The sequence below is a fragment of the Mixophyes fleayi genome, chromosome 7, assembly GCF_038048845.1.
Source record: "Mixophyes fleayi isolate aMixFle1 chromosome 7, aMixFle1.hap1, whole genome shotgun sequence".
NCBI classification, from domain to species: Eukaryota; Metazoa; Chordata; class Amphibia; order Anura; family Limnodynastidae; genus Mixophyes; species Mixophyes fleayi.
In genome coordinates, this window is record NC_134408.1 from 21,727,891 (window position 1) to 21,872,069 (window position 144,179).

The 144,179-nt window shown below is 42.3% G+C and overlaps 7 protein-coding genes and 2 non-coding genes across 12 annotated transcripts; 5 read left to right on the forward strand and 4 right to left on the reverse strand.

Moving 5' to 3' along the window:
- Window positions 1-1,175: 1,175 nt before the first annotated feature.
- LOC142097451 (testis-expressed protein 2-like) lies at window positions 1,176-48,077 on the forward strand. Of its 2 annotated transcripts, none has more exons than XM_075179296.1 (12): window positions 1,176-1,206; window positions 18,536-19,883; window positions 26,769-26,969; window positions 27,432-27,738; window positions 27,835-28,073; window positions 28,910-29,056; window positions 29,461-29,560; window positions 33,339-33,471; window positions 42,098-42,229; window positions 42,731-42,943; window positions 45,691-45,811; window positions 46,089-48,077. In XM_075179296.1, the coding sequence occupies exons 2-12, from the start codon at window positions 18,561-18,563 to the stop codon at window positions 46,179-46,181; spliced, it is 3,009 nt and encodes a 1,002-aa protein (XP_075035397.1). In that variant the 5' UTR covers window positions 1,176-1,206; window positions 18,536-18,560; the 3' UTR covers window positions 46,182-48,077. The 2 variants fall into 2 exon arrangements, with proteins under 2 accessions (XP_075035397.1, XP_075035396.1); XM_075179295.1 differs by lacking the exon at window positions 1,176-1,206 and adding an exon at window positions 7,453-8,070.
- A 5,927-nt stretch (window positions 48,078-54,004) lies between these two features.
- On the reverse strand, window positions 54,005-68,398 carry RPL3L (ribosomal protein L3 like). Its single transcript, XM_075179297.1, has 10 exons — window positions 68,278-68,398; window positions 64,312-64,504; window positions 60,916-61,084; window positions 60,716-60,851; window positions 60,426-60,612; window positions 59,744-59,904; window positions 57,326-57,427; window positions 56,847-56,942; window positions 54,869-54,988; window positions 54,005-54,123 (listed from the first exon to the last, which is right to left on the reverse strand). The coding sequence occupies exons 1-10, from the start codon at window positions 68,278-68,280 to the stop codon at window positions 54,067-54,069; spliced, it is 1,224 nt and encodes a 407-aa protein (XP_075035398.1). The 5' UTR covers window positions 68,281-68,398; the 3' UTR covers window positions 54,005-54,066.
- Window positions 68,399-85,570: 17,172 nt separating this feature from the next.
- NDUFB10 (NADH:ubiquinone oxidoreductase subunit B10) lies at window positions 85,571-91,022 on the forward strand. The gene is made up of 4 exons (XM_075179298.1): window positions 85,571-85,767; window positions 88,198-88,336; window positions 90,051-90,190; window positions 90,814-91,022. The coding sequence occupies exons 1-4, from the start codon at window positions 85,629-85,631 to the stop codon at window positions 90,912-90,914; spliced, it is 519 nt and encodes a 172-aa protein (XP_075035399.1). The 5' UTR covers window positions 85,571-85,628; the 3' UTR covers window positions 90,915-91,022.
- Window positions 91,023-94,547: 3,525 nt separating this feature from the next.
- On the reverse strand, window positions 94,548-98,176 carry RPS2 (ribosomal protein S2). The gene is made up of 7 exons (XM_075179299.1): window positions 98,005-98,176; window positions 97,744-97,833; window positions 96,971-97,078; window positions 96,684-96,857; window positions 95,437-95,596; window positions 94,765-94,856; window positions 94,548-94,675 (listed from the first exon to the last, which is right to left on the reverse strand). Exons 1-7 carry the CDS (start codon window positions 98,173-98,175, stop codon window positions 94,592-94,594), a joined length of 879 nt encoding a protein of 292 aa, XP_075035400.1. The 5' UTR covers window position 98,176; the 3' UTR covers window positions 94,548-94,591.
- Window positions 95,850-95,988, reverse strand: LOC142098728 (small nucleolar RNA SNORA64/SNORA10 family). Its single transcript, XR_012678403.1, has one exon. It is a non-coding gene; the product is annotated as a small nucleolar RNA SNORA64/SNORA10 family (small nucleolar RNA).
- Window positions 98,177-99,380: 1,204 nt separating the features above from the next.
- On the forward strand, window positions 99,381-110,938 carry RNF151 (ring finger protein 151). 3 transcript variants are annotated; one of them, XM_075179300.1, is made up of 7 exons: window positions 99,381-99,587; window positions 100,853-101,029; window positions 102,043-102,177; window positions 103,378-103,540; window positions 106,345-106,490; window positions 108,211-108,307; window positions 110,257-110,938. In XM_075179300.1, exons 4-7 carry the CDS (start codon window positions 103,517-103,519, stop codon window positions 110,647-110,649), a joined length of 660 nt encoding a protein of 219 aa, XP_075035401.1. In that variant the 5' UTR covers window positions 99,381-99,587; window positions 100,853-101,029; window positions 102,043-102,177; window positions 103,378-103,516; the 3' UTR covers window positions 110,650-110,938. The 3 variants fall into 3 exon arrangements, 2 of the variants coding, with proteins under 2 accessions (XP_075035401.1, XP_075035402.1); XM_075179301.1 differs by lacking the exon at window positions 103,378-103,540 and having other exon boundaries at window positions 99,403-99,587; window positions 100,853-102,177; XR_012678183.1 differs by lacking the exons at window positions 106,345-106,490; window positions 108,211-108,307; window positions 110,257-110,938 and having other exon boundaries at window positions 99,437-99,587; window positions 100,853-102,177; window positions 103,378-103,513.
- Window positions 99,973-100,104, forward strand: LOC142098755 (small nucleolar RNA ACA64). Its single transcript, XR_012678427.1, has one exon. It is a non-coding gene; the product is annotated as a small nucleolar RNA ACA64 (small nucleolar RNA).
- A 1,492-nt stretch (window positions 110,939-112,430) lies between the features above and the next one.
- TBL3 (transducin beta like 3) lies at window positions 112,431-131,082 on the forward strand. The gene is made up of 22 exons (XM_075179302.1): window positions 112,431-112,552; window positions 113,724-113,775; window positions 113,875-113,970; window positions 114,049-114,096; window positions 115,045-115,186; window positions 115,341-115,425; window positions 115,536-115,706; window positions 116,594-116,669; window positions 116,750-116,846; window positions 117,462-117,670; window positions 118,292-118,433; window positions 119,393-119,451; window positions 120,511-120,617; window positions 122,591-122,738; window positions 123,114-123,344; window positions 125,049-125,119; window positions 125,198-125,354; window positions 126,923-126,981; window positions 127,067-127,170; window positions 129,697-129,768; window positions 130,293-130,451; window positions 130,542-131,082. Exons 1-22 carry the CDS (start codon window positions 112,521-112,523, stop codon window positions 130,700-130,702), a joined length of 2,478 nt encoding a protein of 825 aa, XP_075035403.1. The 5' UTR covers window positions 112,431-112,520; the 3' UTR covers window positions 130,703-131,082.
- A 3,004-nt stretch (window positions 131,083-134,086) lies between these two features.
- Window positions 134,087-142,063, reverse strand: NOXO1 (NADPH oxidase organizer 1). Its single transcript, XM_075179304.1, has 8 exons — window positions 141,943-142,063; window positions 141,078-141,158; window positions 140,335-140,410; window positions 138,956-139,133; window positions 136,699-136,898; window positions 136,209-136,322; window positions 135,330-135,447; window positions 134,087-135,136 (listed from the first exon to the last, which is right to left on the reverse strand). The coding sequence occupies exons 1-8, from the start codon at window positions 142,018-142,020 to the stop codon at window positions 134,509-134,511; spliced, it is 1,473 nt and encodes a 490-aa protein (XP_075035405.1). The 5' UTR covers window positions 142,021-142,063; the 3' UTR covers window positions 134,087-134,508.
- Window positions 142,064-144,179: the final 2,116 nt, after the last annotated feature.

Sequence of the window (144,179 nt, forward strand, 5' to 3'; positions counted from 1 at the left end):
TGCAAGGGCGTTGGAGCGACCTCCGCCGCCGTCAACCGCAGCTGTTACGGGAGGAGATAATAAGAAGTGAGTTCTCTATTAGTCATCGAAAAAGGTGTCTAAACCTATTTTTTGGGGATACTTTAAAAAAATACGTTAACCCAAATCACATGACATGGCCTACCAGTACATATTGATCTTCCTCCACACTAGACAGGTAACTCCTTCTCCAATGCCACCTGCTTTGGCTCCTGTCTCCTAATTTTTGGGGCTGATCATTTACTTGCCTAAATGATTGAGGGACAAATTCCAGAACATTAAAGCGAGGTTTGGATTCCAACTCCCCAACTCTTGACCCCCGTGCTGTGATGCAGAAGTGCTACCCACTAAGGCAACTTGATGACCTTACCTTAAAAACATTTTGAAGATTACAGTGGCAGATATGTTTTAATTAGTGCCAACAGATGTGAACGACACCTTTGAGAACCATGTCCACACTCACAGTTGTCCTTTGCAGAGTTTCACATATTTATAAGTCCAACTATTTTGAAGGTCACATATAAGGTCCAACCAAAATACCGACTGTATTATATATACCTGATCATTCACTCATTATCTTGCTGTTTAAATTATGATGTGCCCCCCAAAAAGGACTATTTGCCAGTTACTGAGTAAAACTGAGTCCGCATGTCCTAAGGCAAAAGCAAATATTGTTACAGGCCATGTGAAAATGGTGTGTGTCTGTCATGTTTCTCTCCTTTTGGTAAAGATTAGCTTTATCTGTGTTGCCCTAAAAAGGATGCACAATATTATTTGACTACATCTGTATAATTGTTCACCAGGTAGAATTTGGCACGATACACTTATATGTTATATTTATTCAAACAGATCGTAGACGTCGTGCAAGACGCCAGGCCGAAAGGCAGGAGGAGGGGCCGGAGGTCGAGGAGGAGGTGCCAGAAACCAAGGAGGAGGTGCCCGAGGCACATGAGGAGGAGGAAGAGGTGCCTGAGGCACATGAGGAGGTGCATGAGGCACATGAGGAGGAGGAGGAGGTGCCTGAGGCACATGAGGAGGAGGTGGAGGTGCCTGAGGCACATGAGGAGGAGGTGCGTGAGGCACAGAAGCAGGAGGAGGTATCTGAGGCCGAGGAGAAGGCTGACCAGGAGGAGGGGAGGCCAAAGGAGTTTGCGGTGGCCAGCCAAGAAGCGGAGGCCTTTGGAGATAGTAAGTAGTTACATTAAAGCCTTTACATAATTTTATAACATTGAAATGTCCATCGTATTGGTAACAAATCACCTATGTCACACATGTTCAATTAAAGTGGACATAAATGTCACAGGTTTCCATAATGATGGTACTACAAAGTATTTTTGGAAAATACACTCTCCACGTCCCCCTCCCCTGGCCACAGCAGAATTGTGTATATATATATATATAAAAATGCCACACAAAAGCCTTAGGCCTCTTGCTCCAACTGCATTTAGCAAGCCATTCGACATTGCTGCCAGTTTAAAGTAATGTAACAGTACACATCTCTGTTAACTCCTGTCTGTTTTCAAAATTAGGTTGCCATTGATTTATTTGTTTTTAAGTTTCTTTTTTACAGCACACGTTGATGAATCTGGGATGCGCCCCCCCCTTCTCCCATCATTGTCTCAACTCAGTGTCAAAATCCTAAAGTATGCACCAAAAATGTAAAAATATTTTCAAAAAATTCAAAAATATTCGACAAAAATCCCCCAAAAAATAAAAATATGGACTAGTCTCTATGACTAATTTATTTTCTATTTTTGTTTTTTTTTCTGTAAATAGTTCTTGTTTTTCTCACTGTACATAGTTTAAAATGTTGTACTTTTTTAAAAATAATATAAGGTTATCAAACTGAATCTGGGGTGTGTGTGTCTTATTAATATATTACAAATGCACAACATGTGGGTCTAAGGACAATAAAGAATGGATATTAGAATCAAACACTAATAACATTTAAGCTAGTTAGTTTTGTTACTACTCCATCATTAATGCAACATGTATATAGCCCTACTAATTGTGCCTATCAGCAAATGAAGATACAAAGTATTGTTTTTGATTTTGTAAGGAAATCCACACTAACATGGGAAGAACACTAACTCCATACACATAAAGCAATGGTCAGGAATCAAACTCATGACACCAGCACAGGGAGGCAGAGATGCTAAATACTAAGCCACCATACTGACCCGGTGTTAGCTATAATGTTTTGCAAGACAAGAAGATGGTTAAATAACATACAAGCACAAGCAGTAGCTGATGAAAAATAGGTTTGCATTTGCATTTCACAGGCCCAGTGTGTTTGGTATTATTCATTCATGTTTCATGTCTTGTTTTAGAGCCACCTACTCTCACTTTTATTCAAATATTGCAACTCACAATTTCTACATAATAATTATCAGCAGATCATTAAGAAACACTGTCACTTCCATCTCACGCTTCTAAACTGAAGAAAGGCTATACTATTGTCATTGCTGTATAAACAAAAACATTTACCTCACCGTCATGTCCAGGTCTCAAACAACAGATCCCGAGCCCCAATATTTAGCATAATCAAAATACTGTGATGTTATGAAATGCCTCATTAATCGCTGATTCCTAATAAACGGATAGGCATTGTTCTCATGAATATTTGTCATACTTACCCACTCTCGATTTCCAGGTAGGTCTCCTGGACTCCCAGCAGAACAAACCATTCTCCCGTATCCTGCGGGAAGGGGGCCTCGATGACGGGATTCAAAGCAAATTGCGTCATTTTGGCCCCGCCCCCGTGACAAAATGACCCAATCGGAGAGTGGCGGGCAGGGTTTCTTTCCAACATTTTTCGAATCCATTGCCGCCATCTCTGCCGTGTGAACCCGTGTGGCTGTTGGGGATAATAAATTATTACATTTGAAAATTATTATTACCGGTATTGTTTGCTGATATAGAGCCAATAAATTCCACAGCTCCGTAACTCAGAAAATTACATCAAGCGTATTAATCCCTGTTGCAATCTAATTTTCCTACCTCACACAATGGCTTGTTTGTTAAACTGTTTATTAAACGTTTTCGCACAGTGGTGGTAAGTGTCTTTTTTTTATCGCAGCAGTAAAAAAAATACTCTTTTCTCAACGTCGGCAGCGTTAAGATTCCGCCTGACCACTCTCTGTAATTAATTAATTTTTTTTTCATTTCTTCATAATAAAGAAAAAATTATTTAAACAATAGTGTGTAAGTTGGCATTACCAGAATAGGCATCAAGGCGGCACAAGTACCACGGCGATGCTTGGCAAATAGGCTTCACCATAAAACAGCATAGGACAAAATGTGAAGATCATGCTTTTGTTTGTTTTTTATTACTATTGTTTAGAATGTTGGTAAACACAAATTTTGTATCCTTGTATAATCTTCAATAAACAAAGATTAAACAAAGAAATAAAGCATAGTACAGACTTTTGCCGTCTGCGGGCGATTTTTAGCCACCGATGGGGTAACCTCATTAGTATTTAAGGAGCAGAAACAAACAGACTCTTTTTCTAACAGTTAATAGGCTTCACAAGGAGAACACAGAAGGTCCATGTAGGTAGCACAATGGTTGTATGTGAACCCAAATCCCAGCGCTGTGCGGCATCAAAGCCATTGCACAATTATTTGGGACATTATGCACGTTGAATATAACACATTTACATCAGTGTCAGCCTTATAAAACCAACCAACGTAACTAAAATTCTTGACTCATGAAACCAGCCCCAAGTTGCTACTTCATCTTTGCATTTCCGCATTCGCCGGACTTAGATCTTTTACTGGTCTAATAAAAGCACAGAGCCGTAAATCTTGCCAATCTCACCGTTTTACGCTGGAGCGAGGCATGTTCTTACAGTGCATTAAGAATTCATGAATAAACACAGCTTGTGTTCAGTCTCAGCCTCTGCTGAGTGTAGCAGAAGCTTTATCAACGTCCGGAAAGTTGAACCATCTGAAACCAAATCGCCAAATCTTAGCAGCAATGAGTCAATAGAGCAGAGTTGGGGAAGAGGCCATTTGTCTACCTGAGGTTCTTTTTAGCAAACCTGAAAGGGAAGCACATAAGTAGATTCTTTTGCTGCAAACATAGGGCCTGATTCATTCAGGAACTTAAATTAAGAAATTTCTTATTTCAGTCTCCTGGACAAAACCATGTTACAATGCAAGGGGTGCAAATTAGTATTCTGTTTTGCACCCAAGTTAAATACTGACTGTTTTTTCATGTAGCACACAAATACTTGATAGCTCATTTGTACACTGAAATTTAAAGTTGATATTTGTGTGCTACATGAAAAAACAGTCAGTATTTAACTTATGTGCAAAACAGAAAACTAATTAGTTCCTTAATGAATCGGGCCCATAGTGTTTATTAAAGCTTTTCCATTTTAAAATTACTTTTATTCTTTTGGCCTGTTCTGTAACTTTTATTAAACACATTGTTTTATCTTTATGTCTTCTTTACGTCCTGTCCAACTGTGTATTTCTAAAACCAGGTAAGGTTAATTATTGTGTTGTCCTAGCATGCATGATATAAATACTTGGCTAAAAATACCAGAAAAAAATCTAGAGCCAAAATGTAATACATTCAATAATATTGCGGGAGGACGTGTACAAGCCGATACATTAAAGTAGTCTGAAGGTGCAAAACTCTTTTAGGGACGGTTTACGCATTTGTGCTTGTTAGGTGATTAAAAATGCATGAAAAATCAAATGCTACCAATGCAGTCTGATGTTCTGGTAGTACGCATAAATGGATGAGAAATAAGACGTGCCGCATTCTAAAGTATTTAATGCAGCGCTAAAATGTTAGAAGTACACACTAGTGGAAGCGGCGCTATTGACTGTCGTATTTTGATGTGCTTCCATGCCTTTAATGTGCGAAAAGTGTACTAAATGCGGAAAGCTTAGAGCAAGCCTTTAAGGTTGTTTCTAACCTATCTACTTGTGAGCTGGAGATTTCAGTGAACGTGTGGTATTCAGTTTGACAAGATAGCAGCCTGGGCACTCACATCCCCACCCCTCCCCTTTCGCTGCTATAGAACTTGGCAGGCAGCGACTACGTTTAGTTTTTTGTTTTAATTTGAAGCGATAATTTGCAAGATCCTTAACCAAACATTAAACTTCCTGTGCTGCGGAGGAGCCGATGAGTTTAAATGTTATTTCTGCATCCAGAGGCAGCAGAAAAAAGAATAAGGGTTGCAGAATATTGTTTTGTAAAATGGGAACTTTAAATGAAGCAGAAAGTGATTGAACAGCTTAGAATTTGGGACAATTGAATTTTAAAATAATGTGGATTAATTGATGCAGTAGTCTGGTTATCTGGATGTGGATTCTAGTAAATTCAGAGTTAAGACTTCTGAAAACAAAATACCAACAATGTGTGGGTTTAATATTATTATTAACATTTATTTATATAGTACCAGCATATCCATATATTAAACTTGAAATTGTAGCCATTATGTGAGTTTTGCCAATATTAACTAGAATCTGCTGATTAGCCGTTGATATACTTTAGGCATGAAGTGTCTAAATATAGATGTATGCCATTGCTTTCTAGTGCACTGACTGATTGGGCACAAATGAATTTTAGTCTACCACAATATGGCTGCCTCCACTGCGTAGGGGACAAGTACACTTAAATGTTTTCTCTCTATTCTAATGATCTGAAGTCACCTGGGGACATTTATGAAAACTGTTCTATAGGTAACTTGGTTTGGCCCAATCAGACTTTGGGCCTAACACACTTTCTAAGCTGTGCTGGACCCTCATTGGTTGTGACGGACAGCCCCTCCTGTTCTCTGCTGCTATCTCTGGAACGGTTTTCATAAATGAGTTTGGTAGACAACTGGAGCCTTGTACCAGATCTGCGCCTCACCTGGTCACATGTTAGTAATACATTCTCGGTATTCAACATAGATTCTATAAATACAGATTAAAAGTGTTGGAAAGACATAGAAATGGATCTGCCCAGGACTTAGCAGGTACATGAGCATGATTATTTTTATTATTTCAGAAATTGCAATAACTAAGTACATAAATTGCAATAATTAAGTACAGTAAAAAAAAATAAGGAAATGAGTAAACGTACGGAAAAAATTCAAGTTTGCTAAAAAAAATTATCCTTTAATCCTATTGACATAAGTGTTTAGAACTATGATAATCAAGAGCCATATTGGGGGAGGGAGGCTGTAAAAGTAGAAAACATGGCTTAAAGCAAAGTTTAAACCAATTAAACTGTCAATTTATTCTATTTCAGCCCCATCCTTTGCATGGACCATCATTAGTATTAGAGAATGGGACTAAACAAAGAAAGGATTTTGCTGTCATACAGTAAATGTCGATACTCTGAGTGGCTACAGTAACCCTAAAAAAGTTTCTCATTGTTCACTACCATAATTTCTGTGAATATCTATCCCACGTCCCAAGGCATTCACTTGCTGACTAAAATGATGGTAGCAATAATCTGTGCAGCAAAACATTTGTTTGTTTTTTTAATTTGTACAATTACAGTAAAAGCAGAAAAGTGCTACCATCTTTGAGATTAATAATACCGCTTTCATACTGCCGCCCTGGCAAAAACCCGGGATTTTGGTGCAGTATGAATGGGGTATAACTCAGCACCACTTCCAGAGTGCTGATTAGCTCAGCACCACTCACTTCCAGAGAGCTCCACAAACCAGAGAGCAGTCAGCAAAGACTTACATTTTTTTAAGTCAAAAAAGTCTCCATTTCTATCTCTTGAATAGTCTTTTGCATTCAGATTTAGATTCAGGAGGTAGCTCCCTTTCATTATAACTACATGCCCTAGTTTGCTGCTCTCTGCTCTCCCTACATCAGGGATGAGCAATGCCCCAGCATCCGTTGACAGACATTAATAGTATCATAGACAGGGGCTACCTCCCTATGTCCAGACCCAACAAAGACAAATTGTGGCTCTCCAGCCTTCTGCTGGTATAATCAATGTATGGAAACAACGCTGATATCATTAATATTGGGGCACTGCTTGTGCATTCAATCTGGCTACAATGCTGATGTCATTAACACAGGGAAATGCTACTATAATTAATATGGTGAAACTGCTGCTATAATTAGTATGAGGTCCTGTAAAGAAATTTGTACAGCCACAGGATGCCCAATCCTAGTCTGGACATTTGGGGTTGGTAGGTGCTACTCATGGTGCAGTTGGAGGCTGTAGGTCCACATGCTGGGACTTGTAGTTCCACAGCTGCTGAAGAACTGCAGGCTGCCTATCCCTTGCATAGACCATGAGCTGTCCATGGTGCTGACTAGCCAATAATGTATCTGGAGGTCAGGTCAGTGCTCTTCTCACTGATAAGACAAAGGCTACAGCTCCAGGCTCAGCACAGAACTCCTCCCGGTCTGTCCAAGTGACAGCTCACAACAGGCCAGTCTAACGAGGCACTGCTGGACAAGAGGAGATTTATGTCCTGTACATAGCAATGCAGCATTAATCAGGGGACACAAGATTAACAATCTGCTGGGCTACCCAGAGGAGGCTGCAGGCGTCTCACACACACTCTGCTGATACCAGAGGAAGGGATGCAAAGAAACTTTAAAGGATCATCCATAAAGTGAGGCACGCCTGGGATATAAATATAAATATACATTGTGGTTACAAAGTAACACCACATCCACTAAAGCAAGCAGAGAGAAGAGGCTGTGAGCAGAGGATGCACGGAATATCTGCAGAGTAATTACAGTGGTTTTTTTTTTTATTTTCTCTGCATCCAATGTGGTCCAGTGTTCTCTAGCAACATTTCATAAGGAGTTGGATGCAATTTTTTTTTTATATAAGTCAGTCCCCACGTAGCAGCCTGTGTGTGTGTGTCATATGAGGGCTGGCTGCTCCAGTCAGTGCAGACCCACACACAGATCCCTGCAGTGGCTGAGCATTTGGCTCAGTCTGCCTGCTGGAGAAAAGACGCAGAGATGTTGAGCATTCCTGACCAGCGTTCAGTGCACTCACCTGAGCCTGGGAGAAGACTCTGAAGCCCTGAGCGCCTGCAGCCCAGGATCTGGAGACCTTCACAGCAGGTAAGTCTTCCAAACCCCCACTCCCCCCCCCCCCCCCTTGTCCTAAATATTTGGGATAATAATAACCATTTTGGACAGGAAAACATCTTCAGCCCTGCAGTGGAAATATGAGTCACTTAAGCTGAAACAATTGCTGTTTCCCCTTAACGTCCTGTTTGGGGGTTCATGTAACATGCAACCCATTCTGCGCCCTAACATCTAAACTAATTGGTGCCTGCTGAGACCGTTCTGTTTATCCAGTGACATGTCATTTAAGGCAATGTGTTGCAGCCTTGCCAGGGCGAGATTAGCAGGTGCTCACGTCTACCAGGATACCACTGCAGTTCTGTCTGTTCATTGTACTGAACCAGTCACTGGCACCGTAAACACAACAATTGATGCCCTCTGAGCCTGGGTGTTCTTAGTTAGAGGAGAAGCTCTTAAAAGAAAACTGATGGACTCTTATGTGATCCAGGTCTTATGTGGTTATTTTGTTGCAGGTAGAAAGAAGTGACTTTGTCTGTACTGAGCACATCCATGTGTTTACATGACTATCTAATAGAGGTGCCCCCAAAGTAAGTTAGATTAATATGTATATGCATGTGTACACACACATATATATATATATATATACATACATATTTATCCATCTATCTATCTATCTATTTATCTATCTATATGTACATATCTACCCATCTATCTATCTACATATATATATATATATATATATATATATATATATATATATATATATATATATATATATATATTACACATATCGGTTGTGCCATATATCCTACAGGGAACTTTATAGTCCCAGAATAATGGCACACTGATTCCTGGGGTCCTGGAATAATGGCACACTGATTCCTGGGGACCTAGAATAATGGCACACTGATTCCTGGGACCTAGAATAATGGCACACTGATTCCTGGGGACCTAGAATAATGGCACACTGATTCCTGGGGACCTAGAATAATGGCACATTGATTCCTGGGGTCCTGGAATAATGGCACACTGATTCCTGGGGACCTAGAATAATGGCACACTGATTCCTGGGGACCTAGAATAATGGCACATTGATTCCTGGGGTCCTGGAATAATGGCACACTGATTCCTGGGGACCTAGAATAATGGCACACTGATTCCTGGGACCTAGAATAATGGCACACTGATTCCTGGGGACCTAGAATAATGGCACACTGATTCCTGGGGACCTAGAATAATGGCACATTGATTCCTGGGGTCCTGGAATAATGGCACACTGATTCCTGGGGACCTAGAATAATGGCACACTGATTCCTGGGGACCTAGAATAATGGCACACTGATTCCTGGGGACCTAGAATAATGGCACATTGATTCTTGGGGTCCTGGAATAATTGCACACTGATTCCTGGGGTCCTGGAATAATGGCACACTGATTCCTGGGGTCCTAGAATAATGGCACACTGATTCCTGGGGACCTAGAATAATGGCACACTGATTCCTGGGGACCTAGAATAATGGCACACTGATTCCTGGGGACCTAAATTAATGGCACACTGATTCCTGGGGACCTAGAATAATGGCACACTGATTCCTGGGGACCTAGAATAATGGCACACTGATTCCTGGGGACCTAGAATAATGGCACACTGATTCCTGGGGTCCTGGAATAATGGCACACTGATTCCTGGGGACCTAGAATAATGGCACACTGATTCCTGGGGACCTAGAATAATGGCACACTGATTCCTGGGGACCTAGAATAATGGCACATTGATTCCTGGGGTCCTGGAATAATTGCATACTGATTCCTGGGGACCTAGAATAATGGCACACTGATTCCTGGGGTCCTGGAATAATGGCACACTGATTCCTGGGGACCTAGAATAATGGCACACTGATTCCTGGGGACCTAGAATAATGGCACACTGATTCCTGGGGACCTAGAATAATGGCACATTGATTCCTGGGGTCCTGGAATAATTGCACACTGATTCCTGGGGTCCTGGAATAATGGCACACTGATTCCTGGGGTCCTAGAATAATGGCACACTGATTCCTGGGGACCTAGAATAATGGCACACTGATTCCTGGGGACCTAGAATAATGGCACACTGATTCCTGGGGACCTAGAATAATGGCACACTGATTCCTGGGGTCCTGGAATAATGGCACACTGATTCCTGGGGACCTAGAATAATGGCACACTGATTCCTGGGGACCTAGAATAATGGCACACTGATTCCTGGGGACCTAGAATAATGGCACATTGATTCCTGGGGTCCTGGAATAATTGCATACTGATTCCTGGGGACCTAGAATAATGGCACACTGATTCCTGGGGACCTAGAATAATGGCACACTGATTCCTGGGGACCTAGAATAATGGCACACTGATTCCTGGGGACCTAGAATAATGGCACATTGATTCCTGGGGTCTTAGAACTCAGGCACACTGATTACTGGAGACCTAGATTAATGACACACTGATTCCTGGGGGCCTAGAATAATGGCACACTGATTCCTGGGGTCCTGGAATAATTGCACACTGATTCCTGGGGACCTAGAATAATGGCACATTGATTCCTGGGGTCCTGGAATAATTGCACACTGATTCCTGGGGTCCTGGAATAATGGCACACTGATTCCTGGGGTCCTGGAATAATTGCACACTGATTCCTGGGGTCCTGGAATAATGGCACACTGATTCCTGGGTCCTAGAATAATGGCACACTGATTCCTGGGGACCTAGAATAATGGCACACTGATTCCTGGGGACCTAGAATAATGGCACACTGATTCCTGGGGACCTAGAATAATGGCACATTGATTCCTGGGGTCCTGGAATAATTTCACACTGATTCCTGGGAACCTAGAATAATGGCACACTGATTCCTGGGGACCTAGAATAATGGCACACTGATTCCTGGGGACCTAGAATAATGGCACACTGATTCCTGGGGACCTAGAATAATGGCACACTGATTCCTGGGGACCTAGAATAATGGCACACTGATTCCTGGGGTCCTGGAATAATGGCACACTGATTCCTGGGGACCTAGAATAATGGCACACTGATTCCTGGGGACCTAGAATAATGGCACACTGATTCCTGGGGACCTAGAATAATGGCACATTGATTCCTGGGGTCCTGAAATAATTGCATACTGATTCCTGGGGACCTAGAATAATGGCACACTGATTCCTGGGGACCTAGAATAATGGCACACTGATTCCTGGGGACCTAGAATAATGGCACACTGATTCCTGGGGACCTAGAATAATGGCACATTGATTCCTGGGGTCTTAGAACTCAGGCACACTGATTACTGGAGACCTAGATTAATGACACACTGATTCTTGGGGGCCTAGAATAATGGCACACTGATTCCTGGGGTCCTGGAATAATTGCACACTGATTCCTGGGGACCTAGAATAATGGCACACTGATTCCTGGGGACCTAGAATGATGGCACACTGATTCCTGGGGACCTAGAATAATGGCACACTGATTCCTGGGGACCTAGAATAATGGCACATTGATTGCTGGGGTCCTGGAATAATTGCACACTGATTTCTGGGGACCTAGAATAATGGCACACTGATTCCTGGGGTCCTGGAATAATTGCACACTGATTCCTGGGGACCTAGAATAATGGCACACTGATTCCTGGGGACCTAGAATAATGGCACACTGATTCCTGGGGACCTAGAATAATGGCACACTGATTCCTGGGGGCCTAGAATAATGGCACACTGATTCCTGGGGACCTAGAATAATGGCACACTGATTCCTGGGGACCTAGAATAATCATATGCACTCACCTCCCAGGTATAGGGGTTTACATCTAGCAAGGGCTGGCTTGTGAACCACACCAAAATGTGCCTTAGATAGGCTTGATGGACAGCTACTATGACAATAAGGCAATATTTTGAAACAAAACCAGAGAAAAAACAAGCCCGCGCTCGGTATATCCCACATTATATATGGTACCAGCTGCTTGGCAATAAGCCGGCACTCGGTATATCCCATATTGTATGTGGTACCAGCTGTGTGGCAATATAAATGCCCATATATGTATACAAACCAAAAAGACAGTTGTCAGCGCTTATCCTTTACACTGCATATCTGTGTGTGTCTAGCAAAATGAGCCTTTGCTAGATGTAAACCCCTATACCTGGGAGGTGAGTGCATCTGATTTTAACTGCATTTTAATAGTGTTTAAAGCATATAGGTCAGTGTAGGACCGGCATATAATGAGGTGACCTTGACGCTGGGATGCAGGCTTAAGTCTTTTGATCAAAATATGAACTAATACCTCATGTTTTCATTTTGCTAGACACACACAGATATGCAGTGTAAAGGATAAGCACTGACAACTGTCTTTTTTGTTTTGTATACATATATGGGCATTTATATTGCCACGCAGCTGGTACCACATACAATATGGAATATACCGAGCACGTGCTTATTGCCAAGCAGCTGGTACCATATACAATATGGAATATACCGAGCGCAGGCTTATTGCCAAGCAGCTGGTACCATATATAATGTGGGATATACCGAGCGCGAGCTTATTTTTCTCTGACCTAGAATAATGGCACACTGATTCCTGGGGACCTAGAATAATGGCACACTGATTCCTGGGGACCTAGAATAATGGCACACTGATTCCTGGGGACCTAGAATAATGGCACACTGATTCCTAGGGACCTAGAATAACTGCACACTGATCCCTGGAGACCTAGGAAAGTGGCACACTGATTCCTGGGGTTTTAGAACTCAAGTACACTGATCCATAAGGTCCTAGAATAATGGCAAACTGATTCCTGGGGACCTAGAATACTGGCACACTGATTCCTGGGGACCTAGAATAACGGCACACTAATTCCTGGGGACCTAGAATAATGGCACACTGATTCCTGGGGACCTAGAATAACGCCACACTAATTCCTGGGGACCTAGAATAATGGTACACTGCTTCCTGGGGACCTAGAATAATGGCACACTGATTCCTGGGGTCCTAGAACTCAGGCACACTGATCCATAAGGTCCTAAAATAATGGCACACTGATCCCTGGGGTCCTAAAACAATGGAAAACTAACACTTGGGGACCCAGGTATAAACATATTGACCACCACTGATCTGAATAACATACAACTGCTAAGCATTAGCTTAAAGCTCCATTACTACCTAAAGTTGTGTACACTTTTTTCGGTTCGCTGCCTAAAATGGCTGCAGATGTGGACCAATCAGAAGCCTCAATGTCTGTGACTGCAACTTCCCATTGGTCCTCCTGCTCACATCCACCTCCCCCCCCCCCCCTCAGCAGTGTCATAACGCTGGTGCAGAGAAACTACCATATGGCCCATGGGTAAATACCTGCACCCCCCCCAGGGACTTCTGGTAAGTGGCGAAGCTAATGAGTAGGAATATAGACACTGCCAACAATTCACATCATCATGACACTGTCACAAATGTTACCATTTCTTTTTTTCTAGTTTGATTTGCAAATTAAAATGACAATAAATGTATCCACCAGCAGCAGAAATTGGTGTCTATATCAGCAAATTGGCACAATATCTGCACATTTGTGACCCCAAAACACACCATTCCCTGCCAGAAACTCTGAATAGATCCTTTTTTTTCTGGCTGGCTTTAAATCTAGCCCACAGATGAGCGCTCCATAATCCAGGCTTATTGCAGTATTTGAACCCCCTATGGCTGGGTCATAAGAAGCTCTTCCCTGCTCCCCCAGATCCTGTCACTATAAATTAGGTCATCCATATATCTGCAGATCTACATAACACTAAAGGTCCCCGGCAGACTGACAGCAATGATACTTTATACTGGAACATATGTGGAATATGAAGCATTAATACATTGTAACGATGCAGATCTGTCATTGCAGGAAGAGTAGAAACGTCTGGATGTCAGTGCATAAGTGCAACATTCTAAAGCATTGTGTATATATATTGTGTGTATACAGATTGTGTGACTCTTAGCCTGTGTTACTCAACCTAGTTTCCAGTGACATTATGATGATAGGCTGGTGCAACCCCTAAAATGCCATTTTACTGCAGTTTAGGTGCTAATATATATATAGGACAGTAATGAAAACACATACATTGAAATGCATAGACAGCACTGTGCGGCTCTACAGAGTTGGGGGAGAATATACAGAATATAAACATACTGAGAATTCCATCCACAACAGAATAAGAGACGTGGTTCTGTGCCACTGGCCAGTATTTGAAAAAAACAATGCCAAGAATTTTAAATCTTTTTTTTTTTTTAAATAAATTCGATGAACTCTACCATTTTTTTATGTGTGTATTCATCATAACGTCTTTTTATCCTTCTTTGTACTGTCATCCCATTTTAAGCATATAAACCAGAGGAATATATAAAGACTGGCAGCACTGATCAATACTAGTACTAATATAAGCTGAGATAGTGAGAATGGTCAGATCTTTAAAAATAATTGAGTTCTTTATTACGGATCTGTTTTAATCTCTGTTTGGCGTAATAAGTCTCCTGACCTCACTATGACATTGTAGAGAGAGAGGGAAACAGGGATATTTGGGATGCACAGAGAGTAGGGGTTGATATAGAACATTGCATCCTAGTGACATTATCAAAGCGTGACAGCATTGAACGCTCTCCTGGTCTGACAACACTCTTGCTGATTTTCCTTCATCAAAACTTATAAGCGGCTCTGAGCTGTACTTTGGATTAAGTTGTGTTGTAGGGTTAAAGTTGTCCTATATTAAAGCGCTACTAAATTGTGGGCAGCACGGTGGCTTAGTGGTTAGCAGCTCTGCCTCAGAGTCATGAGTTCAATTCCCATCCATAGCCAACAACCAATGACAGACAACAACTGATACAGTGTGGAGTTTGTATGTTCTCCCCATGTTTGCATGGGTTTTCTCTGGGTGCTCCTGTTTCCTCCCACACCCCAAAAACATACTGGTAGGTTAATTGGCTGCTATCAAAATTCACCCTATTCTCTCTCAGTCTGTGTATGTTAGGGAGTTTAGACTGTAAGCTCCAATGGGGCAGGGACTGATGTGAGTGAGTTCTCTGTACTGCACTGCAGAATTAGTGGCGCTTTTAAAATAAATGGTGATGATGATGATATATAACTACAAACACAGATTTTCTTAAAGTAACAATATAATGTGTGCACTTGCCTTTAAATTATCTATTTAAGCCAGGCCTGTCCAACCTGCGGCCCTCCAGATGTTGTGAAACTACAAGTCCCAGCATGCCCTTCCAGCTATCAACTGGTTGTCTACCGGCAAAGCATGCTGGGGCTTGTAGTTTCACAACATCTGGAGGGCCGCAGGTTGGACAGGCCTGATTTAAGCTATGTTAGTTACTCCACAAAAAAATTCTTTCCTAAACCATCAGCTACCAACTGATATACTCATTAATGATAATATTTTACTTTGTAAAAATGACCAGTTGTGTTTTCATAAATGTATCGTCAATATTTATGTCATTAAAGGGAAATACATTCTTTCAAAACTGATCTTGGGTTTCAAAGCTAATATTAAAATTTAGGTGCTGATTTATCAAAGGGTGATAAATAAGCCTCACTATTGTTGGTTAAATGTAGAGTTTTCACTAGCTATAGGGCTTCTTTGTTTTGCCCTAGACAGGGTTACAGCGGGCATTAACACTGCTATTGCCGACTATAACCTTACCAGGTGGTAAAATTTGACGGTTTTCGCTGGCGAAGGCGCCAATTCTGAGAATAATACATTTTTTATTTTTTTTAATTCAATCATTTTAAAAAAAATATTTTTACATTTTTAAAATAAATGTAATCATTTGTAATCATGTTTTTATACAAGATTTTTTTTTTTACCTAAATTGCGGTGATAACCGCGATGTGGTAATAAGAAAATTAGACTTATCGTTGCCATCAGGGCTCTAATGGTAGCCCATTATTTTGGGTTCAGGTTAGAAAAGATTAATACTCATCTCTAATTCAACTGTTTCAGATGTTTTATGCTTGCTGAATCTGTCGCTGGAAATGGGCAAACTGAGGATACACACATTGGCTGTGTAGGAAAAGTTGTGCATCCACAGTTTTACCTTTTATCTCTGTGTTCTGATCAGGATTGTTGTATGTTGATGAGAGACGCTCGTGGGTTCCAGCAGCTTTCTATTATTGGGATCTATACAGCAACTAGTTCATCTTTCATGACTCCGGTTTCCTCTGTGTCTCCTCTGTCCAGAAATACCAGTCGCCAATGGCTGCTTTAGTATTGGTGGCTGACTTGCTGTAGCCAGACACATTTTCTCTACCACCAATTGTTACCCCCCCCCCCCCCCCTCTTGTGCTTAAATAGTTCACACCTCTCGTAAGTTCATTTGGGAGGGGCCCTTTTTACCTATGTTTCCTGCCAAGCTTGCGAGCAGGGCCCTCTTACCTCTCTCTCTGTATGTATTACCCATTATTGTCTTATTAATGTTTGTTGCCAATTGTAAAGCGCTATGGAATTTGCTGGCGCTATATAAATAAATGTTGATGATGATGAAGATAATATCAGTCAGACCCTATCAATCCAACCCAAAGTGGATACTTTGCCAACCTCCCTCCCCACAGCTATTCTTTTTGTGCTCTTCCCCTGCAATACCATGGCTCTCCAGGGCCCCAGCTCATCTGAATCCCTTCTGTATAAAATAATAAAATTGGATTAATGGCGCTACGGCTAGGCATGCTCACAGGGGTCATAGGACGCACCAAAGTGGCACAGTCAAGCCTCCAGTGTGATGTGATCACGTCCCCCTTTCAGAGGCTCACTGTGTAGAGATATAGGAACTAGTAGCACTAATGCAAGAAGCATGTTGTACAGGGCCGGTGCTATGGTCCATGGCGCCCTAGGCAAAATCGGCGCCCTCTCCCCCCCCCCCCCCACAAAAATCGTCGCCCTCCTCCCTCCTCCCTCCTCCCCCCTCACACCGTCTTTTCTTACCTTGTCTCACCACCGCCGCCTCTCTGCTCCGTCTCCTCCCCTCCACTCACTGACACTAGTGAGTGGAGGGGAGGAGACGGAGCAGAGAGGTGGCGGTAGTGAGCAATAGCCTCTTCCCCCCTCCCCGTGCATCTGAATGCTGTGCGGCGGCCGTGACAGGTATGGTCAGCGGTCGCCGCACAGTTTTAAAATTAAGTTCCAGTTCTGTGGCGCCCTCCAGGCGCCCTCCAGAGCCCGGCGCCCTAGGCAAATGCCTAACCTTGCCTAATGGGTGCGCCGGGCCTGATGTTGTAGCAACATTTTGCAAATCAAGGAAACTGGGGAAGAATCTGGTAGGCACAAGCTTATAAGTCTGACTCTTATCATTAAAGAAATCACGGCAAATTACCATAGGCTTTTTTTTTTTTATAATTTTTTATTTTCAGTGGTCAATCAAGAAAATACAGACAGCAAAACGATAACACTGTGTAGCATGCACAGTAAAATCACAACAGTTATTGTGGTGTATCGCATATTAGGAAACCTTTAGACAAAAATGACCGGTTTTTACATTTTTAAAGAGTAATATAAAATGGGTGTAGGAACAAAATGGATTGTGGGGGAGGGGTGAGGGGGGTAGGACCACAAAGATAAGCACTGTAAGTATTTAGAGGATAACTAGGGTGTGTTGAGCCTATAGCAGAGGGGGAGATATGTGTCGGGAAGAGTTAGGGTCATCGCACATGGGTCAGGTCGGAGGACGTGGAGCGTTGAGGGGGGAGGTGTGTTCCACGGCTAGCCATGGAGCCCAGACTTGACTGAAGACGTGGCCTCTATCGTGGAGGTAGTACGTAATCTCCTCCATAGCGGCCACGTGCCAAATCTGCTTCTTGAGAGCCAAAAGGGATGGAGGTGAGGTCTTTTTCCAATTAAGGGCTATGAGTGATTTGGCTGCTGTCAGGATGTGGGCAGTTAATTTCTTGGAGAATTTGTCCAGGTCTTGGGGAGTGTAACATAAAAGAAATATCCAGGGATCTTTCGGGATAGGAGCTTCAAAAAGGGTATTTAGGAAACTATGGACTGAGTCCCAGAAGGTGGTGATAATCGGGCAAGACCACCAAATATGAAACATCGTACCCCTTTGGCCACTGTCCCGCCAACAGCAGGGCGAGGAAGAGGGAAACATTCTATGGAGTCTTGTGGGAGTGTAATACCAACGGTAATAAATTTTGTAAGAGGTTTCCTTGAGTTTAGTTGATATGGAGCATTTAGCTATCCCCAGTCTCATGTCCTCCCAAGCCTCTTCATCCGGGGGAGGACCAAGGTCCTTTTCCCACTCGTCTTCAACTATAGGCTTTTTTTATGCACACAGTGGCATTTTGTAGGCTGAAACCACTGACCTTTTGATATCACGCAAACATAGGGCATTATTGCTTAATTAATAGGTTGCATTGTCATGAATATTGGCAAGTTGTGACTTATTTACCATTGGTATTGAAAAAGCTAACATATATTTCATATTTCATTCTAGAAAAAAATCAGCCATGCTGTGAAGAATGTCTTACTCAGCCAAACTTAGTCCTGTGCCGACTGGTTCTCCTGCACTCAACCATTCTCTACAAGGTTCAAAACATGGGCCGATTATGCCACAGACCCCACAAGGGATAACCATCCAGCTAACTAAAGTGCATAGTGAAGAAAACTGGGAGGACTTAGATGAGAGTGAGCTCATCTTTACGCTGGATCAAGATGAGGATGAAGTGGTAGCAAACTCTGTAACGGACAAAGCCACAACTCCAGTGTATGGACATTCAAGTGGGCAAGATAGCACTGTGGTCAATGAGCTGGCACTGGCTGCTTACGAGTGTGCTGGTGATGTTTTGCTGTCCAATGAGACTCAAAGATGCAGTTCCCCCCTGCTGCCAAGCTCACCCACATCCAAACCGCTCATCAACTTAGTGAAGTCGGTCTCAACGGAAATTGACGTCAAGGACCCTTCACCTCACAAACCTCATCTGTTCGTGAACTTGGTCAAGTCTATCTCCACAGAAATTTCCAGGTTGGAACCAGAAGTAACACAGTCCAAGTCGGACTCTAAACTCAACGTTCATCTCTGGAGACAGATAACCCAGCCCAAGAGCAAGAATGGGGACTCTAGGACAGCTCCCTCGTCCCCTAGCATGTCACCTTCTGAAAGCAAAGGAATGTTTTTCAATGTTCTGGAGGTAGAAGCCAAATTAGAAGACACCAAAAGGAGGTTGTCGGAAGCTATGCAAGAACCCTTGAGTATGCTCAGTAAAATTATAGGTGAGGAGACAAGCCCAAGCCCTAAATACAGAACTACGTGCCCAACGTTCTCTAACCAGGAATCCCCAACAAGTCAATTAAGGGATCATAGCCTTTTTGAATCAAAGAACACCATTTCAAATTATGGAAGATTAGAAGAGGGGGAAATTGTAGACAGTGGTGAGAGCTCTGAAACTGACCATAGGGAGACACCTAAAAACTATTGCAAATATAAGATTTGCTCTTACGGTGACATGATCCAGGTTGTAGAACTAACCACCAACGAGGAAGTAGAAGACCAAGGTTTGCCTCAAACCGTGGCCACCTGCCAAACTCCTTCACCTAACAATGATGTGCCATGCAGTGCTCTGGTCTGTGTAGCCATCCTGGCCTATAACTTTTTCATCTGGCCTCTCCCTGCCTATATTTCTGGCCTCTTTATGGGTATTGCTAGTGGATTTGTTTTGGGATTTTTCATGGTATTATTGATGGTCCCCAAGCCTTCCTATTCCACCAGACACAAGCGTCTCCTGCAGGAAAGTTCTAAATCACTACTAGCGACACAAACACTCCAGAAGCTAGGTGTGCTACAGGTAAGACATTCTACGGGTGTATCACTGACTGTAAAGATTATATTTTGTAAGTTTATAAAATTAATTAAAGGGCTTTAATTTCCCAGCGTAAATACGATCACTATATATATATATATATATATATATATATATATATATATATGAGAGCTAGGGAAATATTTGAATGGGACAGGTGAAAGTGGTTTGTGATTGGCTAACCTCAGCTTTGGTCCAATCACGTGCAGCCTTCTCCACTATTTCAAATGGCCTTTGGAAAAATCACTGTTGAATACGGAGATTGGACTTTATCCTGGGAGAGCGGAGAAGCCCTTTCAAACATAACATTTCCCATGGTGGGGAGATGATATTTTTCTACTAACCTGTATGTGAGTACTTACTAACACACTGGAGGTTAATGACTAACATAGAGGCAAAACTGCCTGTAGTAATCCGTCGCAAAGCAGAAAATAATGCTGCTATCCACGGAGACTGCAATAAACGGCCTCCTATAGTCCGCTCTTCAGTCGTATGTGATATAAATACAAGCATCCACCAACAGATTTGGGACTTGAGAAAGGTGGGGGTTTAAAATATCACCCATCATACTTATTAAGTCTCAAACCTTATACATTTCCTAAGTACGTGGGCAGCATGGTGGCTAAGTGGTTAGCACTTCTGCCTCACAGCACTGGGGTCATGAGTTCAATTCCCGACCATGGCCTTATCTGTGAGGAGTTTGTATGTTCTCCCTGTGTTTGCGTGGGTTTCCTCCAGGTGCTCTGGTTTCCTCCCCAAAAACATACTGGTAGGTTAATTGGCTGCTAACAAATTGACCCTAGTCTCTCTCTCTCCGTCTCTCTGTGTATGTTAGGGAGGATAAACTGTAAGCTCCAATGGGGCAGGGACTGATGTGAATGAGTTCTCTGTACAGCGCTGCGGAATCAGTGGCGCTATATAAATAAATGGTGATGATGATGATGATGAAGTACTTTGTGTACCTCTATATAAACCTTCATGAGTGATAAAAGCTAATAGCAGATTGGTGGCAATTAGTTACTGCATTTGCATCTACTAGTAATTAACCACTTGTACGCTGGCCTTTGTTGTCTATGAGATGCATTGTTGGTCACAAAAGGACTTTTCTCTACCCAGTAATAGTAGCAGTAACAACTGCAGTCGGTTTATCACACTGACGAGAAGACGCACAAAAACCATGGGGGCGCTGGCAGCGTAACATGAAACCCAGGGCACCAAGTCATTACCAAACGTTACTCATCAGGTTTCACGTCCACTCACCCTAGGTGCCCACATTTTACTATTCTGTCCTCATTGTTGTGCTCACCGGGTCCCTGCCGTTGCCGGTTGAATGCCGGGGTGTCTGGTAGCTGCTGCAGCTCTTCACTTACCCAGCAGGACAATTAATTTGGGGGGGGGAGTTAGATTTGGGCCTGGCATGTAGGACACGTGCCAAGTGACACCACTGTTCAATCAAACAATAAATAAGGTCTATACATTTTATAATGAAAGAAGTTGCCCCAACCTGAATCTGCAGCTACGGTGGTGATTAAAGAGAGACGATTAACAAAATATTATTATTACACCATAGGTGAGGAAATGGAGCTTTGCAATTTATTTATTTACATAAGAAGGCATGGAGATGATGTTTATTGTTTAATACGGATGCATCTGCTTTTCAAAAAGGCTTTAAAAACTCACCTTTTTCTTAAAGCCTTTCAGTCTCTCACTTAACTTCCTACCTTATATTCTGCCTCCGTCCCCCTACTCTCCCTCTCTCCCCTGTGTCTCTCTGTCTGTCCACCCCTCCCTTTAGATTGTACGCTCCTCTGAGCAGGGCCATCTCTCCTCCTGTTTCCACCACTCCTAACTCTGCTCTCCAGCTACTTAGCCCTCCTCCTCGAGGACCCTCCACCCCCTGTCCCCTCTGGGGGTCTCCCTGTCTTCCACGCCCTCCTTCTTGGGCTCCGTTGTTTGCGGATCCTCCCTCCCCCTTCCCCCGCCCTCTCTAGCTGTGCATTGAGCTTACTGAGTTACTGTGCTTACTGTTTACTGTTACTGTGCTGTCTCACCTTGTACTGTAACTCGTTTGTCCCTGTACGGCGCTACGGACACCTTGTGGCGCCCTATAAATAAAAAATAATAATAATAATAATAAAATATGCACTGTCTGTGGACAGTATGTTTTTACATTAGGTAGATCCCCATTGCTGTAGTTTTTGGCTAATTAAGTGGTTTATCGGTGTCCAGATGCTCTCTGCAGGCACTAGTTTCATTACTATTTTGAAAAAATAACAAATGAGACAATCAGTTTTCTTGCTGAACACTAGAAACGAAAGAGAGAGAGCCGGGTAGCAGCTCAGAACCAGGAGATAAACATTGTATAACATGGACCACAGGGGGCATATTGACAATCACAGAATGTGCAATAGACTCTGCACAGAAACAAGATCAGCTCTCACACAGTGTGAGAGCTTAAGACATTTGATGATCAGGAATGTATAGTTTGCATACACCATACTTGCCAACATGGTCAAGATAATTCTGGTGAGGTCCGGGGTGAAGGTGGGTGCGTGGGGGCGGGGCTTGAAGAATCGCTTCATTAGCACTGCCCACAAAACGGGCATCACTACTCTGAACCAATAAAAAACAGGGGGCGGGGCCACGATGCTGGGTCCATGACATCACTAGGCCCCGCCCCTCAGTTTAGTTTACACAGCCGGACAGGATCAGGGAGAATTGCCTACTCTCCCGGGAGTCCGGGAGAACTCCCAGAAATTCGGGAGTCTCCCGGACATTCCGGGAGAGTAGGCAACTATGGCATATGCCATAACACTCTACCCACACACATTTCTTACACCCTCATGCAACTATGAACGCTGATGAGAGATACATTTCCCCATAAAAATATAAATACATAGGAGATTGTACAGGTGTCCAAACTATTTTCCCTGAGTGCAAACTGCCCTCACACCCTCTCCTGTACACACTCTTTGTTGCTATTTCTTCACATTTGCTTCTCTCACAATAGTGTGCACCTCTCTCTATGCTGCAAACAATGGGAGTATCACTAATTAATGGAAATCATTGCATAGGTTTCCTGGGACTGATTACATGACGGAATAGAGCAAACAGTATCAGAAAATGAGACCTGACTGCTCTTGTAGAAGCACAGTGAGCTTGTATACACAGGGCCTGAATCTTGTACAGATGTACGTCCATTTGCGTGAATAGCTCTGGGGCCGACCTAGACTATTTTTTAGCGGGGGAGGGAATTTTGCAGAGCCACACCCCTCCTTCACTCTGATTGGTTGGTCCAAGTTGGCCCCCGCCATTATGCCAGTGATGCTACTGCATGTAACTCTTGTCCAAATGCAAATGACAGGGCTGCCTACAACTTGAACAGCGGACCAGGGGAGGGAAGGGGCGGAGTAACGTAGGCAGCGTACAGTACAGGCAGGTGTGGCCTGGGTTTCTCGTTAGTATACTTGCTTGCCATATGCTTTGCAGCAACTACAGGTAAGGGACCTCAAACAAGCATTACATCACTGGGGGCGGGGCCAAAATGAGGCGCATCGCAAAGCCCCGCCCCCTCCGTCCGTACATTCCAGGTCTAATTTTATTGAAGTGGGCAGATGGGCCAGATGCGGGAGAATCGCCGGCTCTCCCGGAAGTCCTTGAGACTGACCCGAATTTCAGGAGTCTCTCGGACATTCCGGGAGAGTTGGCAAGTATGGGTAAGGGTGACAGTGATGACTGACACAGTATAGTCTTTGTTTTCAACAGTACACGTATGTGTGCCACTAGATAACACAGAACATGTGTATTTAAGTAAGGGAGACTAAAAACCAATTGTGTGCACAGTACGCATTAAAAGCATCTTTATTTATGCATTTAATGTTAAAAAAAATATATATATATTTAAATCTATATTGTTGTTCATTTATTTTATGATATTACATTTTTTTGAATGCATTCTAATGTGACCTTATGTTGTACATAAGCATGTGTGTATACTGCAGTCTGTTCTGTGTGACTGCACACGGCAAGTCATGTTTTGGCAGCGCGTACTTACACCGAGGTTGAAATGGAAACGCATCATGATATACGTTTGGATTTGTATATGATGGAAACTACGCTCAGGTTCCGTGCTCTTTTTTTTAAACACAAGTTGCGTCCAAACATGAATCATGCCGAAGTGCCTTAGTTAGAGCAGCGAACATTCCTGGGAGTAAATTTATCAAGCTGGGGTTTTGAAAAGTGGAGAAGTCGCCTATAGCAACAAATCAGATTCTAGCTGTCATTTTGTAGAATGTACTAAATAAATAATAACTAGAATCTGATTGGTTGCTACAGGCAACATCTCCACTTTTTCAAACCTGAAGCTTGATACATTTACCTCCCTGCAGTCAGGACGAAGGTCCTGGCTGGTGGTGCAGTCCATTAAATCTGGAACTGTCCCGCCTAAATCGGGACAGTTGGGAAGTACCCATAGATTACTCTTTAGGCTGGGCACACGCTACAGAAAATTTCTCCCATTGCGATATCACTAACGATTTTACCAACGACTGAAAATAAATAAAGTCCCGATCAGCAGCCGATTCATATGTACACACTATACACGTTCTACAAAATTTACCTTCAGATCTGTGCTCTTCATCTGTCATAGTCATCAGCTGAAAAGATGGTGACTCTGCACACCCCATAGAGATCTATGGACACTGCCGGTCCTGAGTGCGTACACACTGCAGAATTGGAACGACATCGTTCCATCGTTGAACGAGATTTTTAGTCCAGTTTAAAAATTGAATCAAACGATACAATGTGCTGTGGAACGATAATCGTTCATCATTACAGTGTACACACTAATGTGATATCGCGCCGAACGGTCGTTTATGATGTGATTGGCCCAATAATCAGCTGAATACCATGTAGTGCATACCCAACCTTACATAGCTTGTTATATATCTCTCAATGATATCACAGATAGGCAAACTTCAACTTTGCGGCAAATGTCTCCCATTGTAATTAGGTTTCTGTATGGTTTATCTTTTGTTCTCTGCGGACCTGCCTCTGGAACGGCTCACCTCAGTCTCCTGGAACATGATAAATACTCCAGCATGAAGTAATTCTAAGGATGACTGCACACTTTCAATCACTTCACACTTTTTCTTAAGAATGTAATTTAGCCGTGGACACAGGCCGCGTATGGGCAGAGGCTGGAGCAGATGCACGGGGATGGGGAGGGGGGGCTTCTGCTTTTGTTGGTACTGCAGAATTGATGGGCGATATCGACAGAGTACACATGTCACTAGAACATATAAGGTTATCACATCACAAGAACGCATAGTCTCATCCAGTTATTATGCAACATTTTCTGGGAACACAAGCTGCTGTGAGAGACAGATTGAAGCTTCAGTAAGAGGCAGAACTTTTACATTTATATATTTCAATGATAATATTCTATGCAGTAATGGTATTATGCGCTAGTTCTATTCTACATTGTCCTCCTTTTGTATACACTGCAGCTAAAAGTTCAAATAATACGTAATAGCACAGTTGGCAACTACTTTGGCACAATCTCACTTAATGTAATTCTCACTTTTTTACAGCAAAGTGACTGCTACTGTTACTATAAGAACCAGCTTGGTGCTAATTAGAGATAGGGGGGGATTCCACCATCAGACAACTTTCATCTATTAGTTTGCACGTGCCCAGTTGAAACCTTTACTAATGACATTGCTTTACATAGTTATACTTTATGTCAGCCAGGCAGAGCCGTTTATTTTCGTTGCTCTTGCATACAACACAGAAAAGCGCGTTTCTCCACTGCTCTGTAAAACGCGCACCTTCCTGTTGCCCAGCTCCTCTACTCTGCCTGTGCTTACTTCTGAGCCTCCGCGAATGTGACCATCTGCCATTGAGTAGATCTAGGCTCCACTGAGCATATCGAGGCGCTGGTCAAACCTGCGTCAGCATTGCGCGGCAGAGAACCCCTTTTCTGTTTCGTTAATTACATCCAATGCATTTAGTGACAGTTTTAGCAGGGTGTATACAAACCAATACAGCTGATGCCAGACTTATGCCCAGTTGTGTTTTCTTTGTAGTCCGGCAATAATAGATATGTCTGCAGTTATAATGACGTCCAGTTCTTAGGTGGGGAATTCAATTAGCCGAACATGGCCGTTGTGCCTATTTTCAGGTACTACAGCACCTTAATATCGCGGATTTCTCCACTATGGGAGAAATCCGCGATGTTACATCACCGCGGAGTGCCTTCATGACCAGAAGCCAGGGCCGTAATTAGGGTTGTGCGATAGGATCAACCACCCTGGTGACAACGCGGGGGGTGCAGTTTATGAATATTTGGTGAAAATTGAGGGCTAGGGGTGCAGCAGGCGCTAAAGTTTTAACTTACGGCTCTGCCGGAAGCACTCCGCGGCTAACTGACTTCCCATCTTAAAAGTAAATGTGTTAGGAATCAGTGTGCTCTGTTATCTTTATGTATGTGTAGGTCTGATTCCTATGACGTTTATTTGTTTCTGACTGCTCGTTACTTCTGAGCATGTGCGAGTTTCTCTTCTACCTCTGTGTAATTACTCAAACTCATAGATAAGTCACCGTGTCACTGAGCTCCTGAATATTCACACTGCTCCACTCACCAAAGGTCACAGTGCTTTCATCAGCATCCCTTCCATAAATCCTCTTATAACAAAAAGTAGTGGGGTAATTCTAACAAAAGAGCCCAGTTTACACCGATCATAAATAATAGTGGTGACGCAGCGCAGTGGGTGTGGCTAGGCTAGTCATTTTGTTTGTACTGTAGAAATCGGAACAGCACTTGAATGTAATGTAATCACTGAGATAATCATTTTTTTGATTGGTTCCCAGGGATGGATGAACGAGCTGTTTTCTTATGACCCTGAGACCTACCACCCAGCTCTTACCCACTCTGTGTTCGTGGTACTGGAAGGCACAAGCTTAAAACGCTCTTATTCAAAGAGCAACCTGCCTCGGAGGTCCACCTTTGGGGAAGAGATTCCGGACTCTGTGTTTGTCAGTCATGAGACCAATGACTTGAGCCATGCCCAGGTAAGGACAGTCAATGGCAAGTTATATTGGTGTAATGTCAGTATCACTAAGTCAAGCTGCTGTATTTGAAATAACTACACGTTACATAATCTATATGCAAAAGGGATAACTAACATATGGGAGGTAAGTCACGGGCGTATTGCTTTGTGAATACTACTAGAATGCAGCTTTTCTCTACGCTGACAAGTGTAACAAAAACAAAAAACAAAACAAATTTGCGTAAAAAAAAAATAATGAAGTATATTTCCTGTGTAGACGTAATAGTACAGCAAAGTGTAAATCAATAATTGTAAGATGCGATTATTTTACCTTTAATATTTGAATTTAATTGTTATATTATTGTCTAAGGAGAGCTCCATTGTGCAGTTTTAGCATTGAAAGATCTCAATTCCTGTAATAGAGTTCACTTAACGCCCCCAGTGCTATTACATTATATTGTTACTGTTATTTTGATTGCTTTAGGTATTTCTGTATCCCCATGAACTGGCAAACAAGAGACTTTGGAATAAAAAGTATCCGATCTGCATCCAGCTCTGTGACACAGAAGATCTGGGTGTACAGACCCTGGAGCCAGACAATGTGAGCGGAGAATGTCAGAGACAGGATCCAGCGGACTCCCAGAAGATACCTGGGGAATGTAAGGCAGGGACATTATATCTGTTTGGAAGAACAGGGAGAGACAAGGAGGAATGGTATCAACATCTAGTCAGAGCCTCTCGTGGGTCCATGGTTGGAAAGCAAGATGCCAGCAGAAGTGACAGCAAGACAGGTAAGTGGCCTCTGATTAATAACTACCCCTGTCCCGTACCTGTAATAAATGGCTGCACACTTGCTCAGACTCTTCTTCTATATCCAACTCACTCAGGGTCTCTTCTGAACCCTGTATCGAGCCCGCCCAGCTGGGGGGGAACAAGCAACAGCAGCGGGGAGAGCACGGAGGAGTTTCCCTACACGATTAAGCCAAGAGAATTGGCTGGGAAAGTCAGACAGACAATCCTCCTGGACTACACAGCCTACATATCCCGGTTCATCCCAACAGAGAAAACAAGCCCCATCCCCAGCCCTCAGCAGAGCGAGGCCAGCAGCCCCACCCCACGGAAAAAGGTGGTCTTGTATTTTCCTTCATTCACACGTTTCAAATCGAATGATTTGGTTTATTGTATTGAGCTGATCCATGTATCTCTATCAGGGGCAAATGCAGGATTTGTAGAGGGGAAATTCCACACCACGCCGCCAGTGGGCGTGACCAGCGTGCATGGGGGCGTAGCTATAATTTGAGACAGTGCTTGTCTGCTCTCCAACTCTTCCTATCCCCCTAATATACATGAGCAATGCTGCGTGCACTACTGGTGGTGCACGCAGCTCTCCCTTTTCAAGCAGAGCTTTGTGAAGCGGGGGCAGGGTCCAGCCACCTCAATTATACTGTTGGTAACCAACTTCATCCCGCTAGCCACGAGCCTTAACTGGGACTTGTAGTTTCACAACAATTGAGAGTCACACGTTTTCAAAGACTGCTTTAACTTGCAATTGAAATCTGCTTAGTTAGGCCCAAGAGGGTTCCATTAATTCCGGAATTCCGGAAATTAATGACAAAAAGTACAAATCTCAGCATTATTACAAATATTTTACAAATTTTGGAACATCAGTGACTTGCGTTCCTAACACACTATCAATCCCGGTATAGCAGCTATATACAGTCCTGGAATTAACAAACCCGGTATAACTGCTATATACAGTACCTCTACTTCTCTATTCCCCACCCCCTACCCCCTGCACACAACATTGCCTGGGGCCCCAATGCTCCCACCATGTAACATCTGTATAATAGAAATGAATGTATTCTATCAGCAATTACAAATGATGTGTGTCATCTCATCCTCTAGTGATTCCTAACCAAAAGTCTCAAACCTAACACAGTATTTTTCGGGCTTTTCACCCAGCACCCTGCGGAGAACTCTCTTCCCAGTAACCCCCACGTCTGCTGGATAAACGCCTTCATCGGACGGACATTTTGGGACTTTCTGAGGGAGAAATATTGGGAGGATATAGTGGCCAATAAAATCCAGAAGAAACTAACTAAAATCAAGGTGGGATTTTTACCTAGGCATCGAAATTCACTGTATGGATCTGTTTGCTATGAAGCGTCTACGTGGTATCAATGATTATATTGGTAATGACACACACTCACAACTGACACCAAGCAGGGTCAAATCTATTATTTAAAAGGAGGATGAGAGTAAATGTTACAGATGCTGCCATGTTGACCACCTCAGCCGCACACAAAACTTAAGTACAGACGCTGCAGTAACACCACTGACCAGCAGATGGAGACGCAGAGCTCTTCCATTGATTACCACGTCTACGTCCCCTAAGTTTCTGGGTTACCATTACCAAAATGAGACTGACTCAGATTGTATTATTAATACTGTATCTAATAGATTAATATAGAAAACGAGTGTGTCATTTATATACCCTGCATTTTCTTACGCAGCTGCCAAACTTTATGAATGAACTGACACTGACAGAACTGGATATGGGGACCTCACTGCCCCAGATTCTCTCTATCTCTACCCCCAGTGTAAATGAGAGAGGTAAGTGTCTCTGGAGTTACGCACCTCCCTATATCACTATTGCTAAATGCTGCAAGACCTTCATCTGGATTATTATTATTATTACCATTTATTTATATAGCGCCACTAATTCCGCAGAGCTGTACAGAGAACTCACTCACATCAGTCCCTGCTCCATTGGGGCTTACAGTCTAAATTCCCTACCATATACACACACAGACAGACAGACATGGGTCAATTTGATAGAAGCCAATTAACCTACTAGTATGTTTTTGAAATGTGGGAGGAAACCAGAGCACCCGGAGGAAACCCACGCAAACACAGGGAGCACATACAAACTCCACACAGATAAGGCCATGGTCGGGAATTGAACTCATGACCCCAGTGCTGTAAGGCAGAAGTGCCAACCACTGAGCCACTGTGCTGCTAAATCCTGCAAGACCTTCTTCCGGATCTCTCATGAATAATGAAATAGATGATTCTTAATTGAATATGCAGAGTACAGTGTGGCTGTGATACCGCCTGCATCCCGGGGACCTCACATTACCCCTTGAGACTATCGTGCATGCTCAGGAAAGGCCCCCTCTCTGCTCTTTTCAGTAGGGGCCCCGGGAGGACACATTGGCATTGTCGGGCCCCGAGCCAAACTTTGATATGGGTCCAACGATTCCCTATTCCACCCCTGCCTCCAACAAAGGGATGACGCTTTAATGTTAATAGAATGATAGAGTTTCCTCCCTAACGCGTTTTGCAGAAAACATCACTCTCTTTCCCAAAAGAAACAGCATATTATTAGTAGTAAGAAGTAAAACTGGTCTGCTATAAAATAAATTTTTATTAACAGTACCGTTTATTTAGTCATCTGGATTGTGTGACAGATATTTACAAAAATATGGCATTATACTTTAAGCAAGTTATTAAATATTTTAAATAAAATCAGAGACCTCAATGTAGTTTAGTTCATGCTTTATTGCATATATTTTATGATTGATGAGGCAAATAAATTGATCCATAATTTGAGTTTTTACACAGAGACCAATGATTCTTACAACACAAGAGCGTTTAGTAAATAAGGGCCTCAGTCAAACAGATCAGTCATGCGGATGCCCATTAACGGGCATCAAAAGTTCTTGGTGTATAAAGCAGCTCTGTGCATCTATTTATAATCTAGCTACAGATCGAACACATTACACTCTCTTTAGGCTGTAATAGCTTTCATGGAGGAGTAATGCACAATAGTGGAATGAGACCATGCACCCCGAATGTACAGAGCCGTGGTTTAAGTTGCACTCCGTTAAGGCAGAGGCAGGAGTTACCATTGGTTACAGGGAGCCTTTGTTGTTTAAATGGCACACAGGGAACGCAGCAAACCCAACATTCCTAGAAATGCAGCCAATCAATTCACTGGGAACTGATGACATCACTGAGGGATGAGCCACTCTATTCTCCCACTGTATGTAGGCAGCAGGTACACTTTAAGGACAGATCGTAACATTCCATATTACTTAGTTTAGGTTGAATAAAGACATATCCATAAGGCTAAAATCTTCATCTTCAACAAATCCAACTTGATCCACAAGAAGGCAAAAACTCCCTATAAAATATAGTCACATATTGAGCCGCATATATCTTAGGATCCGTGCATCAACCTTATATGCCATTTGCTTCCGTGTTTTTATCCATGTTGTTTATGTGCAACAAACGCCTTCGCTATTAAGCATCAATAAAACTTAACAAACCTCTCTAATACAGCAGAAACTACTCTCTGGGGGGTATTCAATTGTTAGCGAGATCCCCGGAAAAACGAGCGCTCGAAAAATATTACCGTTAATACGGTAACATGCGCGTAAATACCGTTAATACGGTAGTTTACTCGCTGAATTTCATCTCGCAGCTCAGGTAACTGCGAGATGAAATTCAGCGAGTAATTACCGTATTAACGCTAATATTTTTCGAGCGCTCGTTTTCCGGGGATCTCGCTAACAATTGAATACGCCCCTCTGTCTCGTGTGCAAAAATAATGTTTTCTTACACACACACACACGAAAGCATAATATATGTCCGAGCGATGAAGAAAGCACCAATCAGCTTCAGCGGTCCCATCACAAGCAGCTCATTGTATGCGGTCACTAGTGCCGGAGATCATCGTCATCTGCTATTTATACTTGCCCCTGACTAGCTGCATATAACATGGCTTTCTCAGGCGTGTATACATCTTATACCCGTGCGCAATTGCTCATACACTACCTTACTGTACTCTGCCTACGTTACAATGCCCCTACCCGCCTCTCCAGACGCAGGTTGGCATAATAGGCAGAATGAGGCACATCTGCACGTGCACCCACCTTCCGATCATGCGGAGCGATTTCAAACATGGCACGCTCTGTAAACTAAGGTACGTCCCACTACACATCAGCCCCTGTGTCTCTGCTGCACCAAACGAAGGAGGGGAACAGTATTCTGGGGGACATAAACAGACCCACATACTGAACACTGTTAATGATCAACAGTAACACCAATTTCTGAACTGTTATCCCTTGTGTCATTTTGGGGATTAGTCAGGAGCAGCTGCTGCCTCTGGCAAAGGACCATGCCATGTGCGCGATATTAACCGCAGCAATTAAAAATCATTATGAGAAAATAAGTCATTTTACATGCCAGAATTGCAAATTACAGGCCAAGCCTTTATCTCAGGATTATACACTTTGAAATACCATTAACTCCTAATGTGCCTGGATTGCTGTCACATCACAGGGGTGGCAGGAGATAGACAGACAGTTAAACAGATTTTTTGAACACTATGCTTAGTAGACCAATCTATGACTGTGTGTGATAGGATGGACCGCCTATGCCACCCTGTCTGTTGTTGCTGGGAACCGGCTGGGCTTACTTTGCCACAGTCCCCTTTCGTTATTCCGAATACGCCCCTCCTGCCGCAGTAGGAGGAGCCTGCTGCCACCACTGGGCTCCTTTATGTGGCCCAGAACCACGTTCCTTCTGGGTAACTGTTACTGCTGGGGAACCCCTTTGCTGGTGTACCTGGGCTGGTAACTCCGGACCTCTTACTATGGATCAGGGTGCTGTGGATGGATCCCCCCTGGCCTATCACACTGGCCAGAGCTGCTGGGTAGCAGGCAGAGCGGTGGTACCGGAAAAGCTGGGTCCAACCTCAGAAACACCCGGAGAATGGATTAGATTTAGGGTCTAATCTGCAGGTCACAGGATTACAGCAATATTGAAGAAGTTGTCAAGCAGGGTCTTGAAGCAAGTGATGTTTATTTGCTCTCACACTGGTTGAAGGTACCAGGTGATCAGGTCAGATGGAACATCAGAATGATACATTTCAGTTTACAAGACAGTGCTCTTTATACTGATTTGGACACAGAATCAGGATGCAATGTGTTTACATGCATTGCAAAGCTAACAATATTTACGCTTATCTGTGATATCTTAAAAATTCTGTGATGTTTTGCATCTTGTTTTAGACACAGGAAATCTAGCAAGTGAAAAGGTCTAATTCACATGAATACTTTCTTCAGACAGTAGCAGAATACACATTCCCAAAGAAAGGTACAAACCCCCAAACAAGTAATTTCCCCACTTCACGATACACAAAGATTTTCTAAACAAAGGTTCAAGGTATCAGATATATACATCAGAAATAAGGCATTTTCTTTAGCAATAAATAAGCTCCCTGCGCTATTGCCTTTAAATAAATTTATACCAGAAGTTATTTATAAGTGATCAAGTCACACCTTGTATCTATAAACTGCAATTATTCTATGTTTGTCTTCATCAGGGCTGTGGATGAATATGGATGTCACTTACAGTGGGTCTTTGCAAGTGACATTAGAGACAAAGATGAACTTATCCAGGTTACGAAAGGATGCAACATTGGAGGAACGTGGACCATCTGAAGGCAGGAGACATAGGTAAGTTGGGAAATCACCAACACAGCTATGTATCTGTCATGCAAACAAACATTTACTTCCTCTTGTCATTCTGTCCCTGTGCAATAGATGGAATGATTTACAATTAAACAATGTTTCATTTTTAGGTTAATTTCTACAGGCCTGTAAGGTAACAAATATGTCACCACAGGGGGTAAATATATTAACCTCTGATTTTTGCAAGTCAACACTATTCGGCGAGTTTGCAGTGAAAATTTAAAGCGGCAATGGCTTCAAAGGCATTGTTTTGCCTTTAAAGCCATTTCCATTTTCACTGCAAACTCGCCGAATAGTGGTGACTTGCAAAAATCAGAGGTTAATCCATTTACCCCCAAGGTCTTATAATGAATATGTTTTACTTTGGTTGGATGTGCCTTGTGCTGAAACAGGCTTTCTAGAAGCAATTAGACAAGTGGTGGAGAAAAAAACAAAACTGAAAAGCATTAAAATAAGTGGGAATGTTTTTTGCCGAGTACAGAAACTGCATAGTCAGGAACAGTCATTAGCCTCAATAAAGTCATTTTATTAATTTATTCTTTCTTTTCACTGTTTCTTTTTCTCTACTCTATATGAGATTTTACACCTGCATGACACACACCACAAGGTTAACGTCATGCTTACACACACACACACGCACGCACGGCCAGGTCTTCAGCACAAGAATTTCCTATTAGGCGTGATATAATACAGCAGATATAATTAAAAGTAATGTATGAATGAAAGTAACAAGTAATTATTTAAAAAAATACGCTACAAAATCCTATAATATATGTATGATTAATGCAGAGAGCACCTATCAGCTTCAGAGGTGAATATGTAATCGGCCAATCAGAAGCAGTTAGCTAGCGCTGGCGACTACCGTCATCACCGTTGTCAGTGTGTATTTGCATCTTGCTCACTAACTGGTGCAATAGATACGGCTCCTGACTGGCGTAGATGTATCTCCGTGCTGGCTTGCCTCAGCCGCATTTTCGTGATTGCACCCTTACTGTTCTCCGCCCATCTTAGACCTCCCCTCCCTCCTCAGGCTGGAGGTCCAAAAAAACTAAATGGGGCCTAATGGATGGAACCCGCCTTTACTCTCCATTCATAACCCCAGGAACCCTTTACCAGTTTTTACTGGAGATGCTCAGGCTCGGTTCCCCGAGAACCGAACACACCCGAACTTAGCAGAGCCGAGTCGGCTCGGTACTTTCGCGCGACCTCGGAATTGAAAACGAGGCAAATCGTCATTGTTACGTCATCAGATCTCGAATCTGGCGAGCTTTCGATTCTACCGCCCTCCATGGCGATCCAGCACCATTTCATTGAGGGACACAGAAGGGGGTAGCACAGTTCTTAGCAGTCTCTAATGCAGTTGGGCAGCGTCATAGGTAGAATAGAAAGAGGAGGGGTAGCAGTGTTATTTGAAGTCTCCAGTGACATTCAGGAGAGCTCCATTGCGAATTGTCATTGCTGAAATAGAAATAATAGGTCCGGCATGCTTGGGCTTCTAAATCTGCAGTCACATTATACTGTGTTATATAGGTAAAACACAAAGAGGAGAGCTCCATTGCTCCATTGCTAATTGTCATTACTGAAATAGAAATAATTAGGTCTGGCAGGCTTGTTGTGACCTGTGAGGTGGTCAAAATTGACTGCAAATGACTTGAAATTAGTGTTATGTTAGTGTTATGTTAGGTTAATAATAATGTAGGGGGGGAAGCAAAAATATGTGGTTTTAGCAGAAAAAAAATTATGGAGTTTACAAAAAAAACAAACGGGATCCAAAATCAAAACACGCAAGGGCGGTTTTACTAAAACACGAACTCATATAATAACTTATGCTTATCTCTTCAAGAATAAACGCAGACAAGACATAGCTTCATTTAAAATGTGTTGTATGATTAACATTCTAATTGTAAAACTTATGCATAGATTATAAAACAGTAAACAGTGTATTTATAGAAACTCAACAGATTTCGTTTCATACAATACATTGCGGTCAATTTCCTGTTGTATAAATCTACAAGTCATTGGGACATATTAAATTAGAATTTGTGGCCCTGATTACACACCGCTGCGCCTATAAAGTGCCATTACGGTACCGCAACATTGCAGATTATAGTGGTGGGCACAGAAATCCGCAATGCTGCGGTACCAGGACCCATGCGGCCAGTGTAATCGTAGCCGCAAATTCTAATTGAATATGCTAAAGCTGTGTGTGTGTGTGTGTGTGTGTGTGTGCAGGGTGAAGAGGGGGGAAACCTGTGGGGGAGAGAGAGACACACAATCAAGCACACATTTTAACCTTACAAATATTCTCACCTATATCCCAAAACTTGTACCATTCTACCAATTATCCATCCATATCATTTTATTTCACTTATCTCAGCCAAAGTCCAACAGCCATTTTGCAAGCATGATGCTTCTAGATCCATTTTTTCTCTATTGTCTAAATGTAAGGTGGGGTTATGGATGGGGAACCTGGGACAGGAAAGGAACTCACACTTACCCTACACATCGCGCCGGTCTCTGTCGTCCTTGCAAGAGTCTCCCTTTTCCTCAACGCCGTCTGCGCAGAAGGGGGGGATGTCCGAGTACCCGAACGCAACAGGGGAGAGAGCCCCTTGTCTCGTATGTCGGGCACTCATTTTGCTGTAAAGGGGTGGGGTGAAAGGCAGGGAGGACAGTTCCGCAAGGTGATTGCACCATGGGGAACAGCCCTTGCCAAGCTATACTCACGGCAGCTGGTCCACTACCGCGACTCCCTCTGTCCCTGCTGGTCCAGGGGGTTTCTCACTGGCTAGGTGTTACGCTGATGGTTTGTTCACAAACTTACAGAACTAGTTGGCAGAGGTCTTCATCTTTAGCAGCCGCCTTTCCCATAGAGCTTTATACGCTCACCGGTACTCAGATGCCCCCTGGACTTACCTCCAGATGTAGTGTAAGTTTGTAATACAAAACCGTAGCGGCAGGCCAGGAGGCAGCGTAGATGGCAGCGGATGGTCAGACAAAAGCAGCGGTCAGAGGTCACTAGCAAGCAGAATAATCAGGTAACACGCCAAAGGTCAGGGTCACAGGCAATACAGCGGGGTCCAAGGTACAGGCAAACGAATCAGGGTCACAGGCAAGCAGGCAAGGTCCAAGGTACAAGCAGGGGTCATACACAGAAATTCAATCCAGAAGGTATACACCAAACAGCACAGGAGCAGGTTAGCAGACAGGGAACTGGAAGCTATAACCGCCAGTGAGGCTCAGACCTCACTGCCTTAAATAGTACTAAGAGCCAATCAGGACAGAGGAGAACAGGGCTGACAATCAGCCTCAGGAGGCTGTTGATTAATTACTAGCTAGAACTGGCATAGATAATAACATAAACCAGGAAGCATGTACAAAAATATAAATGAACCAGTTTAAATCATATGAGAGCTCCCCCTGGCTCGTGACACTACGGTCTTACAGTGTCCTTGTCTGCTGACTGATGCCTGTAAACAGAGCACAGACTCCCTACCTAGGCTGTCCCTATTCTAACTGCTGCTACGTTTCTAAACTTGCTCGCGCACCAAACCCTGACAACTATGGGGCATGCACAATCTGCAACAAGAGATACAAAACACAGCAATGATACAACCAAGAGGACAATAGGGATAGAAGGAGAGGGTAAAGTATGCAGTTACAATACAGCATATAAACACTAGGCGATACAATAAACACACTCACTACGGGCGTTAGGCTAGGGGTGGCTTACTAACGTGTTCCTGGGGTAAGGGGTATAGACCGATGGACGTAGGGAGGCCAATGGGCTGAGATTGAGGCCTGTGGGCAGTGGCTGTGAATCAGGCCTGTGACGGTGAATCAGGCCTGTGGGCAGTGGCTGTGAATCAGGCCTGTGGGCAGTGGCTGTGAATCAGGCCTGTGGGCAGTGACTGTGAATCAGGCCTGTGGGCAGTGACTGTGAATTAGACCTGTTGGCAGTGGCTTTACTGAAGATTTTCACATCTCAAATTCTTATTCTTCTGTCATTCATCCCATTCAAGAAACAACAATTGTGGGGTCACTGGGTTGATATTGTACAACAAAATCTCAACATGTATCTAAACCACTGGGCAAGTTTTAATATGTCACATAATTATTATTATTATTATTATTATTTTATATAGTAGACGTCAGAAGGGGCCTGCAGAGCTGTGCGTAATAATCTCTTCATGTTCTAAACATATGCAATTTATTTAATGACAATGACTCTACCAGGAAGGCCCAGTACTTTTTTTGTTGCAGTCTGTGTTCCCTTCTGGCATTTCTTTGCCACAAATATGCACCAATAAAGGTTTGTTGAGGGGCAGGATCTACTTTCTTAGAGGTGCTAGAGGGTGCTGTGGGTTTTGGTTGATGGACTATCCTGTGTCTATCTCGTGATGGTTCATTACACTTTGGGGTATATTTACTAAACTGCAGGTTTGAAAAAGTGAGGATGTTGCCTATAGCAACCAATCGGATTCTAGCCGTCATTTATTTAGTACTTTCTACAAAATGACAGCTAGAATCTGATTGGTTGCTATAGGTAGCATCCCCACTTTTACAAACCTGCAGCTTAGTAAATCTAGCCCTTTGTCTTTATGCAGTCCTCTTTATATAGTCCTCTTTATGCAGTCCTCTTTATATAGTCCTCTTTATGCAGTCCTCTTGAACACAAGTTAATCCGACCCGTCACTGCATTCTTTAGCTCAAGAGGACACATTAAACGCTGCATTGTACAAGTTTTAATTTTCTCGAAATAATTACATGGTGCTTGTAGGCTTAATTAGACCTTCTGCTCCATCTCACTTTAATTGGGGCATGCGATGATCACAGATGTGCAGATAAGATCACAGTTAACCGCTTTAACACAGAGCGGATATTTGTGATTTACAAAGCAGCTGCAGCCGTATGCACAGTGGAACAGTGGTCAGCATTGCTTTCTCAAAGCACTAGGGTCTTGGCTTTGAATCCAACCAGGGCCCTATTTGTTCTTCCCATGTGTGTGTGGGTTTAGTCCTACAGGCCAAAAACATACGGATAGGTTAACTGACTTGTAATGAAAGTAACCCTAATGTCTGTGTGGTAGGAAATATAGATTGTAAGCTCCACTGGGGCAGGGACTGATGTGAATGTTCAAATATTCTCTGTAAATTTCTCCTTAATATCATACTTACCTACTTTCTTCAGCTCCCTTCCGGGAGCCAGCCAGTGGAGGGGGGCGTGAAGGGGCGGGGTGGCCGAAATCGCGTCATTTCGGCCCCGCCCCCTGTGACGTCATGACGCAAATTGCGTCATTTGACAGCGGGGGCGGGGCCAAACGCCGCGATTCACCGGGAATCGCGGCGTTTGGGATCTAATTCTGCCCACTTCACTAGGAAGTGGGGCACTTCCTAGTGAAGTGGGCAGAATTCGGGAGATTGCCACACTCGCCCGGGAGTCCGGGAGACTCTCACAAAATGCGGGAGTCTCCCGGACATTCCGGGAGAGTTGGCAAGTATGCTTAATATCTATATATATATATATATAGGTTATTTCAGATCCATGAATTGGAACAGGGGGTGTGTTAATGATATAACAGGGGTGTGGTCATGCCCAGGGGGTGTGGCTACCGCTCCAGAAATACTCCATATACAGTCCATTAATTCTGGTCTCCAAAACTGATTTCTTAATCTCAGCATTTCTTATAATCTTCTCATTACCTGTAGCTGTCTTTTAAAGGCTAATTCCAGATCTGTTAAAATGTTAAATGTCAGCGCAGTGGCCTAGTGGTTAGCACTTCTGCCTCACAGCACTGGGGTCATGAGTTCGATTCCCGACCATGGCCTTATCTGTGTGGAGTTTGTATGTTCTCCCCGTGTTTCCGTGGGTTTCGTCTGGGTGCTCCAGTTTCCTCCCACATTCCAAAACCATACTAGTAGGTTAATTGGCTGCTAACAAATTGACCCTAGTCTCTCTCTGTCTGTGTGTGTTTGTTAGGGAATTTAGATTGTAAGCTCCTATGGGGCAGGGACTGATGTGAGTGAGTTCTCTGTACAGCGCTGCGGAATTAGTAGCGCTATATAAATAGATGATGATGATGATGAAATGTCAAAATTAATCTTCCACCACTCCTTACCCGAATTGTCAGTGTTCCTCATCCGAGACCTCTTTACACTCTTAAAACGGGCTGCCTCATTCAACCTACTAATGTAGTTACCATTCAAAGTCCCAATGCAGGAAATTATATTGGTGCTTTGAAGCTGCGTAATGACACAGCAGACCGCACCCCTTACAGTGCACCCTGCAAGTAGGGTCCTCTCATAATAAGGACTATTCTCTGCCTGAAACCTTTTCAACCTTCATTTTTTGGCTGTTAAAAATGGGACTTTGCGCCAGTATTATTAGTAGGTTAGAAACATAACGGAGAAGGGGAGAGAAAAAATGTTACATTTGGGCATGTCCATGTTATTTCAGCTGGAAAATAATTGGGAAAAGCAGGATGGGGTTAATATGGATTGGGTTATAGACAGTTCTTAGTCCGCAAAAGATTAACCTGTTGTGGGCCTTAAGCTGCGTTAATGTTTTTAAATGGTACCAGAAGCTGGTGGCGGAATACTGGTCCAGAACCTTGCTGGCAATGGCTGCCAGCGGATCCGTTGGCGGGAGCAGGAACTATGGTTCTTGGCACCATGATCATTACACATGACCTCAAATGTGTAACCCCTATTGTCACAGGTTGTGCGGGGCCCCAGTGTTTGCACAAATCTGTTTTGGTGCATCTACTTTGTCTTATTCAACTCCCAACATGTAAAAGTGTAAATGGGGACAGTCAGATGAAAAGGGAACATGGTCACACCACTCTGAGAGCACGACTGCATTATATTGGGCATGCCCCGCCCCCCTTCACCCCCTAAAAGCACTCCCACATTCCGCACTCTCTGGTAGCAGATGCACTCAGTTTTGGGCTTGATACACTAACAATCCTCCTAGTATGTCTCTCAACTACATCCCGTTTACGGGCCTTCTCTAAGCACACACCCCTGGTCAGCCACTAAACAAAGCTATCCCACAGCTGGAATTTACTCACCCAGTCACCACTCCCATAATTTGCATTGGGTCTATTAGAGCTAAAAATAGGGGAGCCCTATTGGAGTCTGAAGTCCCCTCCTGGTGATTTGTCCAAATTTGCTAAATGCCCATAAAATAAAAATATATTTAGTCCAATAAGCTACCAAGTCAGAGCCCTATGTTTTTTGAAAACAGAACAATATACTATTTGCATACTTATAAATAAATGTTTTATTTGTTGTCTTCAATGACAAGAATAATAAAGTTAGTGTATGACTTTTGAACAACAATGCCTGATTAGTGCGCTTTGGACGTAAAAGAGTTAATGCATACACCCCCCAGGTTATTATAAATACTATTTGGGGAGCGGAAGGGGGCGGTAAATGTCAGCTGGTGAGAGGATGTAAATTGGGAACAGTGGAGAGATTGTGAATAGCTTGGAAGCAGAGCTCTGTCAGGGGAAGAAACAATGCACAAGGCTGAGGAACTGTCTGATTCAGCTGGAAAGGGATAATTAAGAGAACTGCAACAAGCTTTACATCGTAACCACTGAGCCAGAGAGAGAGAGTGCACCTGTCACATGAGACTGCCCAATATAGCAGCAGCATAACCAGTTCTTATAAAGCATCTTCAGCAGACCTCACATAGTCCAAACTAACTGGGAATTCACAGGAAAATGTAGTGTATTTCTGAGCAGTGCATAGCTGCTACTGACAGCAGGACTGAGGTACAGAAGGCTCTACAGTTCTATAATCATGTTTTTATTCAAAATAAAGAGGTACATTTCCATTTCCACACCAAGAGCAGGGTCTAAATCTTTTCAGTCACGAGGGGCACATTTGGGCATCAAAATGATCATTTTGAGTTTCCATTATATGATCAGGGGGTATATTTACTAAACTGCGGGTTTGGAAAAGTGGAGATGTTGCCTATAGCAACCAATCAGATTCTAGCTGTCATTTTGTAGAATGTGGTAAATAAATGATAACTAGAATCTGATTGGTTGCTATAGGCAACATCTCCACTTTTGCAAACCTGCAGTTTAGTAAATATACCCCCTGATCTGATTTCATGTCAGCAATCTACCAGGAAGCAAGTAATGGCCCCTGTACTTTATACTTTGGGTGTCGATGCCCCTCCCCTGTGGATGTAAACTTCACAGCTTATTTCAAACTGGCGGAGCTGGAAGGGGAGAGTAGAGAGCAGCGTGGGACAATTAGAGCAAGCAGGGATCGCAGTGGATGTGGCAGAATGAGTGTGAAAGGGAAATTAAACAATATATATATATATATTATTTCATCGAGCTCCACCCCAAGCACATTTCTTAGATTTGGGTGGAGTTATCCATTAAAGCGGTATTTAAATACACACATCTCACTCTTCAATCAAGCACATAACATCCATATGGGACTGAGGGTGGGATGAGCACTCTATGGTATGTAACGGCGGGATAGAACTGATAGAGCTTTTTCGTTCAACCTGTAGGTGGCAGCATTGATATTAGGTCCTATGAAAATATCATAATTTTGGTTTATTTTTCTATAATTGTCATGTGTTGCAGTGCAATGATGCCAAGAGCCAGGATCTTCACAGATAGTGATGAGGAGTCCTCCAGCGCTGGCTCATCGGAAGATGAAGAGATTCCAGTGGCAGAGACCTTGACAGACAGAGCCAACCTCAATAATGCAGAGAGGTGTTGTAAACCATTATAAGGGAAACGCACCTAATAATGCCTCAATAATTATAACAATGTAATACACATGGGATGTTGACAGACAAATATGTAATATATAACAAAATATATACTTCTATAACAAATTTTGGCATAAAGAGTTGATATGTATTTATTTATTATATATTAAGAACGCGTTTTTATTACAGTGGCCTCTGGTTGCCAGAGGGAGTCTAAATTGGAATGTTGGGTGCAACCTTCTCAATCATTATGATTGACAGTCCCAGCTCTCACTACTCTCCAACATAGGACTAAAGACTTCTGGGTAGTGTAGTTTTTTTTTGTCTACTAATGCTAGAGACAAGATTTAAAACTAAAGTGAGTATTACTGGGTACAGAAGCAGAACCTAAACTTTTATTTAAAATCCATTGTAAAAAATAATCCGGGAACAACTGTTTAGAATTTGTTCTGAATTCTGAGAGCAAAGTAACGATGTTCTACAGCTGAATATATTTCTGCAGCTTTACAGGAGGAAACAGCACCAGCCGTAAGATCTTACGCTTTGTAGATAAAATCGCCAAGTCTCGATACTTCCAAAAGGCAACAGAGAATGAGTACATAAAGAGGAAAATGGAGGAGGTATCCAACACCCCCCTGCTTCTGACCGTGGAGCTGCAGGAGATAGAGGGGACTCTGGCTGTGAATATCCCCCCTCCGCCTACAGACCGAATCTGGTAAATGTTCACACTGCTCTGCAATCACCAGTTGTAGCACCCATCAGCAGTTCAACCACTGACCTGAGCCACAAAGCATACAGACATATAATACTGCAAGTTAACCCTTGCATGATACTCATGCATTCTAGTCAAATCAAGCTACTTAAGGTGTTAAAAAGGTTCTTGTCATGCATTTGGGCCATAGCCCAGGCCTCAACCACCAACCACTCCCCACTGTCACCCCCGGCAACCACTCCCCACTGTCACCCCCGGCAACCACCAACCACTCCCAACTGTCACTTCTCCTTCAAGAAATATATATATATTTTTTACATTTTTATAAACACTTTTAACAATTAACAAATTAAATTAACAAATTAAAAACATCTTAGTATACCAAATTTCAGCCCTTTCTGAATTTTTTTTTCCACACACACTAAGAATTTAGTAGGTCAGTGTATAACTCCGCCCAGCAGGTGGCGCTGCAGCTTGGTTTTATTTTTTCCACACACACAGACAGACAGACTAACACACGCCACTAGACATATATATATTAGATGTCTTATCCAACATGACCTGACCACCGGATATGATCATAATTCAATTCTATTACACTCTATACAGGCATATTACACTATGTCTTATCCAACATGACCTGACCACCGACATGATCATAATACAATTCTATTACACTCTATACAGACATAGGACACTACACCTCCAACATGACCTGACCACTGGACATGATCATAATACAATTCTATTACACTGTATACAGACATAGGACTTTACACCTCCAACATGACCTGATCACTGGACATGATCATAATACAATTCTATTACACTCTATACAGACATAGGACACTACACCTCCAACATGACCTGACCACTGGACATGGTCATAATACAATTCTATTACACTCTATACAGACATAGGACACTACATCTCCCAACATGACCTGACCACTGGACATGATCATAATACAATTCTATTACACTCTATACAGACATAGGACACTACATCTCCCAACATGACCTGACCACTGGACATGATCATAATACAATTCTATTACACTGTATACAGACATAGGACACTACACCTCCAACATGACCTGACCACTGGACATGGTCATAATACAATTCTATTACACTCTATACAGACATAGGACACTACACCCCCAACATGACCTGACCACTGGACATGGTCATAATACAATTCTATTACACTCTATACAGACATAGGACACTACACCTCCAACATGACCTGACCATTGAACGTAATCATAATACAATTCTATTACACTCTTTACAGACATAGGACACTACACCTCCAGCATGACCTGACCACTGGACATGATCATAATATAATTCTATTACACTGTATACAGACATAGGACACTACACCCCCAACATGACCTGACCACTGGACATGGTCATAATACAATTCTATTACACTCTATACAGACATAGGACACTACACCTCCAACATGACCTGACCATTGAACGTAATCATAATACAATTCTATTACACTCTTTACAGACATAGGACACTACACCTCCAGCATGACCTGACCACTGGACATGATCATAATATAATTCTATTACACTGTATACAGACATAGGACACTATACCCCAACATGACCTGACCACTGGACATGATCATAATACAATTCTATTACACTGTATACAGACATAGGACACTACATCCCCAACATGACCTGACCACTGGACATGATCATAATACAATTCTATTACACTCTATACAGACATAGGACACTACACCCCCAACATGACCTGACCACTGGACATGATCATAATACAATTCTATTACACTGTATACAGACATAGGACACTACATCCCCAACATGACCTGACCACTGGACATGATCATAATACAATTCTATTACACTCTATACAGACATAGGACACTACACCCCCAACATGACCTGACCACTGGACATGATCATAATATAATTCTATTACACTGTATACAGACATAGGACACTATACCCCAACATGACCTGACCACTGGACATGATCATAATACAATTCTATTACACTGTATACAGACATAGGACACTACATCCCCAACATGACCTGACCACTGGACATGATCATAATACAATTCTATTACACTCTATACAGACATAGGACACTACACCTCCAACATGACCTGACCACTGGACATGATCATAATACAATTCTATTACACTGTATACAGACATAGGACACTACACCTCCAACATGACCTGACCATTGAACGTAATCATAATACAATTCTATTACACTCTATAGAGACATAGGACACTACACCCCCAACATGACCTGACCACTGGACATGATCATAATACAATTCTATTACACTCTATACAGACATAGGACACTACACCCCCAACATGACCTGACCACTGGACATGATCATAATACAATTCTATTACACTCTATACAGACATAGGACACTACACCTCCAACATGACCTGACCACTGGACATGATCATAATACAATTCTATTACACTGTATACAGATATAGGACACTACACCTCCAGCATGACCTGACCACTGGACATGATCATAATACAATTCTATTACACTGTTTACAGACATAGGACACTACACCCCCAACATGACCTGACCACCGGACATGATCATAATACAATTCTATTACACTATACAGCACTATACAGACATAGGACACTACACCCACAACATGACCTGACCTCCGGACATGATCATAATACAATTCTATTACTCTCTACATTTCAGGTACAGCTTCCAAACACCACCACAAGTGGAGATGAAGGTTCGTCCGAAGCTTGGAGAAAGAGAGGTGACATTTATACACGTGACCGAGTGGATAGAGAAGAAACTCCTAGATGAATTCCAGGTAATTTACCTCAATTTCTCTAGAGTAAAAATGTCAAAACTACTGTGTGGAGGTGGGGGTAGCAATGTAACTGCAGTAAGCTAGCTGCATACTTTGAAACTGCTGAGTAGACAGTAGCAGGGTTGCTGAATAAACCACCCAGAGTCCTGCTGAAAATACAATAGAAGCATCATGTTAGCAATGGGTTAGACTATTAAATAATAACACAATATTGTATCATAATTATATATTGAAAGATGCACTTGGACGTTGATTTGTATTTTGTTTTCATTGGCAGAAAATTTTGGTGATGCCAAACATGGATGACTTGTTATTTCCCATCATGCAATCTGGACTGGATAGCTTCAGGCAGACACCGACTGACCAGTGAAAGCCAGTATCACTATGAACACATGGGGGAAAGTATATGTGCATGGTCCGGTGGTCAAACGATAATGATTGGATGGAACTGAAATGCATGAACTATTCTTGGACCAAACTGAGGAATTCAACTGGAGAAAATAAAACATGTGCTGGATCTAGGAGATGATGTTTTACTAGCCAGCACCGAGGAGACAGAACCCCTTCAGGGCTGGACTTCAGTAAGATGGCGCCAGGAACCGGGACACATCTGTAATTCTCTTCATAAAGCCATCGAATCATATATCACCACTGATATCTCAGTGAATGCTCTTTAACTCCAGTGTTTTAACTTCGGCTACAGATACAAAGGAGAAGAGGTTCTACTTTTATAAATGGATTGAACTCTAAAGTGACATACAGCTTAAATTGTACACTGCTTATTGAGGTATAAGAATACAGCCTATTCATTTACTAGGAACTAGTGACCACTGAGGCATGAGGTTTTGCCTCACAGGGGTCTCAGAAGATATTAGTGGGTGCAGGGCATAGGTCATCTCCATGGGCACCCATACTTCTTATCAGAACACAGATTGAATTTGGGCCTCAGCAACTGTTAGGGTATGAGTTTAAAGGACCACTAAAGACCAACATTTTAATTTTATGGTTATATGGTTATTGGGCAGAACGGTGGCCTAGTGGTTAGCACTTCTGCCTCACAGCGCTGGGGTCATGAGTTCAATTCCCGACCATGGCCTTATCTGTGTGGAGTTTGTATGTTCTCCCCGTGTTTGCGCGGGTTTCCTCCGGGTGCTCCGGTTTCCTCCCACACTCCAAAAACATACTGGTAGGTTAATTGGCTGCTAACAAATTGACCCTAGTCTGTGTGTCTGTGTGTTAGGGAATTTAGACTGTAAGCTCCAATGGGGCAGGGACTGATGTGAATGAGTTCTCTGTACAGCGCTGCGGAATCAGTGGCGCTATATAAATAAATGGTGATGATGATATGGTTCAGCATTAACATGACATGATCTCTTAAAAAGTAAATTATTGCCACCCCCCACTCAATTACAGCTGACTGAAGCTTCTTCCACATCTTTAGGAAGGGATCTGATACAGATCAAAAAGCTGAGACTGAGTAGCTGTGACAACACTGGCCCCGCCCCCGTGTATGAATCAACCAATCCAAAATGTGCACTGCTGCAAAGCAAGTTTGCCAAGCTGCCAGTCACTCTCTGCATGTTTAGTTAGAAAACAGCTCCATCCGAACATGTTAACCTGCTGCAGAGGAGTGAAAGGGGGCGGGGTGGATATATTTAGTACAGTATTAACACACCAGGTATTTTATAATATATTATTCAGCTCATAATGCACAACATTAGAAATGTGTTTTTTGTCAAATAATGGTTTTACTTGTTCTTTAAGTTTGGGACAGGTTCGGATTTAGGGCTCGAACTAATGTAAGGTTTATGTAAGATTTAGGGTAAACCAGAGGCCAGAAGGCTGTGAAAGAAGCGCCCACATTATATCCTACAAATGTCCCCTTTAACCCTTTAGTAAAATGTTCCTGCTGCCCCGTGCTTCAGTGATATCATTGGTGCATAGTAAATTCATTGGTTGTAGTCTCTTGAATATCGGTTCTGGCCAAAAAATGTCTGCCTCCACTGTGTGTAGTCCACAGGTACGTTTTAAGGGTTTGTGTCGGTAGTAAAATCTTGAATAGCAGGAACTTCAAGCAATAAAATATCATTTTGTATACTATAAAATGCTGATAAATTTCACCAAATCCATCATTATTTCACCGACCAAGCCATCATAATGAGATTCCTTTAGAACATACATTTTTAGGTATGTTTAGTCAAACACCTCTTTGCACTCTACCAATCTGTCTGTCTGTTTGTACTGAATAAACAGGCCCCACCCCTTGGCCTCGTGTGATATGACTTATTTTCAAAGGGTTCCATGGAATGCCCAGCACTTATTCGGGATTCTTTACTAACAATGGTGCTACGTGCAGTTAGTTGGGGAAGGGATTGGATTATTCAATTCTCTAAATGCCCAAACGTTTTTTTTTTATTCATGAAAAATTCAGGTTCTTCATAAAGCTACAAATTGGGCTGTTATCTAGCCCCGCCCCCCAAGAATATCATTAGCATCATTCAAATGATCACATGACAAAGAACATCCTTAATTATGTCACTGACGACCTAACATAGAACATTATAACTATTATTTATATCACTGATCATGGACTGCACCAGACATCACCTGGAACAGCAGCAGTACCATTTATCAAGCAGATCAGACCAATAAAGTTTCCTGTCAAAAAAGTGAATTTATATAAACAAGGGATGTCTTTTTCAATTATATCTTGTCTACTACTGGTAGGTAAATATAAATTTCTTGACACTGCTATTTTAACGGAGACACATAGGGTCTTATGTAAAGGTGAACCAAATTTACCCCAAAAGCGGGCAAATAAAATGCGTCCCCCGTCCTCCTAGCAAAAACAGCCCGGTGTTGAGAGCACTAGACCAGGCCTGGCCAATCTGTGGCTCTCCAGGTGTTGTGAAACTACAAGCCCCAGCATGCTTTGCCAGTAGACAGCCAGACGATAACTAGCAGGGCATGCTGGGACATGTAGTTTCACTAGGATGAGCTAGATAGAGGAGAGGAGAAAAAGTATTTTGATCGCACCAGTGCCGAGCATCAACCCAATGTAGTTTCACAACAGCTGGAGAGCCACAGGTTGTCCAGGTCTGCACTAGAGCAATTCCCACACCCCTGGGTGAGTGGGGGTTAATAAATTAATGTAAAGTGAAATTACATCATTTTTGCCTAGTGCACTACAGATCCCAACATGCCCTAGCCTTAAAGTGTATGGGTATTCTGGCTAAGTAGTACTACATGTGCCAGCATACCCATGGCTGCAAGGGCATGCTGGCATTTATAGAACTACAAGTGCTAGCATGCCCTGGCATGCTGACCCGTTAGGACCAATAGTGAATCTTGAAAACATTATTTAAAAAAAGACACACACTATGAAACAAAATTATTTATTCTAAATTCAGGCACCCCCACCCCATGCTCTGAGTCCAAAGTGTGGGAAAGTCCCAGTCCCAAGTCCCATAAATAACTGTAATGGTCATTGCGCTGGCGGCTTTGGTCAGAGCAAGTTACCCGTTGTCTGTCAAAGGGTCTGTTTTCATTAACCATGACATCTGCACAACCAGGAGCTGACCGTCTGGACCCAGGTGAGGAAATAAACGTGTGTACATCTTTTTTTTATTTCAATGTGCAACACAGGTCCCAGTGGGCCGTGTATGTTCTACCAGCTCTAGTCCCAATGCCCGCTCTGAGTCTCGCCGGCTGCTATTGTCCGCATTGTCCTCTCTCTCTAGACTGTAAGCTCTCACCAGTACGGTGTTCTCTACCCTTTGTCTCGTGCCAGCACTTCCTTCAACCTCAATTGTACAGAGTTTTATGGTGTCGTACAAATAAATGAGGAGGAGGTAGATATGAGAACAAGACGTGAATCAAGTACGGGTGGCAGATATTGGAACACATATGGGGTGAACGTCTTTTGGGAAGCATAAAAGACTTGGGGGCAGAATGTGGTCCAGCGTTCACCATGTCGGGGGCCCCACCGTGTCTAAGGCCCCCGTTTGTGTAAAGTCTTGCTGTGGGCCCACTGCCAGTGATCATCAGGACTTCACAAGAAAAAGAGTCTGAAACACACTTGCCAACTTTATAAGGACAAGTGGACGGAGGCTTGGTGCCCTGGATTCAGGGAACAGGCTTGCTCCCCGGGAGGACTACTCGAAATTTTTGACTCTCCCATACACTCCAGGAGAGGTGAGTAGACAAGTATGACCTGAGACCATGAGAAGAAGGACTCCCAGTCGCTCTCCAAGACAAACCCACACCCCTGGAACGTCCGGGGCAGTGAAATAGGAACGTCAAAGGAAGCTGCCCTATTTTTGTAACTTTTTTGTATTTTAACTTTTTTGTACACATAAATACTTTTATATACACATGCCAGTTGTAAACAAATATTCACTTAAAAAAATTACTCCTTATAAGTATTCTGATCAAGACTGTTGATCTTTGGTTTAGTACTCTCACATTTGCAAGAAGATAATTAGCTGTACAATTTATTTTATGTATTTTCTTATCATTTGTTTATACAGTGTATTTACAGCTTTTTTTTTATACGATGTTGCTTGCAGCTAATAATCCGCTTATCGGTTGACATTTCACCTTTACAGTGTTACCGGAAGAGTTAACATACCACTATGAAATAAAGACACAGAGACTTGTATTGGCTAAAATGAAAGGTCAGCAATTTATTGAGATTATCAATATATTATCAGTATATATCAATATACTGTCTGGAGAAAAAACTCTCCAGACAGTGAAAGGGGAAGCTGACTGCCTGTATGTGGACCTTATCCTGCTTCCCCCACTATAATCCTGCCCCCTACGTCCCTACTGATTGGCTGCCCCCTGCCCCCCAGTGGAGTTAACTCTTGCTATACTTTTACTTTCTTTTACCTGCCCCCTCAGCGTTTATGTTACCTCAGGCTAATCCCCGCTCTCTGTTATCCTTCTTTTATTTTATTTCATACTTGGTAAAGGTTTGGAAGACCCTGAGTTCCCTATAAAGCTTTCTGTATGGGAAACGGATCACTAGAATGCTCTCTAAAGTGTACATAGATTATTAGAAAGCTCTCTGTATGGTAATCTGATCACTAGAAAGCTCTCTGCATTGTATAGAGGTCACTCTATGGTCAGTCCAGATGGGGCTTGTAGGTGTCATATTTGATTAAAGCTCTTTTACATAACATTTTTCATGCATTTCATAGGACCGTACTTGCCAGGAGAGTCCGAGAGACTCAAGAATTTTGGGTAGCTCGCTGCCTCCTTTCTCCCAGATCCCACCCACTTCCTAGTGAAGTGGGCTTCAACATGGAGTCTCGATCTGATTTTATGTAAATCGCATGGTTAGAGCCAAGATGAGATTTGTGGTGCCCCCTGCACTTCCTCTTGACCTGCCCTCCAGGTGGTTGTTAAAGTTGGCAGGTTTGCATAAATTCACAATAACATTAGACATACCACGTCTACATGGTTTTTGTCACACCTAGATTGGCTTTGACTTACTATCAAGTATTTTGAAAGGATGAGCAGATAAAAGAAGTCATGACCACAGCTACTACAGTAACTATCATTATTATTTCCTCCCTAAATGTGCCATCAAAGAACATATAAAACAATAGCTCCCCCTAATGGTAGGAATGAAACACTTCACAGAATATCTTGTTGCAGGGAAATCTGACTGGGAACTGCTTGTTTGTTCTGTCTCATTTTTCCTTTATATTCATCTATCAGTACAATAAAATAAAATTAATCTTGCAGGTAATGTTCCTTGCCTACATTGTTAGTCTCTGTGTCCCACAATCTACTTATACTACACAAATGATATGTATTTATGTATGAATTTCTGTAAATAATATAAGTAGCAAGAGTGAGTTCTGATGTAATCACTGATAATAAGTTATTTCTGTTGTAATCACTTCAGTGTTCATTAGGAATTCCTGTGCATTATTAATGCACCTCTATTGTAAGTATTTACGGAAAATAGAGGTAACCTTGGATTTCAGTTAACTGTATGAAAGAAGTTGATATAACTTACAGTTCCATCTATCTCTTTCTAAACCCCTCCTGTTAACTTTATATGTGTCTGGTGCTCCATTTATTATAGAAAAGATTGGAGACGGGAGGCAGTGACGGGTGGGTGTGACATAATTTGGGGACATCATAAGAGGATAAAGAGGCAAGTGACATTGTTGGGAGATTTGAAAATATTAGTGTAGGCAAAGTTAGGCAGTCACAATACCCTTTCCCTAGACCATACTGAGAAATAGCAATAAGGCTATGCCTAGAACATGCATTCACTTGTAGTTGGAAAAGATAAATGTTGATTTTTTTTTGAGGTTGACTTTAAAGTGTCCCCTTTTGACCAAGCACACTTGCAAAATGCTTTTGGGTAATGTGGGAATCGTCAAGACATCCTTCATTCCAGATGTCATGATTATGATATAATTAGAAGTTAATATTTTATTAAGATATAAATGTTCTCTTCTTAGCAGAGAAGTTGTTAATATCCTGTGACAGACATGTGTCACATTAATCCAAGGGTTAACTACTCTACTTCAAAGGCCTTTGGAATGTTTATATTTGGAGAAGCTTTGTATCCTCTAAAGTATCTGTGCCTTGTCACATACCTGAGTTGTGTATATTTCTGAGAACCCTGAAATCCAGTACATGAACTACAAATTAGATCAACAGGTAAAATAAACTTTATGAATCCTTCCAGATGCTATAGAAGACAATGTGACAATCCCAGGTCTTTATATATATTCCTATATGCCACCTAATACATCAAAGCACTACCTTTTATAAATCTATATTTGAGTATTCACTATATGTATTTTTAATCAGGAGAATGAGGTACATCATATATGAAAATAATAACAGCCAGCCTCATATGGAACAAAGTGAAATAGCATATCTTCCTAAGGCATTCATATTACATAATGATGTATGTATCTGCGTGTAAATTCACATTCAGTTGATTGGATGTATTATAATACTATGATTTTCCACAGAAAAGATATTTAATTTAATGACTTCTTGACTAAAGTGTGTTGGAAAACAACTAGACATAAACCCAATTATCATATATACATATCTTCTTTCACTGCCCTTCCAGTATAGGGGTTTAATGTGCAGCAATGATTGCTTAAAAATACTAATCTGATGTCAAGGAGAACAATATGCTATTAAGGTTCTGTCAATTTTCCAGTCTTCCCAGTCTTCTCGGTCCAGTCACACAAAAGCACGTGAGTTTTCAGCTTCTGTTTTTCTTCTGTTTATTTTATAAAAATGTTTTGCAATAATATACTGTATGCCCTTCTGTTTTCCTTTTTTTTTTCTTTTTGCATACATAGAGCATTTGGGACTTTCTTCATCATATTAAACTCCATTTAATAATGTTCTATCTTCGTGCTCTTAAACAATTCATGTGCCAAATTACCTTGGTTAGTTTTAAACACTACAGTAACTTTAATTAATTTAAGTTGTGAGTGTATAATGAGAAAAGTTAGGGAGTAACTGAAGACTTCCTAAAAGTCTAAGCTTTGGAACCACATCTTTTAGTGATAGCAGAACTGGGTAGAGAATAGTGAGCGTGAGATTTAATTTTGAGGCAGTTTAATACATTTTAGACAGACCTGGTTGTTTTGTTTGGCTTAACCCTTTCACCCTCACACGTCACACCTGCTCAGGTGAGTCTAGCCGTGACACCAGAGGATTTTTGTACCCTCTGGAGCCCCGGGCAAACACAAAACTGTTAGCTGACAGGCTTGCATTATACCTACATTTTATTCTCTGCAAAGATTATCTTTAAGTTCAAAAACACTTTTCATTGTTAAATAAATTGATTTTACTGATTCAGGAAAGGTTCAGCCAGAGGAACCAACAAATTATTATTGTGAACAGTTCAGATCTAATGAAGTAGATTGTGTTTCAATTGGAGATAAATTTTATTGAGCACTTTGGGTAGTTGCCGAAAATGCTGTTGTCAGCATTTTTAAACCCACTGAAGCAATTAACATGTGTGTATGAAATTGTCCCCTTATTACTCACTTGAAAGAATTATTTCAATTTAGAATTTAGATGTTTCATGTGACACATCCTGCAGTGTTCAAAACTCTTCAGTCAGAAAAAGGTAATTCCAGGTGTTTGCGGAAAATAAGGTAAATGAACAGTATGAAAGAGAACGCGCCAAGCTCATCACTATGAGGTAACTTTTATTACCATTTCTAGACCAATAAAAAGATGTATATTTGCAATATCTATAGTCCCTCAGATGGCTCTGGTTTGTCTTTTATCAGATGTTTCTTCTGGGGTCCCTGTATGGGGAAAAAATGTGAAAGGTGACTTTTAATACAATGTAAAATAGTTTTAAAGCAATATACCAATGTTAATACATTAACTATTTAAACAGTTAATAGATGTTGGAATAATCCTTTTTGATCTGCACAAGATGCCAGGAATACCTCCCAACACCCGATTTAGGCGGAACAGTCCCGATTTGAGAACTGGGAGTTATGACCCATTCAGCACTAGTCTGAAATGAGTGGGTGTTTGGTTGGAAATAAAATTACGGGATATATCCTAAAAGAGTTCTGAGTCTTACGTCAAAAAAAAAGAGCGCACATCGGACACATTGAATGAGTAAAAGTGACAGATGAATTATGCGCATTTTGTCTGTGTTAATTGTTCCCTTAACATGTCTCTGTCATATGTTTCCATGGTGGGTCTTAAATTTCAGTGCACATACCCTTAAGAAGCTGTTGAGCTTCAACTCCTAGGGGTATATTTACTAAACTGCGGGTTTGAAAAAGTGAAGATGTTGCCTATAGCAACCAATCAGATTCTAGCTGTCATTTTGAAGAGTGCACTAAATAAATGATAACTAGAATCTGATTGGTTGCTATAGGCAACATCTCCACTTTTCCAAACCTGTTTAGTAAATCTAGCCCCTAGTCTCTTGCAGTCCAATGATAATAGGAGGAGGAGTTAACTCATTCAGTGGCTCTATCAAGCTTTCAATTAAAAAAAAAAGTTTAGCAAGTGAGCCAGATGTCCACATACCATGAAAGCTCTCTTCTCTTGATCTGTTTGGAAACATCCATGGCCAAATTTAGATGTAGTATCGATGAATTTCAGCTCAATGGGCTCCAGGGCGCGGCGGCTCACGTGAACCAATAGAGACTGAGGGAGAGAAATCTCAGTTATACTAAATACAGGAATCCACTGACTGATCCAAATTACATCCTAATATACAATATCTGATATATTAGTTTTGTCGTAAACCTGCTCTTAGAGACTTCTGGTGCCCCCATGTGGATAAATAGGGTCGTTCTGCAGTCGGACAGAAAGCAGAATGTGATTCCTACTATAGAAGAATGGTCAATGACCAAATACCTCTGCTAATTCGGTCATCGGCCAACCTGATTTTACATATTACCCGAGACCACATTTAGCATTTGGCTCGATAGTCCTGTGCCTGAGGCGGCAGATGTTGAGAGATGGTTCTTTCCTCACACAGTGTCGTACTTAAGATTGTAGAAAATTAAACTGATCTACAGATGGAGCATGTTTCTTTCAAACAACAATTGAGCGCCAGGCACACAGTGTATTGATGGCGCCATTCAGATCCAACCATGCTCCTTACTACCAGTGACGTAGAATGGAGGGACAGGGTTATTGCTGCATGAGCCAACATGTCGTACTCACTTTGGGGGCTCCTGGCTTGCACCAATTGCCTAAATGAAACATGCTCTATTTTTAAGTTTAACTGGTATGAACGTCAATTGTGTAGCATAGCTTACTCTGTGGCAGAATCAGCACAGCAACAAAATGGTCCTTATCAAAGGTGTGTGTAGTGGAAGGGACATGGGTGCCAATGGCCCCAACGATGTAAATCTGGCCACGGTAAAGCTTACCTTATCTCTGATGAGACTAATACACCCTCACAGGTGTCCCAATTTCTACTCTAAGTCGCACCAGCTCCTCTTGTTTCAGCTGTGCCCCCTTCCACTTAGAATGTAAGCTCTCCAATGAGCAGGGTCCTTCATACCCTTTGTTTTCATGTCTGCATTTATTGTGTCTACCTTGTATGTCCCTGTTTTATGTATGTACTGTGTTCCCTGCTATGTGGCCTTGCGGAGCACTGTGGCGCCTTACAAATCTACGATAATATTATTAATAATGATGGTAAAATCTGATCAAGTTTGAAATGAATAATCCTTTATGCTGTCTTATGTCAATTTACTTGAAAAAGCCAAATTGGCAATTAATTCTGCATGCGTGTGGCCGGCCTAGACCTCTTCTTTTACATCAACAACAATACGCTGTACCTGACACCTCCAATACACTGTGAAAACATGAATCATAATAGTAAAGGGAAGAAGAGCCGAACAATACCTAAAAACCTGTTTCTGAACAGAACGAATTGCTACGTTTAGCTGTGTTAAAAAGTATTCAATATAAGTTAAATAACTACTCTGGTAATAATTTCCCTTTAATTATAAGGCATCATCAATTTAATTGAGAGAAGTAAAAAGTAAAAGGCTTATTGGATAAAATAAAGACCATGGGGTAAATGTATCAAGCTGAGAGTTTTCCGGCGGGTTTGAAAAGTGGAGATGTTGCCTATAGCAACCAATCAGATTCTAGCTATCATTTTGTAGAATGTACTAAATAAATGATAGCTAGAATCTATTTGGCTTTTCAAAGCTGCCGCACAACTCTCAGCTTGATACATTTACCCCCATGTTGCGTTGTGTTTTCATTTATTGGAGACTGGAGCTTGTACATTTATTTGTTTGTGTGTATGTTGTCAGTGTATTATGCATATGTGAAGACTCTAATGTGCCCGTTTTATTGCAGAAAAGGGTCTGATCGGCACAACCCTCCCCCACATACACAAGATTGGACTGGCCATTAATTTAACCTATGGGCCCTACACCATGTCTTACGACTATGTTTACTGTTGACCCTTTGCATAGCCTAGTTAGGCATTGAAAACACACCTTGAAAATGTTATATAGGTCTCCTTAACACTCACCTTCCTGAGAGTGAGTACCCGCTTCTTGCTTCCCACAACGCAACCCTTAAGCATGACATAGTCATTGTTCACTTTTCCATAATGTGGGAATCCTCCCTGGGGATAAAAATGAGAACGATATGGTAATTGGTAACGTGTGATCTATACACAGTGCCTCGTGCCTCAAAGAGGTCACCAGTTTCTAGTGAACTGACATTCTGCATTGTCATGAATATTGGTCCAGTACAAGCAATTGCTACAAAGAATACAGTGACAACAAGCATAGCTTTATTAGTGTCATCTTGCAAATACATTCTGATACTGCAACAATCTGCTTTTTCATGAGGCTAATTCTAATGTTGGAAAATGCAGAATCAGACTAGTAAGACAAAGTCAAATACTTAAAACATTAATGAAATGACTATAACTAAAAATTAATATTTCACCCACAGCTGTTACAAATGTGATTTTCTAACTCAAATATGACATTGCATACTCACCAAGGGTGTGATGGACTTATCTGTGATATCGTACTGTGTTGCCGCGTTGTTCTTCACAACTTTACCATCCTGCATATGTATTCCGCGGCCAATGCGATATATCTAAGAGTAAAATATAAAGGTGCCAGTCATAGAGATGAGGGTCAGTGCACCAACTGTTGGGTGTAATATTGAATGTGACGTGACCTTCGGAGAGCGCCCCCTAGTGGTGATATTAAGAGCTTTGTACAAATTGATTAGGCCTTCCAGTACAGCCATTCCTAGCAACTGTTGCATTGTCATATAATGAATTACAAATACAATGCTATTTGTTACATTTTCCAGTATACAATATAAATCTAAAGAATTACGCTGGGAGTAGGTCGTAGCCTGGATAAATTAAGACAGATACTCAAACAGGGACTTATATTTACCACCTCTCTGCCTGCTCTCAGTCATATTGACCCTGGTTATCTCACCAATGATGTCATACAACCCTCCCCCCTCTTCCCCACTAGACCATGCCTCTAGTGTATTGTATTGTGAGAAACTTATCACACGGAACTATGGAAGGAGATAAGGGGATTAAAGAACAGAGACAAAATGAATAGCAGTCTACTGAACGATGAGCTGTGAACTCTGATTTATACCCTGTTCCCGTTCCCATACCCCACGACGACCCGGATTGAGGCTGAGTGTGAAAGGGTCCCCTGCTAATTCCCAGGTCTTCCGACCCGGGTCTTTTGTAGGGTTATTCCCGGGTCTGATCCGGGTAGCCTCCAGTCTGAACAGCGAGACCTGGGTTTTTCAACCCAGGTGTCACCAAAACCTATTGAAGAAAAAAGAAAAGAAAAACTTACATCACAAGAGGAGCCAATCAAAGCTCTTCTTGTTATGTTGCCATGGAGACCCGGGCAGACCCGTGTTCAGTGTGAACCTGGTCGACCTGGAAATTTGCAGGGGTGGGATGCTCCCAGTTTCATATACCCGGGATAGTGCCGAGGGGGCAAAGTGAAAGTGGTATAAGTGAGACCATCATAGATTATAGCAAAGCCTCATAATAATTGCATAATACATTTATCTATAAATAATATGTATCTTTCTCTGTGTGTATATATATATATATATATATATATATATATATATATATATATATATATATAAAAGAAGAAGATTGGTTGTTTGTTTGTTTGTTGGTGAATTCTTCTCTCAAGCTCTCAGAGTAACGCTGCCAAATCTTACATAGTTTTTTAGTGTCGAAAAAGTAAGCTATTATTAGACCAACGCGACACATATATTGAACTTTGAGCCTGTTCTGAGCCTGCATTCGGATGCCCCTGCAACGATTGGGATGAAACTAATGTGAGGTGGTCCAGTTCATCATCATCATTTATTTATATAGCGCCACTAATTCCGCAGCGCTGTACAGATATCTCACTCACATCAGTCCCTGCCCCATTGGAGCTTACAGTCTAAATTCCCTAACACAGACGCACACACACAGACTGATACACAGACTAGGGTCAATTTGTTAGCAGCCAATTAACCTACTAGTATGTTTATAGTGTGTGGGCGGAAACTGGAGCACACCCACCGAAACACAGGGAGAACATAGAACATCACACAGACAAGATCATGGTCAGGAATTGAACTTATGACCCCAATGCTGAGATGCAGAAGTGCTAACCACCAAGCCACTGTGCTGCCAATAATAAATCCTGTTGAATCCTGGTTTTAGGGGGGTTAGGGTCCCAGTCGGATCTCTCGTTGAAGTACACTGGGCAGAACTTTGATCCGGGGAGTGTGTTCTGGGCCTTCCACTGGATGGATTTGGTGACATTTAATATAAAGACAAAAACGACACTGGGCAGCCACCTCATGGGTGTGTTGGAAGAGCTGCTAATTCTTTTTAAAAGGTTGACAGTTACATCCAACTCATTGATGACTTAATAACTTGAAGATTTAAACCCAGGCAGCGCCGGGGACTTCAGCTAGTGTTAGATAAATACAAAGGGAAATTAATATAGAGGTTAAATTGGTTTTAAAATGTAGCTTTTTCCTTTATCTGCAAATATCAGTATATTATATAAAGAACTAACTGGTAGAATGTTGCTTAGGAGAATCTTAGAGTGAAAAGATACTACTAGGTTTACAAATATTTCTATCACCAATCTGGACAGAACCTTTAATTCTATACCATAATTGAAGTATTTAAAATATTGCATCCTTGATTTTTTTGTGGGACACTCTCTTGCCAGGGTTTCACAAATTAATGTGAGCCTCATCTTTCTTAAAATAAAAAAAAAGAAGTATTTATCATGCTTCCGTGAAACTTGCATACTGGGTAAACTGAATTGTTAACTCCAGACTCCTATTAGAATACTAAGTGTATCTGTTTTTACATCCATTAGATCTATAATCCATACATATAAGAAGTACCTTCTTGTTGATCTCTGTACGATGGTGATAGCCCTTTTGGCCAGCGCGGGCTATGGTGTAGGAAACTCGTGCAGGGTGCCAGGCTCCAATACATGCCACCTTCCGCAACCCCTTGTGTGTTTTACGGGGTAACTTCTTGGTATGCCAGCGTGATGTTACACCTGTGTATTAAAGAATGATTATACTGCGAGTACCATAAATTATAACATTTCGGTAAATGGCCTTATAGAAGATGCAGATGTATTTAAACTGGATATATTTGATTTATATATTGATGACGTTGAAATGTCTTTTCTTTTTCCTATCCAGTTTCCGCTTTCACACTTATCCTTGGCAGCCAATGAGCATCTCTACATCATACCAGTCTTATTTTTGTCTCTCAAACACTTTTAGCACTCTGTTTAGGTGTCATGTCCATTATAAACAAAAGATAAATCACAGTGGACCAAAACTATCATTTATATAATAACGAACTACCTAAAATTATAGATATTATAAAAAGTTCAGCCACCCTAAATATGTATGAGGATGCAAGCGTTAGGAATACCTTATAATTATAACTAGTCAAGCGTTCCTAACACTTGAGTGCTAAACCCTCCAGGTACTATTTTAAAGGAGTTTACACAAATATCAATGACAAATGTTAATGACAAGAGCATTATATCATTATAATGGCATTCACCTTTCATTCCCTTTCCCTTGGTGACTCCAATGACATCGATCATCTCGTCCTGGCCGAAGACAGTGCTCACTGGGATCTGCTTCTCCAGCTTCTCGTGTGCCCAGTCTACCTTCTCAGCCACGGTCCCACCATTTAGCTGGATCTCCATCACATGGGCCTTCTTCTGCCGCAAGGGCAGGACTTTCATCTGCATGGGGCAGACAGTCAGACCACTGGCTCAAAGAAAAAGGGGATCAAAACACTAAGTACATGCACCAGTCTGCTCTTCTTCATCCAGGAAGGCCCCTCACCTGAGTGTGTACGATGACCCGGATAACCTTGCAATACTTCTTCATGACCGCAAAGTCTTTTTCCAGTTGTTTCTTGCCCTCCTCATCCTGCCATTTCTTACAATACTTAGTAAAGGCCTTTTTCTTGCTCTTATACCTGTTGGATAAATAATATTGTAAATAGTCCAGATATCCGATCATTCTACCCGTGGAGCTCTCACCAGTTCCTGTAGAAGCGTCTCCTGCACTCATCACTGATGTGCTCTGCAAATATGGTCTTCAAACTCCGCAAGCCCCGAGGGGTCTCCACGTATCCCACTATCCCTACCACAATCATCGGGGGTGTCTCGATGATCGTCACCGCTTCCACCTCCTCCCGTTTGGAAATCTCTGAGTTGATGAGAAAAAGATGTAAATGATAACATAGTTGAATTTGTCTGGGTACTAATTTAAATCAATATACATGATTTGGAAGAATCAGAGTAAAATGTTAATCTAACAAGCACGTAAAGCCTCTGACCTTGGAAATAAAGGACATGATTGGTAACAATCAGAGACGTTGTATAATAAATTAGTTTCATTGACATTCAGTTATGTCTCAGGCATCCAATTTAAATTTTCTACAGCTACACAATTTTAAATGATTTATTTGCACATTCCCTTTTGCAACTTAACTACATATATACCATTATCATCCTGGCTTTGTTTTGTGTTTTTCACTAAAGACTTTATATCATTTTGGACGTGCTGTTTATGCAGCACAGATTGTCAAGCCGAATGGTCTTACATACCACTTCTGCTGTGCTTTATCCTGATAACAGCAAGCAACAGCTGTAATAGCTAAAACCATGGGTGCTTCACTGCATGCAATTAAGGTGGCTTCATGGTGTGAAACCACTTGTGATTTCATTAGACAAGAGCCCTGTCATTCATTTCATCCAATGAAATAGTTGTGCTTCCTCTCCATTGGCTCTCTATATTAAGAGGATGGTCATATACATTCTATTGTGGAGAGAATATTAACCTCCACCAAGGGTTGAAGGAACAGGTGGTGGAGGTATGTTGGTACCTGTCTATGGTGGGTTTCAGGCTAAGCAAAGGAATGTGCATGGAAGACATGAGACTAGTAAGCACAGGGATGTGTGCAATGCCCATGAGACTGTAAGGCTGGGCACAGGACCATGTATGGTGGCAAAGGGCTGGTGTGCATGGGACAGTTATGATGGGCACAGAGCTTTATCTGGTAGCCATTAGATTGGTGGGGAAGGAAATTATATGGTGTGAATGGGTCTGTGGTAAATATGAGGCTATCATGCTGGTCATCATGGGGTCAGAGAACATGAAGATGTAATGCTGGGTCCAGGGAGCTGTATGGTGGGCAAGAGGCTTTTATGTTGAGTATGGTGGTTATGAGTATGCTATGCTGGGCACTGGGCTGTGTATCATGGGTATAAGTATGTTATGCTGGGCACTGGGCCGTGTATCATGGTTATAACTATGTTATGCTGAGCACTGGGCTGTGTATCATGGGTATAAGTATGTTATGCTGGGCACTGGGCTGTGTATAATGGGTATAAGTATGCTATGCTGGGCACTGGGCTGTGTATCATGGGTATAAGTATGTTATGCTGGGCACTGGGCTGTGTATCATGGGTATAAGTATGTTATGCTGGGCACTGGGCTGTGTATCATGGGTATAAGTATGTTATGCTGGGCACTGGGCTGTGTATCATGGTTATAACTATGTTATGCTGGGCACTGGGCTGTGTATCATGGGTATAAGTATGCTATGCTGGGAAATGGGCTATGTATTATGGGTATAAGTATGTTATGCTGGGCACTGGGCTGTGTATCATGGGTATAAGTATGCTATGCTGGGAAATGGGCTATGTATTTTGGGTATAAGTATGTTATGCTGGGCACTGGGCTGTGTATCATGGTTATAACTATGTTATGCTGAGCACTGGGCTGTGTATCATGGGTATAAGTATGCTATGCTGGGAAATGGGCTATGTATTATGGGTATAAGGATGTTATGCTGGGCACTGGGCTGTATATCATGGGTATAAGTATGTTATGCTGGGCACTGGGGTGTGAATCATGGGTATAAGTATGTTATGCTGAGCACTGGGCTGTGTATTATGAGTATAAGTATGCTATGCTGGGCACTGGGCTGTGTATAGTGGGTATGAGTATGTTATGCTGGGCACTGGGCTGTGTATAGTGGGTATAACTATGTTATGCTGGGCACTGGGCTGTGTATCATGGGTATAAGTATGTTATGCTGGGCAATGGGCTGTGTATCATGGGTATAAGTATGTTATGCTGAGCACTGGGCTGTGTATTATGTGTATAAGTATGTTATGCTGGGCACTGGGCTGTGTATCATGGTTATAACTATGTTATGCTGGGCACTGGGCTGTGTATCATGGGTATAAGTATGCTATGCTGGGAAATGGGCTATGTATTATGGGTATAAGTATGTTATGCTGGGCACTGGGCTGTGTATCATGGGTATAAGTATGCTATGCTGGGAAATGGGCTATGTATTTTGGGTATAAGTATGTTATGCTGGGCACTGGGCTGTGTATCATGGTTATAACTATGTTATGCTGAGCACTGGGCTGTGTATCATGGGTATAAGTATGCTATGCTGGGAAATGGGCTATGTATTATGGGTATAAGGATGTTATGCTGGGCACTGGGCTGTATATCATGGGTATAAGTATGTTATGCTGGGCACTGGGGTGTGAATCATGGGTATAAGTATGTTATGCTGAGCACTGGGCTGTGTATTATGAGTATAAGTATGCTATGCTGGGCACTGGGCTGTGTATAGTGGGTATGAGTATGTTATGCTGGGCACTGGGCTGTGTATAGTGGGTATAACTATGTTATGCTGGGCACTGGGCTGTGTATCATGGGTATAAGTATGTTATGCTGGGCAATGGGCTGTGTATCATGGGTATAAGTATGTTATGCTGGGCACTGGGCTGTGTATAATGGGTATAAGTATGTTATGCTGAGCACTGGGCTGTGTATTATGTGTATAAGTATGTTATGCTGGGCACTGGGCTGTGTATTATGGGTATAAGTATGTTATGCTGGGCACTGGGCTGTGTATCATTGGTATAAGTATGTTATGCTGGGCATTGAGTTGTGTAAAGTTGGTATAAGAATGTTACTCTGGTCTTATTCGCCATTTATTTCTGATGTCCCACCATTTCCTTAAATTGAACATATCTCAAACTGAACTGATCATGGTTATATTGTTTTGTCTATAGTGTTGTGATTTGCCTATATTGTCATTGTACTGTTTTTGTCTATATGTTTTGCTCTGTTTTTTCTCCATGTTATGACGCTGCGGACCCCCTGTGGTGCCTTATAAATAAAGGATAATAATAGTAATAATAATGTATGATGTGCTATGCCATACACAGTGTACCAGGCATATTCTTACTCACTGTACCACCCATAGTTATTATTTCATTTTTCAGTATATAATAGGGTATTCTGTTATTAGTGTGCATTAATCTCTCTGACATATTGATATGAGAACAGTGAAGATCTAGGATTGTTATATATCATTTATGTGTTACTCTTATTCCGCCACGTACTGAGTCCTGATCGGTGGACCTCTCGCAGGGTGTGGGTCATCCCAGCCTTGTACCCCAGGAAGGCTGTAAGGTGAACCGGTTTGCTAGGGTCATCCTTGGGCCATGTCTTCACTTTACCACGATGACGTTTGCTGCGCTTGTGGGGGAGAAAGCCCAGGTGTCCATGACGGGGGGCCGAAAACTTACGATGAGACTATAAAGGATATTGGGGAGAATATAAGCAGTTTAGTACATCAATTTCTCTCTGCAGAACTCAATCTCTACCTGTTACGCATAGGGCCACATTTAGAATTAGGAGCAAAGGAAGAGAAGGAGCAAATTTGCCCTCTGGTAAAACCAAACCAAGATCATAGGAGTTACAAAACTTAGATTTGCTTTTTGCTTTTTTTAAACAGCAAATGTTGTATGTTGGAACATATACTCTTTTTTTTCCAGGATGTACTCTCGTAAATCCCTTTGCAAACTTGCTCTGTGTGGGATAAAGATATGTCTGCAACTGCAAGGTAATGTCTCTCAGCTGGATGCATTTGGTTTCTACTCTCAGGCACGTTTCTGAGGAGAGTGTAACCTGATCTGTGAGTTAGAGCCTGTCAGTCAGGAAGCTCCTCAGTATTCACATGATGGCAGAGGAGGGGGGTGGGAGGGTTGTGCCGAGAACATGCATGCTGAGAAGAGATGTGCTCCAATGTCTCTGTGCTCACTTACAAAACTGTAAATCATTAATAGCAACTTGAAGTAAAAAAATATAAGGAAAAATTTACAAATTTACATCTTTTATCAGGTAACCTGAGTGATTTTTGTTTGAAAAAAAAAAAACATGCATAATTTTTTCAGGGACTGCAGCTTTAAATAGCTATTATTGAGTTGAGCAGTCCTAGAAACGTACCTCTCATAAAATATTTGTTATTGTATCGGGAGGGGGTGGGGTGCCCATTCATTCTACTGCCTAAGGTATCAACTGAGATGGTGCCTTCTCATCCCATCTACAAACTATCATAAACATGTGTATATTTGTAGTGTGCACTGCAAATATAATTGTATTATTAATATACATAATTGTTAGTATTATTAGATCATACTTGCCAACTCTCCCTGAATATCAGGGAGACTCCCTGAAATAGGGGTGATCTCCCTCACTCCCTGAAGAGTCTGGCATTCTCCCTGATGCTGAGCCAGTACAAGACGTGGTTGGCTTCACCATCTGTGGCATGATGACACAGTTCAGAAATTGTGTCCTATGTACCTGTATTGATGCCTATGGAGGTGGCCATTTTCATGGAGACCAAGATTTAATCAAAGACTGACAGATAAGACAACATGACTTCAGTAATGGAGACAAAAATGTAAAAGACACTTCAGTCTCTAGAGAGACTGAAGTGTCTAGAGAGAGTTGCTTTTCTTTAACGCATAGTTGCCTACTCTCCCGGAATGTCTTTGAGACTCCTGCATTTCTGGGAGACCTCCCGGGAGAGCAGGGCAACCTCCTGGTTCTCGCCCCCGCAATAGATAAAGTGGCGGGGGGCAAGGCTTAATGACGCAAATATTGTGTCATCTTAGCCCCACCCCCTGCTGTAATTGGCCAAAATTGTGACAATCATTTAGGGGGCTGGGCCAAAATGATGCGATTTGTCAAGCCCCGCCCCTGCACGCCCACCTCCCCCGGGATCTCCCTGAAGCCAACAAGGAAAAGTTGACAAGTATGTATTAGATCTACCAGGAAGGTAAGTGCCAGTAATTTACACTTTTGCTTCAAGAATATTGTCATTTTTAAATAAATTCCCTTAATTTCCCTTGCATTTCATCAAGAAGCAGGTTCAGATGTGGTCTGGTTTTATGTATGAACAGAGCATAGCGACAAAATTTCCCCTCCCTTTCCCTCAACAGCGGGTGGAGCAGCCTCCACCTCAATCAGCTATGGTGAGTGAGTTAATTAATCTAATAAGTGCATGTAAATAACCCTTATGCAGACTGCACCTTCAAGCTACCTCCAAGGTATAGTGACTTCAGATACGCTCCTAAATTAGCTCTATATTCAATGGGAGTATAATAAATATACCCTCATAAACATGTACAGGTAAATGCAGACTGTCTAATGTTCCATGCTCATGGATACAGTGATAAGAAATTATAAATGCCCACTGCTTTTTTCAAACAAAGTTTTTAAAAAAAATCCTGCGTAGTCTTAGACCTACTCTTCAGAATCAATGTACTATGTAAAGGAGGAGGGCGTCTATCTGTGGTAATGTTGGTAACTACTCCACACATCCACCAGCACGGTAACATGAGCTCTATGTATCTGTGAGGTCACTGTCCTGCAAATATACTGTCTTATTTTTACTCCGATGGCACATGAAGCACGTGGGTCTTCTCATGTCCACAAGGGGGAAAACAATTTGTCATTTATTTAAAAACTATTGGTACAATTAGCAGTGTACATCTTAATAAAGCAACTTCACGTATATGCATAAATTAAACTGCTATTTCTTCATAAGCTATTTCTTAACATGGCATTCTATGATTGGGTGGACATTGAATAGCACCAATGCATTATCCAGGCAAAATCTAACAGAATAAGCCCAGCCCCTGATCTGTGCAAACCACGCCCCCAATTCACAAAAACATGGCCCCAATCTACACAGCCACACCTACTTCCCCGCTAACCACTTCTTGCAAAGATCCACCTACTTCCACGTAAGCTCCACCCTTTTGCAAAACAAGTGTTAAATAATTGTCGGATACATTGTCAGTAACAAATAAAAAAGTCCAGAGACAAAGGGGTATATTTACTAAACTGCAGGTTTGAAAAAGTGGAGATGTTGCCTATAGCAACCAATCAGATTCTAGTTATCATTTATTTAGTACATTTTACAAGATGACAGCTAGGATCTGATTGGTTGCTATAGTCAACATCTCCACTTTTTCAAACCCTCAGTTTAGTAAATATACCCCAAAGTGTCGGAAGCAGGGACTGCCCCTAGAAATTAGGAACAGTTGGCAGCTATGTAGCTGGTTTTGGTAGTACATTAGGTAAGTGCCGTGGGGAAGACCAGACACAGAGGAGGGGTGCTCTCACCTTTAGATATTTAGATATTGTTACCTATGAAAAGCATTTGCTAATGTCTGTTTCCCATTGATTCCCTAAGAAGCAGTCAATCATCACACGTGTCTGCCATCATATCAGACTAGATGTTTTACACTAATTTATTGGTAAGGTGGCAAAGCTCCTAAACTTAATATGCAATGGGGTTTATATTCACAGCCCTCCAGCCTTCAAAGGGGCCGCACCGAGGAAGGAGCGCTCCAGAGAGCCCTTTAATCACTACACGTACCGCTAAAGAAACCGCAGTCCCTTTTTCTATGAGAAAATTACTGTAATAACAAAACTCTGGAGGGTATTATACTTTTAAGAGACCTACAAAATACCAAATTTACTCATATCACATTTTTGGTGCAAAATTGACACTAAACCATAACAACCAATCAGAGACTTGCTTTCATTTAAATCGCACATTTGAGGCGAAAAAACTTGCACCTCGATAGTCCACCCTGCACCCACCAAGACGCCTGCACAAGTATAAGGTGCCCCACTTATGCCCTCTTACCTACCAGGTAGCCCTTCACACCCCTAATAATGGAAACTGCAACACAGAATGGACGAATAACAAGCAAAGGGCGACGGTGAATGATAGTGCGAGGTAACCCTGGCGCTGATGACAAGCTGAATAAAGAAATGACCTGCAGTAGTCACAGCAATAAGACTATATTTTTATTATATACCTGATTTATCCAGCTACTTCCATTTCTACCTGCTCTATACAAACAACCCGCTTCCATAGGAAAAACAAAACTTACAAAAGTCCAAGCACATAACTAATACAATAGAGTTATTCACACTGTGTCCTGCAATATCCAATGTCTATAAAGAGATTAGTATTAATTGCCAAGCTCTGATAGAGACATACAGACCATAGTACTTGTCCCGGGGCTGCTGCTGAAGCAAAGAGACGTTTGCCAAGTGTTGATCCAAATTTGATACTTAAGAAGTTAGAGACACAAATTTAGCATCGAGCTTCATAGGCTTCTATATTCATTTCAGGCAGGGGGTATGCCGGGAACCTGTGATATAAATCAGTCCGTCCAATGGGGGAAGGTCAGTTGTCTGAGTGCCTATTTAATCCCTAGGGGAAGTTAACCTAGAAAGGTTGCACCATTGGTACAGAGACTGCTATTGTGAGAGGTTAGTTAGCATCGTATTGCCTGGTTGATAATGAATGAATGAGGTACAGAGCTGTGTTCTCCTCCTGGATGATGTTAAAGTCCTAGGGGTACGTTTGCTAAACTGCGGGTTTGAAAAAGTAGAGATGTTGCCTATAGCAACCAATCAGATCTAGCTGTCATTTATTTAGAACATTCTACAAAATGACAGCTAAAATCTGACTGGTTGCTATAGGCAACATCTCCCCTTTTTCAAACCCGCAGTTTAGTAAATATACCCCTGGTCTTACTTGTGAAAAGGGTCAGGGCCGGATTAACCACAGGGCTAACTGGGCTACAGCCCAGGGGCCTATGGCATCCAGGGGGCCCTTGAAAGTGCTCAGCAGCAGTAATGATCGGGCGGGGCACTTTCACTGCGGTCCTTCTCCGGCGCGCTGTAGTCTCCTTACTGAGGAGATCTCGTAAGTCTCACTCTCATGAGATCTCCTCAGTAAAGAGCGTACAGCGCGCCGGGGAAGGAGGTAAGTGCCAGGGAGGGGGCGGACAGCTCGGATCACGGGGGGGGGGCCTCACGGGGGAATGGAGGCCCCCTTAGCCCAGGGGCCTCCATTCCCTTAATCCAGCACTGAAAAGGGTGGAAATATTATGAAAGTGAGATATATATTCATAAAGGTTTCTAAAACATTATACAATAAAAGCTGTGGAGACTTCGATGGAGTACGGATATTAAACAAAAACTGTGATTTGTAGGTGATGCACTGTTATTTTCATGTAAGTGGTGTTTCAGGGTTTAACATTCCATTTCTGGGCAGCATAGCAAAATTTTGTGGGGTCCCTGCAAAACCGATGCATCCTCCAGGCGTCCTCACTCTGCTCTTCCGAGCATGTCATGGGACTGGCAAATGGGCATTGAAACCAGCCCTGCACATGGGCATAAAAGCAGAGGGGTGGTGGGAGGGTGGGGGGGGGGGGGTCAAGATATTTAAAGGACCACAAAATATTTAATATATATTTTATATGTATTACCTCCCCTGCTGCATTACAGACACCTGAAGCTCCTCCCACATCCTTTGGACAGCGTCCAGACGGGGTCTGATACAGGTCAAAAAGTTGAGACTGAGTTGTTGTGACATCGCTTGCCCCGCCCCTGTGTATAGATCAACCAATCAACATGGTGCATTTCTGCAAAGCAAGTCTGCCAAGCATTATATTTAATATATAACATTATATTATGTTGTTTTTCTTAAGATATGTTAATAAACATTATTCTATGTACTTTAATAATTAAATATTATTTGAACAATACTGCCTTAAAAAGTTTAATTCTTAAAATAAAATATTTTTTAACGTTTTCATTCTGTTAACGCCATCTTGTACCGCCATGACACTTAGTGCCCTGGGGTAGCGGTGGTGACGTCCCTTTGATCAATAGGGTGATGAAATGAGCAGCTCTGTCACCAACAAAAACACCAGTTTTTACAGACAATATTTAATCACGTATAAAGGCACCATTTTTTCATGCATATTATTTAGCTCATAATAATATAATATGGGCAGCACGGAGGCTTAGTGGTTAGCACTTCTGCCTCACAGCACTGAGGTCATGAGTTCAATTCCCGACCATGACCTTATCTGTGTGGAGTTTGTATGTTCTCCCCGTGTTTGCGTGGGTTACCTCCGGGTGCTCTGGTCTCCTCCCACACTCCAAAAACATACTGGTAGGTTAATTGGCTGCTATCAAAAATTGACCCTAGTCTATTTCTCTCTGCGTGTGTATGTGTGTGTGTGTGTGTGGGGAATTTAGACTGTAAGCTCCAATGGGACAGGGACTGATGTGAGTGAGTTCTCTGTACAGCGCTGCGGAATCAGTGGCGCTATATAAATAACTGTTGCTGATGATAGTAACATACAGCTCTTAGTATATAATTAGATGAAGAAGTGACTTTAAAAAATACTCCCACACCACACTGCCAGTAGAAACGACTAAATCATTTTCTTTAGTGTCACAAAATTCTTTTTGTAACTGAAGAAAACTTCTTATTATAGCAATATTGTAACTGCAGTTTCAGTTTCGTACAGTTTTGCATAGTGGGAGGTGTAAAGAGTCACACATTATATCCAGTGACGACACACGCTAGAAATAGGGGTCTGATAGTAGCAGCGACAGGTGCGGAAATGAACTTAACAGGGCACTAAGCAGCAGGAGCGGAGGAGAGCCTTTTAGCAAATACCACGGCAGGGAGCATTAGAGTGCAACACAGGGAGAGCTACAGAAGTTCCAGGGTCATTAATATTGCTCCAGGGATATCCCGGCAGAGCTACAAGAGGAGGACAAGTTTATGAGCAGACCTTTAGTGAACGCTGTGTCACAGGCTGAATTATTATTTTATTTCCAATTTACTCAATGTTAAGTATGTATATTTCCCAATGGATAATAAAGTGATCTGCAAACATATTATACATTTTTCTGCTGTCTTGCTGTAAGCACACATAGGCATTTAAATATACCACCTGTTAAAAGGGTAGACACAACTTTGTTCTTCAAACCCGCTTTCAACAGAGCATTCTAAAGGGTATATTTACTAAACTGCGGGTTTGAAAAAGTGGAGATATTGCCTATAGCAACCAATCAGATTCTAGTTATATTTAGTACATTCTACAAAATGACAGCTAGAATCTGATTGGGTGCTATAGGCAACTTCACCAATTTTTCAAACCCATAGCCTAATAAATACACCCCAAAGTGTGTTCTCATGTGTTCTCACAGCCTCCCTGCATAGTGTATCTAATGAGCACTCTGAAAGATAAACACTATATTGCAACAGCCAGCGTCGGACTGGCCTGCTGGTGAGCCAGCGATGCACCGGTAGGCCCCGACGCTGGTTAGCCACGCCCCGACGCTGGTTAGCCACGCCCCCGCCTGATCCGTTGTTCCGAACAGGTGAATATGTGATTGAAGTGCAGAGATCCCAGACGCGACTGCGGCTCTCTGCACATGTGCCGTACAGATGAGTCATGTCACATGACATGTCACATGACTCATCTTGGAAGAAGAACCGCCCACGTTGGGGATGTCCTGCCGCCCAGAGGAGCTACACGAAGAATGCAGGAGCAGCAGGTTAGTAAAGCGCGCAGCCCCGCAGCAGCGAGCAGCCTGTCATTTTGAAGGAGAGGGGAGAGAAACAAATGTTGCATAAAAGATGAGGGGCAATAAGGGCATGAGAGATGAGAGGCAATAAGGGCATGAGAGAGATGGGCAATAAGGGCATGAGAGATGATGAGGGGCAATAAGGGCATGAGAGATGAGGGGCAATAAGGGCATGAGAGATGATGAGGGGCAATAAGGGCATGAGAGATGAGGGGCAATAAGGGCATGAGAGAGAAGGGCAATAAGGACATGAGAGATGCTGTGGGGCAATAAGGGCATGAGAGAGTTGGGCAATAAGGACATGAGAGATGCTGAGGGGCAATGAGGTCATGAGAGATGCTGAGGGGCAATAAGGGCATGAGAGAGAAGGGCAATAAGGACATGAGAGATGCTGAGGGGCAATAAGGGCATGGGAGAGATGGGCAATAAGGACATGAGAGATGCTGAGGGACAATAAGGACATGAGAGATGCTGTAGGGCAATGAGGGCATGAGAGAGATGGGCAATAAGGACATGAGAGATGCTGTAGGGCAATAAGGGCATGAGAAAGAAGGGCAATAAGGACATGAGAGATGCTGAGGGGCAATAAGGGCATGAGAGAGATGGGCAATAAGGGCATGAGAGATGCTGTAGGGCAATGAGGGCATGAGAGAGAAGGGCAATAAGGGCATGAGAGATGCTGAGGGGCAATAAGGGCATGAGAGAGATGGGCAATAAGGGCACGAGAGTTGCTGAGGGGCAATAAGGGCATGAGAGAGATGGGCAATAAGGGCATGAGAGATGCTGTAGGGCAATAAGGGCATGAGAGAGAAGGGCAATAAGGACATGAGAGATGCTGATTGGCAATAAGGGCATGAAGGAGATGGGCAATAAGGGCATAAGAGATGATGAGGGGCATTAAGGGCATGAGAGATGAGGGGGAATAAGGACATGGGAGATGCTGAGGGGCATTAAGGGCATGAGAGAGATGGGCAATGAGGGCATGAGAGATGCTGAGGGGCAATAAGGGCATGAGAGAGATGGGCAATAAGGACATGAGAGATGCTGTAGGTCAATGAGGGCATGAGAGAGATGGGCAATAAGGGCATGAGAGATGCTGTAGGGCAATGAGGGCATGAGAGAGAAGGGCAATAAGGGCATGAGAGATGCTGAGGGGCAATAAGAACATGAGAGATGAGGGGCAATAAGGACATGAGAGATGCTGAGGTGGGGGCTAACTAATGGGGGCTATTTTGTTTGTGGGGTGATGGTGGGGCAATTTAATTTTATAGTGGGGACTATTAATTTAAGATGGGGTGGTTTGGGGGCTATTATTTAAATGTGGGGTTGAGTTTGAGGAGCATGAGGTCTATTTATTAAATATGAATATGAATTATTTAATGGCAGTGATGGTTGCGGTAAATAGGTATATTTATTATACTTAAATGCTATTTATTTCTGGGACTGTCTGGAGGGAGGGAAATAGGTTTATTTATTCAATGGGAATACTATTACTTTAATGTGGGCCTGGAGGAAAGCCTAAGTATTAATTGTGGATCCTATGGATTTAACGCTGGGGCTGGTTGGAATTTTCTAATTGTACCCATTTTTTTTTTTCAAATAGGGAACATTCCAGGATCCAGACAAGCCGCAACTAAAGAAACCAGCAGCCACAGGTGGTGAGTGACAAGAAGAGGTAGGACAGTCTGTCAAATGTTCTGAGTCTAGTGGGACAATCCCGATTTTTTTTGTGACTGTTCCGCCCAAGCTGAGGGTCAGGTCAAGACTGTGTACTCTTTATATACACACTGCATTTTTTATATACGTTCTATACTATGGTGCTAGCTGTCCTTCATGGGCTGACCACTCACCCTCTAGTGTCTGATCTTGCCTCTATGATGGCAGACCACACCCCTTTGGTGGGCCCCTAGCGTTGCAGTCCCCCGGTGGGCCCTTCATGCCCCAGTCCGACACTGTTGACAGCGCTATTGTGGTGCGTATTGACAGATTATTCTCTGCACTATATTTCCTGCAGGTTTTGAGATCTATATATCTTTTGTCTTTCGGTATCACCGTTGGGTAACATAGTATGGTGAAGCAGGGACATAGACCTGATTTACTGCTGTTTAGTAAGAGAGCCTGTGCTTCCTAGAATGTGAAATATTCATTGGTTATTTCAGCTAAATCAATTTCTGCATTTCCATACACGTTTCACCTTGAAGGGCAGTGGTGGGCAACACACGGCCCTCAGAGCCTTCACCTTGGGTCCCCAGCTCCGTCCTGTTTTATGATGAAGTTTATTATGGCTTGTAACACTTGTTTAAAATGCCTGCTTACATGTTATTACAGGTAGGCCTCTCTTTCTTTAAGTGCTTTGTTTTAACTTATTACTAAAGGTGAGCGGACCCCACTTGAAGTGTATCAGGTTGGAGATGATTAATGGATGTATAAACTCCTCCTGCAAATAATATTACTTTGTTTAACAAAACTGCACCAACATACATCTCCTCACTTGTCTTAAAATATCTCCCAACTCCACACCTCCGTTCTGCACAAGATCTGTGTCTCTCTTCCACTCTCATCACATCCTCCCATTCCCGGTTACAGGACTTTTTTAGGCTGCATCCACTTTATGGAATTCCCTCCCTCGCACAGTAAGACTTTCCTCTAGTCTTCAAACCTTCAAGCGTTCTCTGAAAACCCACCTCTTCAGACAAGCTTATAATATTCTTCTACCACCATCTTAATGTCACTAGGTTACCCTATTACCACCCTCTACACAGCTAACACAAGACAACAACCCTCTGACCAACATTGCTGTATGACTGATCACACAACCCACTCAATACTTTTACCTTTGTATTCTAGTTGGTCCAATGTGCAATATGATGTAGCACATGCCCCTGTGTTTCAAACTCCCATTGTCCCATAGATTGTAAGCTTGTGAGCAGGGTTCTCTTACCTCTCTGTCTGTATGTATTACCCAGTATTGTCTTATTACTGTTTGTTCCCAATTGTACAGCTCTACGGAGTTTGTTGGCGCTATATAAATAAATGGTGATGATGATATCAACCAAACAACTCTGAATTACAAATGACATATCAATTAATAAATGACATTAATTTATAAATCTTATGATTCCTAGCAAATTCAGGAAGCGGCAACAGAAATTTAAAGTACAATGTCTTTATTTTGGCAAAGTAGGGACCAGGCAGAGGTCAGGGAAACGAGAGGTCTTCTTTCTATTTAGAAAGATGTCCCAAGCAGTTCTGGAGTGGTCGTCATCACGCGTAGCAGGAGCTGGTTCAGATATCCCTCCAGCTCCTGCACGCGGTTCTCCAGGTGGCGTAGATGGGCTGCCCGCTCTTCATCTCCTCCTTCTCGTTCAAGTATTAGTTGGATCAATTCCTCCTTACTAAGGTGCTGGTATTTAGAGGCAGTTTCTGGAGGGGACAGATAGTCTTGCTTGTTGTTATCTAGCGCTAGCTCCTGGGGATCTTCTTGCAGTTCCGCCTTATTTTTGCTGGTTTTTGGGGTTCTGTATCTTCCTAGCTGCCACCATTTATTTCCCCTGCGGGGTGTCCAAGGTTCATACTTGTCATTGTAGGTGTGGCTGCCGTTGACGCATAGATATTTAGGGTCCGGCTCGGTGTTTTTACCCCTTAGGGTCTCCCACATCCTCCTTAGTCGACTTTTCTTTTGTATATCTCTCTCCATTTTTCCTGTTCAATATCTAACCCAGCAGCAGGAGTGGTGACCTTTATATACAGGGGGCTGCATTGTTGCATGGGGCTATTATGATGCATTGTACTGATGTCATCTCTATACCTCACCAGGCAGTGAGGCTGAGTACACAGCTCCTGGATATATTACACAGAGTACAGCAAGGCCATATTCACATAAGTGCAACACAATAGTATATGGAGGCATTTCAGGATGTATTTTTTGTGGGTGCTGGAGGCTGGTGAATGTGATGATGACTGTTAGCAGCTTCTGATTGGCTGATTCTGTATTGACCCCTCCAGCTGATGGTACTTCATTGGTTAGCAATGGGGCTAATATATATATATATATATATATATATATATATATATATACACACACCGTTTTTGTGTGTCTTTTACTGTATACATTCAGAATGCCAGTGTGTCCACCTTTACGTAAGCCACATAGACTTTCCACATGCACATACAATGTCTGCAACCTGTGATCTTTATGTTGAGCTCTGTTTGTGCACCTCTCAACACCGGGTGAACATAGAGGAGCTCAGAGTGTTCTAATCATCCCTAACTTTTACTATATACAAACCACCCAGCTAGCAACCAACACTCAGATCCCACATAATATAACAGCATCATTATCCCAATATCCCCACACCAACCAATGCCCTCACATAGTAGCTTGTGGCTGATCTACCCATTAAGCCTCAAATATTCATATTCACATGCGTCAAAATTGATGGAACTTCTGCCTTAGAATGAGAGAGGTTGATAATGCTTTTAGTCAAACATATCGAACCAAACTAGGCTTTATTTAATAAGGGTAAACACATAATTTCATGACGCTGTGTTTGGGTAATGTAATGATCCCATTGTTTTATTACCGTGTTTGTTCACAATTGTGAACTACGGAATTTGCTAACGCTATATAAATAATTGTTGATAATGGCCCCTGTGACTACCCAGTTGTGGGGCACTGATGTCAAATTGTGGATATATTTTTACTAGAGATGCTCACTGACCCCCGTACTTTGGTTTTGGTTTTGGATCTGGATTGCCGTCGTGTTTTGGTTTTGCCAAACCGCCCTTGCGTGTTTTGGTTTTGTTTTGCAATTTTGTTTAAAAATCAATGTTTTTTGGGCATTAAATAACTTAATTTAGTGTTCCACCTGTTTCTTGGATAAGTAATGTAATTGTAAAGCTATATAATTCTGAAAAAAAACAGTTTAATTCCTGGAAGGCCATCATTAATTCTACACACAAACCAGACCTCTCCATATATGCATATTGGCAATGCAGCCATCGTCTTTGGATGTATATTACACCCTACACTTATAGTTAAATATCTAAAGAAATGGACAAAGGCAGTTTGGTTTCTGTCTCTATAGGCCCCCCTCCACTTGTAGAAAATACTAAAAAATTCAGCCGTTATAGACTGTACAATATTAATTGAAATGGACAAAGCCAGTTTGGTTTCTGTCTCTATATGCCCCCCTCCACTTGTAGAAAATACTAAAAAATTCAGCCGTTATAGACTGTACAATATTAATTGAAATGGACAAAGCCAGTTTGGGATCAGTCTGTGTATGACACCCTACCCTTATTGAGAAATTGCCAAAACAGCAGCCTTTTAAGAAGGTACGTGATATAGAAATGCCCCAAGTCCCTTTCCTCTTTGGGGGTAGATTGCACCCTACACTTAAATGGAAAGTTTTAAAAAGATGTTATCGTCATCATCTTCAGCTTCATCCTCACCCTCATCAGTGTGTATGTCATCATCACAGACTATCAATTCATCGCCGCTTGAATCCGCCATTAGAGAACAGTCAGTGCTTGGATGTCTTTGATGGTGAAGGCCTTCCTCGTGGAAGATGTAGTTCATTTTTATAAACATGATTTTCTCCACATTTTTTGGAAGTAACCATCTACGGCGATCACTAAGTTCCTGGCTGTACTGAATACTCATTCAGAGTACACACTGGAGGATGGGCAGCTTAGGTATTGCAAAGCAAGTTTGTACATGGGTTTCCAAATGCCCTGCTTTTCTTCCCAGTAAGGGACTGTCTGACATTTCCATATCAATTACCTCTTGAAAATAATCCTCCACCATCCTTTGCATGTTAATACTCGTATTGGATGGAGTTATGGGCAAGGTCACACATTTTTTGGAAAAATCCTTCAAACCAGCCCAGATGTTAAACTGTTCTGGTCTGCCCCCTGCGTCTTCCCTGCTTCTTTTTGGGAAATTTGATTTTTGTACGAGCAGCAGCTGCTTGAGAAACTGAATCAGGACACGTCGTCAAGCCAAGGCCCAGTTCAGCGGACAACTTGCTGAGCAATAGCTCCTTGCAAAAGTTCACATCTCGCTCATTTTGAAGCAAAGACTCAATGTAGGTCTTAAACCTTGGATCAAGCACAGTGGCCAAAACGTACTGATCCGAGTTCAAGATCTTAATAACTCGAGGATCATTGTGAAGCGAATTAAGTACTTAATCTACAAGGCCAACATATTTGTCCTTGGCACTGGCCATTTAAAAGACAAATTCGGTATCTTTTCTAGTGCCAAAGATTTTATTCAAGTCCGGTAAATGAAACAGAAAATTAAGTGGGAAGAGTGGGAGTTTTGTACTGGGTGGAAGGGGTCGTGTCGGAAGTAGGGATGTGCACCGGCGACTTTTGAGGTCTCGTGTTTTGTGTTTTGGATCCGGATTTTCATTATTTTTGGGGTTCGGATTTGTCTCGCAAAACACTTGACGAAAGGTCTCGGTTCGGATTTAAGGTTTTGGATTCGGATTTTTTTTGAAAAAAACATAAAAAGTTTAAAAATCAAGTTTTTGGGCTTATTTTCACTCCTACGCTATTATTAACCTCAATAACATCCAATAACAAGCATTTCCACTAATTTACAGTGTATTCTGAACACCTAAAAATATAGTTATTAGTCCAAAACGTTGCCACGAGGTATCTTTCTGGACTGCGTAGAAGAGTGGGTCACCACAATATATATAATAAGAAAACCATCAACTTGTATGATTCGCAGCAATAAATGTACCTGGACTGCGTAGAGGAGTGGGTCACCACAATATATATAATAAGAAAACCATCAACTTGTATGATGCGCACCAATAAATGTACCTGGACTGCGTAGAGGAGTGGGTCACCACAATATATATTAAAAACCCTGAACTTGTATGATTCGCACCAATAAATGTACTTGGACTGCGTAGAGGAGTGGGTCACCACAATATATATTAAAAACCCTGAACTTGTATGATTCGAACCAATAATGTACCTGGACTGCGTAGAGGAGTGGGTCACCACAATATATATAATAAGAAAACCATCAACTTGTATGATTCGCACCAATAATGTACCTGGACTGCGTAGAGGAGTGGGTCACCACAATATAAATTAAAAACCCTGAACTTGTATGATTCGCACCAATAATGTACCTGGACTGCGTAGAGGAGTGGGTCACCACAATATATATTAAAAACCCTGAATTTGTATGATTCGCAGCAATAAATGTATCTGGACTGCGTAGAGGAGTGGGTCACCACAATATATATAATAAGAAAACCATCAACTTGTATGAATCGCACCGAATAATGTACCTGGACTGCGTAGAAGAGTGGGTCTCCACAATATAAATTAAAAACCCTGAACTTGTAGGATTCGCACCAATAATGTACCTGGACTGCGTAGAGGAGTGGGTCACCACAATATAAATTAAAAACCCTGAACTTGTATGATTCGCACCAATAAATGTATCTGGACTGCGTAGAGTAGTGGGCACTGGGCACCACAATAAAAAATATATAGAAAACCTTCAACAGGTCAGAATTACACCCAAAAATAGTATCTGGACTGCATAGAGGACTGGCCACTGGCCACCACAATATAATATATAGAAAACCTTCAACAGGTCAGAATTACACCCAAAAATAGTATCTGGACTGCGTAGAATAGTGGGCACTGGGCACCACAATAAAATATATAAAAAACCTTCAACAGGTCTGCATTACACTGCACATACGGCTGCTCCTCCACCCTCTCCATCATATACATGTTGGAGTTTCAGCGTGTGACAACCTCTTGTTTTTGATAATGTCAGTGCATTTTGAATATTTTTCAATTTGCCCCACACCACTGAATGTACTTTATCTATCTATCTATCTTGACTGCGTAGTGTGGTGGCCCCGGTACACAATTTGGTACCGAGGCCACAATATAATTAAAAAACCCTTCACGGGTCAGAATTCCACCAAAAAAGGGTATGGACTGCGTAGTGTGGTGGCCCCGGTACACAATTTGGTACCGAGGCCACAATATAATTAAAAAATTGGGCATCAACTGTCACCGTTGTTTAATATCTGATACACCTAAATATGGACTGCACAGTGGAGTGGCCCCGGTAGTAAATTTGGTGCCGGGGCCACAATACCTCCTCCAACTTCCAAGTGTAGTGTTTATAAAGACAGACAGCGTCGAAGTGTTATTAGTTGACTTTCTTAACCCTAAAATTGTCCCTGTTGCAAATATTCGTGCAATGGACAGTTACTTTTTTATTGAAAGACTCAAGCTTTCAAGTGTAGTGTTTATAAAATATAAACAACAATACAGTAGTTTTAGAGCACGTCAATACCTCTTGTTTTAAATTATGACAGGGCATTTTACTTTTGGTTTAATTTCTTGAATTTGTTTAAATTTGGTTTTACTTTTTGAACATGGCAAACGACTGTTGATTGGTCATATAATGCAAAAAAAAAAGTTCCAAGATGGAATTGTCCTTGGGCCCTCACACCCACCCTTATGTTGTTGAAATAGGACATGCACACTTTAACAAACCAATCATTTCAGCGACAGGGCCTACCAAACAACTTTGGCTGAAATGATTGGTTCGTTTGGGCCCCCACACCAAAAAAGCTATTCATCTCTCCCTGTACAGACTAAACAGGCTCTACTGAGGCAAGATGTCGTCCTCATCCTCAACCTCTGATTCCTCTCCCCCTACAGTGTGTACTTCCTCCTCCTCACACATTATCAATTCGTCCCCGCTGGACTCCACAACCACAGGTCCCTCTGTAGTATCTGGAGGGCAGTGCTGTACTTCATTGAGGAATTGATTATTCATTTTTATAAACATCATTTTTTCAACGTTGTGAGGAAGCAACCTTCTTCGCCGCTCACTGACCAGGTTCCCCGCTGCACTAAAAACTCTTTCCGAGTACACACTGGAGGGGGGACAACTCAGGTAAAATAGAGCCAGTTTGTACAGGGGCTTCCAAACTGCCTTTTTTTCCTGCCAGTAACAATATGGACTGTCTGACATGTCTACTTGGATGGTGTCAGCAAAGTAATCATCCACAATTTTTTCTATTGTGACAGCATCCAATGCAGCGAGAGTAGACATGTCTGCAATGGTTGGCAGGTCCTTCAGTCCGGACCAGATGTTATCAGCATCCCCGCCAGCGCCTCTTTTGGGAAAACTGAGCTTTTTCCTCGCAGCCATAGATGTGGAAGAAAATGAGGGTGGAGCTGTTGGCATGTCACGGTCCTCTTCAGAGGACAATCTCCTGACCAGCAGGTCTTTGCACCGCTGTAGACTTGTGTCCGCCGGAAACAGAGACACAACATACGCTTTAAACCGAGGATCGAGCACGGTGGCCAGAATGTATTCCTCTGACTTTAAAAGAGTGACCACCCTCGGATCCTGGCAAAGCGTACGAAGGGCTACATCCACAAGAGCTACATGCTTGGTGTAATCGCAATGGCTTACCAGCTCCTCCCTCACTTTCTCCAGCTGCTTCTGCAACAGCCTGATCAGTGGAATGACCTGACTCAAGCTGGCAGTGTCGGAACTGACTTCTCGTGTGGCAAGTTCAAATGGCTGCAGAACCTTGCACAACACGGAAATCAGTCTCCACTGCGCTTGACTGAGGCGCATCCCCACTCCTTTGCCTATGTCGTAGGTGGCTGTGTAGGCCTGAATGGCCTTTTGCTGCTCCTCCATCCTCTGCAGCATATAGAGGGTGGAGTTCCAGCGCATCACAACCTCTTGTTTGAGGTGATGGCAGGGCAGGTTCATGCTTTTTTGATGTGCCTCTAGTCTGCGGTAGGCACTGGCTGAATGCCGAAAGTGTCCAGCAATTTTGCGCGCCACCGCAAGCTTCTCCTGCACACCCCTATCACTCTTGAGGTAATGCTGCACCACCAAATTAATGGTGTGGGCAAAACATGGGACGTGCTGGAAATTGCCCATATTTAATGCCCGCACAATGTTACTGGCATTGTCTGACACCACAAATCCCCATGAGAGTCTAAGTGGGGTAAGCCACTGGGAGATAATTTCCCTCAGTTTCTCTAATATGTTGTCAGCGTTGTGCCTCTTATTAAAGCCTGTAATACACAATGTTGCCTGCCTTTGCACGAGCAGCCATTTTGTAGATGCTGCTACTGATGCAGCTGTTGCTGCGGAAGGGGATGCATCTACCCAGTGGGCTGTCACAGTCATATAGTCCTTCGTTTGCCCAGAACCACTTGTCCGTGGTTAAGTGGACAGTGGGTACAACCGCATTTTTTAGAGCACTGAGGACACTTGATCGTACTTCTCTGTACATTTTTGGTATCGCCTGCCTAGTGAAGTGGAATCTCGACGGGATTTGGTACCGGGGACACAATACCTCCATCAACCCTCTAAATCCCACTCCACTGATGGCGGACACCGGGCGCACGTCTAACACCAACATTGCAGTTACAGCCGCAGTTATACGCTTTGCAATAGGGTGACTACTATCGTATTTGGTGGTCATGGCAAACGACTGTTGGACGGTCAATTGTTTTGTGAAAGACTTAGCGGTCTTACGACTTCCCCTCTGGGAAGATGACCGACTAACAGCAGCAAAAGCAGCAGTGGCAGTAGTAGGCGTACCGCTGCAGGATTCCTCAGATGAATCCCGTATTGAGGAGGACTCAGTCTGGCTGCTGACTTGGGCTGCAGGACTGAATCTGATGGAGATTGTGGAGGAAGTTGACGAGGAGGGTGTTGCTGGTGTGTATCCAACTGGACCACGGGATTTAGGTGTCCCTGTACCGATGAGGGTCCTAGCCCCAGTTCCTGAACTAACCACTGAACTATGAAGGTTATTCAGGTGACGTATAAGGGAGGATGTTCCTAGGTGGGCAAGATCCTTACCCCTGCTTATTTGAGCTTTACATAAGCTACATATGGCCATACATTGGTTGTCTGGATTTGGATAAAAATAACTCCAGACCGAAGAGGTGCATTTTTTGGTCTTCTGACCAGGCATGACGATGGGCTTTTTCATCCCATGGACATCAGCTGTTTCCCCCCCTGGTGCCTCATTTACAATAACCACATCACCATCCTCATCATCAAGTTCCTCCACAGCGCCAGCTACATCATCAATAGGCTCCTCCCGAGCCACCTCTTCCCGTACAGTGATGGGAAGGTCAGGCTTGACAACCACCAACACCCTTGGACTCGCCTTGAGGATTTGTGATAATTTCTCTTAGAAGGCATAGTTGTTTGCTGTTTTGTTGCTGACAGCATAACTCTCTTCAATTTTTTGGAGGGGGGGGGAGGAGGAGGAGGGATAAGATCCGTGGGTGAAGCTGAACCACTAGTCATGAACACGGGCCAGGGCCTAAGCCGTTCCTTGCCACTCCGTGTCGTAAATGGCATATTGGCAACTTTACGTTTCTCCTCAGATGATTTTAAGTTTCTCTTTTTGCTACTTTTTCTTAACTTGGGCTTTTTGGATTTTACATGCCCGGTACTACGAGATTGGGCATCGGGCTTGGAAGACGACGTTGATGGCATTTCATCGTCTATGTCATGACTAGTGGCAGCAGCTTCAGCAATAGGAGGAAGTGGGTCTTGATCTTTCCCTACTTTATCCTCCAAATTTTTGGTCTCCATTATATGTAGCACAAGATACTGCAGAATGTGTGAACTTGGAAATATTGCAGTACCAATGGACTTATACTGCTGGATTGGTTTTGCAAATTTGGTTATAATCACTTTTTTTTATTTTAATATTTTTTATAATTTTTTTTTTATTTTTAAAAACTTGGGAATAATGGAGAAATAACTATGCCCTTAGAAGCACAGAGCACAGGACACAGCACCACTGGACTGAACAGGACACAGCACAGGACCCAGCAGCACTACGGAACTCAGCAGGACAGAGCACAGGACACAGCACCACTGGACTGATACTGCAGAATGTGTGAACTTTGTAATATTGCAGTACCACTGGACTTTTACTGCTGAATGTGTTAACTTGGTAATATTGCAGTACCAATGGGCTTATACTGCAGGATTGGTTGTGCAAATTTTGTGGTAATTAAAAAAAAAAATAATTAGTTTTTGGTATTTTTTTAAATAACTTTTTTTTATTTTTTTAAACACAGGGAAATATTGGGGAAATAACTATGCCCTTAGATGCACAGAGCACAGGACACAGCACCACTGGACTGAACAGGACACAGCACAGGACCCAGCAGCACTACGGAACTCAGCAGGACAGAGCACAGGACACAGCACCACTGGACTGATACTGCAGAATGTGTGAACTTTGTAATATTGCAGTACCACTGGACTTTTATTGCTGAATATGTGAACTTGGTAATATTGCAGTACCAATGGGTTTATACTGCAGGATTGGTTGTGCAAATTTTGTGGTAATTAAAAAAAAAATTAATTAGTTTTTGGTATTTTTTTAAATAACTTTTTTTTATTTTTTTTAAACACAGGGGAATATTGGGGAAATAACTATGCCCTTAGACGCACAGAGCACAGGACACAGCACCACTGGACTGAACAGGACACAGCACAGGACCCAGCAGCACCACTGACCTCAGAAGGACAGAGCACAGCACACAGCACCACTGGACTGATACTGCAGAACACAGCACAGCACAGAACTAAACAGCACAGCACAGCACAGCACAGAACTAAACAGCACAGCACGAGATCTACCAGGACAGAGGACCACCTAACACACCCTCCCTCTACCCTGATCAATGCCCGAGTGAAGATGGCGGCGACTAGCGGGGAATTTATAGGATCCGAGTATCGCGAGATCCGACAACGGGATTATGAGTCAGAGCCTCAGTTTCAGATTTGAATTTGGCGCCAATACCCGGATCTGTCTCGGATCCGACTCGGATCGGCAACGTTCGGGTGGGCTCGGATTTCAGAAATCCGAGTGCGCTCATCTCTAGTCGGAAGGTGTGATAATTAAGAAATATACATCTCCTGCACAGCCTGTGTCTCTATGCAAAAAAGGGGCAGAGCTACACCAAAAATGGGTGGTAAGTGGTACTTGTAAATTGTACGGGTGCCACTTTAAACATGGACTCTGTCTGCTGTCATTTTAGTTATCTTGAGTCTGGGTGCCCCTTGACATGATGGGTGAGCTCCTCTGCTGTAGCTCTCCAGTATCCCCCTATCCATGACAGCATACTGCCAGTCTTGTTCTTGGTGACTTAAAAATCTGGCGGGCATTGGAAAGGTATTCAAGGGGGAGGCGTGGAGGGAGTAAGGAGTGAACAATGCCAATTCTGCACCTGCAGTCAAAATAACCATATCTTTCCTGGACTGACAGGTGGGAGGAGTTAATGTTTCAAGTGGTGCCTCTATAATTAACAGGTACGCTAAGCTCACCAGCAGAACTGCTGTGCAATATTAATAACAATGTAAGTAGCAATTGCATAGAAAAAGTGTAAGGTACTATTGGGGGGGGTTGTTCTATAAATGCTGTCAGTAGAGTTTCTGTACATATAGGGCATTTTTTGTCCCATACACTTTCAACTAATCTGTGCAACAGTATTAATAAAGTGTCTTTTTCTAATTTAGTATTTTAATATAAACTGCAACCTCGTATTAGTAAGAAGATGTACTGCTCCACCTGCTGGCAGGTAACTCTCATTACATTGTCATTTAAGCGCCGAAACCGAAAACGAGGCTTGAAACGCAACCCAAACGTCTGTGAAGGTCCCCCGTGATTAACTTAGCTGTCCTCGGCGCCTATCTGGTCTTTACCACGTCATTTGTTTGTGTATGCGGGGGTTCAAGGGGGGTGATTCCTGAAATAATGACCCGATGAAGTGAAATGGGAAACGATTCTGTCACCCCCAGGCTGCTGTGTGTATAAACTCTCGATAGGCAGCAGCCGCGGGGTCCTGTGTCGCCATCTTCTGTGTGACAGGGGTCGGGGTGACCTGAGAGATGCCGGACAAGGATGTCTACCCGGAGCCTCCGAGCCGTACCCCGGCTCCCAACAACCAGAGCGGCCTCCCAGACCCGCTCCAGTTGGTGCTCACCGTCTTCCACTATGCGGTAGACAGGCCGGTCACCGCCTTTCACGGTGAGGAGAGGGGCTGTGTGTCACCTGGTCATGTTGAGACTTGTAGTTCCACAGCAGCAGCAAAGGGGAAGGGGGGGGTCTGAGTCCCCTACCATTGATAGACTCTGAGCTGTAGCCACATGGGGAAGGCATACTGGCCTGGGAGTACTTTCCCCCCATAGGAAGTTGGGAGTGCAAGGAAGAAATTATTCCCCCCATCTACAGTCATGGCCCTTATTCCCAGGTCACCTCTGCCAGCATAGATTATTTACCAGCAAAGTGGTTTTTATCCCATGCTGGAACAAACTGTATTTAATTTATTTTCCTTTAAAACTCTCTTCTTATCTTAAAGCTGGACAGTCCTCATAGAGCAAGTAAATACACTAAATTAAGGAATATTAGCAATAAACAATCAAGACATTCAGCGCATAAAGGTTCTCATAAGTAACATTCCAGAAAGATAACATGAGAAGTCAACCATGTGCATAGGAAAGTCCCACTTTTATATATTAGAGGATGGCAAATTCCATAATACAAATAATATTCTTCAAAGTGTGAAACACCTTCCCATCACCTCCGTGGAAAATAAAGAAGATGGATTCCTTCCAGATTTCTGGTTATATAAGCATGTAGAATATCAGAAAGACTCCTCTCGGTCTCCAAACTTTCAGGATTGATTCCACTATGATGCTTTCCTCTCCAACAACGATATCCTCGTTATTAGACTCCGAAAATCTATAAGAATGTCCTTTAGCTTTCCCTGATGTAGTCCAAATGGATTAAAAATAATAAAGAAACGGAACAATAGGATTTGCTTGACTTCTCATGTTGTCTTTATGGAATGTTACTTATGAGAACCTTTTATGCGCTGAATGTCTTGATTGTTTATTGCTACTATTACAGTTTCAGGTTGTATACACTTGTATCAGGATTTTGGCTGCATTTAGGATCACAGAGCGCCTTATTAGTGATTATTTGTCATTTTTAAATTAAGGAATATGCTGTAAATCAGGCCTGTCCAACCTGCGGCCCTCCAGGTGTTGTGAGACTACAAGTCCCAGCATGCCCTTCCAGCTATCGACAGTTTGTCTACCGGAAAAGCATGCTGGGGCTTGTAGTTTCACACAACACCTGGAGGGCTGCAGGTTGAGAAGGCCTGCTGTAAATCATGTTTGGCGGAGAATAACTGGCCCCCATGCCCTCTATCCTCAGTGGAATTACTGCACCATCTCCGTCATCCTCATATGACCTTGTTGTGTTTCTATAGATGATTGGTTTTATTTATTATGTGGTATACCGACTTCCAGCGCTGTAAGGAGTTGAAACAATACATTTCCGAATCCATGTTGACTTTTAAATGGTCACTATTGTGTGTCTGAGGTTCAGATTTGTATTTATATGCAGTGTTCTCCCCAGAAAATTTTGCCAGCCAGCTGGGGGCAGTGTAATAGTTTGCAATAATAGAAAAAAAAATGTTGGAGGTTATTGCCCACACCTGCCAGGACTGGTCAGACTGGTGGTCAGTGGTCTAACACACACACTGCTGGCTGTAGTGCTCACATAGTGCTTGTTCTAATAGGAGAAACAATGGTTTATTCGATTATAATAGGAGTCTGTTGGGCTCCAGGTGCAGGGTGGCAAAGAAAACCCGGGTGGAGCACCCTGGAAATAGGTGCTGGGCAGAACACTGATTTGTAAACTCTTCTATTTGCTTCCAGACATGTTTGTTATAATTACATTCATCTTGTATCTGATTATATAATTGTGCTCTGTGTACTAACATCCTTTTTTCTTTTTGAGATTCTACTCATTTGGGTCTGCTGTATAGATGTCTAGGGATCAACTGCTGTCTGCCCCCTTTTAACCAGCACTTATAAAAGACCTCGCTCTCTTTGGTAACTTTTATATTGACTGACCCATTCATGATTAATGGAAACAGCCTATCAATTTGTTAGGAACTTTTGACCTCATGGAGAGGCATCAGCCCCAAACAAGCAGTCACCTGCTGCTGGTATCTGCTGTGTAGATAAGTCATACTTGCCAACTCTCCTGGAATGTCCGGGAGACTCCCGAAATCCGGGTCGGTCTCACGGACACCCGGGAGAGCTGGCAAATCTCCTGCATCCCGCTACTGCCGTACCAAAATGACGCGATTCTCCACGAATCGTGTAATTTTGGTACGGTTTTGGCCCCGCCCCCTGCGACAAAAGGGCATTTTCGTAGCGGGGGCGGGTCAAAATGACGCACTTGGCAGCGCCCCTCTCCCGGAAACAAGTTGCAGAAAGTAGGCAAGTATGAGATAAGTAGTTATATTTATTTTTAGTAGTTTCAGCCTCTTTAATTCTGTAACCTTTCTCATTGGTATATCCCAGCACTCTAGTGTATGTAGTGACAGTTTTTTGTTTTTTTCTAATTTAAGAATAAGACATAACTGTAAAATTCCCCTTGCAGATTGGATGGAACGCCAGCGAGCAACGAGAAAGACTTATTATTATCATCAAGAATTCCGACGTGTTCCTGATCTTTCTCAATGTATTGAGGATGATTATTTGTGTCACTATGAAGCTGGTGTGCAATGGAAAAGAGATTTGTAAGTATCTTGGTTAAAGGACCTTTTATAATGTGTTCTCCTTTGCAATTCTATCACTTACACATTGATGATCTCCGTGCAGTATTTCCTGAATCATCTTTAGACTCTAAACTTATTTGCCATGACCCTTTCAGGGTAAGGTCACTGGAACAATTCAAAAGAAATGGCTTTTAAATGCAGCACATAAAGACTTAATACCACCCAAAATAATGTTTGGTGCAAATCTAGGCGTTCAACAAAAAATACACAATATTAAATACTGCATGTATGATCAAAATAAGGCGAGCAAACACTAGGAGAGCATCCGACTCAGAGATATAAAGACACCGTGTAAAAGGGAAACCATACAAATTAAAATAATTAACAGATTAATCTCCTGCAGTATATAATAATTATACAAAAAGGAATACAAGAACAGTGACCTATAGTAATGCCACATATAATACAATGCAAAATATGTCGCAGAGATATTAATGGCGTTGAAGTTTTATCCATCGTCAAATAAGTGTGAATACAACAGAAAATACCCCATCCTCACATTTAAATCACGCATGTAATAATGTACTGCAGTGGACAAACTTCAGAAACCTGGATGTGCGGAAAAAACGATGACAAATGTCACATACCCATAGAAGTAAACGAAACAAACCAGAGAATACCCCCATCGTGTTAGGAGGCTGCAGAAGAGGGACATAGAAGGTTTTGTTTCACCACTAGGAAGCAGGATGCTGAGGAACACTATGGATCCTCCTCTTCCCTATAACTCTCCTGCTCATTCCCTGTATAGGTGCTCACAGGGCCTGTGGCATTCAGTAATTTAATTTCTTTCCATTTCCTTACGGTACTTAGTAGCACCTCTACTGAGGGTCAGCCTCAGCTGTGACCTGTAAGGCCATACCACCACTTCCTTGGAGGGACAGGGTCACATGTCTGTAGCAGCATGATGGGGGGGGATTAAAATACCCCCTCTGTCCACCTAAACACCATGCCCCCACTTTGGTCCTCAGCCGTGGATCCTGGCCACCTACCTGCAGGGGAGAGTTTATTTTAATATAAAACGCACCACAGTGCAGATCACCAGCTCTCTTCACGGTGGTGGCCAATGGCTAATGATTGAGCCTAGCTTGTCCAGGTTATGTGGTTCTGGTTGACAGACACTGACTGTTCCCGGACCTCCTCCCTTTCAGGGACGTGCTAGTTATATTTTTTTCTGCTTGCACTTTGTAGCCTATGGAACAACAATGTAGTGTTCAGATCCTGCTCCTCTTTGCTGGGTTCTGAAGGCCTTATAGGGGATTGGATTGTACATGCAGCACAAAATTGAAAAGACCACCGAGGAAGGCACGGTTTCTACTCCACTTCTCTTTTTGTTAATTTCTGCTTGCTGGGCTCGTGGTAAACATGAGGAAGAGGCTTATAACGGAGAGGAAGGGCTAGATTTACTAAGCTGCGGGTTTGAAAAAGTGGGGATGTTGCCTATAGCAACCAATCAGATTCTAGCTGTCATTTTGTAGAAAGTACTAAATAAATGAAAGCTAGAATCTGATTGGTTGCTATAGGCAACATCCCCACTTTTTCAAACCCGCAGCTTAGTAAATCTAGCCCGAAGAGTCTAGTTTTTCTCCCTAACAATCTAAAACCCCCCAACCAATATCAAGTCTTAATGTAATTTGAATGTCTTATGGCTCCTTTACTGTTTATTTTTTCTTTTAAGCCTGGTTGATCAGGAAATAGTCAGAATTGTACGTGAACGTTTTACAGCGTGCAAGACGAGAGAAGGGGCCAGCGCTGACCAGAATTGCGCCAAGTTGCTGGAACAGTACGCTCAAGTCTGCCAGGGGTATCAGGCCAGATGTAAGATATTTTGTGTTTTCCCGTTTCTTTCTTTATATTATGCATATTCCCTCAATTCATGATAAGAAAATGATTTGCGATTTACAAATTGACTTTCCTCTGCTTCCCGGATCTACTGGTGGATAAATAAAGAGTCTAGTAGTTTTTTCTAACATATCTAGTTGTGAGCTGGATAACCCATTTGATAAGTATCAAGAAAGTTTGAAGAGATTAATCTTGGCTCTAACATCCCCCTCCCTCTTCTAATCAATATCGTATAAACGGTTGAACGGGGTGATTTTTACCAGCTTCAGAAGTGATCACCCCTAATTTTTATAACATTTCTATAAAGCATTGCAATGTTACAGCTGTAATAATCTGTTATGATTGTCTGTGTGACGGACATTTTCTTGAAGACGTGTGTAAATTGCACCAGACATTTTTTTCTTTTTTTAACTATTCTGTTAAATGAACAAAAACAGAGCACAGCATGAGTGCAAAGGTTTGCAAATCATCTTATCAGCAGAAGGAGGATTTAAAATAATTAAAAAAATGTATTTGTACTACTTGTTACGGAGTTTAACAGATGAGACCATGTGGCCACTTGTTGGCGTTCTGCAATAACGCTGATTTCACCCTCTTAGATCAGGACCTCGGGGCTTTTGGTAATGCCAGGAGGTGCCTCATGAAGCAGAAGGAAAGGATGATACAAGAGAGGAAAGCCGCTGCTCAGGCACAGGACTAAACTCCTAGAATGAATCCCTTCCACGCATGTACATTTTCATGCTGCTTGTCTTGTTTCAAGTCGAAACATTTATAACGTAACCGTATAATAAAAACATCTATGGATCAATATGTTGATATTGTCTGTGTCCAACACTTTTTATAGAGGCAGAACACCTTGAGGACTGAAGTACCATTGTACACTGTCAGTCATAGAGTAATCACTGTACATCATTGTTTATCATGTCAAAGCAGTAAATTCTGGAGGTATTGTAGGGTTATGGACAATGGATCTGCCTGAATGTTGAGCATTGGAGATAGTGTTTATATTTGCATTCTCTGAAATGGACTCTACAGACTTCTGACGGTGGCCATGTTGTAGACCATTCATGTGACCACAACTTATCCATTCTAAGTGCTGCATTCTTTAGTGATGTCACTAGCTTCTAGCGAATTGAAAGGATAATTAATGGTACTGCCCCCAAAGTGGCTGCATGAACTGTGTTGTCAGGGGAATTTGGAAGATAATTTAAGTTTCTTCCATGGCCATTGGTCAGCGGTTCCCAAAACTGAGCACTGCGGGTAAGGGGTGGGCTGTGGCCAGGATCGGGGGTGAGCAAGGCCAGAGACTATTTGGTCATTATTTTGGCTTACAGGTGCCTTGAAAAACCAATGGAGACCCTGAAAAAGTTTGGCATCAGCTGCCATAGCAAGGTATGAATTATATCATTTAGAGAGCAATCTCGTCAGATATCTCTCCCAACAAACAATTTGACTTTTATAGCTGTGTAAAACATAATATATTCTGCTTAGGACAGCAGTTGTGATTAGTGAGAATACGAGCATACTGGGATTCAAGGACACAGTCTATCTATATTTTGATATTAACATTTCAGCATTTGCAGAACATTAGTCACCAGTCTCCATCCTGTGGGAACCAAGGTCTATCTGTTTCTAGACATTTCACAGCTTGGCACATTCCAGTTCATAGAAAAATAAATCTCAGTACTGAATCCATACATATGTGATTAACCCTTAAATATGTAGGGTTATGCATGGTTTCAAGTGAAAGCTAAAGTAGCCACAATCCTTTCAAATTAAACCTGCTGTGATATTTCTAGATTGAAAAAAAATCCCATCATTTAAAGTGTGTGTACATTGTTTCCATAATATCAATCATACATCAATCCTTGTAAAAGAAATGTGGTTATGGGTAAAACCTCCAATCAGCTTCTAGCTGTCATTTATCCAATTAATTTCTAGAAAATAACTGGAATTTGATTGGTTGCTGTGGTTAACACCTCCACTTTTATATCCAGACTGGATGGATAGATATTCCTGCTTGCATTTAGGTAGGATGTAGGAGTGAGAGTTGGGGAATAAGAAGCTTGGGTTAGCTGTGTGGCTCTGCAAAACATATTGTCACATTGCTTTGTCGGGAAGGACTTGTCCTAATACACAAATCCCTATACCTCTAAATATAACACTCTCCAATATTCAGCTCCTGACATCTTCTGGCTATAGCCTGAATAAGGCTTTGAGAGGTCAGCACTCTGTCCTCAAATGGTGATGAACAGTCTGTATCTCCACCACAGCCAAGTACATGAGAAGTATCCAGCACACTACCACCACCTCTGGTGCATCATTAATACGTTGACTGCTTTATTCCAACTCCCCTCAAACTGTTTATATGCTTCAGGGCAATGTTAGTCATGCTGGCCCACATTGCATTAGATTTTACAAAATGACCTGGTGGATGATCTGTGTTTGACGATCTTGTTTCATAGATACTAAATTGGACTTAAATCTGGTGCCCAAGGAGGCTACTTACTTATCTGGTTCCTAGAACCATTACAAGCCAGCAGCACATAGCATGATCTTGGGGAAAGAGCCCATTGGTAGCAGAGTATACGGCTACTACAAAGGAGCAACATGATCTGCCCTATATGTATCACCCAGTATTCTATGATCCTCCAATCACAGCAAGCAATGCAGCTCCACAACTTCCGTGTCATACACATGGGCAGGTAGCATGGTTGTGGGCTGAAGAAATATGCTGTTCAACTTCTATACTGGATAAGGTGGAGGCCTGGGCAACCTGACCATCCAGGTGTTGTGAAACAAGTCCCAGCAATCATCTGGCAAAGCATGCTGGGGCTTGTGGTCTCAACACCCAGAGAACCACAGATTGACCAAGCCTGGTGCAGGGTGGGGGTCATGTGCCCCCACCTGGTGCAGGGGTGGGGGGTCATGTGCCCCCACCTGGTGCAGGGGGGGGGGGGGGGGGTCATGTGCCCCCACCTGGTGCAGGGGGGGGGGGGGTCATGTGACCCAGCCTGGTGCAGGGATCATGCATACACAGCATAATAATGAATCTCAAATTCAGAGCTCCAGCACAATAATAATGTAAAACAGTTTCTCCCCTTTCAGACAAGTGTGCCAACCCAACATGTGGCACTTAGCTGTAACAGGATGAGCCTCTATAAGCAGCCAGAGACCTGTCCCACAGCTAGTGGGGGGCATACTAGGGGGCTTTAGCTTTGATTTTTGGTCAGTTGTCAATTCAGCTCTTTCTGCCTTGAATTCTCAGCCATCAAGAGTATGTCTGCCTGTGAGTACAGGAGCTGGGCCCAGACCAGGATTTCTCCAGAACTTACCTTACCCCCCATCTGGGGTTTCCTATAGCTCAGCCTGTAACCAGTATGTGCCCTAGAGGTAAATATCTATTCTAGTCTGCTCTAGAGTAGATTGTTCAAAATAACTTCCCTGCTAACTATCTGCTCTCCTGTAAAATGTTATCTCCTCTATATTAATTGCCATTAATGTCCATGTTCTACGACTACCTGGATCCACACAGTCCCAGCCTGAACTCCGTACAATACATTGAGCTGCACCACATATGGCTGCAAGTCCTACACTCCATGCATCACAGGGATGCATATAGTGTTTTTGGCCTCTCCTACAGTTTTATCTCAGGCATTAATATGTGACCTGGACCAATCTTTCTCCCCTTGTGTTAGGGGTTTGTTTTTTTTAGCCTCCCTTAGTCTACAGTATCTTAGAACCATGTTTCACCCTCTACACTCTCCATGTTGTCCTTATGGGAACACAGACCCCATATACATCACTCTTCCAATCTGTTTTCTTTGCCATGCTGAGAAGACGAGGTCACTGCCCTGGCCCACCTTATACATAGGAGGAAGCGGTCTGAGTGGCACCAGCAGAGCTTGGAACAAGTTCCTGGTAGGAGTATTTTTCCTAGGACAGATCTAGAAGAGGGATGATGGCTCAGCCATAAGTTCTCACCTGTCTCAGTGATCCCAGTGAAGAAACCACTGGTTGACATGTTATAGACCACAGGCTCACACTTCATGGGAATGCAGCCTATCCATTCACTAGAAACATGCGCCTATGGATTCAGCCACAAAACATCTGCTACTACTGGTGTAGCATCAAAGCCTATAAAGCAAATCAGGAGCGTTATGCTTCCTGGGCTAAAATCACTGGGTTTAGGAGAACAGCTGCCAAATCCAATGGACAGACAAGGGCCCAGTCTGTCTACACTTACAAGATAAGCTCCTAGGAAGAATATTGTAGAAGTGTGGTCCCACCCTCACTATTACAGCTATAGATACCAAATAAAACCCACAACAAATAAAAGGTCATTGGTTTCAGTTTAATTTCCTTTTGACAAAGTGTTTAGGATGTGGCAGGAACGGGGGCAGCCTGGGTCCTCTGCATGGACACTCTGGTGTGAGTCTTCGCCAGATGGTCGGTGTACTCCTGGAAAGAGGAAACAAAGCTGTGAGTAAATGGGGAGGAGACGGAGACCACACACGTTCAGCCGTACTGCAGTGAGCCAGTAGATGTACCTGGTATGGAGACTTGGTGAACACCGTCTCCTTCCAGAGGTCAGGAGTCAGATAGCTGTAGGTCTTGGAGATGGCATCAAAAGTGGCTTTAGCTGCAAAAAAATAAAGGTGGTTATTTTATGGTTTAAACTCCATATACTGTAATATTATTATAACGTCACGTCAGGTTGTAGAGCCTCATTCAGGAACAGCGCAGCCATTATACTGGTCACGCTGCCGTGCATATGTAAGCTCATTTACTTTATCTCCCATATAACGACAATCACACCATAAGCACAGGTGTGACTGAGCAGAGCAGGGAGAATGTAACATAACCTAGTAAGTCCTTCCTAATGACTGTCCACTAAGAGCTCAACATCTTCACCCATTTCCATTAAAGGACGTTAAAATGAATTGGTTGCTTATTTCCTCAATTGCCATTTGCACTGCTGTCGTAGAACACTGAACAGGCTAATGATCATTCATCAACATTTATTTATATAGCGCCAGCAAATTCCGTAGCGCTTTACAATTGACATCTCGCTGACTGATGCATGGCATCATTTTATATCAACTCATTAAGTCAGATATGGGATAAGTAGATGAGGCCTAAAGTACATGGAAAGCAAAGTTGCCATCTTCCACCACTACAAATCGCTGCAAACCTTTCAGAGCAACTGGGTGGCCACTTACCAAAGTTACCCAGGGTAGCAGTGCAGCCTCTGGCTGACGTGTAGCAGTCATCAATACCAGCCATCATCAGCAGCTTCTTGGGGACAGGAGCAGACACAATGCCAGTACCTCTGGGGGCTGGGATGAGACGCACCAGTACAGAACCACAACGGCCAGTGACCTGTGAAAGGAGGGAGAGCCCCGGTTACACCAAGTTTTATTTTAAACTAAAAAAAAAATATCTTTAGTTTCTGTAGCTTAGTATTACATACAAGCTATGCCCATGTGACTGACTATACAGACAAGCTTGTGGCAGCCTGCATACTGCATATTCCCCTTAGACTGAACAGATACAGCACCACCTTCAGGTCAAGGGAGCAAACTACACAAATGAAACCTTTTTTTGCAATCGTTCACTTTCAGGATCCATGACCACATGTGGAGCCTCAAACAGGAACAGGAAGACCACGTAAAGACGTCAGCCTGCCGTGCATATGAAGTTCGTTACTATGCCTCTCTTGTAACGACAATTACACCACTTTTATACGTGTAACTGAGCAGAGCTGAGAGACCAAAGACTTTATACAGCATAAGACCCCCCCAAAAAAATACTAACCCTGTATTTTTTATGTTCCATTTAGAATTGTAATAATTAACTGTTAAAAATAATGTTCTAGAATGTTACCTAGATTCTATAAAGGCACTAGTAATACTGGCCACACAAGATCCTGCAGACAGGGCAAAGTATATATAAGTAGCCATTTCCAACTTGTCTGTTGTCCGATAACTACCTACAGGAAGCCCAATATCAGCCATGGGTGCCCATATACAGACACCACGTCCTACAACAGTGTTGGCTAACCTGTGACACTCCAGGTGTTGTGAAACTACAAGTCCCAGCATACCCTTCCAGCCATAAGCTGCTATATATTGGCAAAGCATGCTGGGACTTGTAGTTTCACAACACCTGGAGTGTCACAGGTTAGCCAACACTGGCCTACAATTACCCAATATTGCTGCAGATATATTTGTGTGTGGACAGCTACAAATATGGTCTTCCCTAAAAACAATCTTCTACCAGAGGTAGAAAACAATAAATGAAAAATACTGCAGGTACAGAGGTAAATCAACAAATGCCTAAACCTAAGCTTACAGTCTGCAGAGGGATAAATGGTTCAGCATATAGATCCCCTTGTAAAGAGCATTATTCCCCAATAAACCAATTGCTCCGGACACTTGTAATACAAGTTAAACGACATAAGACCTACCTTGCAGGGCACGGTGTGCGGCTTGCCGATCTTGTTACCCCAGTAGCCTCTACGAACAGGTACGATGGATAGTTTAGCCAGGATGATGGCCCCACGGATAGCGGTGGCCACTTCTTTGGAGCACTTCACACCAAGACCAACATGGCCGTTGTAATCCCCAATGGCCACAAAAGCCTAAGCATCAAAAAGTAAAATAAATGAGAAACTGCACTTCTCAGAGACACACACATTGCGCCTTTATCCATCACTAGAAAGATAGGGATTAAAGCCGGTAGCGTCAAACCAACCTTGAACCTTGTTCGCTGTCCGGCACGGGTCTGCTTCTGCACAGGCATAATCTTCAGGACCTCGTCCTTCAGAGTGGAGCCCAGGAAGAAGTCGATGATCTCAGACTCCTACAAGAGGTAGTGTCAAGTATAAATACAGGGGAAACACAAAACACTTCAGTCTAAAGTAGAGGGAAGCCACCATGAGCTAGCTTGCTATGGAAGAACTAAAAGTCCCAGCATTATTGTTCTACTAGACAGTGTTTTTAAGTAACCCCTATTATACTGCTAGCAATCTTCAAACAAACTAGCCTTCTGAAAGCCAGCAAATATCTCCATATGACAATACAGAATTCATTTGTTCTACCCAAAAACATTAAGGGGCATATTCAATTAGGTTTCCGGTCCACGGTAATGTGCGCAGTATTGACGATAATACGGTACCATAATAATGCGGATTTTCCTACACAGTCCTATAGGGTGCGCACTAAAATCCACGTTACTGCGGTACCGTTGATTGACTTTGCGGCCTGTTCCTGCGGACCAGAAGCCTAACTGAATATGCCCCTAAGGGGTAAATTTATCAAGGTACAGGTCTGAAAAAGTGGAGATGTTGCCTATAGCAACCAATCATTCTAGATGTCATTTTGGAGAATACATAACAGCTAGAATCTGATTGGTTGCTATAGGCAGCATCTCTACTTTTTCAAACCCGCAGCTTGATAAATTTACCACTAAGATATACGTTCAACAGCCCATCCAAACAAAAGAAACAACAAATGTATTAAAGTTACCTTAATTGGCAGGGAAAAGAGGTAGATCTCTTCCAAAGACTTGATCTTCATATCTTTGACCAGACGGCCAAGTTTGGTGACTGGAACCCACTGTAACAGAAGACAATTAACTTTATTCACCAAAAGATCAGTGAGGAAAGTCACTCATAAGGGGGAGATACAATTGGCGGCAACATGGCACCGCAAACATTGCCGGCAATTAACACTGCATTACAGAACATGGGACTATTAAACCTCCCCATGTAAACCCAATATACTCACTTCTTTGTCGTCAGCCTTTCCTCCACGGGCCCCACGTCCTCTTCCACGGCCCCTGCCTCTACCACGCCCGCGACCTCGGCCCCCACTGCCGAAGCCCCCGCGAAAACCTCCCCTGTTACCACCGGCGTCGTCCGCCATTTGCTGCAAGGAACAAAAAATAAATAAAGCCATTACATAATATACAGATATCAGTCTTTAAAACTGGCGATTTACCCCCCCCAGTGCAGCCTAATCATTTATAGATGACTGATCAGCGCTTATATTACTCTCACATGGCTGGAAAGAACGGTGTGGAAGCCACTCCTGATTGCCAGCAATCTCTAAACCATAGAGCCCACATTACAGAAACTTCATTGCTAGACTATTGTATGGGACGTAACGTTCAAAAATATATGTGCAGAGGGTCTGTGGAACGGCCACGCAGACGCTTGGGACATATTTTACTGTGAAATATTTGCAGATTTTTGCTCACATCCCATAGGGGTACAAGCAAAAAACAAGAAGATATTTTTTACTGTACTACAGGTAAAAAATACACAGCCATGATGTTCTCAGGAACATCACGGCTAAATGATACTCCCTTTAAGGTCACTTATTCTTGCACAATGAGTAAACGGTCAAGTGGCTGTCCTACATCAAAAAACTACCAAACAGTAGGGACATCTGAGGTATTAAAACCAAAGTAAAAAGCTGATACAGGCTGTTACATCCTTTAATGCTAAAGGCAAATTCAGAACATTTAGTTTCACATTTATGCATTTCGTGAATATACATGCTTAATACTTTTTTTAAACAGACAGATTAATAAAAATAATACTGGACTGTATATGTGATGACAATGACACCAATCGGAATTTAAAGCAAGAATAGTGGACCCCATAGCTGTAGGGGTGCACAGCCTCACTATATATATAATTATATATATATATATATTATATATATATATTATAAATATATACACACACACACACTAGTATAATGCACTACATGGGCCTCCACCGTTTGCACAAAGGTTATTGTGCATTTATAGTCAGATGTACAGGGGTTGCAGCCATTATATACATTTAAATACAAGTTGTTGTGCTAGACAATGCGCTGCATACAGATAATATAGGAGAACTATGTGAACCAGACCTGTCCTAGGTGCCCGGATGATAGGCGGACAGGCCGCACATCACCCCACGGGACCCCGGCGTCATTCACACCCGGGGTCTGACCATCGTCCCCAAAAACTCAGACAAATACCAACATGATAAAATCCCCCACCGCCCGGCCGCTCGGATGAGCCACCCTGACAGCAGCCAGGCGGGCGGACACCGCGGATGTTCGTGGATTTCCCCCGGCCCCGCCAGACACTTACGTGTTCCACTCAATGGATTAGAAGGCCGGGTGCGGGCTGCGCAGCCCTGATATACCCGACCAGATCTCGCGAGAGAGCGGGAGCACCCGGGAACCAGCATGAGTCAGTCAGCTGGCGTGTAGCGGCGGATACCCTGCAGCGGTATGATGTATGCGCGTTCCCGGGCCCGGGCCCATATAATGAGCTGCAGAAGTCTTAGCTGCCTCTTTCTCCCCGGACAGAGGTAAGTGTCGTGTGCAATGTATCATGTATGTGTGTGGGCTACATGTGGCCAGTACTGGGCTGGGTAGTGGATGTGTGCTGCAAAAAAAGCATTAGGAGGATGAGTTTAAGGGATATAGATCATAAGGCTGTTGTTGTTATTTATATATATTTATTATTGTAGTTTATGGTGCACCCATGTATTGTCAGTTTGCAGTACAGCATGCTACAGGATGGAGTTTTCACTTGGTTAGTGGACTTATAATAGTCTATTTTCCTGTTTGTAGTCTTTGCCCTGCAGTCGAGAGAAGGGTTCAGAAGCTCCCAATGTAATTCTAGAAACTGGCCTCATGGTGGTGGGATTGGCTAAGTCTACTAAGCAGTGGGGTTTTTTTTTTATATTTGGCACAGACTGAAAATTACCGCTGGCCTATTCAGTAGCCTTCAGTAAGATACCTGTGCCTACATGGAAGAGGAGCATTTAGCTCATTACCCATAAATGCTTGTGTGTGCGTAATGAGACCCGTGTTCCTACATTTATTTAGCTTCATTAATTGTGTGCAGGTATGTGTGTGTGTAATGTAGAATATATATCTATATCCTCTTCTCTGCACTCACCATGTACAGACTGGGGTGCAAGAGGGGGTTGCACTCTCCAAACACATAATTAATGCTATACCAAGTACTGTTCTATATTAAAAACAGGGAATGTTAGTTCCACATACTGCACACAGCTTTTAAAGGCAAGACTTTCCCAAGCACTAGCAGCCATGGGACACCTGGGACTCACCTGAACCTGGCTACTAGTGGTTGGGAAAGTCTTGCCTTTAAAAGCTGTGTGCAGGTAAGCCTTACGCCCAGATAAAATAGCATAGCATTTGATCATGTTATGACTGACCAGAATGGGAAGACTTTGGCATCAATTGGTCAGCTTAACATATATTGCAATATGTGGAACTAACATTCCCTCTTTTTAATGTAGAACAGTACTTGATATAGCATTAATTATGTGTTTGGAGAGTGCAGTCTCTGTTTTCGTGTATGTGTATATATAAAATAAATAAATATATATATATATATATATATATATATATATATATATATATATTATATATATATATATATTTTATTTTTTAATTAGTATGTATAATTTTAATTTCTACTCCTTTGTGATGCAAGATAAATTTAAAAACATGTACAAATAGGTTTTAAAACATTTGATCAGTATGTACAATACATGGGCAAAAATATGGGGACATCGTTGTAATTGGTGTTTTTCTATTTCAGCCACATCCTCTGCTAACCGTGCATACAGCCATGTAACCCCCGTAGTCCAAAGTTGGCAGTAGAATGGGTCGTACTGAAGAACTCACTGACTATCAGCGTGGCACTGTCATAGGATGCTATCTTTGTAACAAGTCAATCCGGCAAATTTCGGCTCTGCTTGAGCTGCCTCGGTCAACCGTAAGTTATGTTATTGTTAAGTGGAGACGTCTAGGAGCGACGACGGCCCAGCCACGAAGCGGTAGGCCGCACAAGCTCACAGAACGGGACCGCCGCGTGCTGAAGCACGTAGCCTGTAGTAGTCGTCCATCCTCTGTTGCAAAACTCACTACAGAGTTCCAAACTACTTTTGGGAACAATGTCAGTACAAAGACTGTTCGCCGGGAGCTTCATGGATTGGGTTTCCATGGGCGACCGGCGGCACACACGCCTCAGATTACCGTGCGCAATGCCAAACGTCGACTGGAGTGGTGCAAAGCGCACCGCCATTGGACTCTGGAAGAGTGGAAACTGGTTCTCTGGAGCGACGAATCGCGCTTCACCATCTGGCAGCCAGATAGACGAAACTGGGTTTGGCGGATGCCGGGAGAGCGTTTCTTAACAGAATGTGTGTTGCCAACTGGGAAGTTTGATGGAGAAGGAATAATGGTCTGGGGCTGTTTTTCATGGTTTGGCTTGGGTCCCTTAGTTCCAGTGAAGGGAAATCTTAATCCTACAGCGTACAATGACATCCTAGATAACTGTGTGCTTCCAACCTTATGGCAGCATTTTGGGGAAGGCCCTTTCTTGTTTCAGCATGACAATGCCCCCATGCACAAGGCCAGGGCTATCAAAAAATGGTTTCCGGAGTCTGGTGTAGAAGAGCTTGACTGGCCTGCACAGAGCCCTGACCTCAACCCCATCCAACATATTTTGGATGAATTGGAACAGCGATTGCGATCCAGGCCTGATCGCCCAACATCCCTGTCTGACCTCACTAATGCTCTTGTGGCTGAATGGATGCAAATCCCCATAGCCATGATCCACAATCTAGTGGAGAGCCTTCCCGGAAGAGTGGAGGCTGTTATAGCAGCCAATGGGGGACCAATTCCATATTAAATGCCCATGGTTTTGTAATTAGATGTTCAATGAGCACATATGGCTATTGCGTGTCTACACTTTTGGCTATGTATTGCATATTTTCTTTATTTTAGGACTCGCGATGACCAAGCTGAACTTGTAGAATGCACTGCCTGACTTGTGCGAAGATGGACGGACAGATTTAAGTCATTGTAGAGTTTGTGTAAAGGGTCTCCTCAGATGCTTTCCAACTCTTCAACCCCTTTATGGTAAGAACATTAGAGATGGGTTTTTTGTTTTTCTTAAAGTATTTTTGCCGCTATTGACTACACTTTTCCAACATACTTTGTATCCAACATACTTTGTGGGCCCCCACCATGTGCTGTATAGCAGAGTTCCAATGCTCTGGACCTCATACTAATTTTAATGTTTCTTGGCTTTCTACGGCAGGAGATGGTACTTTTATAAATATTTAATCCAAATTGGAAAAGATGAGCCTTAAATATACTTCTCCTTGTTAAGCCAGTAGCCGAGCTTAACGCTAAAAATTCCCAATACTGTCTGATTCTGCCGTACCATCCGGTGATCTGTGACCCAGACACCTGCAGTTTATGGTGTATAACGGCCCAAAAACACACCCAGTCAATCACTTATGGGCCATTCAGATAAGATGCCCTTGCATAAGCAATTTTAAATAATGGTAGGAGAATATGAAGCCATTCACAGATGTCGTTTGCATGTCACCATAAGGGACAGCTCCACCTTTAAGCTAATTAATTATGGTCTTGTGTAAAGCAGACAAGTAGTATCCCTCTCCCCTTCACTTGCAGCTGAACGCAGATAGTTTGACATGTGCGTTCCCTGCAGGTAAGCTGCTGGCGAAGTGATCACCCTTTAACTCTATCTGGAAACTGCTTCATATTGTAGATCTGTGGACATACTGTAGTCTTAATGCACTGATAGCTGTTGGCTCTCTGCTTCTGGTAATGTGGAGGGGTCCCGGGGAAAGACTTCTGTACAGGGGTAGCCTATTTAAAAAAATAGAAAAATAAAAGTCAAGCTGTTGCTAGTTAAAGTACTATAAGCATAGGTTATAGCATGCCAGAGATATGGGTTAATTGTTGTGTTAAATAAGCATTCATCTAGAAATGCTTTGAGTTTATAAATCAGTCAATTTGGAGTCTATTCTTCCAAGCTTTTTTTTTTTTCTTTTTTTTTTTTTTTTTTTTTTTAAATAAAGTTGTATTAATATTTGAAAAGAGTTGTGATTTTGTCTTTTTTAATGTAATGTCACTTGTACTGTGAAAGACTTCTGATACCTTATGGTTAGTGCTGGACTGAATTGCAAACACCTGCGCACGCTGTCAGCTCACCTGCCCTGTGTGTAGTTGGGCTGATAACATACTGCTCTAAAATAACGTTCCCATTTGATTGGTGTATTCAACAACAAGCCGGCTTTTGTGTGTAAGAATTCAGTGTTTAGAATCGCTGCTGCTGACCAGCTGAAAGAGGGGCAGATGTGATAGGCTGGTGGTCACGTGGGCTACGCTGGCTGCACGAGACCTATATCATGAATGTGTCCTGGATCTAGAAAGAGCTGAGTTGCAGATGGCTGCAGGACGAGAGGCTATGGTAAGTTCATCTCGTTGTATAGGTGTATAGCACATACATATAGTGGTATATAGCAGTGTGATTAAGGCGGCTAGGAGGATGTCTTCTCAAGTAGAGCAGTGTCACCTCTTACTAGGGCAGTATTTCCTAAATCCAGTCCTCGGGGAGCCCAAACAGTGCAGGTTTTCCAGGTGACAAGTGAAATAATGAACAGAGGTGCTCAAACGCGGTCCCCAAAAGCTACCAACATTTCATGTTTTCAAGATTTCTTTAATCATGTAAAGGTGCGTTAATCTATTTTGCTGGGTTAGTAATTATCCCACCCGTTTATACCCAGAAATCCTGATAACATGACCTGTTGGTAACTCTTTAGGATTGGGTTTGAGCACCTCTTATAATGTCTCCGCCAGTAATGAAAACACCTGTTCTCCTGAAAGCACGTTCAGTGTTAATGGTCCCTTAGGACTGGATTTGGGTAACTGCTGGGGCTATTAATGGGGTAAAGGAGGCTCTGGAATCGGGGTGAAACTTGTCAACCTCTAATACAAGTAAAAAGAGGACATTATTCTACAAGGGGGCTGCTTTTGGGAGAAACAAATGTTTATATGCAAACAGTCTGCTCGATTCCGCACGATATTGATAAGGGGCTGTGAGACTTACATTCTGGGCAGAGAAAAATTAGGTCTGCTCACTACTTGGCAGCATCTGAAATTAAGCCGGTTCCTATCTCGCTTATGGTGTTTGCAAATAGAAGTAATGACATTACTGACTTTCCCCAACTGAAGTGTCCAAAAATGGAGAAGGGGATCAGAGTCTTAGGGCTAGATTTACTAAGCTGTGGGTTTGAAAAAGTGGAGATGTTGCCTATAGCAACCAATCGGATTCCAGCTTTCATATATTTAGTACAGGCCTGTCCAACCTGCGGCCCTCTAGGTGTTGTGAAACTACAAGCCCCAGCATGCTTTGCAGGTAGACAACCGGTTGATAGCTGGAAGGGCATGCTGGGACTTGTAGTTTCACAGCACCTGGAGGGCCGCAGGTTGGACAGGCCTGATTTAGTACCTTCTACAAAATGACAGCTAGAATCTGATTGGTTGCTATAGGCAACATCCCCACTTTTTCAAACCCACAGCTTGGTAAATCTAGCCCTTAGAGCTGTTTGATCCCGATGCTGACAGTGGGAACAATGTCTTGATGAGGTAGGATGCTGAAAAGGAAACAAGCTTTGAAACTATCGGAAACAATAATCGGTAAGAATTGTACTTACAGATCCATAAAGTATAACAAGCGTTAAACAGGTTAACCCCTCGTGTCCCCTGCTATGCATTTCAGATAAGAATCCTCAGGTAATAGGAGCACATGACTTGTTCTAAAATTGCCTGAAGGATTGTTGCCTAAAATGGCAGAGCACACGAGGGGTTAACCTATGGAACACTTGTTAGACTTTGTGGCTCTAAGTACATTTCTGTTTATTTTAATAACATTTGCCCTATGTGGAAGTTTCAATTCCTTTTTTCAGGGCTCTGTCTTGTCAAAATAAATTTGAAGTAAGGTAAAGCTGGTTCTAAAAGCATGTCTTGGCAGGTGGGGAATTGGTTCCTACTTCTCAGCTTAGGTAATGAGTGAGAGGAAATGGGGACCATCTTTAGCGGTTGCACTGCACAGATAGATTAATCTGTATGGTGTGCTATTGTCATGTCTGCTTTAAATGCAGTATAAGAACCCTTTGTGTGTTTGAGCCCTGAGTGAAGACAATGCCTTGTGGCTGGCCATGTCACAATATGGGGAGGGAAATACAGGACGCCATACTCTTGGATAGGTAAATGAGTGTGGGCCTCTGACAGCACAAAGGAGTGATGCATAGGTTTAGGTTTTTATCCTCGTGGCAAACCTGCAGACATACACCTAGTTAATAATACAAAGAACATAATAGGGTACACACTGATGCAGTTATCAACCATTTGGTAAGACATTACAAGAGCGTGCACGCTCCCACGACCGTTTTCTGTCGTACCAAACACATTGCAGCTGTTGAATTGTTTTTATATACTTCCTGTAAATCATGATCACTGATGGAACAATGATATTTTCAGCAGATAGTTATCAGAGATGAAGATCACAGATCTGAAGGTAAATTGTGTAAGTGTGTACACATGAATCGGGACTGTCAATAGTTAGTGAAATTGTTAGAGACCTTGCATCTGAAGTATGCTTGTATAGGTGTGTACCCGGCTTAAATCTGACAGATGAAGAGCTAATATAGGCTGCAAATAGCTCTACATAACAGTAGATTGAATGGTGGTGGTGTCCAGGACAACCCCCTTCCCCCAATCACTTCTAAATTATCTCACATTGACATCACCATGTTTTCTTGTTCTCTGTGCTGAATGCCAAATCAATACAACAGGAGCGAAATCAATTTCTGCACACTAACTGGATCCTTGGGCTATCACTGGTAGACACACTAACTAGATCCTTGGGCTATCACTGGTAGACACCATGCCAACAGCTAAGAGTAATGTGATGATCGTGATGAGGTAGACTGCAAGTGGTTAAACTAGTCTGACCCAGGACATACCTCTACAGCTTCTGGTCATCAGACATTTAAGGTGTCTAATCTAGCTTAAACCTGTTCAGAGCAATCCTGGATCCACTTACATCACATGTAGCCTCTGAGATTGGTATCATCTTTCTCCATTCAAGAAGGCACTTATCTTTTGGCTTGTCAGAGGGCAATGATTGCCTAAGTTTCTAAACCTACTTTGCTTTAATATGTCATCTTGTTTAATAGGGAAGGTATATATAAAAACTTTCCATGTTTTTAGGGCGGTGGATATGATCTAGATATCTTTACTGAGAATCCAGATGATGACCTCCTATGCTCGATATGCCATGGCGTAATGAGGTGCCCAGTCATGGTATCGTGCAGTCACATCTTCTGCAGGAAATGTATTTTACAATGGCTAAAAAGGTGAGCTATCTGGATTAATGGTGATTGGATACGTAAAGAGCCGGAAAAGAGCACTTCTGCGTCACAGCACTGGGGTCATGAGTTCAATTCCCGACCATGGCCTTATCTGTGTGGAGTTTGTATGTTCTCCCCGTGTTTGCGTGGGTTTCCTCCGGGTGCTCCGGTTTCCTCCCACACTCCAAAAACATACTGGTAGGTTAATTGGCTGCTATTAAATTGCACTTAGTCTCTATCAGTCTGTGTGTGTTAAGGGATTTAGACTGTAAGCTCCAATAGGGCAGGGACTGATGTGAGTTCTCTGTACAGCGCTGCGGAATTAGTGGCGCTATATATATGTAAATGGTAATGATGAAGTAGCGGACCCGAGTGCTTACTCCTGTTAAATATCGACCAGTTCTCTAAAGTACACAGTTGTAATTACAAATCTCTTGAGTGCATATCCTTAATGGTTATAAAGAAAACATCTCTATAATATCAATATAAAGTTTTGGCATAAATTACTCCGTCCAGATTCGGGGAGTGATCTTTGGAAGCCTTTAATTTTCACCAGCTTGGATGGTCCATGTTCACCTCCCACCTATCTAGTGCAGTAGGTGCAAAGTGGATGGTCTCTGGGTCTTGGGGCAAAATGTGAGCTTGGGCCTCACTGTCATCTCCTTACCATTAATACTACTATCTATACCACAGTTACCTGATACATAAAGATTTTACATGCACTACTTGCCCTCTTGAGTCTGCCCCTCCTTGTCTCTTGTCAGACCCCTGATACCTATCTCTTATACCTGACCCCTTCATCTAATGCTTCTGTGTGCAACCTTGTCTCTTGTCTCTGTGTGTCTCCCTCCCTCCCCCATTCCTCCCTATTATCTGCCATGTCCACATCCTTCCGATGGAAGCAGCGTGGCCTGTTTAGTAAGCCAATTTTTTGTGCAAAAGTCTCAAAACTATACTAATTTAAAGATGCCTCCTTTAACAACCGGATAGAACATACTAGTGTCTCCATGATCATCGACATGGAGGGGAACTTAAACAAGACCCAGAAGCCATGTAGCAGAGAGAGATCACAGCAGGGTCCACTTGTGGTTGCTACCGCTGAAATCCCTACTGCTGTGCCACTGAGATATAACATCCTGGCACCAGGCAAACCAGACCACACTGTTGTCCTCAGTGTCTATCCAAATCCCTAAGCCACAAAAACATACTGAAAATGTGATAAAATGTAGTGAAGTAACTTCTGATAAACAGCCTACTTAATTAAAGGTTATTTTTAGTTAAAATGAGATTTTTACCCAACATCCCTGCCCCCTGACTGGTAGAATGGGAGAGATCCCATGCACTAAATGGACAGAACTGCACGTCTGTGCTATGAAATCCTCCCTTTATCCCTGTCATAGAGTGTAACAGCGTGTAGTCACCTGGTGGAGAGCGGACTGTCTATACCAGAGGTGTCCAAGTTCAGTCCTCAAGGGCTAGCAACAGGTAATGTTTTCAGGATTTCTTTAATTATTTAGCAGGTGAGTAAATCTATTTGGCTAGGTCAGTAATTATCCCACCTGTTTCTACAGACAGAAATCCTGAAAACATGACCTGTTGGTAGCCCTTGAGGACTGAACTTGGACACCTGCGGTCTATACAAAGGTACCCAGGTACCCCAGTGTAAAGCCTGAGGAAATGTTTTCTCTAACACAGAAGAAACATAAACACTGATCTCTTTTCTCAGGCAGCAATCCTGCCCATGCTGTAGAACGGAAGTGAAGGGTAAGCTGTTTGTTCAAATGCACAAACTGAAGAGAAAAATCAACTGTCTACAAGTCAAGGTAATGGAGAGGTGGAGCTAGAAGAAAGGCCATGGGTCAGGGCCCAACTCGGAATAGGGCACATTAGTCCTGTGCCTATAGACTGTTAGAGGATAGGGGCACCTCAATCATACCACGTTTATCACCGATTCTACCACGTTTATTGTGTATATCTACAACAGGTATTATATCTGAGGCCTTCTAAGATTCAAGTCTATGTATTACAGCGATTACAGAGGAAAGAGCAGTGCATCCCCACTCTCTCCTTCATATTTGCCCTGTTACGGCCTTTCTGTGTAGCTATCCCTCGGTGGCCTGTTGTGCTCCCCCGTCCCCCCCTCCCTGCAGTGAAATCCTGTCACCTCTGAATATTAAATACTGTGCACTTAGTACATAGCATACTGAGAATTAAATTTTGTGTCTTGAAGACATTTTTCTTTCTAACATCTAGGGGTAAATGTGTCAAGCTGAGAGTTTTCGGCAGGTTTGAAAAGTGGAGATGTTGCCTATAGCAACCAATTAGATTCTAGTTCTCATTTATTTAATACATTCTACAAAATGATAACTGGAATCTGATGGGTTGCTATAGGCAATGTTACGTCCATATCTATCGTTTGCAATAAAGATTCTCTGATGCAATTGCTGGGGCTCCAAAGCACATAGGTTTTAATCGCAAAGTATTACAGGGCAAAGTATCGGCAAACTTCTACCGGAACGCTCTGGTTTCCAAAGCCAGAGGTGAACAATTTATACGCCGTACAGTTGTAAAAAGCAGTGACATCACAAAGATACAGTTACAGTATGAAGGTCTTCATTCATAGGTCGATAGTTTTTGACCTCCAAAAAACTCGATGTGCCATTGGTTGATTCCTCTGGTCATTGTTCCTGTATAATCTGGTTCTTTTATAACCTCTCTGGAGTTGCTAATTGTTATTTGAAAGGTGACCTTATTTATAACTAGCCGTCAAAATGTGCGAACGATACATAAAATAATACTGTAAACGTTCTCATGCAATTGCAAGCAGAATGAAACCAAACTTGATGTAATTAACATGTTGGAGACATTGATAGGCTTTTTCACCACATTATATTTTATATTAAGTAAAATAAATAGATTAAACTTATTGGTATGTTGTTATTTGCTAAAATAATTATTCAAGTGCGTATTAATCGCATCGCAGCCAATATTAGTGTACATAAAATATTGGTTAAAACTTTCGGACAATTAAACTTCAACAGCAATATCTCCACTTTTCAAACCTGACGGAGACTCTCGGCTTAATACATTTACCCAAAGAGTTTAAATATTAAGTCATGCGAGAACACAAGCATTAATAAATTCATCTAAACTTAACGATACTTTGACTGGTCTCTCTGGGTATTCGTTTTTAATTTCTTAATCCACCTAAGAAAATGTTATGGATTTTCTTTCTTGGATGTATAGGTCATCCTGTTGGTACCATATAGAAATATATAGCCTTTTATTTTATGTCCATTAGCTGGGGGAAAACATGACGATACAATTTGAAATAACTCCCCATAGTTACATTTACATGTTTAGATCTTTCCCAGAAGCTTACCCTGTAATGTATTTGTTTATTTATCCTAAGTGCAGAAATGCCATATATACGTACTTTTAATCAAACTTAGGGGTAGATTTATTAAATCTGCTAAAACAAATGTAGGGGTGTTGCCCATAGCAACCTATCAGATTCTAGCTATCCGTTATCTAGTACATTCTAGAACATGATAGCTAGAATCTGATTGGTTGCTATGGGCAACACCTCCAATTTTCCTTTTTAGAATGTTTGATAAATGTACCCATTAGAAAATAAAGGGGCAGAAATAAGGGTATTTTCTTTCACTTTTTTTCTTCAGAAGCATCTGGGCACCTAACCACGACACTCTATCTTAGTAATGGAACTATTCCTTAAATCACAAGATAATGCACACATTTTTTTCATTGACAGTGTCCTAATGAGCAAAATGGCTGCCCAGCCCTCTTTCCTTTGTCAAGGAGTGAAGAGCACGCCGAAACCTGTGCATTTGGGTTGGTGGGCTGTTCCAATGAAGGATGTCCGGCCCTGGTCTTACGGAAAGACACATGTGAGCACAGCCAGACCTGCGAGTATTGGCGCGAGATGTGTCACATGGGATGCGGAACGTTACTCAGTCCCACAAACCGCGATGAACACAACTGCTATATGGAATTTAAAGAGACCTACAGGAAAGAGCTGCACAAGCTCCGTCAGAAAGCCAGGCGGATAGAGAGTCTTTCATCCCAGATGGGCAAACAGATACAGCTGCTTAGCGAAGGTCTAGAGGGCGTTCCGGCCTCCGTTAATACCCTTCAAGTAGAATAAAAAAGGCTTACACAACTCTGCCAACATTCAATCAGTGCAAAGAGACTTTATCGTTATGAATTTTAGTTTATATATATTTATTTTTTTAATGAAAGTAGGGGAAAAATTTGCTTATTGCCAAAATGCTGTGATTTTCTTTCTATATATCTCTGAGTGTCAAAATGTTTGGGATTGCAAAATACCATATTTATTGTTATCATTAATATATACAGAAAAAGTTCATTTTTTATTTGAATAATGCACGCTCATGTAAACATTTGTAATAAATATATTGGTTATTTCATTTGCATTTGGTCTACCAATGTTTTGTGTTGTGTTATAGATTTTGTAAATCTGTTGCCTAACAAACCTTGGAGCATCAAAGTTTTGGGAGGGATGTTTTAATCTAGGTGCAAATTGGGCGAACAAAGACTGCTCATTCCTCTGTCCATAACTGGCACAGTCTCCTGGCTCTATACAACTCAAAACTGTGGCATTCAGGTTTACAATTACTTGCACTTAATTTTGGGTGACATAAAAAGTGTGTGGACAGTCCTTATTGCCACAGAGCTCTCTGACCTATCATAATGGCCCTCTTTTGGGTCCAAACCTCTTCACATTTTTAAATTACAAAAAAACAGACGAAAATCAGGCCATGTTCCCTATATTACCTAAATAACTGGATTTACATATAGACCAAAATGTAATCTTAGGGGCTCTCAGGTCCATTAATATAATCAATTAAAATATTAGTAAAAAAATAGTTAGATTTGTGATGCAAATGCAGATTGAGCATAAACAAAAGTATTAAAAACAAGTATTTTAAAGAACCTGTTAGTCGGGAATAAATTTAAATAGTAAATATAATTCTGTTCCTCTAAATGTCTGAGTTAATATACACAGTATACTCTCAAAATCAGATACTCCTATCAACAAGTTTCATAATATTTTCCTTTACTCATGAGCAAATATTATTTATATTTTGATTAATAATACTACCAAGTTCAATAATTCAATGAAAAATGTGTATCCGTCTCTCGTTAGAGAGAAATGTCCCCCACTTTATGTCACTATTATATCCACATTAGATCAGGGGACCTGGGTTTCCGATATCACTACATTCTGATAATTATCTAAATATAGCTCTTACAAGTGTTTGTAAAGAAAATCCTCTAAAAACAAACAAAAAAAACCCATTAAACTGAGTGATAGTCTACAGGAATTAACTAATAGAGGGTACGATTCATTCTCCAGCGCAGACAAAATTACTTTTGAAGTTCTCCATAGACCACTCCTGTGCGCCCACGTCACATCCATTTATAGCCAGGACAAACACCTTGGGCAAGAAGATTGGGGCTATTATGTGAACATTGCACCATTGACTCTACTGGCACCGTGTTCACCTACCCATCTGATGGTGATGCCTGCTGTCCATTATTGAAGGTAGTGGGCATAAGATAAAGAAGGCTGACACTCGGGGTGCTATGACTACTTATATAAGCATTCTGGAGACCTGTCTGTCTTTAACCATGGGAGTACTCTGGTATCACTCATGTTCTTCCCTGACTTTCTATTGTATCACTTTACAATTACTGACAGCTGATAGACCCTGATGTTGCCAAAACACTTTTTATAAATTAAATTCAACCTCAAAATTAAACCTGATTTTAAGGCCAAATGTTTAATAAAAAACATGCTCTCAGTATATGACTCTGCTCACATTAGTTTGAATTTCTATTCAGTACATGTGGGTGTACCAAGATGGCGTCGTGCGCCGTCACTTCCTCTACGTGCAGTGACGTCATGTGACAGTGACGGAAGCGCCGTGGTGCTGTACGGAACACGTGTGTAAGGACTGTATGGGACAGAGCAGCAAGTGGACAGGATAGAACATGGCGGCGTCCACTGTCCAGTTCAAGACCAAGTAAGGGTAGAAGTAGGGTCCATGATCTACCCAATAACAGCTTTGTCGTAGATCAACCCCTGTGGCTCTCCAGCTGGTATGGAACCACAAGACCCAGCATGCCCTGGTATACTTTGGCTTGCTGGTATTTGTAGTGTCACAACAGCTGGAGAGTTCCTGGTTACTGATCTCTGCTGTACACAAAGATGTCTGGTGTCACATCTGTAGTAGTCTCTATAGGCTTATCCAGGCTGATGGGGGTAGTGGTCAGATATTGTCACCAGAGGAGACCTGACTGCTGACAAATGACTTTATGTTTAGATGCAGCAGCTCTATCCAGACAAGGTCATTACAGATAAATAAAAGAGGCAATACATGAACTTGCTATTTAATTTTTATTGCTATTGGTTACAAGACACTGCTCTATACTTGGTAGAGACACACAAACACATTGTTTATGAGATGCTCTATATCTACCAACATTTCCTACTGTTGTTCAATTAGACAGTAAATGTAGTGATAATTCAATTTCATTATACCAGATATCCTGGCTACTTTTTTGCATCCTTTTTAACTGTGTAATCAAGTCAGCCTTCATCTCTAAAACCGGGCAAATCATTTGGGCAGACTGTTGTTAATGAATATATATCCTTTTCATGTTCTATTGCAAATATAATTCAGCTAATACTAATTATCGAAAATACTAACACCCAAATGACCATTTTGCAGTTTAAAGGCCCTATCTTGCTCTTTTGGTTTATTTACCAGTTGCTGCTATTTGACAGTTTTCAACTGTTGCTAGGGGACACAGGGTCATACCATAACCATACCATATAAGACCATTGTACATTCAGTGTCATTCATGATAACATTTCTGTATAAATGGCTTTTTATACTGGGGATTAAAGAAAGATGATGTTATGGTGACTGGAGGTCAAGTCCCATATACCAAGATAAGTCTGGTTTTAATTGCTGCTTCCTTGCACTGCAGCCGCTGTTTGATACATATCCTAAGAGTGTGGTAGGGACTGTACTAGGCAACACATTGAGAGTGACACCATCGTGGCATGACATAAGCTGTGTGAAATAAAACGGTGACGGTACCATTGCTTATATTGTATTAAATTGCACACAATACACCAGCCTGCATTGACCACACTGTTGTTTATTAATTCAATGTTTTGTTTTCCAGCTATGCTGTGGACAGAAAAATTGAAGCTTTCTACAAAGGTGGAAAAGTTCAGGTATTTTAACTAGAAATGAAGTAATATTTTTTTCTGTATCTGCTAATGGTTTAGATATGTTTTTCCTTGTTACAGACAGTTTATTTTGTTGTTTGACAGACAAATAAAGACGGAACACACCTGTTTTGTACCTGTGGGAATAAGCTGAATGTTCTAGAAATAGCAACTGGTGCCATTACTCGTACTATAGAACAGGTAAAATAAATAAAATATTATATGTAAACAAGGATCCTTGTTACATTGGAATACTGACCACCTGATTCTTATTCGTAGGATGATCAGGAGGACATCACATCTTTTGCACTTAGTCCAGATGATGAGGTAAATATGTATTTGCTTTCCTGGATTCAGCCAAACTCGTAGGACTTGTCCGACCAGTGTGAAGCACCGACTTACCTGCAGTTTTCATCTGAGAGTTATCGCTTCCAGGGGCTATTTTCATTTAGGCTTCTGCTGCGTCATGTCCATATGGTTGGGTATTCCATAGGGTCCTTTGTCTTCAATCATTGACTCACTGCAGCCTAAGTTTCATGAAATCATGATATTAGTTTATGCAGAAATAATATTTCCAGCCAGCTAGATCAGGACCCTCCAACTGGTATCTTGTTGAATGCTTCATGTTTTTGAACAGTGTTTGTAATGCAAAGACATTAGGGGCTAGATTTACTAAGCTGCGGGTTTGAAAAAGTGGAGATGTTGCCTATAGCAACCGATCAGATTCTACCTGTCATTTTGTAGAAAGCACTAAATAAATGACAGCTAGAATCTGATTGGTTGCTATAGGCAACATCTCCACTTTTTCAAACCCGCAGCTTAGTAAATCTAGCCCTAGATCAATTATTCGCTCTTCTATATGGAAATGCTCTGGCACCGCGGTAGTAGAGCGAACTGTAATGTTGCCATTTTAGTAATTAATCTTTATTTTGGGTGGTAGGGGGGATCTTCCCTCTCCCTGATCCCCGTGCTAACTATTTAAAGCGGTGATGGACAACAAGCGGCCCTTCAATCGTTCACCTGTGGTCCCCAGCTCCATCCTTCCCTCATTTTGTGTTTGTTATAGCTTGTAACACTTGTTTCAAATGTCGGCTGATGTGTTATTACAGATAGCTGTCTCTTTCTCGATTAAATGTATTGTTTTAACTTATCACTGAGATTAAGAGTAGCGTGTGGCCCTTTTGAAGGTTAAAGGGCCGCACCATGAGGTGTTTCAGGTTGACCATCACGTATCTAAAGCCTTCGAGCGTCTTTTTCTGATTTTGCCTCCCGTAGATTCTGGTAACCAGCAGCCGTGCCCTACTTCTGAAACAGTGGCAATGGCAAGAGGGCACCTGTTCCCGCACTTGGAAAGCCGTCCACACGGCCCCGGTCTCCGGCATGACCTTTGACCCCACCTCCACCCTACTGGCTACAGGTAAAGTATTATTTTTATATTGGGTGTTACTCGTGTATCCAAGTTACTGTATCTGGAGTGACTTTTCCTCCAGTATAAGGAGTGATCTGTATGTTTAGGATTTGATTCTGCCCCAATGCTGATGAGATTGCACATTGTCTATGTCTACCTATAGGAGGCTGTGACAGCACCATAAAGATCTGGGATGTCATCAAACAATACTGCACCCATAACCTGAAGGGGTCGGCCGGAGTTGTCCAGTATGTACTGACCGCCGGTGTTCACTTGACATCTCCAAAGATAACGTTAATGGTGTTTTGCAATGTTGCTCTGATATTTGGGCTTCTGATCACCTCTTCTACCCTTGTAGTTTGGTCCAGTTCCATCCTGACATGTCCCGTCTGCAGCTCCTCTCCTCCTCCATGGATTATAAGATCCGCGTATGGGATTTAAAGTCCAGCCAGTGCCTGTGTATTCTGGAGACCCACTACAGCGCGGTCACCTCCCTCTGCTTCTCCCCCGATGGAGACACTATGATCAGGTAAGGGCTCTCTAGATAGGACGAACATTTACTCTGTTACAACCTTCTGAATGGTCGGCCTGTTTCCTGTCCGTACACCATGGCCTAGTTGTTCAGCCTGGTCGCCCAAACATGTCTGTGATGAAATTGGTCACGCCAAGATGGCCACATGTAGACCTCTAAAGGCCAAAACATATTGATGGTACAGGGCTCAAGCACTTTGTGTGGCTGGGTACAGTAATCATAACCTGATGCAGTCCATCATCAAATTTACCTACCTACCTGATTAAAATCTTCTTTTAGTTTTTTATTTGGGAGAATAAACGTTGGTGGTTCTCATTATCCCGGGTCAGTTGTTTTTGCAAGAATGTAAATTAACCAATCAAATTGCACTCTGTGCTTCCAATTATAACCTAGTGTGCATTGGATAAAATGCCTCCATTGATGTCTTCTAAGATATCTTTACATCTATACATACATACATATAGTAGTTAATGTTACCTGTGGCTCTTTATTTTCTATAAATCAGTTTGCATTATAATTTTAGAGGTCCCTTTTTTTTTTATTTAAAAATTTCCCCACACACATTTTATCCCTTGAAACTGTACCCAGCTTCATACTTCCCCTCCATTGGCGATAATTTAATTGCGGGAAGTTCCTGCATCAATGCTTACACAATGCTGAACCAGCGGCAGCCTCAGGGTCTATCACTATCTGTACAAGATGGGCCATTTATATGAATGTGCTGATGATCTTGGTCACATGGTTCTGTAGCTGTAGAAGTCCCAGCACTTCACTTTCAGAGGCACTATATAGTTCCGCCAGGTAGCATAGTGAAAGATCACTACCAACGAAACCACAGGATTGTGCTAGGAAGACGTAGTCGTAATTCATTCTCTGGTTTTCAGTTCCGGCCGGGATAAAATCTGCACTGTCTGGGATCTGGTGACCAAGAGCCCTAAGAGGACGGTTCCAGTGTATGAGGTGAGAGAGACGCCTGTCCTGTATCTATAGTGTTGTGACCGTTACCGTGACATATAATCGTCATTGCTGTTTCCTGGCAGAGTGTGGAAGTTGTGCTGTTTCTCCCAGAGTCCCCTGATGTAATCACCAGAGAGCAGAACCCAAAGTCTCTTCTCTTCATTACAGCTGGGAGCAAAGGTGAGGTTATCCCTCATGGTTTGCCATTTTACTTCTTTAACGGTTGGCCTTGAGACATGAGAATATAAACTGATTGTAAGCTCTTCTGCGCAGTGGCCTCTTATTTTGTTAGAAAGTGAAGGCTAATCCGAGTAGATTGTAAGCTCTTTGTAGCAGGGCTTCCTGTCTTCTAATCCACCCCCACTTCTTCTATGTTCTGGGATTGTTTGTTATATGCCCAACCTATCACGTGTTATATGTACAGCAGTATGCTTAAATTCTTGTATTTATGCTTGTTGAATGTCCCTTATTTGGCTTTTTTTGTTTTGTACTGTGCTGTTGTACTACGTGCTTTACCCCACTGTACGGTGCTGTGGAAGTTAGTGGCACAATATAAATAAAGGTAGAATAATACATTATTTTATTATATATTTTTTATGATATTTTTATTATTTTATTTATTGTTTTACAACTGAAGCACCTTTGAGAAATATTAGTAAATCACCCACAAGATATAATAAATGTAATGTTTTTAGTGCTTACATTCTTTGATATGGGAAATTAAACCTATTCCTCGCCCCCTTAAGCGTAAATTGCTGTACAAAATTATAATAACGAGTTAAACGCTTGTCGCAGGCATCCTCCAGGTGTGGGACGCAGCCACCTCCAAGTGTGTGTTCAGTCAGCCCTCACCTCACACCTCTAAGAGGACCTCGGAGGAAGAGAGCGATGAGCACAGTCTGACCCACTGCCTGCTTCTCCCTAATCACCAGGAGATTGTCACCGTGACAGCAGAACACAACATCCTGATGTACGATCTCCACAACCTAGATCTACAGAAGCAGGTAACGTCATGGTTTGTGAGGGTCTGAACGTCTCTATTTCATTAAGAGTGCGCCCATTGTCTGCACACACTTTAGGCATCCATTTTGTAGGCTGAAGCAATATTCACGGGAATGCAGTGTTTTGGTGCCTCATGGATGTTACTGGTTCTTAGTGAGTTAGGTACGACAGAATATTGGTTCAGTCCACAAAATGGCTGCCGCGTGCACCAAGCCTGTCGCTAGTTCCTAGTGAATTTATAGGCTGTATTTGAATAATAGGCTCAGCCCACAAAATGGCTGCTGTGCGCCTCACAAAGGGATGCTTTGATGTCACCAGTGAACATATAGGCAGCATTCTCAGTGTTGTCACTGGTTCCTAGTGAGCTTTAACAGGCTGCATTGGACAGTTCATTGGGGAAAACAAAATGGCTGCCTCCAGTGTTGCAGACAAAGGGTTTACTTTATTAGCCTTCTTGACAAGTGCAGTGTAAAGTCATTTATAATGTAATTCCATTGAAAACATATATGTACCAACACTGTTTTTATTTTTCGCTTAAATACAACTTCTGTTATTGGCCACAGTTTAAGATTAAGACTCGCTATAGGCAGTCACTGATAGATTTGCCTCGTTTTTTCCCTCAGTTTGCTGGGTATAATGACGAGGTTCTGGACGTGAAATTCTTGGGTCCATCTGATTCTCACATTGTTGTGGCCACAAACAGCCCCCAAATTAAAGTGTTTGAGTTGGCGACATCGAACTGCCAGATCCTGTATGGACACACAGGTAGGTTTGGTTTATATATGGTGTATTCCTTCTGTGACCTGGAAGCAGCAGCTCATGACGCTAAACTAAAGGAAAAACTGCTTATTTTTAAAATGTAATAACTAGTACAGAGGAAAACGAATGTCGCTCATAGCAACCAATAAGATGTTTGTATTCATTGTGTGTACTGCACTATAAAAATGACAGATGGAATCTGATTGGTTGCTATAAGCAAATGTCATCAGAAAATAACTGGTTCCCATTGGTTGGTTGCTGACTAGAGGCTGCCGTGACTTTTTCTGAGCGGGTTTTAATATAATCTATACGCTGAGAGCAAAATCGTGTCGCTGATTATGATAAAATGCTGTTTATTGATTGAAGTCAGTGACATTTATTTTTCAGACTTTTTAACCCCCTTTAAAATTCATCCCACAGACAGTTCTTCTAGTTAAAGCATAATTCCATCCAAATCTGGAGATTCTGTTTAGGGAGTAATATCAGAAGTTGTAACATACCCAAAGCCCTTACAGGTAAGCTTTTGGGATGTGGTATAGCTTTGGTTAGTCCAGAATTTCAGATTTATTCCTTAAATGGGGGATGTTCACCTTCCCTTTAACTGACATATGGTGTGACCTAGGTATTTAGGAACCCAGGTATTCTCCACTAGTCGCCCTCTGGGTCTGTTCACATGCTATGAGCTGCGGCTCATGCCAACATTGATTCCCTTAATAGTTTGAGCCACTTATCCAGATACAGATGTATTTATTTGTAGACGGTTAGAGCTGAAGCATGGGCCCCCTGTTGTAGACTTCATTAGCACGATACTTGGAGGACCCACACTAGGGGGCAGTACTTGTCTGTCACTAAACCTTTTATGTAACCATAACATTCTACGTCGCCCTCCAATCTGCACAATGGGGATCAGCAGAACTTTACATGAACATTCCAATGAAACAATTCTGTCATTCCTCACATTCCAGAGACGGTTCTTGCCCTGGACGTGTTTAAGAAAGGCCTCGTCTTTGCCAGCTGTGCTAAGGTATGTCTGCAACACTACAGGTAACCATTATTATCGTGCTGACATGTCCTCTGAAATAGGTATCCGCTATCTGATAACTTAGACATCCTACAGCGCTAGAAAAGCAACTGTAAGACCAGCTTAGACTTGTATCGGATGGTAACTGCAGCTTGTACGGAGGTGAACCAGCCAAAGCGGCTGCCCTTGGCCTTGGGGTGTGGTCGATGATTGATTCAAGGACAAGAATCACAGTCTATGCTTGGGCCATGTCTTATCCTGGCACAGAAACAATATTGGGACTGGCTTTACAGTTTTGGAAGTCGAGGAGCTTAAATAGAAATTACCCAAATTTAAAATTCATAGTTCAGAACCGTAACAACTTTCTTGTTAATAAGATTTTCAGCCCAAACTAGATTGGAAACAGTGTTATAAATAAATGATTGTCAGTAATGCTTTTCTTCGTGCAAAGATCGTTTAATAAAGCATATTCCTGTTGGCCGATTTTACCTGTCTGACGTAACTGCAGTCAATATGAGGATTTCCTTAGAGAAGCTAAAATCATTACAGGGCCCTGGGTACATACAGAAATGCCTTACTCTTCATAGAGCGAATGGGGGAATTCTGTTCATGTATAGGGATCAGGGAGATCAAATTAATTCGGGGACCTCTAAGTTATGTCCAGAATTGTAGCAGCTACTATAGGGAATATTTTGTTTAAGCACTGTCATATTTTGCTAAAGGTTTAAACCTTTAAGGAGATTCTACCGGAAAGGACAACTAGTGTCCTATAGGAGAGGACTTAGGGCTAGATTTACTAAGCTGCGGGTTTGAAAAAGGGGGGATGTTGCCTATAGCAACCAATCAGATTCTAGCTTTCATCTATTTAGTACTTTCTACAGAATGACAGCTAGAATCTGATTGGTTGCTATAAGCAACATCCCCACTTTTTCAAACCCTCAGTTTAGTAAATCTAGCCCTTAATCTCAAACAATGTTTGGTCACTGGTTGCTTCTTTTCCTGTAGCCTCTCTCTGTACGATTCAGCAAGATCCATATGTAAATCTCTCTCTATCTCATACAGGACCGGACCGTCAGAGTGTGGAGAATGAATAAATCCACCGGCAAGGTGAAATGCGTGGCAATGGGCGGTGGTCACACGAATGGTATTGGAGCCATCTCCTGTTCAAGGCAAGTTCACCTCCGCTTGTGTGTATGAAATCTGCAGATAATACTGAATACAAATCAAATATAAAAGTTTAAGATGTTTTTGATCAGTTTTTACATCGATATGGTCCCCAAGCCATATACAGTCATAGCCAAAAGTTTTGAAGTATTGGTTTTCACAAAGTTTGCTTCTCCAGTGTTTTTAGACCCTTTTGTCAGATGTTGTTATTGTACTGAAGTAAAATTACAAGCATTTCATAAGTGTCAAAGGCTTTTATTGACAATTACATTAAGTTTATGCAAAGAGTCAATATTTGCAGTGTTGACCCTTCATTTTGAAGACCTCTGCAATTCGCCCTGGCATGCTGTCAATCAACTTCTGGGCCACATACTGACTGATGGCCGCCCATTCTTGCCTAATCAATGCTTGGAGTGTGTCAGAATTTGTGGGTTTCTGCTTGTCCACCCGCCTCTTGAGGATTGACCACAAATTCTCAATGGGATTAAGGTCTGGGGAGTTTCCTGGCCATGGCCCCAAATTCGATGTTTTGATTCCCATGCCACTTAGTTATCACTTTTGCCTTATGACAAGGTGCTCCTTCATGCTGGAAAAGGCATTGTTCATCACCAAACTGTTCTTGGATGGTTGGGAGTTACTCTTGGAGGATGTTTTGGTGCCATTCTTTATTCATGGCTGTGTTCTTAGTCAAAATTGTGAGTGAGCCCACTCCCTTGGCTGAGAAGCAACCCCACACATGAATGGTCTCAGGATGCTTTACTGTTGGCATGACACAGGACTGAGAAAATGACTTTACCCCAGTCCTCAGCAGTCCAACCCCTTTTTACCTTTTGCAGAATATCAGTCTGTCCCTGATGTTTTTACTGGAGACAAGTGGCTTCTTTGCTGGCCTTCTTGACACCAGGACATCCTCCAAACGTCTTCGCCTCACTGTGTGTGCAGATGCACTCACACCTGCCTGCTGCCATTCCCTAGCAAGCTCTGCACTGGTGGTGCCCCGTTCCCGCAGCTGAATCAACTTTAGGAGACGGTCCTGGCGCTTGCTGGACGTTCTTGGACGCCCTGTAGCCTTCTTCACAACTATTGAACCTCTCTCCTTGAAGTTCTTGATGATCCGATAAATGGTTAATTTAAGTGCAATATTACTAGCAGTAATATCCTTGCCTGTGGAGCTCTTTTTGTGCAAAGCAATGATGACTGCACGTGTTTCCTTGCAGGTAACCATGGTTAACACAGGAAGAAAAATGATTAAAAGCACCATCTTTCTTTTAAAACTTCCAGTCTGTTATTCTAACTCAAGTAGCATGACAGAGTGATTTCCACCCCTGTCCTTGGAAATACTTTCACCTGTATTAACGAGAGAATCACTGACCTGATGTCAGCTGGTCCTTTTGTGGCAGTGGCTGAAATGCAGTGGAAATGTTGCTTTTGGGATAAAGTTCATTGTCATGGCAAAGAGGGACTTTGAAATGAATTGCAATTCATCTGATCACTCTTCATGTCGTTCTCGAGTATATGCAAATTACCATCATAAAAACTGAGGCAGCAGACTTTTTGAAAAATAATATCTGTGTCATTCTCAAAACTTTTGGCTATGACTGTACACCCTCTTTGTGTGATCCCATGTAAGGTGCAGCCAACTGAAATGTAGGAAAAATTAGGTCTTGCTTTCTGTAATAACAAAAATGTAATTACTTTCTTCCCAAGTCTTTCATGCATTTATAGAGTGGGCTCACTTCGTAGATGTCATCCATCTGTTTTATAGTAGGTCATTTTATAGATATGTAATACAAACTACAGCCTATAACCCTGTGTGTTACAAACTCCACATACATAAGTCCCTGGTTGGGAATCAAACTCATGACCCCATCGCTGTGAGGCAGAGATGCTAACCACTGTGCCACTGTTATCTAGTGTCTTTTAGGTGATGTACCTCTTGTCTTATTGGTGTCTTCAGCAGCTGTTTCTGTTTCTGCAGATTAAAGGTGTCCTTCGTCGTCAGCGGCAGCCAGGATTTCACACTGAAGACCTGGAAGCTTCCCGAGTCCATCTCCAAGCCGGCCAAAGGCCAAACGTCCGGGCTTGAAAGTTTATACGCTAGTTGTACAGAAAAGGGTCATGATAAGGTGAGATATACAATCCAGATCCCAGCATCAGACTTACAGCTCAGTCTGTAACCACAATCTGATTCCCGTTCATAACAAAGATCTGAGCTGTGCAAGATCTCAATATTAGACACCTTCTTTTAAAGGCTAGATATGAAAGTGTACAAGAACATCCTACTTATTTAGGTATAGTATAAAGGACTCCCTGTGTTATATTTTGGCCCTTAATATTTTAGATTTTAATAATTTTTTTTTGTCTTTTTTTTTTTTCACTTTTTTTTTTATCTAATGTTGATGTTGGCTTATATTGTTCGTTATGTTGTGGGTTATTACTGTATACATGGTATTTTGCACGCCTGATGTGTGAGCGTCTTGTCCGCTCTGTTCTACATACAGGATATTAACAGCGTAGCAGTATCTCCCAATGACAAGCTGATCGTATCAGGGTCTCAGGACAAAACGGCCAAGCTGTGGTCCTCTGCAGACCTCTCCCTCATAGGTGTCTTCAGAGGACACAAGAGGGGCGTATGGTGCGTGCAGTTCTCACCGGTGGACCAAATCGTAGCCACGTCATCCGCTGATGGATCCATCAAACTCTGGAGCCTGACGGACTTTAGCTGCCTCAAGGTGAATAAGATTTGAAACAAAAATCCTTAGACTTTCATATAAAATGGAGATGATTGATTTATAGTAAATGCCAAAATCCAATGACTTGAGAGCTAAACTTTTCTGATGGTAATAACTAGTAAGAGCAACGCTTTGCAATATATGTATGTGTTACAGTGTAAGTATGTACAAATGTTATAGTGGTGTTGATGATTCTGAACACAAACTCAAATGAAGCAGATTTAACACCCTATACCTCACACCATCACATATTACTAGTCTATTACAATGTATACAGACATAGGACACTATGCCTCCAACATGACCTGACCACTGGGCAAGATCATAATACAATTCTATTACACTCTATACAGACATAGGACACTACACCCCCAACATGACCTGACCACTGGACATGATCATAATACAATTCTATTACACTGTATACAGACATAGGACACTACGCCTCCAACATGACCTGACCACTGGGCAAGATCATAATACAATTCTATTACACTCTATACAGACATAGGACACTACACCCCCAACATGACCTGACCACTGGACATGATCATAATACAATTCTATTACACTCTATACAGACATAGGACACTACACCCCCAACATGACCTGACCACTGGACATGATCATAATACAATTCTATTACACTCTTTACAGACATAGGACACTACACCTCCAGCATGACCTGACCACTGGACATGATCATAATACAATTCTATTACACTCTATACAGACATAGGACACTACACCCCCAACATGACCTGACCACTGGACATGATCATAATACAATTCTATTACACTCTATACAGACATAGGACACTACACCTCCAACATGACCTGATCACTGGACATGATCATAATACAATTCTATTACACTCTATACAGACATAGGACACTACACCCCCAACATGACCTGACCACTGGACATGATCATAATACAATTCTATTACACTCTTTACAGACATAGGACACTACACCTCCAGCATGACCTGACCACTGGACATGATCATAATACAATTCTATTACACTCTATACAGACATAGGACACTACACCCCCAACATGACCTGACCACTGGACATTATCATAATACAATTCTATTACACTCTATACAGACATAGGACACTACACCCCCAACATGACCTGACCACTGGACATGATCATAATACAATTCTATTACACTGTATACAGACATAGGACACTACACCCCCAACATGACCTGATCACTGGACATGATCATAATACAATTCTATTATACTGTATACAGATATAGGACACTACACCCCCAACATGACCTGACCACTGGACATGATCATAATACAATTCTATTACCCTCTATACAGACATAGGACACTACACCTCCAACATGACCTGACCACTGGACATGATCATAATACAATTCTATTACACTGTATACAGACATTGGACACTACACCCCCCAACATGACCTGACCCCTGGACATGATCATAATACATTTTATGCTGTCTTTTTGGGCTTCCCCCATGAATATTCTAAGGTGCTGGGAATGGAGGGTGTGTACTGAATGTGAATCCTGATTGGCTGGCTGCTTTTACATTCCATTCTCCAGCCAATCAGAGCTTTAGAGTGTTCACAATGCAAAAATCTGCAGAAACAACAAAATATATGTGAAACACCTCTACATAAGGGTAACTTCAGATATGTGGTTTGTTTCTCCCCTCTACAGACATTCGAGGGACATGATGCCTCAGTACTAAAGGTCATCTTTGTGAGTCGTGGAACGCAGTTGCTGACAAGGTAAGTACTGACAACTCATCTCATCCGTTCACCCACCTGCATGGACTTTGTTATCAAACATACCTGTTCTGTCCTCAGTGGCTCCGATGGCCTGCTGAAGTTATGGACCATTAAAACTAATGAGTGCATCAAGACGCTGGACGACCACGAGGACAAAGTCTGGGGTCTGCACAGCGACAAACTGGACAGCGCTCTGGTTACTGGATCTGCGGACTCCAGCATCGTCCTGTGGAAGGTGGGGGGATTATCTGTCTTTATGGAGATCTGGGACACAGTCTGGATATCTCATTCCTGGCTGGAAAATGCATGATTGCTGGGCGACGTCTTCGTTAGATATGTCTATTGTGTAGATTACTGACAAACATCATCTATAAAGTTCTATATCTACCTTACAGCTTGAATGAAACATGGTGTGTGTGTGTGTGTGTGTGTGTGTGTGTGTGTGTGTGTGTGTGTGTAAATGAAATGCCTTCCCGCTCGCTGAGCCGCCTTTCATCCCTTTGCTGATCGTTTCAAACGTCCTTGCCGCCTCCTGTAGAGGCGCGTAGAAAATTGAGCGTAGATCCCTTACCTTAATGGGTGAAAGTGAGCGTACTTCTCTCCTAATTGAATCTCTCCCATAATGACGGAAATTGTATGAAGACGTGATTGCCAAAAAAGATGATAATGATCTATGTTATAATAACATTCGACACACAAAATGGGTCTCTTGCTGAGAGTTTCTGGTTGGTTTGAAAAGTGGAGATGTTGCCTATAGCAACCAGTCAGATCCTAGTTCTCATTTATTTAGCACATTCTACAAAATGACAGCTAGAATCTGATTGGTTGCTATAGGTAACATCTGCTCTTTTGAATTCCATCGGAAACTCTCAGCTTGATAAATTTACCCCTATGATTCTATATGGTGACACCGTGTCCAGTAAGCACATCATACAACAGAAGCAGCCATCTTTCCCTGTCGGAAATCAATGGACTGAGCTTATTATGTGCTACCTAAGTGCTAAATATGTTTTATTTTTTGCAGTTATGTCCGCACCAGTTTTCGTGTCATTTTGTTTGTAGAGCCTTAATTGCTGAGTTTAATCTGTACCCCCGGCTGCATATAGTAAAGAATCCCCAAACTAGGTTTATTTTACAGAAAATTGTAAATTTGAGTGATTGAAATACTTGGTGCTGCTACATTAAACTTAGGATACTTTTCTCTTGCACATAACCGTACATCAGACAGATAGCAGAGCAGACAATCTATAATGTAACTTATATGTACTGCGTTTTACAGATGTGTAGATTCTCCTATACTCACCTTTTTACATGCCAGCATGAAGTTAGACATCTCATAGGCAGCTGTGAATACTCGTCAGTATTCATGAGAGAGAACAGCCCATGTACTGGCGGCAGCATGCTCACTGTGGTCCTGAGGAACATCCAGTGACATCATCAAGCTGCCAGCTGCAAGCTCATTGGCTCTAGAAGATCACATGAGCTGAGTGTCCCATGAACCAACAGCTAGTTTGCATGATAGCTAAGGCATTGATTACACCGAGAGGGCGGGCAGGCAGTTTAACAGATGATTTTTCCCAGCATTGATATGTGTGGTAATCTTTGTATATTGCAATTAGGCGTTTACACAGGCTATATATTAATGATTTTTCTTTAAAACTGCATAACAGATACAACTTAAAAAAGCAAAAAAACAAATATAAATGTGTGGTTTTTATTTTGTTATACAACACATTGTGCGGTAATGTCAGCTGGTCATGTACAGAGCCTCTTGTATGTAACTGGTGGTTGGTTTGCTCACAGGACGTCACAGAGACGGAGATGGCTGAGGCACAGGCCAAGCAGGAAGATGAGATCTTGAAGTGAGTAATGACCATCGGCATACAGCGTGTCAGATCGTACCACGTGGTATCCTAACGTCCTCTGTTATCTCTCTTCCTCCACCAGACAACAGGAGCTGTCCAACCTGCTACACGAGAAGAGGTTCCTGAAGGCGCTGGGCCTGGCTATTGCCTTAGACCAACCTTATACCGTACTCACAGTTATAAAAGGTGAACAAACCGTATTGCTTTAATGTAACTTGTGGGACAGGAGGTGAGACAGAGAACGTGTCACCTGTCCAATCAGCTGCCTCCTTCCATATGATTTTATTTTTTCTTTCTTGCAATGTTTTCTCTTATTTGTATATGGAGAATACCCCCAAATGGGCAACAGTCTATATTTACTTATGAATTAGATTCTTGTAATCTACACAGCACACGCTCCACTTATAGCCCCACCTCCAAATGCATCTATACCAATCATAATGCACTCCATCTCTTAGCACACCTCCAATGACAGCTATACCAATCACAACACTCTCCACCCCTAGCCACTCTAGCTATACCAATCATAACACACTCTACTTCTAGCCACACCTCCAATCAAAGCTATACCAATCATAACACACTCTCTACTTCTAGCCACACCTCCAATCACAGCTATACCAATCACAACACTCTCCACCCCTAGCCATACCTCCAATCACAGCTATACCAATCACAACACTCTCCACCCCTAGCCATACCTCCAATGACAGCTATACCAATCACAACACTCTCCACCCCTAGCCACTCTAGCTATACCAATCATAACACACTCTACTTCTAGCCACACCTCCAATCAAAGCTATACCAATCATAACACACTCTCTACTTCTAGCCACACCTCCAATGACAGCTATACCAATCACAACACTCTCCACCCCTAGCCACTCTAGCTATACCAATCATAACACACTCTACTTCTAGCCACACCTCCAATCAAAGCTATACCAATCATAACACACTCTCTACTTCTAGCCACACCTCCAATCACAGCTATACCAATCACAACACTCTCCACCCCTAGCCATACCTCCAAGGACAGCTATACCAATCACAACACTCTCCACCCCTAGCCACTCTTCCAAGCACAGCTATACCAATCATAACACACTCTCTACTTCTAGCCACACCTCCAATCACAGCTATACCAATCATAACACACTCTCTACTTCTAGCCACACCTCCAATCACAGCTATACCAATCATAACACACTCTCTACTTCTAGCCACACCTCCAATCACAGCTATACCAATCACAACACTCTCCACTCCTAGCCACTCTTCCAAGCACAGCTATACCAATCATAACACACTCTCTACTTCTAGCCACACCTCCAATCACAGCTATACCAATCACAACACTCTCCACCCCTAGCCACTCTTCCAAGCACAGCTATACCAATCACAACACTCTCCACCCCTAGCCACACCTCCAATCAAAGCTATACCAATCATAACACACTCTCTACTTCTAGCCACACCTCCAATCACAGCTATACCAATCACAACACTCTCCACCCCTAGCCATACCTCCAATCACAGCTATACCAATCACAACACTCTCCACCCCTAGCCATACCTCCAATGACAGCTATACCAATCACAACACTCTCCACCCCTAGCCACTCTAGCTATACCAATCATAACACACTCTACTTCTAGCCACACCTCCAATCAAAGCTATACCAATCATAACACACTCTCTACTTCTAGCCACACCTCCAATGACAGCTATACCAATCACAACACTCTCCACCCCTAGCCACTCTAGCTATACCAATCATAACACACTCTACTTCTAGCCACACCTCCAATCAAAGCTATACCAATCATAACACACTCTCTACTTCTAGCCACACCTCCAATCACAGCTATACCAATCACAACACTCTCCACCCCTAGCCATACCTCCAAGGACAGCTATACCAATCACAACACTCTCCACCCCTAGCCACTCTTCCAAGCACAGCTATACCAATCATAACACACTCTCTACTTCTAGCCACACCTCCAATCACAGCTATACCAATCATAACACACTCTCTACTTCTAGCCACACCTCCAATCACAGCTTATACCAATCATAACACACTCTCTACTTCTAGCCACACCTCCAATCACAGCTATACCAATCACAACACTCTCCACTCCTAGCCATACCTCCAAGGACAGCTATACCAATCACAACACTCTCCACCCCTAGCCACTCTTCCAAGCACAGCAATACCAATCACAACAGTCTCCACCCCTAGCCACACCTCCAAGCACAGCTATACCAATCATAACACACACTCTACTTCTAGCCACTCTTCCAAGCACAGCTATACCAATCATAACACACTCTCTACTTCTGGCCACATCTTCAAGCACAGCTATACCAATCACAACACACTCTCTACTTATAGCCACACCTCCAAATGCATCTATACCAATCATAATGCACTTCATCTCTAACCACACCTCCAAGGACAGCTATACCAATCACAACACTCTCCACCCCTAGCCACACCTCCAAGCACAGCTATACCAATCACAACACTCTCCACCCCTAGCCACACCTCCAAGCACAGCTATACCAATCACAACACACTCTCTAGTTCTAGCCACACCTCCAAGGACAGTGTGCCATGTGCCCGCCAATGGGATTTGTGAGATGGGTTGGTTGAGTGACCCTCCAGTGAACCACACTGATAACATTGTGCTATGTTCCAGCTATCCTGCGTGAGCCGCAAGGAAAAGATGATCTGGAGAAAAACATCCTGAGGTTACGCCTTGACCAGAAAGGTAAATAAACACGTTATATGCTCCACCTGGTTGTATTGATGTCTGCAGGAGCACAGCTTACCTACCATGAGGACAAAGCCTGTGTTACATGTCCTCATCCTGCCACAGTATCTATCATAGTATAAAGATGTTATTCCTGCCTAATATTGCTGTAATCTCATTATGAGACATATTTATATTCAGATCTAAACATTATTGCTTCATTTTGCATTTATACACTGCATTAAACTCATGATCACTTACATTTGATATGGATAATAGGGAATTGCTTTTATTTATTTTTTAAAAAATGTGCAGATTCTCTATAAACAGTGAAAGCACCAGTGTAAACCAGTATTTATGAAAATGCAAACTGCATTCACTAAAGACTGTTGGTATCACTGAGAAATGTCGATTTTTCTCTTAGTAGACTGGATAATACTAATCTCTGTATTTTATATGTGATTACTTCTTATAACGGATCTGAAGGTTGTTGGAGCGAATGTTTAATACCTCTTGGATGCTCTGTTCCTTGTTGCTTTCAGAGTCTATCCTGAGATACTGCAGCGTCTGGAACACGAACTCCCGCAACTGCCACGAAGCTCAATGTGTGTTACATATTCTCCTCACCCACGAGCCCCCCGATACCCTGCTTCAATACACCGGCATCCGGGGCACCGTGGAGGCACTCATACCCTACACAGGTGAGATTATCAGCACCCGGCCACAACTCGCATATGACCGATTGCGTGTGTCATGGTTCTCACGTGACTTCTCCTTTGTCTTCCCACCAGATCGACACATGCAGAGGATGGCGCGGTTGCTGCAGGCCTCCATGTTTGTAGACTTCATGTGGAAGCACATGAGAATAACGGATTTACCGGTGGAGAAGGACAATGCACCCGTACCTATACTCGGTCAGGATGTGACCATGCAGGAAGACGCCAAGGCATGAGGACATCTCTCACCATTTACCCAGAGGCATCTATGGGCTGCAGCAGTCTTCAGCCTCCTGCATTGCGTATGATGCACTGACGAAACTGCCAATCATCCTGGATGGCTTGTGTGTGGCTACTGGAAGCCCACAGGCACGTCGGGACTTGGGGTGTCCCTATGAGCCTGCCTGGCCATGTACTGTTTTTATGTGGACACCTTTACACAACTTTGTTTTATTTACTTCATTTCTTCTCAAAAGTTGAAGCTCACTTTTTTTTGTAGCAGATAAGGACTGTAACATTTTACTTGTGTGTTTGAACCAGAAAATTGTGGTTTACAGCACATAAGATGTTGCATGTGGCATATATACAATCCAACCAATACAGCAGTTTTATTACATTTCTGTGTGCGGTTTTACATGAAGAGTATTTTGTGCACGACTTGGTTACTCCATTTGTGTATTTTTATGTCCTCAACACCTCGCATACCATGGTCCAATCAGCCTTTCATATATAGGATTATCTGCCGTTACTATCCTGTGCATTCTACGAATTAATTATTGCTGCATAGAGGCGGTTATAAGTTAATACTGCACCGTTGGTCATCTGAACATCTGAAATGTGATACAAAAGCTCTGTAATAAGGAAGGAATGTGTTTAGAACATGTTCCATTCCTACAATAACAAGTGTGTAGAATCTGTTATGCCGCGGTAACTGTAATATATTATAAACAGATTATTTTTATAGTCAGTGCTGTCCCTCTGTGTGGGCCTAGGTTGCACATGTCCCTCTATGTGTTTACCTTGGCCCTTGTTGTGTTTGGGGACTTAATAGCCCAGGTAGTTTGACCTCTTTTGACAGGGGCCTAATGAAATAATGAGGTTCGTCTTGTAGCGCTACGGAATTTGCTGGCGTTATATAAATAAATGATGATGATCTTGTATAGAATTTGCTGGCACAAACTGTGCACTGTAGCCAAGGATTACGTAGAGACAATATCTCCGGTTTATTTAGCTCTGAGAAGCTTAGGTGTAAATTGTAGAATACGGTCTGTCTTGGTGTGTTGTTCACTGCACACTACCACAGCTGTGTCAGACTATCACAGTCGTTTCTTTGTTACTGGAGATGGGCGAGTTTTGTAAATACCAAAATGATTACATGACAAAGCTACAATTACCATTAAGGGCGCTTCCATCTTCAATTACTTTTAATTTATGGGCAGTACATGCCTAGTGGCTATTTTTAGTTAATTAATTTATCTTTCCATCTTGTAACCAAAGAGCCTTTTGTTTCCATAATCCTTGTCTTAGGAAAGCTATTTTGTGCTATGAATAAATATGCTAATCATTTTATATTAAAAGTACAATTAAGTACTTATGTTTTTGAAGAAAATAATAATCTACTTCGGTCCCCAAAACCAACTCCAGAGTCAGTAGTGGTTATTCTATAAAAAGAGGTGTATTTGGAGTAAAAATTACACCAAATTGTGTTTAAAAAAAAACAGATTACATTAAGTTAGGTTTTCTTCATTTGTGGCATTAGGTAAAATTCAGTCATGTAAGTCAAATTTTTCTATAGGATAAAATAACAATGATTTGGATACCAAAATGTTTTTGTTTTTTTAAAAAAAGCTTCCCTCAGTGGCGCGCCAGGAAACGCTCATGGCAGCCATTTTCCCTGTGATCCTTATTCATTCCCTGTCTGATGCCACAGAGGGGAGTGTGGACCAATGCAAACCCTCATGACCGGAGATCGCAGCTTCTTATTGGTCCTTTATTTCATTCTTTGCATCCATCTGAGTGGCCATTTTAGTGTAGCTTTAATAATGAATTTATTAATAATGAGTACGTTTTAGTTTTTGGGGTTTTTTTGTTAAATGTTTCTTGCTACAAATAAACACGTTTCTGCTATCACTTTTAACTGATAAGGTTACTTTTAGTAGGGAGTTTCATTTTGATACAACAAGCCCCAGCATGCTTTGCCATTAGATAGCCAGCCTATAGCTGGCAATGTATGCTGGGACTTGTAGTTCCACAACAACTGGAGCGCAACGGGTGAGCCAGACCTTGTCTAGAAAGTGATTTACAGCTAATGTAAACTTTTAAGCCTTTTTTTTTTTTCTAATCCCTATTATCCTAAAAGAAACTTAATGTTAACTTAGTTTTAAACAGATACTTGGCTATTCAATCACTATAATACACATTTAACAATAAAAATAGTAGTCTTGACGCTCTATAGCTTATTTGCCTCTTAGTGATGGACTATTACTCACCACCTGCTGCACCCTACAGCAGTAACAGCATGTGCTAAAAATCCGCTTATTTTTCGCCACAATACAATGCAATATAAAGTCTTACACAGCTTGCTGCACTAATTGCCTTTTACACAAATAATTAGGCGATTGATCAGATGTTTAAATTATGACAATAGCCGGAAGCTTACAAAACAATAGATGTTGGTAAGGTTTAGCGGTCACCTGAGGCAGCCATTTTGTGGGGTGGACCAATAGCATGCAGCCTTGGAACCAATGACCTTAGAGACATAGGGCATATTATCCCTGGTTGATGGTACATTGACTGGCTAAATTTTGGTTTATCTTACAATATGGTCCCCTTTCCCCCCCCCCCCCCCCCCCCCCTTCATGGTGTCCACCCAAACACACACATTTAGTTATTTTTTTAAAATGCAATTCTGCTCAACAAGATCTTATGCTGTGTGTGTGACACATAAGCGGTCTATGGCCTTCAGTTAGATTCCGACCAGGCTCTTACCTGTGTTGAGTTGGTATATCCTGACCGTGTTCAAGTGGGTTTCCTCCCACAGCACAAAAATATAGTATCATTTGCGTCCTACTGAATGGGTGTGTATATGTGTGTAGGTACATACGCATGCAAGCAATGGCGAAAGTACCATTGGTGCAGAAGGTACGGTGCATCGGGGCCCATGGAGATAACAGGGCCCGCTGAACGGGGAACTAGTGAGCTGTGGACCCCGGTTCCCTCCTCCCTGCACTGGAGCCCACAGCTCACTAGTTCGGCCTCTGCATGCAAGCAATAATGAAACCCTTGGTAGAATATTAGAGTGTAAGCTCAACTAGACTCTTGATTGTAAACTTGCATAAAAAGTTGGTGCTATGTAAATGAAGGATAAGAAATATAATCCTCATTTGAAAACCTTTTTTTTATCCCTTGAATGATCATAATTTAGCAATATATTGATCTGTGCTCAACATCCCAAACATATCAGAGCTTCTATCATTTCATGAGTGTACAAAACGTTCAATGACCACAGACTCTTGTGAGAATTAGATTGTTCAATAAACATTCATCAAACCATTGCCATTGTGGACATGCAATGCACCAACATGCTATGTCTGCCAATTTAATAACTTGCAGGAGATGACTTGTGTATATATTATATGTTTAATCATTTCAGCTTGGAGTGAATCATCAAACACGTCACAGTATAAAACATTTCATTTGTTCCTCTCGGTATTTCTATATCAGAAAAGCAGGACACGTAACGGTCTAACCTGCCAACTATTGCGGCTTTTGTCCTACATCACATGTTATTAGTTCATTGGGTAAATATGGCTCTTGAAATAGCAGACAGAATAAATATAATTAATAAATAGTCAAAATAAATCAATTAAGATATTATAAGTCTCTATAAATAAAGTTTTTCAGGAGTGTTCTACAGCAGAAGTGCGCTGCATTTCGTTTTCCAAAAATGTATTTGGGGTCCGCTGATTGGTACATGTTTAGTACGTCTCTTTGAGTTCTCGGACTAATGAAACACTGACACTTGACGTCCACTGTTCTAGACTTACAAAGCAATGGCCTTCCTTCTCAGAGCTTTCTTTGTCACTGTCGTGCACTTGTGGAGAATTTCTTGATCATCGGGTCGTTTTGGGATCTGAGGGTTGCCTGGAGGGAGCTGAGAAATAAGGTTCCTAGTAGGTGTCTTAGCGCTGCTAGGACTACCTTCATCCATGTTTAGGACATCTACTGCAGACTGCTCCCTCGGAAGTGGTCTGGGCGTTTGTTGCGTTGCGATTACAGCATCAGAACATGGCTTTCTAATGGCTCCCCTACTACAAGGCTTTGGCTCGCATTCCGCTCCAGAGCTTGGAGCAAACTCCGTTGGCTTCAATTCAGGAGGAGTGGAGTGGAAGCCATATTGGTTATTTGATGGCAAACCGTTGATCGACTTGGACTTCTTTCTGTCTAGTTTCCTTGACTTAAACTGTTCTGTAGCACCAGCGTTGGCCACACAATGGTCCTCTTCATTTCTCCATGGCCCTATTGGCCTGTTCAACTCCAGTGTGCTGGACGCTTTAAACAGATTGGAGGTCATAGGTGAGGTTCCTTGATTCATCATGATTTGAAGGTGGTGACCGTTTCGGTATGGTTTTAAATACATAGCTGGGACAAATCCGGTTTTTCCATTATACCTGGTGAGAAATGAAGGGTAGATTGAGTACACTGCCGTGAAAATGGAGGGGTGTATGAACTGTTTTTATTGATCCTTTTCCATATTATTTACAATAAAAAAATTATAATATTGCCAACTAGCATCATTTTCACTGTAATAATGGGAGGACTTTTGGTTTGTTACACATTAATCTTCTCTGTAAGCGTTCCTACCTGATCAGCCACCAGCCCTTGTTTGACTTCTCAATGACTTCCACCAGGACACCCCTAGCAATGGAGACTTCATCCGAACTTATGGCTTCATAAGCTGCTGCTGTGTAGTAACGCACTCCTGGAAGAGACAGGTTAGATTATTATACACGTGGATGCTTTAAATGAGCTCATTCGCCTTCTAGGTACCTTAATGCATTCTTTCATTATTTATTATTTTATTTCTTTATCTCATGACACGGCACTGTACGGAGGATATGTAGTCATTCACATCACTGCCTGCCTCATTGCAGCTTACAGTCAATCAATTCTCTACCACACACACACTAGGGTCTATTTAGTCAGAAGCCAACTAACTAACCAGTATGTTTTTTGGGAGGAAACCCATGCAAACATGGGGAGAACATACAAACTCCACTCCTTTTATATAAATCTTTCACGTTGAAGGCATGTTATTTTGGTTCCTCTTAAAGGGGGTTCATTTTTGGAAAACCCCTTCCTCTATCAACTCTATTAAAGAGAGCTGATGGATTGAGCCTTCTTAGATGCACGCTACGATAGCGCTCCTGCGTGTCGCAGAGAAGGGGAGAACTAGGTTGTGAGTGGAGTGGATCGGATCCAATGTGAGACGTATTAGACATAGTTGCCTACTCTCTCGGTTCCTGGCCCGTATGGTTAGTTGACTGGTGGGAGTGAGGCTTAGTGACGTGGTGCACGCGTCAATGTGGCCCTGCCTCCACTATGATTGGACACACTAACTGACACATTAGGGGGCGGGGCCAAGTGACATCCCGCTGATCGCCAGTGAGATATTCCCTCTCGGAAGGGAGATCTCAAAAGTTGGCATGTATGGTATTAAAGGAGAGAGAAAGAACATCTTACCCTCGTCTTCTGAATCCGATCCAGAGTCTGCGTCATCGTTCATCTCTAGGGCCCTGAGGAAAGGAGCCGGGAACCAGGCAAGACGCTTCTCTTCATTCTCCACCAACCACCAGCCTGAAATGGAATCGTGGGCATTAATGCAAGCTCCATGTGAATTCAGTGTACAGGTCAATTGTGTGTATATGCATAGGCAAACCGAGGGGGGGGGGAGGTTCCTAGTGCCTGGAAATCCCCCTCCAATTGAGGTGGCTGGACCCTGCTCCCGCTTCACACAGCTCTGCTTGAAAAGGGATAAGGTGCACCTAACAGTAGTGCACGCAGTATTGCCCATGTATATTATGGGGATAGGAAGAGTTGGAGAGCAGCCAAGCACTTTCTAAAATTATAGCCACTCCCCCATGCATGCTGGTCACGCCCACTGGTGGTGTGGTGTGGAAACCCCCCTCTACAAATCCTGCGTTTGCCCCTGATATGGTAGTCAATCGCTCACCTGAGATTTCCTTGATCAACACTCCCAGGCGCTCGTCCTGCTTTACTTTGAAGGGGCAGTTCTTGGTGTCTTTGGTCTCATAGTCCTCGATACACAAGTACATCTGGGATACAATGGGTTCTGAGGATGGAGGTTTGGGTAATTGTCTTGGCTGTTCCCGCTTGTGTTGTTCCCTGACCTCTGATGGCACAATCACTAAGCTGGAACCAAACATATTAATCCGTTACATCATCTAGCACATGGCAGAGTTGTCTCTGAAAACATTTTACTCTACAACTCTTTTTAAGTCCTAAAGGAAACTTATTTTAGCTCCCATTTCTTCTAAAGATCCCCTAATCATCAGTACTTCTATAAAACAAATTGCTAACTGACCAGCAATAAAATTTAATCTAAGTTACCAACAGTGTAGCCTTAATTACTTTCTACACATGGAATTAAATGTCAGTTTGCCCACTAGGGGCAGTGTTCCACTGAAATATGTTCATGTTCTATAATTTTGTTTTGTTAGCATAACATCTATAGCTCACGTAGGGAAATAACAGCTTCCGGAAAACAAAGCCACATTTACTTTACTGATCAAGTAAAGTGAAACTAATCCTTAATTATAAATACACTATATATATTATTATGTATATTATAAATAATATTCATGAGAATGCAGCCTAGGAACTAATGACATTTTTTATGCAATATGTGCTCTGTTGTCATGAATATCAAAAAGATGATTACAGGTTTTGTGGATGTGTTTTTGTTTTTTTTGTTTTTAGTCAGTGGTTATATTTCTTTTGTCATAAGTCTGCTAACAGTTGTTAGTTGTAACTAGTATTTTCAGGAATTCCTCTAAGGCTTGGACAAGGTATGAGCTTTCTCCCATTTTCGCTCCCCTTCTATGCAAGTTCAAATTTCTCCTCACTCTTTGGTGCTTTTTAATTTAGATTTATCTCCTTTTCCCAGCCTTTCGCTTTAAAGGTATTAGGGGCATATTTAAGAAAGCACTATCGTGCACTTACCGTGAAATTAAGGTCCCTCTGTGTCCTCCGCATATTTATGAAAGGTGCATCGCAGCAGATATCGTGGATATCTGCTGCTTTGCACTCCTCTTCGTTTTTGGGAGCAGTCACCATTCAACAGTATGGTGACTGCTCCTGGCCGCAATCTAACAAGTTCCGGACTGAAGCTGGCGTACATTATCATAAATGAAAAAATCCAATGCTGTCAGCTCTGCTCCGAAGAGCAGAGCTGGACAGCGCATGTGTGGAGGGATCACATGATCCCTCCCTGTCACTCACAGCTCTCTCTCGGCAACGATAGTTGCAGAGACAGAGCGGAGATGTTTGTGCGCATGTGCATGCACAATTGAAGAATGAAGCGGAGCGAAGAAGACCTGGAGCAGATCCTGAGACACCACTTCCCAAGAGGGGGGTAAGTATGATTTTTTTAATCAGAGAAACAGCAGTTTTTTGGAACTGCTGTTTCTGTGATCCGTTTTTCGTAAATTTGAGAAATAGTTCAATCCTTATCCATGCGATAAGGATTGATAACTGTTTTTCATTTTTGCCGATGATTGATAAATGTGCCCCTTAGCCATCTAACTATACCCCCCATTGTCTCTTCCCTAGCTACCCTCTTTTTATAATTGAAAATTGGTAATTTCCTGCATGTCTTTTATAGATTAACTATACACTATCTATTACTGTTTTGTTATCCTGACTTTATACTATTGTAATTATGCTTGTAGCGTCTTGACCGTTACTAAATACATTTTTCCAAAGAAAACTGGAGTTAAGAAACACTGATCTGAAGGGAAACAGACTAAATTCTAGGCATAGTATATTTTCTTTTTAAATCGGTTATTTCCATAACTTCATAATAGGGGGAAGCATGACAATTACACCTAAGCAGGTGGTCAGGATTTACTTCAAGGGGATCAAATACCCTACTGACCATTCAGGGACATCCGTAGAAGGTGACCTGTTCCGAACAAGTTCTATCCTACATAACTATTTACTGAAGTGACTTTAGGATTCTCCATTTAGAATGAAGTCTCCTAAAGCTTTCAAATATCTATAACAGGCCATGTTGTCAGGATTCCTTTCCACGTGAGTTTGTGGGGAAATTACTCCATTGAATTTCACCATTGTATCGTTAATGAGATCCTGAAAACATGGTCTACTGGGAATTCTTAAGGAATGGAGGGAAGGAAGTCTGGTTTAGAAGAGTGTAGAGGTTTTCAGGGCTAAAATGAACGAGGACGGACCTGTTTTCAGGAAAGCTGGGATTCAGGTCGCTGTTGGTAGGTGTGAAGAAAGACATGACCACGTCACATTGAGAGATTTTGCTGTCAGTCTTCAGCAGATCCTGAGAATAATTTATCAGTAGCCGCAGTCTCTCTATGACACGACTGGTGTTGCGGTTCCGCCTGATAAGTGGCACGTCTGCAAGGAGGAAGATAAAATTCACATGATTAATAGGAGCGGCTGCACAGAGACTATCCCTGATCCTCATTGCAACATCGGGGAACTGGTTTGACATCCATGGAGGAAATTAATGGGGAGGCACAATATTTGGAAATAATTATCATGTGAGCAGCTCAGTCATGTAGAATACGCAAACAAATTATTACAGCTGAAAGCAAAAACCTTATTACCTGGGACTATAAATGGTCAACAATACAGGAAATATCTGAGAATAATTAGAGGGTGTAAGACTTGTAACATTCTCTAATAATTAAATCTACAATATAGGTTACCTTACATAATAGAAGAATTCACAAATTATATATATATATATATATATATATATATATATATATATATATATATGTTTCAGAATCTTTTCAGAACAGATATATTTAATGTTTATTTTGCGAAAACCAGATTATTATTTTTTTCGCCCCTGTAAGTCTCTTAGGAGATTATTTAAGGATTGTCGTATTTTTGCCCCGTTATGTATCATCACAACAATGACAGATGATTTTTCGGTGGGAATTTATTATAAAAGTCATGTTGGGACAGTGCACCCAATAAGAGGCTGTCTACATATAACATATACACATTGGTGGATTCTAAATTTACTGTGCAAATATTACATTTAAAAATTATGAACATAAAAAAATAATATTTTGCTTTTATTCTTAAGTAACTAAGTAATTAATCAGTATAAATATTTAAATGTGTATATGCTTTAAATATAGGTTAGTGTCCTGTAAGCACTATTACCAAAAAATATCAAGTTGACTACTTCAGAGTGAAGGGTAATCTCTGGCATGCGCCTTCACACCTGTCTCCAAAATAATTTGTGCCAATTTTGAATTTCACGAAAATGAACCTATTATAATTTTTTTATTGTCTTTTTGGATAGTGTAATTCAGTGATCTGCAATCTGCTCTCCATCCTTCTCATGCTGGGACTTGTAGTACCACAATAGCTTGAGAGCTTGCCCTCCTCTAATGCAGGCCTGGCTAATATGTGGCTCTCCAGATGCAGTGAAACTACAAGCCCCAGCATGCTTTGCCAGTGGCTAGCCAGATGATAACTGGCAAGGTATGCTGGGACTTGTAGTTCTACAACACATGGAGAGCCCCAGGTTAGCCAGGACTGCTCTGACTTAACACATTGCTGGTTGGGATGTGATTACCTCTCAGTTTGGGGATCATCTTCTCGGATTTTCGGAACAGCCCAGATTCCAGTGGGAACTTCCTTCTCAGCTCTCTCTATGAGGGGAAATAAACACAGAGCACAATTAGCTATCTTTTGTTCTTTATAACAACCTGATTTTACACCAGTTCAGTAATTGTTGCAGCTGGAACTCCAGGGAACGAATAACCAATTTCTAAATAGGGAATATATTCATTATGTGATTCTCCAACAGAGCTCTTCATTTCACCATTTAGTTTCATTAATTAATTTGGGATTGTGCGTGTTATTTTGTTCTTCTGAATTAAGATTAAACATTATCTCTCAGATCTTTTATACTAAGATCCTTTCCTCTATCCATTTAGAAATACCAGCCTTTGCTAACTGAGAGTGGGTATCTTTCAAAGCAAGCAGTTCTGTGTCTTATATATACTGCAGTCTGTTAGCAAAGAACATTCTGTGCTAGGGGAAATCTTCTAACAATCACTGTCGCAAATACTGCTGCTAAAAAGACACTATAAATAGTCAGTGACTAGTGGTGTGTGATGGACTTTCACATATATATGGCGGTGTTTAACAAGCAACTTTTGAGTTATGTAAACAAAGCTGCTCTGATATTTACATGTTTGGGGATTCCACTGCAGACATATTTTCTCTCGTTTATGGGCATACACATTGTCTCTCGACCAGGATCATCAATTAAACTCATATGTTGTTTTTTTTTAAAGATTAAATCAAACTTACATCCATCTTTTTGAAATCTTCAAACTTCCGGTAAATCACTATATCATTGTGGTCAGACCACAGAATTGATAAAATGTTAATCTGTCAGAATAAAGAACGAAAAATGTCGTTAACAATTCATCCAATAACAGACGCTTCATTTATTGCTAACAAGGCATCAAGAAATCGCACCAGTCCGGAATTTTCCAGAGCAATTCCAGGGGGTATATTTACTAAACTGCAGGTTTGAGAAAGTGGAAATGTTGCCTATGGCAACCAATCAGATTCTAAATGATCATTTATTTAGTACATTCTACAAAATGACAGCTAGAATATGATTGGCAAAAAACACAAACAAAAAATGCAGCGATAAAAATCTGATTGGTTGCTATAGGCAACATCTCCACTTTCTCAAACCTGCAGTTTAGTAATTATATACCCTCAGGACTGGCTCACAACCGAAAAAAATACAGCTCAGGAACCTTGATCTACCCCAGGAATTCAGACTCCTGATACCCTCAAATAACAAATTTACTTTTAATAAATTCATATGATTTCTTAGCTGTATTTGCACCCAAGAATGAAGGAGTCTTGGAATTATGTTTTTAAACAAGTAGTTATAGCCAGTCTAGAGAACTGATAGGTTATCTAATTATATTACGCCAGTGTGAACTTTTCTAATTCTTAAAGGGTAACTGATGATTTTTTTTTTTCTGTTTAAAATTATTATGCTGGGCTCTACAATTTACTGGGATACCTGCAACCATTTGAATGAGACTTCTGCCTGAAATTGCCTGAGAGAAGTTACGCTACGAAACATCTTGAGCAATAGCTGGAATTTTTAGTTGACATTAATAAACAATTCTATCTGACAATCTGACAATACCTTTAGTCTCCCATTCTGCAAGACTCCAACTGCTTTGGTTTCCAAAGGATAGCGTCCACTTATTCCCTGCTGGGGCATGTTTTAGTTGTCAGCTGTGTTCTTTACTGAGTATAGATAGTGACAGCTTCTCCTTATATTATAACCAGGAGGACAATCTTAGAATTCTTCCTCCAACCAAAAGTCTGTGACTCAATGCAGGAAACTCCTCGTGTAACAGGCTTCACACCTATCTCAAAGGAGAGCAGAGAATGCAGCACTCAAACAGCCGGGTAATTCCCTGCAGTCCTCATCATGTACATTCCTGGATTGTGATCAATTTTAGGTTTTCAACGAGCACTATATAAATAAACGACTCATACATAATTCAACAAATTCTGAATGTAGTACAAGGATATACAAATAATCAGTGGCAGGGCTTACAAATGACATAAGTGTGACTGTGGTAAAGATGGATTCCGCCATTGTAGCTTTAACCCCTTTGCTGCTAAGGCATTGCCCCCTGTACTGAGCCTACTTTGGAACTTTTGTGTTCACCACTTTCCATACTAGCCTACTTTCCCAGAACATCAGGGACAATCAGGAATTTGGGGGAATCAACCCTTAACTCAAATGTCTTTTGATCCCCTGGTGGGGAGAACCAAATAGTAGGCCACGTGCCACGTTTCCACGTTAGTATCAGTATTTTTCCTGTGCAGTACCCACACATATCATACCTTGTTTGTTTTTTCGGAAGGCTTTGCGTTTTTTGAATACACCGTTGGTTTCTTTATAACACAAGATGATTTAGCGTAAAGGGGTGAGAGAAGTACCAATATGCTCCTAATGCTTTTATACTTCAGTGGAGACCTCCTCTTTTTCAAACGTGGATGTCCTCCAGAGGGGGGCAAATGGGGCAATCGCTCTCCCCCTTCCCCAGGGGCAGGCTGCACACTGTATACATGGGCCTGCCCAGCAACACTCTGATTTTGTGGCCTCTATCAGCATCCTCGGCCTGCCTCTTAGCCGACAGGCCCATGTACATATGTAAAGTCCCTAAAGGAGATGTGCCTCACAGGGCGACTACCTCCTAATACCTCCGAATTTACCACGATCCGCGTGGATGACTGGATCCCACCTCGGTCCCGGTTTGGGTTTTCTCCGGACGCCCGCAAGTAACGCCTAAGAGGGAAACACACAGTTAAACCGAGTCTACCAAGTAAGGGCTGTCCGAGACTACGGCAAGGGACGAAGACACGGTCAGTCCAAGCTCCTTGCCGCCTCCTCACTTTGTTCTTGCCAAGACGCGGGGGACTTCAGGCACTGAAGGCCAAGACTAATCCGAGGACTAATCCCGCCTCAAGTGCCTCACACACCTGCCGGTGAGGGCCTAACCGAAAGGAGGAATCGAGCGTGATACTCACCGGGACACTCCCACTTCCGATCCGGTTCTCCTGCACCTTCCCGACTCCTGCGGATGACAAGACACACAGCCTCCCTCTACGCTCTCCGTGAACTAAGATGGCACCCACAAACTGGACTAACTACAAACGGCGACCCGACCCTAACAACGTTCTAATGGTCGGCAACGCAACTACGTCAAACACTAGGACTAACTAAATGTGGTGCACTAACGGAACTACTAGTTACACGCTACGGGGAACACCAGCCGGTGTTCACAGCCTAAACCGGAGGGCGGTTCCTAACCCCCTCACCCAGGTCTTACCAAGAAGCTGCCTTCTTGCTATGGAGTCACACACAGGCCCCAAGTACGGGTTCTTTAAGCCCGGCTGAGGCTCAGTAAAACAGCACACTAACCCGCGGGCCGACTGCCGCACGGAACAGCCGATCGAACTGAACCGCCCGACTGCCTGTACTCGGGTATCTCACACGTGTCCCTTCGTCCGGAACCACAGGTCCACCTGCACGGAACCGGCCTTGAGGACCCTTGATCAGAACCACGGCCGCCCCTGGAACTGCCTCAAGGTGTGCTGCACTGCCACCAACTCACTCAGCCACCCCCCTTGGGTACCAGTGTGACCCCGGGGACCTAAGGGACAGGGACACTACGTGTGTTCTCCCCTGACTATGTGTATGCTGTTACTTACACTTGTCCCCACACAGCACGGGTTAGCACAGGAAAACCACAGGAAACAAGAGCCTACCTTTAATGGGGGCCTGACGTCTTGCCCCTGGACACAGTTAGAAAGCACACCAAAATACTGTAATGTAAACTACACTCGCCACACAGACAGAATAAA

Bases quoted from the DNA above. Each gene is read 5' to 3' on its own strand.
- LOC142097451 (XM_075179296.1), top strand. From the start codon at position 18,561: ATGTCTTACTCAGCCAAACTTAGTCCTGTGCCGACTGGTTCTCCTGCA. The intron at 26,970-27,431 runs GTAAGGACAGTC...TGATTGCTTTAG, and splicing joins ATGACTTGAGCCATGCCCAG to GTATTTCTGTATCCCCATGA. The intron at 29,057-29,460 runs GTGGGATTTTTA...TTTCTTACGCAG, and splicing joins AGAAACTAACTAAAATCAAG to CTGCCAAACTTTATGAATGA.
- RPL3L (XM_075179297.1), bottom strand. The intron at 60,852-60,915 runs GTGAGAGCTCCA...TTTATCCAACAG, and splicing joins AGACGCTTCTACAGGAACTG to GTATAAGAGCAAGAAAAAGG. The intron at 57,428-59,743 runs GTACTTCTTATA...TTTTACTCTTAG, and splicing joins GTACAGAGATCAACAAGAAG to ATATATCGCATTGGCCGCGG.
- NDUFB10 (XM_075179298.1), top strand. From the start codon at position 85,629: ATGCCGGACAAGGATGTCTACCCGGAGCCTCCGAGCCGTACCCCGGCT. The intron at 85,768-88,197 runs GTGAGGAGAGGG...TTCCCCTTGCAG, and splicing joins GCCGGTCACCGCCTTTCACG to ATTGGATGGAACGCCAGCGA. The intron at 88,337-90,050 runs GTAAGTATCTTG...TTTTCTTTTAAG, and splicing joins GTGCAATGGAAAAGAGATTT to CCTGGTTGATCAGGAAATAG.
- RPS2 (XM_075179299.1), bottom strand. From the start codon at position 98,175: ATGGCTTTATTTATTTTTTGTTCCTTGCAGCAAATGGCGGACGACGCC. The intron at 97,834-98,004 runs GTGAGTATATTG...CTTCTGTTACAG, and splicing joins GAAAGGCTGACGACAAAGAA to TGGGTTCCAGTCACCAAACT. The intron at 97,079-97,743 runs GTAACTTTAATA...TACCTCTTGTAG, and splicing joins TCTTTTCCCTGCCAATTAAG to GAGTCTGAGATCATCGACTT.
- RNF151 (XM_075179300.1), top strand. From the start codon at position 103,517: ATGGCTGCAGGACGAGAGGCTATG. The intron at 103,541-106,344 runs GTAAGTTCATCT...CCATGTTTTTAG, and splicing joins CTGCAGGACGAGAGGCTATG to GGCGGTGGATATGATCTAGA. The intron at 106,491-108,210 runs GTGAGCTATCTG...CTCTTTTCTCAG, and splicing joins ATTTTACAATGGCTAAAAAG to GCAGCAATCCTGCCCATGCT.
- TBL3 (XM_075179302.1), top strand. From the start codon at position 112,521: ATGGCGGCGTCCACTGTCCAGTTCAAGACCAA. The intron at 113,776-113,874 runs GTATTTTAACTA...GTTGTTTGACAG, and splicing joins ACAAAGGTGGAAAAGTTCAG to ACAAATAAAGACGGAACACA. The intron at 119,452-120,510 runs GTATGTCTGCAA...TATCTCATACAG, and splicing joins TCTTTGCCAGCTGTGCTAAG to GACCGGACCGTCAGAGTGTG.
- NOXO1 (XM_075179304.1), bottom strand. From the start codon at position 142,020: ATGCCCCAGCAGGGAATAAGTGGACGCTATCCTTTGGAAACCAAAGCA. The intron at 141,159-141,942 runs GTATTGTCAGAT...TTATTCTGACAG, and splicing joins TGCAGAATGGGAGACTAAAG to ATTAACATTTTATCAATTCT. The intron at 140,411-141,077 runs GTAAGTTTGATT...TTCCCCTCATAG, and splicing joins AAGATTTCAAAAAGATGGAT to AGAGAGCTGAGAAGGAAGTT.